The 144,179-nt window shown below is 48.1% G+C and overlaps 1 protein-coding gene across 1 annotated transcript; it reads right to left on the bottom strand.

The window, feature by feature from the left end:
- Nucleotides 1-35,635: 35,635 nt before the first annotated feature.
- LOC138303493 (double-stranded RNA-specific adenosine deaminase-like) lies at nucleotides 35,636-126,487 on the bottom strand. Its single transcript, XM_069242671.1, has 8 exons — nucleotides 126,143-126,487; nucleotides 103,994-104,457; nucleotides 99,463-99,640; nucleotides 87,023-87,156; nucleotides 74,369-74,510; nucleotides 59,859-60,070; nucleotides 38,470-38,623; nucleotides 35,636-36,021 (listed from the first exon to the last, which is right to left on the bottom strand). Exons 1-7 carry the CDS (start codon nucleotides 126,374-126,376, stop codon nucleotides 38,470-38,472), a joined length of 1,518 nt encoding a protein of 505 aa, XP_069098772.1. The 5' UTR covers nucleotides 126,377-126,487; the 3' UTR covers nucleotides 35,636-36,021.
- Nucleotides 126,488-144,179: the final 17,692 nt, after the last annotated feature.

The following is a 144,179-nucleotide window of genomic DNA, read 5'->3' as shown; positions in this document are numbered from 1 at the left end:
TTTTGTTACCTGATTGAGACCTCTGTAGTCTACACAAAATCTCATCTCCCTCTTTCCATCTTTGGTGTGAGGTTTTGGTACAAGCACCATTGGGCTAGCCCATGGGCTTTCAGAAGGTTCAATCACTCCCAGATCCAACATTTTCTGCACCTCTTGTTTAATGCAATCTCTGACATGGTCAGGCTGCCTATACATTTTACTTTTGACAGGCAGGCTGTCTCCAGTGTCAATTGTGTGTTCACACCAGGATGTTATACCTGGTACAATTGAAAAGAGGTTTGAAAATTGGCCTAGGAGATTGATGCAGTTGTCTTTCTGTTTTGCAGTCAGACAATCTGCTAAAACTACTACCTCCACTAAGGCATCTGCTTCAGTGGTGGAGAAGAGATCAGGGAGAGGGTCACTCTCTTCTTCCTGTCCCTCATCTGTTGCCATGAGCAGGGTGAGATCAGCCCTGTCATAGTAGGGTTTTAGGCGGTTGACATGAATCGCCCTAAGGGGCCTCCTGGCAGTGCCCAGGTCTACCAAATAGGTAACCTCACCCTTTTCTCAACAATTAGATGGGGTCCACTCCATTTATCTTGGAGTGCTCTTGGGGCCACAGGCTCCAATACCCATACCTTCTGTCCTGGTTGGTACTGGATCAGAACAGCCTTCTGGTCATGCCATTGCTTTTGGCAGCTCCTGGCTGGCCTGAAAGTTTTTACTGGCCTTTTTCATGTACTCGGCCATTCTGGATCTTAGACCAAGTACATAATCCACTATGTCTTGCTTAGGAGCTTTTAAAGGTTGTTCCCAACCCTCCTTTACAAGTGTTAGAGGACCTCTCACAGGGTGTCCAAATAGGAGTTCAAAGGGGCTGAAGCCCACTCCTTTCTGGGGTACCTTCCTGTAAGCAAAAAGGAGGCAAGGTAACAAGACATCCCATCTCCTCCTGAGTTTTTCAGGGAGTCCCATTATCATACTTTTGAGAGTTTTATTAAACCTCTCTACCAGTCCATTAGTCTGTGGATGATAAGGGGTGGTGAACTTGTAGGAACACCACACTCCTTCCACATTGCTTTCAAGTATGCAGACATGAAGTTGCTATCTCTGTCTGATACTACCTCTTTAGGAAAGCCCACCCTGGAAAAGATTCCCAGGAGGGCCTTTGCCACTGCAGGAGCTGTAGTGGTCCTTAAAGGTATGGCTTCAGGATATCTTGTGGCATGGTCCACAACCACCAATATAAATATATTGCCTGAAGCAGTAGGAGGGTCAAGGGGGCCAACTATGTAAACCCCTACCCTTTCAAAGGGCACCCCAACCACTGGAAGTGGAATTAGAGGGGCCTTTGGAGTGCCACCAGTCTTGCCACTGGCTTGGCAGGTCACACAAGACTTGCAAAAATCTTTGGTGTCCTCTGACATACAAGGCCAGTGAAACAAGGGGACAAGTCTTTCCCAAGTTTTTATCTGGCCCAAATGCTCAGCCAAAGGAATGTCATGTGCAAGAGTGAGAAGAAACTCTCTGTACTGCAGGGGAATGACCAATCTCCTGGCTGCTCCAGGTTTTGGGTCCCTTGCCTCTGTGTACAAGAAGTTATCTTCCCAGTATACTCTTATGACTGTCCCTGACATCCCCATTTTGCTGTTTGACAGCTTGCTGTCTGAGACCCTCTAATGTGGGACAGGTTTGCTGTGCCACACTCAGCTCTTCCCTGGCAGGCCCCCCTCCACCCAAAAGCTTAGCAGTGTCTGCTGCCAGCTCCTCTGTTGAAGGTTCTGCAAAAGGAGGAAATTCCTCTTCCTCAGAAGGGGAATTATCTGTAGAGGGAGGGATAGTGGGTAGGGTTTTACCCTTGCTACCCCTAGCTTTAGTGAGCACTTGGTCCATTGTTCCAGGATCCAAGATACCCTGTCCTTTTTGATTTTTGGCCTGAGCCCTGGTTAAAGCACAAATAGGCCCAGGAATGCCCAGCATTGCTGCATGAGCCTCCAATTCCACTTCTGCCCAAGCTGATGTCTCTAAATCATTCCCTAGTAGACAGTCTACAGGTAAATCTGAGGCAACAACAACTTTCTTTGGACCAGTAATCCCCCACCCCCGGTTGAGATTCACAACAGCCATGAGCTAAGAGTGTTGTTATGAGCGCCTGTCACTTGGTACTGCTGACCAAGTAGGTGTTGTTCAGGGTGGATCATTTTTTCTATCACCATAGTTACACTGGCTCCTGTGTCCCATTAGGCCTGAACCTCAACACCATTTATTAGGGGAAGTTGCTTGTACTTATCCATATTAAGGGGACAATCAACCAAGGTGGCCAAATCAATGGCACCTTCAGAGACCAAAAGAGCCTCTGTGGTCTCCCTAACAAGACTAACCCCAACTATATTGCCTCTAGTGAGCCCAGTTACACCCTTGGATTGGCTATTAGTAGTAGATTTCCCACCACCACTGCTATTACTAGGGGCACTAGAATTTGCAGCAGTGGTTGTGGTGGTGGGAGGTTTGGCGTTTTTCTTTGGACAACTGGAATCAGTAGCCCAATTTAATTTGACTTTACACAAATAACACCAAGGCTTTTTTGGTTGATTATTGGAAGAGGATTTGGACCCACCACCCCCAGAGGATTTTTGTGGGTCTGATGAAGACTCAGAATGTTTACTTTTGTCCCACCCTTCTAGGAAGACTTACCATCCTTCTTCTTGCCATCCTTGTCACCCCCTGTATGAACTTTTCTGTTCACCCTTGTTCTGACCCACCTGTCAGCCTTCTTTCCCAATTCCTGGGGAGAGGTCAGATCCGAGTCCACTAGGTATTGGTGCAACAAGCCAGACACACAGTTGTTCAGAATGTGCTCTCTCAGAATAAGATTATACAGGCTTTCATAGTCAGATACCTTACTGCCATGTAACCACCCTTCAAAGGCCTTCACTGAACAGTCCACAAAATCTGTCCAGTCTCGATAAGACTCTTTTCTGGTCTCTCTGAACTTAATCCTGTATTGTTCAGTGGTTAAGCCAAATCCATCCAAGAGTGCATCTTTCAATACTGTGTAGTTGTTAGCTTCACTTTCTCTAACAGTAAGGAGCCTATCCCTACCCTTTCCTGTGAAAGATAGCCACAAAATAGCAGCCCACTGCCTTTGAGGGACCAATTGTACCATACAGGCCCTCTCAAGTGCAGCAAACCACTTGATGATGTCATCCCCCTCCTTGTAAGGGGGGACTATCTTGTGCAGATTCCTGGAATCTTGCTCTCTAACAGGATTACTATCAGGAATACTGCTGCTGCCACCATGGGGTCCTAACCCAATCCTCTGTCTTTCCTTCTCAGTGTCTGGGGATTCCCTATCTAAGGCCAGCTGCTGCTGTTTAAGCTTCAGTCTGGTCTCTTCAACCCTCAGCTTTTTGAGTTCCCTTTCTAACAAGTTATCCTCAGGGTGGGTGGGTTGGGAATGTTTAGACACAGAGGAAATGTGGGAAGTTTCAGAGGGAGATCTGTCCCTAACTGTCTGGACCCTAGTAACCTGGCCTCTAGGGGTGAAAGATGCCCTACTGGTGTGGGACCCTTTAACACTACCAGTGTCACTAGGTGCCCTGCTAGGGGACAGGACTTTTTAAGAACCCTCCCCAGCTTCTTCATGGAACTCCTCTGAGTCTGACTAGGAAGCTTCCCCATTTTCGAACCTCTCCTGAGATGGGCCAGACAGGTTCTGGTCATCTACAATGAGCATGTTAAAGAGAAACTCTTTTGTAGGATTCTTACCTATACTCAAACATCTATCCAGGCAGAGAACCTACAATCGTTTATAGTTCAAACTCTCATATGTTGCATGAACAGTTTTGGGAGTGGGCTCTACAACAGACATGATAGTATAGGTTTAAGGATAGTGAGAGAATTTTTTTTAGAACTTTAGAAAGCAGAGAGAAAAAACGTATTAAAACTTTGGGAAAACTTTTAGAAGTTTTCAAAACTTTTCAGAAACTTTGGGAAAAATTTAGAAATAGAAAAGTAAACTTTTTTTTGGTTAAGTGTACATATACTGATCTATTTGGTATAAGATTTTCTTATGTAAAGCACCAAATGCAGTTGCAAGTACTTATCCCACCGCTGCACCACCAATGTAGGAGGCTGACCTGGCTTATAGTGGGTACCTTGTGGTACTTGCACCCCGTGCCAGGTCCAGTTATCCCTTATTAATCGAATAGAGGTGTTTCTAGCAGCTTAGGCTGATAGAAGGTAGCTATGGCAAAGCAGCTTAGGCTGAACTAGGAGACATGCAAAGCTCCTACTAAACCACTTATATCATATAGCACAATATCATAAGAAAACCCAATACTCAGAGTTACTAAAAATAAACGTACTTTATTTTTATGACAATATGCCACAAGTATCTCAGTGAGTACCCTCAGTTAGAATGTAAGTAATATACACAAGTTATATGTACACAAACCCAAAACAGGTAAGTAACAGTATGAAAAGTAGTGCAAACAATGTAGAATCACAATAGATTGCAATAGGTGAACATAGGTCTAGGGGCAACACAAACTATATACTCCAAAAGTGGAATGCGAATCACAAATGGACCCCAGACCTATGGGAGCTTGTAGAGGGTCGCTGGGACTGTAAGAAAACAGTCAGGGTGTCCAAGATACCCCACCCGAAGACCCTGAAAAGTAGGAGTAAAGTTCCCCTACTATGCCAAAAGGACACAATAGTCGTGATAGGGGGATTCTGCAAGAACCACAAACCCCAGCAAAGCACTGAAGACGGATTCCTGGACCTGAGGACCTGCAAGGCAAGGGGACCAAGTCCAAGAGTCGCGATAGTGTCCAGGGGGGGCAGGAGCCCAGGAAAACCCGGATGAAGGTGCAAAGTGGCTGCCTCCGGGTGGCAGAAGCCAAAGATTTTGCAACAACAAAAAGGGCTAGGAACTTCTCCTTTGGATGGAAGAAGTGTTTCCACGCAGAAGTACCACAAACAAGCCTCGCTAGCTGCAAGGGTCACGGTAGAGGTTTTTGGTGCTGCTGGGGACCAGGAAGGACCAGGATGTCGCCCCTTGGAGAAGGAGACAGAGGGGGCGCTCAGCAACTCAGAGAGCCCCCGCAGAAGCAGGCAGCACCCGCAGAAGTACCAGAGCAGGCACTTAGAAGATTTGTGAACCGGAGTCACAAAAGGAGGGTCCCACGACGTCAGAGTCCAACTCAGAGGGTTGAGCACTGCAGGACGGAGTGCTGGGGACCCAGGCTAGGCTGTGCACAAAGGAATCCTTGGAGAAGTGCACAGAAGCCGGAGCAGCTGGAAATCACGCAGTACACAGGTTTGCAGTCTAGCGTGGGGAGGCAAGGACTTACCTCCACCAAACTTGGACTGAAGGATCACTGGCCTGTGGGGGTCACTTGGATCTAGCTCCTGTGTTCCAGGGACCACGCTCGTCAGGATGAGAGGGGACCCAGAGGACCGGTGATGCAGTCTTTTGGTGCCTGCGTTAGCAGGGGGAAGATTCCGTCGACCCACGGAAGATTTCTTCTTGGCTTCCAGTGCAGGGTGAAGGCAGACAGCCCCCAGAGCATGCACCACCAAGAAACAGTTGAGAAAGCTGTCAGGATGAGGCGCTACAATGTTGCTGGTAGTCGTCTTGCTACTTTGTTGCGGTTTTGCAGGGGTCCTGGAGCAGTCAGCGGTCGATCCTTGGCAGAAGTCAAAGACGGAAGTGCAGAGGAGCTCTGGTGAGCTCTTGCATTCGTTATCTGAAGAATACCCCAGAGGAGAGACCCTAGATAGCCAGAAAAGGAGGTTTAGCTACCAAGAAAGGAAGATTGGCTACCAAGAGAGGTAAGAGCCTATCAGAAGGAACCTCTGACGTCACCTGCTGGCACTGGCCACTCAGAGCGGTCCATTGTGCCCCCCACACCTCTGAATCCAAGATGGCAGAGGTCTGGGACACACTGGAGGAGCTCTGGGCACCTCCCCTGGGAGGTACTGGTCAGGGGAGTGGTCACTTCCCTTTCCTTTGTCCAGTTTCACGCCAGAGCAGGGCTGGGGGATCCCTGAACCGCTGTAGACTGGCTTATGCAGAGATAGGCACCATCTGTGCCCATGAAAGCATTTCCAGAGGCTGGGGGAGGCTACTCCTCCCCAGCCCTTCACACCTATTTCCAAAGGGAGAGGGTGTAACACCCTCTCTCAGAGGAAATCCTTTGTTCTGCCTTCCTGGGCCAGGGCTTCCCAGACCCCAGGAGGGCAGAATCCTGTCTGAGGGGTTGGCAGCAGCAGCAGCTGCAGTGGAAACCCCGGAAAGGCAGTTTGTCAGTACCCGGGTTCTGTGCTAGAGACCCAGGGGGATCATGGAATTGTCTCCCCAATACCAGAATGGTATTGGGGTGACAATTCCATGAACTTAGACATGTTACATGGCCATGTTCGGAGTTACCATGGCGACGCCCCACATAGGTAGTGACCTATGTGCAGTGCACACGTGTAAAGTTGTCCCCGCACTCACAAAGTCTGGGGAATTTGCCCTGAACAATGTGGGGGCACCTTGGCTAGTGCCAGGGTGCCCACACACTAAGCAACTTGGCAGCCAACCTTCACCAGGTGAAGGTTAGACATATAGGTGACTTATAAGCTACTTATGTGCAGTGAAAAATGGCTGTGAAATAACGTGGATGTTATTTTACGCAGGCTGCAGTGGCAGGCCTGTGCAAGAATTGTCAGAGCTCCCTATGGGTGGCAAAAGAAATGCTGCAGCCCATAGGGATCTCCTGAAACCCCAATACCCTGGGTACCTAAGTACCTTATACAAGGGAATTATATGGGTGTGCCAATGAGAATTGGTAAATTTAGTCACTAGCCTGCAGTGACAAATTTAGAAAGCAAAGAGAGCATAAACACTGAGGTTCTGGTTAGCAGAGCGTCAGTGAGACAGTTAGGCACCTCACAGGGAACACATACAGGGCACATACTATGAGCACTGAGGCCCTGCCTGGACGGGACCAAGTGACACAAGGACTAAAACATACATACTTACAGTGAAATATGGGGGTAACATGCCAGGAAAGATGGTACTTTCCTACAATAAGGGAAATTATATTTCCAAGGAAATGTTACTGGAAGTTCTGGCCCATGTAAAGGATATATTGGTTTTGTTCCGGCAGAGACAATGAAAAAAAAATAAAAACCCTTGTATTCAGGACTTCCTAACCACCAGTTTGCTTTAGAATTGAAAAAACAAAAGTGGAAAGACCCAGAGAAGATTATCCTTTAGAGATTTTTGTCAAAGGTGCATCCTCTGGAAGAGATGGAGTTTGTCGTACCTGATCAAATTTATGCAGATTCATTGGTGGGTAGCCAGTTCTGAAAGGCCCTCAAGGGCAGAGGAGAACACTTTAAAAGAACTGGCTGACAAACTAGATTTCCCCCTCAAGAAGGTCTTTTCAGGATCCCATGAGGGCTGGAGTCTATGGTGCACATACAGCACATTCATTATTTTAGGATTTTAAATCACTGTTTAAAATAATTCAGGAAGGCTCGGATTGCTCTGACCTCTTAGAAGCAGGGGGGATGACAAGTGGGGTTGTTATATATATATTTTCTGACTTGGTAAGATTAATATCCTTAGCAAGTGAAGCTTTAATGCATTGTATAACCTTTATTTAAAGGGCTAGAATACAGATGCACCCCAAAGATCAACCACTTTAAAAATGCCTTTTGAGCGTTTTAGATTGTTTTCCGCAGAACTGGATCATATGCTTCATCGTTTGAAAGAGTGCACGTATTCATCATCCTTTGGAAGAGAAGCCTTGTGTTTGAAGTCATCATAGTGAAAATCCTTCACACAAGCTTCTGGGATCCAGGGATATGAGCAGCCATGAAGATTCCACAGGAGGAAATCTCTCCTGTTTCAATCTTTGAAGAAACAAGCAAGAGAGGCGATGTAGGAAAGAACACTCCAAGCTATGCCGAGTGGGAAAAGAGTGGCCAACAGTTCATGTCGGAAAATATTTTTTCTTAGAATGGAAAAAACAATGACAGATGGATTCTCAACCTAATGAAAAAAGGACCTCATATTAAATTCCAATTGTTGTCACAATAGGTATGCCTATTTCCAGGCACCCCCTCAAATAGAAGGTTTTTATGGAAGGGATAGCATTTCTAACCCAGACGGATGCAATTTGTCTTATACCTTTGAAGAAAAGAGTTCTGGTTGTTTACTCTATCATCTTTTTGGTCAAAAAGGCAATAGAGGCTTTTGTGTCTGCTGATAACCTTAAAAAGACTAAGGGCCAGATGTACAAAGCTTTTTTATTATCACAAACGGCCCGATTTGCAGACTCAGGACGTTTGCAACAAGAAAAAAGTATTTCGCAATGCACAGACCCATTTTGCAATTCGGTAATCTGTTTACCAAATCGCAAAAAGGGTTTGCAAGTCGCAATGGTATTTATGATTGTTTTGTGACCGTGAATGTGGTCACAGAACAATCGCAGTTACAACCGATTTTAAATTAGCACTAACCCATTTGCAAACAGGAGGGTGTCCCCACGGGACCCATTCCCCTTTGTGAATGGATGCTAAAATATTTTTTCAGAGCAGGCAGTGGTCTCACCGACCACTGCTTGCTCTGAGAAAATTAAAAGAAAACTTTTTTATTTTTTTTATTTTGAATGCATCTCATTTGCCTTTAAAGAAAACGGGCTGCATTTAAAAAAAAAAACAAAAAAAAAAAACTCTGCTCTATTTAAAAGCAGTCACAGACATGGTGGGCACCATCCCTGTGGGTGCGGCCATTCCCAATGGAGTAGCAAATTGTGACCTACCTCATGAATATTCATGAGGTAGGTCATTTTCGACAGCATTGGGAATCGCAAACAGTGTCACTGACACTGTTGTACATCAGGTTTTGAAACTCGCAATTTGCGAGTTGCTAAACCTGATATTTGTATGTGGCCCTGAATTATTTTACTGCAGATATCACATTCAAGATGGAAAACTTGCAAATAATTATTCCTTTAATCTCATTGGAGCATTTTATGGTTATTCTAGAACTCATGGATGCATACCTGCATATTCTTATCACAAAGAATAACTGGAAAGTTCTAAGATTTGCTATGAGGAAGCAACACTAGCACCAAGAGTCTTCACACAGATGAAGAGCTAGTCATTGCTACCTCAACCTTCAGGGAATTCTGGTGTTGGAAATGGCCCTTTATGCAGGGTTATTGCCAAACTTTTTGCCTTCTTCCTCCTAGGTTTTCTGATTTGTTTTTGCTGGTTTATTGTCTCTGCAGACTTTACCACTGCTGATCATCGCTAAAGTGTTCCCTATCTAAATTGTATTGGTGATAGGGGTATCCAAGATTGGCATACTGGATTTACTACTAAGTCCCTAGTAAAGTGCACTAGAGGTGCCCAGGGCCTGTAAATCAAATGCTACTAGTGGGCCTGCAGCACTGGTTGCGCCACCCACGAGTAGCCCTGTAAACATGTCTCAGACCTGCCACTGCAGTGTCAGTGTGCAGTCTTGCACTGCGAATTCGCCTTGGCAAGTGTACCCACTTGCCAGGCCCAAACCTTCCCTTTTACTACATCTAAGGCACCTCTAAGGTAGGCCCTAGGTAGCCCTATGGGCAGGGTGCAGTGTATTTAGAAGGTAGAACATGTACTGGTGTGTTGTACATGCCCTAACAGTGAAATACTGCTGAATTTGGTTTTCACTGTTGCAAGGCCTATCCCTCTCTTTCATAGGTTAACATGGGGGCTGCCTTTAATAACTATTAAAGTGCATATTCCCTTTGAGAGCAGATAAAAATAAGGAGTTTGGGGTCTCTGAAATCACAATTTAAAAATGCATCTTTTAGTAAAGTTGGTTTTTAGACAGTTAGTTTGAAAATGCCACTTTTACAAAGTAGGCATTTTCTTGCTTAAACCATTCTGTGACTCTGCCTGCTTGTGGATTCCCCATCTGAGTCAGTTTGACAGTTGGGCTGTTGTGAATTCCCTCTAGACACTGCCACAAAGGGGTCTAAGGTGTAGCATGCATATCCTGATGAGCCATCTGAGCTAGAGAGGAGTGCTCACTCACACCTGAAAGGGCTGTGTCTGCCCTCGCACAATGCGGACTCCAACCTCCTGGTGTGTGTCTGGGGCCTGGCCTGGACAAGGAAAGATCTTGCGACTTCGCTTTAAGGTTTGCCAACTTCACAGACAGAAAGGGGTTTAAGTATTGGACCCAAAACCCCAGACTTTTAGAATCTTTCTGGAATCAAGAGGAACCTCTGCCAAGGAGAAGAGCTGAAGAGCTGGAGTACTGTCCCTTTGCTGTGTTGCTTTGCTGGACTGGCCTGCGGTTGCACCTCTTTCTACCTTAAAAGAGAGCAAAGGATGAACTTTGCTGTGTATCCTGCTTGAGAAAGTTCTCCAAGGTCTTGAAGAAGAGCATGCCTCCTGGTAGAAGTCTCAGGGACACCAAAGACTTCCGTTTCTTCGACCTGCAGCACTGGGAACCGTGTGTTCTGGCCTGTAAAAGAAGAAAAACCACTGAGACATTGTCAACGAAGCTGCTGGCCTGCACAGTGACCTGCAGACGCAGCACGGAGCCGCAATGCCCCGCTTCACGACCCTGGTCTCACCGACATTGGAAGACTTCACCGAGCCGCTGCTCGGACCATGACCTGTGGTCCCCACCTGCTCACACTGCAGCCTAGGCATCCCAAACGCCGCTGCTCCTGCTGACAGATGCCGATGCCTGCACCGTGGCCTGTGGACACCGGTCGTGAGGAGCACGAAGCATTGTCCCGCACACTGCACCGCAGCCCCGGTCCACCGACGCCAGTACCATCGAATCTAGTGTCGTCAACAGATGTCCCTGTCTGATCCGTGACCCGTAGACGGCACCTGAAGCCGTCCAGCGCCAACTTGGGCCTACTGATGACAGCGCTTCAGCAACAATGCCGATGCTGCCTGTACTTGACCTGGTGACACCGCACGTCACACCGCCCCACCCCGCTTCACACCGCAGCCCTGGTCACACCGACGCCGCTGGACGCAGTCACCGAGCCGATGCCTGCACGTGACCTGTGCGCACCGCGCGTTGCATCGTTCTGCTTCACACCGAAGCCCTGAGCCCATCCACGCCAGCGCTCATGACTTTGTCAGCCCAGAGCTCGATCTGCAACATGTGTGACTTCAAGGGTCCGCCGAACCCCGTACCTACTCCTGAACAGACACCGCGACATCAGCGATGCCGCTCTCCGGAGCTCACCACGAGGATCACGATGCCCTCCAATTCCCAGATACTGCTTGCGGGTCTTCCCGACACTGTAGCTGGCTCACAACGATGCGGCCAGCCTGAACTGTTGGTTTTGTTGATCACAACACCGTGATAGCCCCAGGTGGACCTATCGACTTCACTGAACTGTTTTGTTAAGTTAAATCTTGCAAAAGTTATATCTTTATTACAGTATGTCAGAATTTATTGTTCTAGTTTTGATTTACACAGATAAATATTGGCTATTTTTCTAAAACTGGGTAGGTGTCCTTTTGTAGTGTTTTCACTTATTACTGTGTGTTACTGCTGCAAATGCTTTACACATCACTTCTGAGATATGCCTGGCTGCTCGTGCCAAGTTACCAAGGGGGTGAGCAGGGATTATCTGAGCGGGTATCTCCCTTATCTTGACTAGCGTGAAGTCCCCTACTTGGACAGGGTTCAAACCGACTGCCAACTAGAGACCCCATTTCTAAAATCTGGTTTATCCTTACCTGAATGATTCGTTGCTCTGTGCTCCTCATGAACAGGAAACTCCTCACATCTTTGACAGAACAAGTGGAATCAACAAATTGTGCATCCTATTGAAATATTTCGATGTGTCAACTCCTTCCCTCAAAAGATCTCAATATCACTGGGGTAAGATTTTAGATGACCTGGGGAAAGTTATTTCTCCCAGAAGAAAGGATCGTCTGTCTTCAGGATTTATTCAGGCTTCTCCTGATCAAAAGAGACGGTCCAGCCAGGTTCTGTATGGAGATCCAGGGACATATGGCGGCCTGTGTTCCTTGTTCAACAGGCACAACTTCATCTTCACCCTTTTTTGTGGCATGTTCACAGTTTCTTTTCTACCAATACTCAATTGTCATATTTTCCGATTATCTACCAGCGGAAATCAAGAGCGAGCAGAACTGGTGGTGAATTCAGACAACCTGTTTAAGGTGGTACAGATGAATCCCCAATTCATCAGAAACATGTCTTCATCAGAACACACACCGCTGTCACGGTGCCTACATCAGTAGCCAGGGAAGTACAAGATCCAGATCCCTCAATCCGGTGGCAACTTCTACATGATTATGGGCAAAGAACTATCTTTGAATCTCTGCAGGTCTTATCAGGGGCAAAGACAACAAACAGGTAGACCTGTTGAGCAGAAGATTCCCATCTGTGAATCTGCTATCTTTGACAATCATCAGGAGGATCTGCAGGAGGTTTGGGGCTCCATATCTTAATCTCTTTGCCTGAAAGAACAATGCCCTGGACCCCCGATTTTGCTCAAGTTTCAGAGAAAGAAAAATGGGGAACAGATGCACTTCTGATAAAGTCAATCATGGTTTCAGATTCTGAAGATGCTGGTCATGTACCTTCCTGGATTCTTCCTCTGTTCCTTTCTGCTCTCAAAACATATTTGCTGTCTCGTCCTCTAAATCACTTGGTTTGGAGGTTTAGTAAGGTTCTTCCAGCTAATTTGGTGGACACAATTCAGAATTCTAGAAGACCTCCCACTTTGAAAATACTAGGTATCAATAGTGTTCCTCCCATGATTTGTTAGTACCATATTGTCCTTTTGTTGAAATTATGGAGTTTCAGCTGCCCGGGCATCCAAGAATCATTGTACTGTGTGTTGTCTCGCTGTTCTTGAATCTCAGTAAACTGCATGAAGCCTGCTGTGTGCTGTGAGGTGTGCTCACCTCAGGCTTTTCCTCCTGCTCCTGGGCTTATAGCTGTTGCTTCTTGCTGCTCCAGTTCTAAAATTGCAATCACCTGCCCGTGTGCTTGCAATAGCCTTTTAAAGCTGCACCGCAGACAGTTTGGTTCACGTTTTTGTGCCTGTTCCTTTTCCATCATTACTATTTCTTCCTGGATTTCTTTCTGGTTTTCTCAGTCCCTTGTGCTTCCTGTTGCGGGGTATTTGATGCCATTTAAGTTTCATGCTCTTTTAAAGTCTTTGTCCAGCAAGGACTTTTTTTCACTCCTTTGGCTTAGGGTGAGAGATGCTCAAGGGTTACTTGCCTACCACATATTCCAGTGTGTGCCGACATTGTGGCATCCGGAAACAAGTCACTCAGACATTGGAAGACCATGCTTGGATTATCTATTTACAATTTAAAAGGACAAGGGTTTGCTATTAAGGCATTCAGAGGATTTATGGAATCTCAGAATGCAATTGGTTCCTTAATGACTAGAAGCTTCTCTATCACAAAACCTATTCTAGATTCCTTTTCTCGTTGTTGGGGTCTTCCTGCAGATCTAAGGTCCTTCTTTCTAACCTTTGGTGGAGGTAGACTTAAAGATTCTGTCCTATAAAGTCTCTTTTGTGGTGTTATTACCTCTGCACGTAAGAATCCACTTTCGCCCTATGTCTCCGTCCTTTATTGAGATTTTTGTTTTATGGTGGGGGTGGGCAGCAGATATTACATCAAGCAGTGTGAGAAAAGGCCTCTTTTGCCGTGGTTAGCCCTCACTTTTTGCCTGGTATGGAAAATGTCACTTACCTAGTGTACATCTGTTCGTGGCATGAGTCGCTGCAGATTCACATGCTGTGCATTATCCTGCCATCTAGTGTTGGGCTCAGAGTGTTACAAGTTGTTTTTCTTTGAAGAAGTCTTTTCGAGTCACAAGACTGAGGGACTCCTCCCTTTCGGCTCCATTGCGCATGGGCGTCGACTCCATCTTAGATTGTTTTCCCCGCAGAGGGTGAGGTAGGAGTTGTGTATATTAGTAAAAGTGCCAATGCAATGGAGTGAGTCTGTATGTACATAATGTGTATAAAAAATATTATATATTTACAAATTTATAAATGTACAAGTTTCATCAACTTATAACGGCTACAGGCTCCCGGGGAGGCGGGAGGGCGCATGTGAATCTGCAGCGTCTCATGCCACGAACAGATGTACACTGGGTAAGTGACATTTTCCGTTCGATGGCATGACTAGCTGCAGATACACATGCTGTGCATAGACTAGTAAGCAGTTATCTCCCCAAAAGCGGTAGTTTAGCCTGTAGGAGTTGAAGTTGTCTGAAATAATGTTCGTAGTACTGCTTGTCCTACTGTGGCTTGTTGTGTTGTTAACACATCTACACAGTAGTGTTTAGTAAATGTATGAGGCGTAGACCATGTGGCTGCCTTACAGATTTCTGTCATAGGTATATTTCCTAGAAAGGCCATTGTGACGCCTTTCTTCCTAGTGGAGTGCGCCTTTGGCGTAATAGGCAGATCTCTTTTTGATTTAATATAGCAGGTCTGAATAAATTTCACTATCCATCTGGCAATACCTTGTTTGGATATTGGATTTCCTGCATGAGGTTTTTGAAAGGCTACAAACAATTGTTTTGTCTTGCGAAATTGTTTTGTTCTATCAATGTAATACATTAATGCTCTTTTGATGTCTAGCGTATGTAAGGCTCTTTCGGCTACTGAGTCTGGTTGTGGAAAACACACTGGGAGTTCCACTGTTTGGTTTAGGTGGAACGGTGATATAACTTTTGATAAGAACTTTGGATTTGTCCGGAGAACCACTTTATGTTTATGTATTTGTATAAAGGGTTCTTGTATAGTGAATGCTTGAATTTCACTTACCCTTCTAAGAGATGTGATAGCTATTAGGAAGGCTACTTTCCAGGTTAAGTACTGCATTTCACAAGAGTGCATGGGTTCAAATGGTGGACCCATGAGTCGTGTTAATACAATATTGAGGTTCCACGAGGGAACTGGTGGTGATCTTGGGGGTATGATTCTCTTTAGACCCTCCATAAATGCTTTGATGACTGGGATTCTAAAGAGTGATGTTGAATGTGTAATCTGCAGATAGGCAGATATTGCTGTGAGATGTATTTTGATAGAAGAAAAGGCTAGGTTTGATTTTTGTAAGTGTAATAAATAGCTTACGATGTTTTTCGCAAAAGCGTGTAGTGGTTGGATTTGATTATGATGGCAATAATAAACAAATCTTTTCCATTTGTTTGCGTAACAATGTCTTGTAGTAGGTTTTCTAGCTTGCTTAATGACCTCCATACATTCTTGTGTAAGGTCTAAATGTCCAAACTCTAAGACTTCAGGAGCCAGATTGCTAGATTGAGCGATGCTGGATTTGGGTGTCTGATCTGTTGCTTGTGTTGAGTTAACAGATCTTGTCTGTTTGGTAGTTTGATATGAGGTACTACTGACAGGTCTAGTAGTGTTGTGTACCATGGTTGGCGAGCCCAGGTTGGTGCTATCAGTATTAGTTTGAGTCTGTTTTGACTCAATTTGTTTACAAGATAAGGAAGGGGTGGGAGAGGGGGAAAAGCGTAAGCAAATATCCCTGACCAACTCATCCATAACGCATTGCCCTTGGACTGAGGGTGTGGATACCTGGACGCGAAGTTTTGGCATTTTGCGTTTTCTTTTGTTGCGAATAGGTCTATCTCTGGTATTCCCCAGTGTAGAAAGTAAGTTTGTAGTATTTGGGGATGAATTTCCCATTCATGTGTTTGTTGGTGATCTCGACTGAGATTGTCGGCCAACTGGTTTTGAATTCCTGGGATGTATTGCGCTATTAGGCGAATGTGATTGTGACTCGCCCAATGCCAAATCTTTTGTGCTAAGAGACACAGTTGTGATGAGTGTGTCCCTCCCTGTTTGTTTAGGTAATACATTGTTGTCATGTTGTATGTTTTGACAAGAATGTGTTTGTGGGCTATTAGCGGTTGAAATGCTTTCAATGCTAGAAACACTGCTAGTAGTTCTAGCTGATTTATATGCAGTTGCCTTTGTTGAACGTCCCATTGTCCCTGTATACTGTGCTGGTTGAGGTGTGCTCCCCACTCTACCATGGAAGCATCTGTTGTGATCACGTATTGAGGCACTGGGTCTTGGAATGGCCGCCCTTGGTTTAAATTTATAGGATTCCACCATTGAAGTGAGGAGTTTGTTTGGCGGTCTATCAACACTAGATCTTGAAGTTGACCCTGTGCTTGTGTCCATTGTGTTGCTAGGCATTGTTGTAAGGTACGCATGTGTAGTCTTGCGTTTGGGACAATGGCTATGCATGAATACATCATGCCTAGGGGTTTCATTACAAACCTCACTTGATAGTGTTGGTTTGGGTGCATGTTTAGTATGACATTTTGGAAGGCTTGTACCCTTTGTGGACTTGGAGTGGCAATCCCTGTTTGTGTGTTGATTGTTGCTCCTAAGTACTGTTGTATTTGACACGGTTGTAGATGTGATTTTTGGTAGTTTATAGAGAACCCTAGTTTGTGAAGGGTTTCTATGACGTATTTTGTGTGTAGAAGACACTGTTGCTGAGTGCTGGTTTTTATTAACCAATCGTCTAAGTAAGGGAATACGTGCATGTGCTGCCTCCTGATGTGAGCAGCTACTACTGCAAGGCATTTTGTGAATACTCTTGGGGCTGTTGTTATGCCGAACGGTAACACTTTGAATTGGTAATGCACGCATTGGATTACAAACCTCAAGTATTTCATGTGGGAAGGATGTAGGGGTATGTGGAAATAAGCATACTTGAGATCCAATGTTGACATGTAGTCCTGTTGTTTGAGTAAGGGAATCACGTCTTGAAGTGTCACCATGTGAAAGTGATCTGATCTGATGTAAAGATTTAGTGTTCTGAGGTCTAATATGGGTCTCAGTGTTTTGTCCTTTTTTGGAATTAGGAAATACAGGGAGTAAACACCTGTTCCTTTTTTATGGTTGGGTACTAGTTCTATTGCTTCTTTTTGTAACAATGCTTGGACTTCTAGTTGTAACAGATCTAAGTGTTGTTTGGACATGTTGTGTGCTCTTGGAAGCACATCTGGTGGCAAATGTAGGAATTCTATTCAATAACCATGTTGGATAATGGCTAGGACCCACGCGTCCGTAGTTATGTGTTCCCAGTTGTGGTAATAATCTGTGAGTCTCCCCCCCACTGGTGTTGTGTGGTGGGGGTTTGTGACGTTGAAGTCACTGTTTAGTTTGTGGGGGTTTTGGGCTCTGGAATTTCCCTCTTGTTTTAGGGAACTGTCCACCCCTATATTGTCCTCGAAAACCTCCTCTCTGATATTGGCCCTGATATGTGGGTCTGACTTGTGAGGTGGAAGGCTCTGTGGTCTGGGCCCGAAACCCCCCTGTAAAGTGCGGCTTCCTAAAAGTGCCTCTGCTCTGTGGGAAATAGAGCGTGCCCATGGCTTTGGCCGTGTCAGTGTCTTTCTTCAGTTTGTCTATCGCTGTATCCACCTCCGGCCCCAATAGTTGTTGTTCATTGAATGGAATATTTAGCACTGCTTGCTACCCCCTCCGTCAGGAATGTGCACTGCCCTGCTAGCGAGCTTCAAAGGGCTTACCGCCCTTGAAACTCAACCCCCAAGCCTGCTGCTAGCAGCAGAATGCCACCCCATTGTAAACTCCCACTTTTGGTGGAACCAATGGCGAGAAACCACAAAAAGAATAGGAATGGTCATCTCCAGCTTGCACCACCCCTAAGGTGTTGTATGCCAGGGGACCCCTCCAATTAATTTTCCTCCATCTTGCATGGAAGAAAAATAGCCAATCAGGTGTAGGGAAGTGACCTCTGCCCACATGTAGCGGTTACTTAGAGGGTGTAGCCACCCTAAGATAGGTGACCCATTGGTCAATACTAGGTTTCCGCCTAAAAATGCCCACTAAATACAGTATTTATTGGGCACCCCTAGACCAAGAAATCAGATTCCAAGGAGAAAAGAAGACCCAGCAACAAAGGAGACCCAAGGCTCGAGAACTGAAGTCCTGCTGCACCATGAAAAGGCACCAAACCCTGCCTGCTGAACCCGGGACTCGAATATCGCTGCTGAGGAGTTGCTTGGCCGTTGGAAGGACTCTACAAACCCCGGACAACCTTCACTCTTCAAAAACCGCCTAAGAACTCCCTCCAGAGTGAAGGCCTCACTCTACTGCAACAAGGAACCAAACACCCATTGAAGGCCACTTCACTGGCCGGCTGCTGACCTAGGAACCGGACGCCATTGCCGGACCAAACTCTTCCCGACAGACCGTGAGGACAAATTCTGAAAGTTTGCCAAGTTTGGTGGCACGGAGTCTTCCAGTGGCCAAACCATGCAATAGCCATAGGTACTAGTCACCTCACGTCAGACACCAAGAAGGATAGTCCACTCCAAACTGTAAAAGGACCAGGCGGAAGCCCAAGACGAGAGACTTCAAACACCACCAGGACCTCCCACCAGAGTGCCCCTGCTGACCTTCAAGCGACCCTCAAAGTGATCTACCTCCTGCTTCCATAGGCACCTTTGCAACAGCTCCTGGCTCACCGATTCGCTCTGCACCAAGCTCCCTGTGCCCTGCACCGAAGATCCAGCTGTGCCCTAAGGGTCCCCCATCCCTTGCGACCTCGACATTCCAAGGGGATCCACCAGACTTACCTTTAAGTCCACCTGTGCAGTGGCCTGGCACCAGCTCCAACGACTTTCTGCAGCTGCTCCGGCCGAAACCGGGAGCCGCCAGAACTTCTCCAGGTTTTCTAAAGTGTCCACCAACGACCTGAACAAACCGTCAAAAGGAGACATTGGTAAGGGCATTGCCTAATTTCCCTATTGATTCATATGGAGTGTAATTAAGCACATAACTTAAAATGTACTTACCTGATTTTGATGCTCATTTTAATAAAAATTTGAAGTATTTTTGTAAATTGGTTGCGAGTTATTCTTTTGAGTGTGTGGTCTCATTTATTGATACTGTGGGTACAACATCTGCTTTGCACTTCTCCAAAGATTAGCCCAGCTGCTCGACCAAGCTACTTAAAAAATTACAGCATTAGGTGATCTTGTTTTTACCTTTGTAAATGAACGTGTGGTTGCCCGGACCCCCGGCACGGTGTGCCTAGTTTTGCACACTACATAGAGGGCTAGCCCCCTACAAGCAGATGGATAAAAGGCATGATCGTGCAAGCCAATTAGGTTGTCTCTGGTCAGGATCACATACAGGGTAAATCCACAGGAGGCGCGGCTACTGTGGGATGAACTACGTGGTAGATCTATCCAGGAAATCTGTGGAGCTGTGACTTGGCACCTGATTCAGAGTTTGGAGGATGGGTTACTCCGTCACAAACATGAAGGATATCCCCCGTTTGCTATATTATGATTCCCATAGTATATCATGGGATTGTAATACGGTGCACAGGATACTAAGCCCATCCGCTAAACTCGACATCAGGCCAGTGATCTTCAGACTGTGCTCGAGAGACAATATAGACTAAATACTGTGGTTAATAAGCAGGCAAACTTTGGCACTGAGGTCCTTAAATCAGTAAAATATTAGAGGACGGACAATTATTGTTCTGTGTCATAATTACTGGGTATCACTTTTGAGTGTGCATTAAAAATGTAAGGTGTGCATGCTTACAGATGAAGTGGTATCTTTTATGAATCAAAGGATTTTTCTTTGGTGTAACTCAAAAGTAAAGACTGGGACGAGGGACATAGAGGTATGATTACTCATCAGTAATCTTTATTACTCCTAGTCTTACTCATCCTGGACACAGTCATTAACATGTCTCCCAACCCCCTCCCTGGCCTTTGACACAGCTTGGGCAGAACAGGAGGTTTCTGGGGACGCTAGCCCTCTTTACGCACCCAGGTGGGTGGGGCGTTCGTTCTCAGAACTTTTGGCCTTTGTCCTGTCCTCGGGTGGAAGCACCTTAACAGTGACGTGAGGAGGACAAGTGGGTCTAAGAGTAATGAAGATTGTCGTTAAGTAATCAGGGCAGTGTCTGAGGTGGGACGGTAGATCCCTCAACGCTGTTAACTTGTTTTTGGTAGAATTCGTTCCTATGAGGACTGAGAGCCCCGGACTGAGAGCCCCGGACTGAGGGCCCCGTCATTCAAGTCCAATGGTCCTCTGCACGGCTGTGTCACAGTGCTGCACCCACCAGTAAGGCTTGGGACATGGTGCAGGCGGCTTCCTTCATCTCCTATGACAGCCCCCACTCAAGCTACTGGATGATCTGAGAGAAACAACCCTCCTGTGGTCATCGCTTAGCACAGTGCGCACCGGTACCCACCATTTGTTTATTTTCAGTCGCTCCAGAGCTCACAAGTCCTCAGACAAGTGGACAGTTAAAGTGACAACAAGAGCACAACTCTTAATACCTCCTTGAGTTTAATCCCTTTGTAAACTGCACAGATCTCACATTTTCTGATTTCATGAGATTAGCTCATGCACGGTGGTGCTCTTCCACACATCTTGGTACCTGTACACCTGCTTTGGGATTATAAACTCAGGACTGTAAAGAAAAATGGGAGCTGGATGAGTTACTCATGCATGAAACAGGAAACTTGAAAGCTCAGATTGTATCAATGAATCAGCCAAATGTAGAATGTGTTGCTGTCACCCCTGGGGGTATGTGGGCGCTAGGGGGCAATGTCTGTCGAAGAGCCAGGCCTTGTCTCTTTCTGAAGTCTGCCACTGAGGGTGCAGGTCGGAGGGGTGGGGCGCACCAGGGCTTGGCAGCTATGTAGGAGAAAGCGCGCCCGCGGCTGCACCGGATTCTGGGAGTGTGTGCGAGGGCCAGAGAGGAAGAGCGCCGGAGCCTGGTGGAAGTGTAGACGGTGGTTGATGTAGTCCAGTCCTTGATCGTTAAGGGCTTTGTAGGCTTGCATGAGGAACTTGAAGTGACATCTATCCTGGACGGGAGCAAGTGAAGGTCTCCGAGGTGGGGGTGATATGGGTGCACCTGGGAAGGTCCAGGAAGAGTCTAGCAGCAGTGTTCTGTACCTTCCCTAACTCTGACAGAAGGGAACGGCACTGGCTTATTTCATAGTGAAAAAGGAGCCAGCAATGTTTCGCTCCAAACGTGGCAAAGGTGTGTCATGTTAAGTACTGAAAGGAAATGCATTATTTTAGTGAGTGGTAAAATGGATGTTCTCTAATCTCACCGTGTAATTGATAAGCATTGTGCAATATTTCATACAGTAAACCACTTCAATTTTGGTCTTCAGCTCCTGATAACTTTATTGAAATTTCTTTCACCCTAGAATATTTTGTTGATGTGTCGCAGTCCTGTAGCAGAGCAACGCCCGAGGTTCACACACAAACCTGTCCAGGAAATGCATTTCAATGTTAAATTTACTTCTCTCTGAAAGTAAATGTTTAAAGGGTAGGGATTCCCTCTGTTAAATTCAGACCTCCGTCTAAAATACTGAAACACACTACTGAACTAGAGAACAATTCGGATAGTGTGAGAATTTATGAATTTAATTAAAATTGTGTTGTCTTACAAGTAGTCTACACCAGTGGTTCTCAACCTTTTGATTTCTGTGGACCCCCACTTTAGCATTTCTGGAACCCAGGGACCCCCCCTGAATCATTATTGGAATCTGAGCCCCCCCCCCCTGAGTCATTACTGGAAGCCGGGGACCCAACCTAAACACTGTCAGTGTTTTGAAACGCACAGCAATACACAAAAATACAGAAACAAGCATTCATCAAACACACAGAAAAATGATAACATATTGTATTTAATGTGCAAACAAATATGTGGCTCCCACGAGTCAATCTGAGTATACTAATGACATTTTTAGCCTCCAATTTCATATTCCTGACATTTACAGTATATCTTAAAATGTTCAATTGTACATTTAGCCACTTTATGTATATACACTTTATTAAACTGTTATCATTATTTAATTTTGTAAGCAGTTGAGGACCCCTGAGGAGGCTTTGCGGACCCCCAGGGGTCCCAGGGCCACAGGTTGGGAACCACTGGTCGACACCATCACTGCACAACGTTTTCATGTGCCTTCAGAAGAACAATTTAGCAAGATTACAAAAACTTAAAATAGGATGATAAAAGTGTTTATAAAAGCTCACTGTCACTGCTAGAAACTGGAGGCAGAGGAACAGGCTTCCTTGTGCCTTTAGGGCAGCTGATTGCGGTAGTGCAGATATAGGCCCTTGGGCAGTCAGGCGCTATATAAAAACTTATAACATAACATAAATGCGTGAATCTAACTCCAGATGTGTGATGATTGCGAGGGGACGTCTACTGCAAGAGACTGCCTCGTGTGAACCGGAAAACAGAAACTGGTAGCGGAGACCGGAGCATCATCATGTTTGTTTGTCTTCTCAACAAACTGTCACCCAGGATATGATGAGGAACGCGCAGTGACAAGAGAGTGATACAGAAGTGAACAAGAGCAGGGCTACCTTCTCCCATCCCGGTAGAGAGCAAGAGGTGGTGTATTGGTTTTAATGCAAACACTGCTCGTCTGCTCTGGACTCGAGTCCACTTTACAAACTCAAAACCCACAGCAATGAAATAACATCTTTGTGAAGTTAAAGGAGCCGAAGAGCAGGAGACAAACGTGTTAGTAATTTCTCCTGAACCATGATAACACAGTGGAGTTAGAACTGTATTAACTTGTTTTATGAAGTTGAATATTTCGTATCCTTGTTATGTTTCCCTTCCCTCAGCCTTGCCTCCTGCTGTGAAATCTTTACAATGTTGAGGGCTGGGGGCAGCTGTTCTTTATACGGTGGAGGTGTCTTTCTTTGAAGATTAAAGGCGGAGTGTTCCCACCTCGCATCACCCAGCGTCACTGCAAGCTAGAGGTAGGCAGAATGAGGTTGTACACCCGAGTCATTCAGCTGTGACCTTCCAATGCCCTTGCTGCAGCAGTCCAACAGAAGTCCTACTGGGCTCTGAGAGCTGCCCTGCTAGAAGTGGTTCTGCGACGCACAGGTGTGTGGTCTTAAGTACACGGAAGACGTGTCTGCAAACTATCACCACTCCCAATCATCAATGGCTTTGGCTCGGTCACATACTGTGCACTCATGTCGCACTCTGGTGCCCTGCAGCTGCCTTGCTTCTCACTAGACACAATGCACATCCCAGGCCCTCAGGTGTGTATCCTGCCCACCACACACATCACAGGAGGTGTGGCAGTCACGTGCAGTGTGGCATTCAGCTCACAGCCTGCAGTCACTGAAGGCATCACACATTGTACACAAATGTCACACTCTGGTGGGTGCAGCCTGAGACCCCCAACTCCTAGGCAGTGATGATACCTGGGGCCCTGGGGGTGTCTGTGGCTGCTGGTCTTAGGGGTGATCAGTGATTCTGATATATGCAGTGCCCGGAGGCCCCACCGGGAGGCCGCAGAAGCCCCACCGAGAGGCCCCAGAACCACCCACAAGCCCCACTGAGAGGCCCCAGAAGCCTCCACAGGCCCCACCGAGAGGCCACAGAACCACCCACCGAGAGGCCCCAGAAGCACCCACAGGCCCCACTGAGAGGCCACAGAAGCACCCACAGGCCCCACCGAGAGGCCCCAGAAGCATCCACCGAGAGGCCCCAGAAGCCCCACCGAGAAGCCACACAGGCCCTACAGGCCCCACCGAGAGGCCACAGAACCACCCACCGAGAGGACCCAGAAGCCCCACTGAGAAGCCCCACAGGCCCCACCGAGAGGTCACAGAACCACCCACCGAGAGCACCCAGAAGCATCCACAGGCCCCACCGAGAGGCCACAGAAGCCCCACAGGCCACACAGAGGCCACAGAAGCCCCACAAGCCCCACTGAGAGGCCACAGAAGCACCCACAGGCCACACTCAGAGGCCTCAAAAGCCCCACCGTGAGGCCACAGAAGCACCCACAGGCCACACTCAGAGGCCTCAAAAGCCCCACCGTGAGGCCACAGAAGCACCCACAGGCTCCACCGTGGGGCCACAGAAGCACCCACAGGCTCCACCAAGAGGCCTCACAAGCGCCCACAAGCCCCCACAGGCCCCACAAGCCCCCACAGGCCCCACAAGCCCCACAGGCCACCCCGAGAGGCCCCAGAAGCCCCGCAGGCCACAGTGAGAGGCCCCAGAAGCCCCACAGGCCACACTGAGAGGCCACAGAAGCACCCACAGGCTCCACCGAGAGGCCCCAGAAGCCCTACAGGCCACCCCGAGAGGTCCCAGAAGCCCCACAGGCCACAGTGAGAGGCCCCAGAAGCCCCACAGGCTCCTCCGAGAGGCCACAGAACCACCCACCGAGACGCCCCAGAAGCCCCCACAGGCCCCACCGAGAGGCCCCAAAAGCCCCCACAGGCCACACTGAGAGGCCCCAGAAGCAACCACAGGCCCCACCGAGAGGCCACAGAAGCACCCACAGGCCCCACTGAGAGGCCACACTAAGAGGCCACAGAAGCACCCACAGGCCCCACCGAGAGGCCACAGAAGCACCCACAGGCCACACTGAGAGGCCACAGAAGCACCCACAGTCCCCACCGAGAGGCCCCCTTACCCCAGGAACACTCGCCTGCTGTTCATCCCTGGTTCCTGTGCAGTGATCCGCGGCCCCCGCCTGACACTCCCCAAAGAGAGGCGAGCTGTGAACGGAGTCAGCATGGGTAAGGTGTCCCACTCCCCCCACAGGATCAGTCAGAGGTGAAGGAGCCCTGCAAGGTGAGGGTCAGAGGTGAAGGAGCCCTGCAAGGTGAGGGTCAGAGGCGAAGGAGCCCCAGCAGGTTAAGGGTCGGAGGTGAAGGACCCCCCCCCCCAACAGGGTGAGGATCAGAGGTGAAGGACCCCCCCCAGGGTGAGGGTCAGAGGTGAAGGAGCCTCTGCAGGGTGTGTGTCAGAGGTGAAGGACCCCCACCGCCACCCCCCCCCCCCCCAACAAGGTGAGGGTCAGAGGTGATGGAGCCCCGCAGGGTGAGGGTCAGAGGTGACGGAGCCCCGCAGGGTGAGGGTCAGAGGTGAAGGAGCTCCGAAGGGTGAGGGTCAGAGGTGAAGGAGCACCCGCAAGGTGTGGGTCAGAGGTGAAGGAGCCCCCGCAGAGTGAGGGTCAGAGGTGAAGGAGCACCCGCAAGGTGTGGGTCAGAGGTGAAGGAGCCCCCGCAGAGTGAGGGTCAGAGGTGAAGGAGCCCCACAGGGTGTGGGTCAGAGGTGAAGGAGCCCCCGCAGAGTGAGGGTCAGAGGTGAAGGAGCCCCACAGGGTGTGGGTCAGAGGTGAAGGAGCTCCCGCAGAGCGAGGGTCAGAGGTGAAGGAGCCCCCGCAGGGTGAGGGTCAGAGGTGAAGGAGCCCCTACAGGGTAAGGGTCAGAGGTGAAGGACCCCCCCCAACAAGGTGAGGGTCAGAGGTGATGGAGCCCCACAGGGTGAGGGTCAGAGGTGAAGGAGCCCCCGCAGAGTGAGGGTCAGAGGTGAAGGAGCCCCCGCAGAGCGAGGGTCTTGAGGGTCAGAGGTGAAGGAGTCCCTGCAGGATGAGGGTCAGAGGTGAAGGAGCCCCTGCAGGGTGAGGGTCAGAGGTGAAGGAGCCCCCGCAGGGTGAGGGTCAGAGGTGAAGGACCACCCGCAGGGTGAGGGTCAGAGGTGAAGGAGCCCCCACAAGGTAACCCTGTGCCAGCAGTGACCCCTTCAGCAGCCCGACTCATACACATGGACGCTTCCTCTGTCCGGTCCGGGTGCAGGTTTATGCTGCCTTCATGCAGCCCAAGTGTCACTAGAACAAAGCTCTCGACTCCTTCTTAACAGGAGATTAAAAGAACACAAGTGACTTTCCCCTTAGCTTGCCTTGGCACAGAGGTAACACTAATGCCCAGATTCTGAAAGCGGTCAGGCAACGCAGCACAGCAGCCACAAATGCAGCGCTGCGTGACAAGGAGAGCAGGAGGGCGCCCTATTCATCTAGAAATGGATCGCTCCTCCGCCTCCCTACCGTTGACTTCAGCCGCCGTGCACCACGCACACACCTTAGCGCCACAGTCCTAGGTGTGTGCGTGAGTCTAGCATAGGTTTTGTACATGAAGGATATCCTACAATACTGTGCCCAGACAAGTGAAACCTTTTCCTACATCGTGTGTGGGCTCCGCAGGGCAGCACAGATGCAGTCGGAAAAGCACAGAGAAATGAAAACATTTCTTGGTTTAATGCCTGCTATTCAGCAATGTTACATCTTGGCACTAAAACCCTGTCCAGTAATGCTAGTGAATCGGGTTTAGTGTCGGAGAGGATGGGTGGCTGCCTGGGAACGCCCACGTGTAGGAAGCTGGCTCTTTACACCATATATCTATTTTTGATATAGCATATAAAGAGTCCAGGGGTTCCCTTACCCGTGGACGGGGGCTTGCTCTAGAAATCCCAAGGTGCACTTTAGGTGGTAGTGCGGTTGAGCAGCCTCAGGCTTATCAGAGAGAAGTCTTAGACATCTGCAAGTACACACACAGTCAATAAATGATACACACGACTCAAGAAGGAGATCCACACCAATTGACAAAAATAACAATTATCTTTATATATGTTTAGGCACCAGAATCAATATGATCAGATAAGTACGTTTTGTAAGAAGAATACTTTTAGGTTTCAAAAGTTGACAGCATTTTTCAGAAGCGGCAATGTTATCCTATGGAGGAAAAACAAGTACTGCATTCAGGCATAGTACCACGACTTACGGGACCAATCTCCTGGACTTGAGGTGAGTACTGGGCAAGGGTCAAGGCCACACCAACAGGTCACACCGGGCGGCACTGGGGTGCCTGGGTGCAGAGGTGTAGTATGGCCTCAGGTGCCCAATGTTACTCAATGACGATGGGTCTGGTGACAAAGAGGCTGCAGGTTTGGACAAGGAGTCCAGTCAGAGAGAACCAACTGGTGGGTTCAAGTCTTGAGATGCTTGGGGACGCCTCTGGTCTTCTTCTCCATGGGCGACGGGTGCAGAGATGTCAGATTTTCCCCACCAGAGCTTTTGCAGTGGAGGAGGCCTGCAGGCAGAGACTGCAGGTGGCATCTGGAAGTCCACAGTGGGCAAGTCCAAGGTGGACTTTGTCTCAGGAGGGCTTGGGGACCATGCCGACACCGTTGGTCCACTTCAACTCAGGCTGTGCGGCAAAGGTGCAGTGGTGCTTTCAGGTGTCTGGTTTTCAGCGGTCCGGAGTCCTCACAGTTCTCTTGAAGTGCCTGCAAGATGCAGCTAAGCAGCTCTGCTGCTCCACAGGAGTTTCTGGGTCTTTGTCGAAGGCAGGCATTCCTCCCTGGTTTTCGGAGGCACAACAGCTGCAGGATGAAAAGACTCTGGCACAGTTTGACAGGAGCAGCAGACAGGCCCCCAGGGCTGAGTCCAGGTCAGGTTCTTCTTCCTCAGTCTTTACTTTTGTGGCTCTTCAATGTCTTTTGTAGGTCAGCAGGAATCTGATTTCCTGGTGCCAGGGGCTCTCCTAAATACTGAATTGAGGGGTGTTTTAGAGGGGTGTAGGGTAGTAGCAAATGGGCTCCTTACCCCTGGGGTCACTACACCCAGAGTTCCTAAATCTGCGAGCACCGAGATGGCAGATTCTTCAATGTGTTGTCCACATCCAGCAGCGCACCTTAGGGGTGGGACTGGCCTGAGGGGAGAAAATGCCTTTCTGAATACAAAATTACCCACCTGTCCAGGTGCAAAGCGAGCTTTGAGACAGGGAGGTTGGCATCTCTCCTTTGAGTTAATCCAGATCTGCATTCCAAGGGCGGTGGGATTCTTTGAAGTCCTGCCTTGGAATGCAGATTCACAGGTTATACAGCAGGCTTGGTTTCTTGACCGCCCAAGAGCAAAGACTCTCACCATTGGGGGTCAGAAGCATGTCTGGTGGCGGCAGGCTGGCTAGAACTAGTCAGTCCACACGCTGGTAGTTGGTAGGTTTTCGGGGGCACCTCTAAGGTGCATGCATTAATAAATCCATCAATGGCATCAGTGAGGGTTTATTAATATGAGATGTTTGATACCAAACATCCTTATTTTCATTGAAGACATCATGGAGCTGGGGAACTCAAAATGGCTTCTCTGTTCACTCACTATGTCTAAGAAGCAACAAAAAACATAGCAGGGGCATGTCTGCTTGTGCAGATATGTACTCACATGTAATCTAATGCACCCGCCTTAGGGCTGTAAGGCCTGCTGTAGGGGTGACTCACATATATCGCACACAGTGTTAGGGGACATGGCACACAGGCTGTGTGCTCTTGTGTTTTCACTTTTAGCTGCACCAAGACATGCAGCCTGCAATGGCCGTCGGCATGTGCTAGGTGATGGTCCCGGAGGTTGGCACAATACATGCTGCAGCCCTCGGGGACCCTCTTTGATCCCCGTGGCCTAGGTACCAAGGGTACCATTTACTGGGGATTTATAGGGGGACAAAAGTATTGCCAGTTGGGGAACAATTGTACGGTTTTAGGGAACGAGATCTAGCTTTGAGGGCCAGGTTAGCAGGAACCCAGTGCACTTTCAATCAAAATTGCATTATGTACCAGGCAAAACGTAGGGTGACCTTATCAAAAATGGGCACTTTCATACAAATACTGAAAGGCTATAGTACTGGATAATGTGTGTGCTGTGTGCATACTCAGAGCAGGTGTCCCTGCAATTGTACATTACATGGAGGTCCCTGGGTTCCATTTTAGGATGCCAAGGCCTGCCTGGTGAAGAAACGAGGACGAAGAGGACACGCTTGACTTGGGTCCACTCCTATTAAAGAAAGGAAGGCATTGTGGAGGCTGCCTGGGAGGCACTGACTATTATACATCATCAATTTCTTTTGTCCAATTTCACCTTTTTATTTTTCTTTTGAACTAATACATTTGCAGCAGTATCAGACTGAATGAGTTTATTAAGGTTTTGCAATTTACGGATACTTCTTATAATTTTTTAACAAAATAAATTACACCATTTTCCCTCTTGGCAGCCTATGGCTTGCCACAGTATACATACTGAAGGCAAGCGACGACCTTGTCTGTTACAAATTAGTACAATTCTACGTACTTCCTGCAGTTGTAGCATCGATGGGAAGCAAATGTAGGGGGGCCAGCCTTGTATCTAACCTCCTTGGAAAATCCGTTTCACAAAACAGCACTCCATCAGCCATTACAACCAACTTCAGATTAAGACGCAGCTCTAAGGCCCACACACAACTCATTTAAAACCACAAAAGTGCTTAAAAGTGCCACATGTGTGCATACACAGCCAATAAAGCCAGGTTGCTTGCCATACCTGAAAGTCTAATGGAATGACTCTTTTTTTGTTTTTTGTTATCACCCAGAGATTTAGTTCTTTTAGAAGTTCTATGTTGTTTGGATCAGGCTGTGCTCTTCCAAGTACTGGGCATTTCAAGTCTTGTTTTTTTGTCCCTAAGGGAGTGGACTTATCAAGACGCCCGCCCCCCACTTCTTTTGGCCTTGCGACGTTTGGGACTTTGGTGCCCCCTACATAGGGGTGATAGATAGAGTAAGTTGAACCCTTTTTCTGCTTTCATTTCAATTTATAGGGTAAGGATATTTGCTGGTGGGAACATTAACGGTAACCACTGGTGCTGTTATTTTTACTTGGGCAGACTAGAATCACGTTACTCTCTGCTTTGTGTCTGTTCTTGACGGGAATACATTGTAAGCCTTTTGCATGTTTTTTCCAAGAACAACAATCAATCAATCAGTATATCTGTAGAGCGCACTACCACCCGTGACTATTCTGGATTTAACTGATCACAAACCCTTCTTTGCCTACTTCAGGATTGGCTCTAGATTATTATCACAGGTATACTTGATCCTTGCGTACTTGACGTATCCCTACCAGGGGCTCTCCGAGTTTAAGTTACATTCATCTTCGTTGTTTTGTCTCTCCTTCGATTGTATTTACAGTTTACACCTTTACGGCTCTACTACAACCTTCAGGAGTGTTTACTTTGGATCCATAATCTTAGGTTGGTGCTCAGCATCATCTGAACCCCTTTTTTCTTTGGATGTTCCCACTGTGCACTGCTTGGTCTGTAGTACGGTTTGCCCTTCCTTTATTTCCTACCAGCTACCACGTATTGGCGCTGGTGGCACGCCTGTGGTTTTCATGTAAGAGACACAGATGTTCTGGTTGGCATCTTTAAACCTTATAATGCACTGTGGCGTACAGATTTAATGACCCAGCACACCTACCACATATGGTTATTATTTGCTATCATCCAGGTTTTTGATTTTGACTTATATTTTATTGAGTCTCATGCACTTCACAGCCTTGAAGAAGTAATTTATATGATGAAAAACATGTCACCTGTTGCTGTCATAATAGATGCTGTGAAGAACGGATGCCTCTACATATCAATAAAGAACTGGATTTTGACGTACTTCTTACGTATCCTAATCTCTAAGGACTCACTGTTTGCATGCCTCGGCATCTTGGTATTTTTACCTGTAAGTCTGTTTGGCTGGTGTAAAGAAATGGCTCCCTGTTGCAGTTACCCCCCACTTTTTGTCTGATACTGATGCTGACTTGACTGAGAAGTGTGCTGGGACCCTGCTAACCAGGCCCCAGCACCAGTGTTCTTTCACCTAAAATGTACCATTGTCTCCACAATTGGCACAACCCTGGCACACAGATAAGTCCCTTGTAACTGGTACCCCTGGTACCAAGGGCCCTGATGCCAGGGAAGGTCTCTAAGGGCTGCAGCATGTCTTATGCCACCCTAGGGACCCCTCACTCAGCACAGACACACTGCTTGCCAGCTTGTGTGTGCTGCTGGGGAGAAAATGACTAAGTCGACATGGCACTCCCCTCAGGGTGCCATGCCAACCTCACACTGCCTGTGGCATAGGTAAGTCACCCCTCTAGTAGGCCTTACAGCCCTAAGGCAGGGTGCACTATACCACAGGTGAGGGCATATGTGCATGAGCACTATGCCCCTACAGTGTCTAAGCAAAACCTTAGACATTGTAAGTGCAGGGTAGCCATAAGAGCATATGGGCTGAGAGTCTGTCAAAAACGAACTCCACAGCTCCATAATGGCTACACTGAAAACTGGGAAGTTTGGTATCAAACTTCTCAGAATAATAAACCCACACTGATGCCAGTGTTGGATTTATTAAAAAATGCACACAGAGGGCATCTTAGAGATGCCCCCTGATTTTTACCCAATTGTTCAGTACAGGACTGACTGGTCTCTGCCAGCCTGCCGCTGAGAGACGAGTTTCTGACCCCATGTGGTGAGGCCCTTTGTGCTCTCTGGGGACAGAAACAAAAGCCTGCTCTGGGTGGAGGTGCTTCACACCTCCCCCCTGCAGGAACTGTAACACCTAGCAGTGAGCCTCAAAGGCTCAGGCTTCGTGTTACAATGCCCCAGGGCACTCCAGCAAGTGGAGATGCCCGCCCCCTGGACCCAGCCCCCACTTTTGGCGGCAAGTCCAGGAGAGATAATGAGAAAAACAAGGAGGAGTCACTGGCCAGTCAGGACAGCCCCTAAGGTGTCCTGAGCTGAGGTGACTCTGACTTTTAGAAATCCTCCATCTTGTAGAAGGAGGATTCCCCCAATAGGATTAGGGATGTGACCCCCTCCCCTTGGGAGGAGGCACAAAGAGGGTGTACCCACCCTCAGGGCTAGTAGCCATTGGCTACTAACCCCCCAGACCTAAACACGCCCTTAAATTTAGTATTTAAGGGCTCTCCCTGAACCTAGAAACTAGATTCCTGCAACAACGAGAAGAAGGACTGCCTAGCTGAAAACCCCTGCAGAGGAAGACCAGAAGACAACAACTGCCTTGGCTCCAGAAACTCACCGGCCTGTCTCCTGCCTTCCAAAGAACTCTGCTCCAGCGACGCCTTCCAAAGGGACCAGCGACCTCTGAATCCTCTGAGGACTGCCCTGCTTCGACGACGACAAGAAACTCCTGAGGACAGCGGACCTGCTCCAAAAAGACTGCAACTTTATCCAAAGGAGCAGCTTTAAAGAACCCTGCAATCTCCCCGCAAGAAGCGTGAGACTTGCAACACTGCACCCGGCGACCCCGACTCGGCTGGTGGAGAACCAACACCTCAGGGAGGACCCCCGGACTACTCTACGACTGAGTACCAAAACCTGTCCCCCCTGAGCCCCCACAGCGCCGCCTGCAGAGGGAATACCGAGGCTTCCCCTGACCGCGACTCTCTGAAACCTAAGTCCCGACGCCTGGAAAAGACCCTGCACCCGCAGCCCCCAGGACCTGAAGGACCGGACTTTCACTGCAGAAGTGACCCCCAGGAGTCCCTCTCCCTTGCCCAAGTGGAGGTTTCCCCGAGGAAGCCCCCCCTTGCCTGCCTGCAGCGCTGAAGAGATCCCTTGATCTCTCATTGACTTCCATTGCGAACCAGACGCTTGTTCTAACACTGCACCCGGCCGCCCCCGCGCCGCTAAGGGTGAAATTTCTGTGTGGGCTTGTGTCCCCCCCGGTGCCCTACAAAACCCCCCTGGTCTGCCCCCCGAAGACGCGGGTACTTACCTGCTGGCAGACTGGAACCAGGGCACCCCCTTCTCTCCATTGGAGCCTATGCGTTTTGGGCACCACTTTGAACTCTGCACCTGACCGGCCCTGAGCTGCTGGTGTGGTAACTTTGGGGTTGCTCTGAACCCCCAACGGTGGGCTACCTTGGACCAAGAACTGAACCCTGTAAGTGTCTTACTTACCTGGTAAAACTAACAAAAACTTACCTCCCCCAGGAACTGTGAAAATTGCACTAAGTGTCCACTTTTGAAATAGCTATTTGTGAATAACTTGAAAAGTATCCATGCAATTGAAATGATTCAAAGTTCCTAATGTACTTACCTGCAATACCTTTCAAACAAGATATTACATGTTAAATTTGAACCTGTGGTTCTTAAAATAAACTAAGAAAATATATTTTTCTATAACAAAACCTATTGGCTGGATTTGTCTCTGAGTGTGTGTACCTCATTTATTGTCTATGTGTATGTACAACAAATGCTTAACACTACTCCTTGGATAAGCCTACTGCTCGACCACACTACCACAAAATAGAGCATTAGTATTATCTCTTTTTACCACTATTTTACCTCTAAGAGGAACCCTTGGACTCTGTGCATGCTATTCCTTACTTTGAAATAGCACATACAGAGCCAACTTCCTACAGCTGGGGACAAACAAAAATCGCCCATTTAAATGAATAAATAAATCAAAAAAATCAAACCATTGTTGGCAAACTAATTACTTAGCTCCCTCATTTCTTTAGTATATTTATGGCAATTAAAGTTTGTTGTTGGCATTGTATAAATCTCATATATATTGCTCAGTTCCATCTGCTTCCCCTGGGCTCAGAGTTAACAGCCATAATCAAAATTCCCTCATCGTCTAAGAGATTGTGTAGTCCATCTTAGGCCTTGTTTTAATAGAGTTCAAGCCACAACATTGTGTGCGTGCAGGTAAACCAACATTAAAACGTGTTACGCTTTTAACTTGCCTTAGAAGGGCCACACTGATCTGTGCCAACCTACTATCGATGGTAAATGCAGGAGTATACTTTGTGTCGTTTCACAGCATGGTTGATACAAGAGTCATTAATTCCGCCACCTCTCCACTCCCAAAGGGTCTACAATTCACCATCTGAAACCCTCTATGCGAAGTGCCATGAAGCCTTTCACGGTGGCTGTGTCTCCCTCGCAACCAGGTTTCTTGTGACAAAATGTAAGTAACGGTCACACAGAGGTTACATACGTCCATCTTCATTTATTCCAACATAAATGTGTATATTACAACTAAGGATCCTCAGGTTCCTCATATTATTCCACATTCTGTAAAGGGGAAATAGAGTGTCAGAGAGGACAGCAAATGGATTATAATCGCAAATATTCTGGGCTTTAGCCCTCGTCCAAGTTTCATCAGTAACAGCAAAACAAAAGATGTTTCTACTCATATTCCAATGCATGTTGGGCTGATAATACTGTGCTACCTGTCCAGCTATTTCACGCGTATCAACCTGACCAAACAAGACCCCCCCGAGCCGTTGGCTGTTCAGACGCGAGTTACATCTTTGGATGCTACGATTAACAGACATACAGACCTCAAATTCAGGTTTAATTTGAAGACTAAATTGATTGATTTGATGATTTAAGTTTCATTATTCTTACTAACAAGGCAAGAAGAAAAACTTGTGAATTCTTTCCCATTCAATGATTCAATACACCGCACTGTGCTGATATCATCCTAACTGATATCAGAAAGCTATGAGGTTTGTTTGAAGAACTTGAGAATCTTAGATCTATTAAAGGGTGGAAGCTTTTCAGCTTTTTTCCCTTTCCTATAATTCATCAACAAAATATATCCAGATGTTTGACACTGTCGAGCTCGACGGCCTCGGTGTTTGAAGTAGATTTTTTTTGTCTGGCCCCTTGTATTATGTTTGGCAGTTTTTTTATGGGTCTATTATCCACTTAAAAACAATATTACCATCACGCTTGACATTTTTCTCTTAAGTACAGGAATTACTTTTGTTCTTAAGTTTTTTGTTGATGGTGAGGCTTGGCTACGTCTTAACAACACACGAGTTAACCTTTTCTGGGCACTATACCTATGAAGATTGTGGTTCGAAGAAACATTTAGGGCACTATCATTAAGTAGACCTTTTGACCAACATTGGGCTCGGTGAAATAAATTCAGATGGCAAAATGTTTGAGTTTGGCGCTGGCTCCTTCTCCTGCAATACAAACAGCATCTTTAGCGTTTTTCGACGTTTCCGTGAGCTCCGATAGATATCTCTTTTCTGCTCTATGCTAGATTATTTTTTCTCTGACTCTTTTGCTTGTGGGGCTTACTGGACAAATTAGGTTTTGTAAACATACATTAACTTTCTAAAGTTCAACTGTATTAGCTCTTAATTTTCTAGATCGATTTGATTTGTATTAACCACAACCAACGCCCCCACTATGCCCTTCAGTGTACCCTGCATTAACATAAAAGAACACTGACTAATGAAGATGTGAAGATAAACTCCACAGAACAAAATAAAATAATGGACGGAGTGTTGATAGCCAGATCTGTGACTGGGGGTGAGTGTTTGAAACGTTTCAGCACTCCTTTCATCCTTTTGTGTTGCTAAAGTTGGGGTAAGTGGGAAGGGTATGCCCAGACGTGGGTCCCATGCTCACTGTGCCACTGGATTCACTGGTGAGATGTGACGAGTTTCTATTTTGAGGTGCTATCAGATTTCCTTTATTCAAGCCGCTCCTTCCCCAACGAATAGACTTGTGAAGCTACCATTGTGGACACATGCTCTGCTCTTGGGCTTACACAAATTTACGATAATCAAGTTCACATTGCCACAATTGTGAAGGAGATATTTAAGGTTTCAAACCAGCAGTTTTTGAAATACTCATAGAAATATAAGAAAATTTGTGAAATCTTTATGTCGTAAGGCATAGTTTTATTTTCCCAAGATGGACTTTGGCTCGGAGAGTTTGATTTCTGGCATCCCCTTCCAAGAGCTGTGTTGAAAATCTTTGAGCATTCCATAAATCCACAAACAAAAGTCAGATTGTATCCCGAGCTCTTGAAGAACAGACAGATCCACTGACTTGCTGAAACGGTGAAGGCAGCTCCTTTACTCATTTCAATGGACTTTAGAAACTACAAGCACACTCAGTTGTTAGTTCCAAAGAGTTTATTTCTTGAGCTCACTCTTCTGTTGCACAGCAACCACAAGGAACCGAAATCAAGGGGTTTGATCAAACTAGGCAATTTTTACAACTTAGATTAAATTGGTCAAAATACAACAAATATGGTCAGATCTCTTCAACTAGCAGTAGAAAAGGGATTTTTTGGTATTATGATGTTACTGAGTTCCTGGATGTCCTTTGTCTGCAAGGCTGCACGTAGCGTGTGATAAAAATGCCAAAACATGGCCCAAAGAAGGTGTAAAAGTAATGAATTAATTTACATTTAACGTTTTTATGCATTGTTAAAATAAAAGCCATGTGTTCACAAATCCACGCTGTCTTTCTTCTTAGTGATGCAGATCTCCACTTACAGCTAAAAAATAAAAATAAATGTTTTCTGCATCTTACATGGTTAATATGAACATTCCATATAATTTCTCTTCAATAAATGTACACAATAAAACATTTACCCAAGTCTGTAGCGGAAGTTCTGCTTAATACCTCCCTCAATACACATACGGCTTGCAAAATAGACTTTTTTTCTTTTTTTTTTTAATATGACGCATGTCATAATTCATCCAACTGCAGGAACTAGCTTTCCTAGTAAATGGGAATTACATGCATCCAATAACATCATGCTGGTTTCCTTTAAGACTCATCACATCTTCTCTTGATAGAATACCGTCTCCGCAGTTTGCATCCATGCACACCACAAGAAGACCCACATAACGGACAATCATTTCCTTCTGTGAAAGAAGCATCTCAAGTACGTGGCCGAAGGAAGACCCGGCTACATCAGTCTGCGGCTCATCTACGGCCCTCAGAGCCTGTGACTGGCTGAGGCTTTCCTTAACTAACAACGACACTGATCTGTGGCTGGTCGCAGCCATCCTGCACTGAAAAACAACATTTGGCATTTGGTGATTGGTCTTCTAGTATGTGTATTTTGGCTGCCTTTCTACTGTACCAAACAGATAATAACCTTCCTGACTCCGTGAGAGGGAATGCAGTCTGCAGGCAGAGTGGCCCTGCTGGAAGATGGAGAAAGAGACCTAAAGACACCCAATGTAGGAGTTATCTGCGACAAGATGTACACACCTAACATGGATCATTAGGTGCTGAAATGTTCACAGGCATGAGATAGGCCACATAAAACTGGTAAACTGCCAAGGGTAAAAAGGGTATTAAAAAAAACAAAACAAAAAAAAAACACAAACAGGTTCTGGCCTCCTTTTCAGAAAAAGCCCAGATTCTACAGCCCAACTGCCAGCACAAGGCACAACGGCATATGGAAGAGGCAGTCCCCTTTATGGGAGATTTCCAGCTTTCCAGTTTTATCTGCTTCTCTGGCTGCATCCTCCTTCAATTTTTTTTTTTTTTATTATTTTTTTTTTTAACCCTAGCCAGCAGAGGTTTGTGCCACAAAGTTCTTTTTGCTGTTTATCCTTTTAATGGGAAAACAAAACAGAAAAATGCTTTCAAAACACAGCCTATGACAGGCTTTTTAGTACATTCCAGATTGTCCCCATTTTAAGGGGTACTTGCGACTGACCCCATGCTTTACACTCCGACAATCCCTTTCTTTTACCCATGGATTAAGAGGGAAAAGGGAATCAGGCACTCTTAGGTACTCAGTTTCTATGCTCTGGAATAGCCTCTTCTTGGAAGTTACAAAGAGGGAGGCAGAGATCTGCTGATGCATGCTAGAAGGAACACAAGGGGGCAGAGACCGGACAAGCAGACAGAGCACCCTAGACTCACAGCCAGTCGGTGCTGCCCTTTGCAGGGGAGAAGGCAGTCTGAGAAACAGACAAGAGCCACACTCTACAAGATGGGAGGAGACAGAGCAAGGGAGGACCAGAAGCTAGTCAGTGGTGCCTTCTGCATGCTGGAGAGACGATACCAGATTTATGAGGGGGAGCAGAGGCCAGACCAGCTCCTTGTTTAGAGGAATGAACGGAAGGGGATGGGGGTCTTGTGTGCAGGAAACGTTCCCTACGCACAGTGTGAAAAATCAATAGTGCCCTGGCGGGAGAGTAGAGAATGTGTCAGCGCTATTCTATATATTATGTGAGGAAGGTACTGAACACTGAGCTGCCTTCATGGTAATAGACAAAGGGTTGGGAAACCAGGGCTTCATGATAAAGAAAGGATTCAGAAATGGTGGACAAATCTGGGGAATCAGGGCTGCGCCTTCAGTAATGACAGACAAAGGGCTGCGTCAGGGCTGCGCCTTCAGTAATAACAAAGGGCTGGAATCAGGGCTGCGCCTTCAGTAATGACAGACAAAGGGCTGTAGTCAGGGCTGCGCCTTCAGTAATAACAAAGGGCTGGAGTCAGAGCTGGGCCTTCAGTAATAACAAAGGGCTGCAGTCAGGGCTGCGCCTTCAGTAATGAGAGACAAAGGTCTGGAGTCAGGACATCGCCTTCAGTAATGACAAAGGGCTGGAGTCAGGGCTGCACCTTCAGTAATGACAGACAAAGGGCTGCAGTCAGGGCTGCGCCTTCAGTAATGACAAAGGGCTAGAGTCAGGGCTGCGCCTTCAGTAATGACAAAGGGCTAGAGTCAGGGCTGCGCCTTCAGTAATGACAGACAAAGGGCTGGAGTCAGGGCTGCGCCTTCAGTAATGACAGACAAAGGGCTGGAGTCAGGGCTGCGCCTTCAATAATATACAGAGGTTGGGAAGGCACAATTGCACCTTCAGTACTGACAGACACATGTCTGAGGAGGCACAGCTACACCTTCAGTATGGGAAAGGAGAAGCAGGGCTGCAACTTCAGTAATGACAAGGAAAGACACAGATTGTCAGGGCTCCGTTACCTATCGGTTGTATTCTCTGTAATATTTTGCTTTCTCAGCCTCTATGATAAGCATACGCAGCGCTGCTTCCGCAGAATCCTCTTTCGCCTTGTTTCTGCTGTGAGCGCAGGCAGCCGGAAACCAGCGAGAGCCCACCTTCGTTTGGAAGACATACCTGGAAAGGAAGGAGAATAAAGTAGAAAAAGTCAGACGCTCAAAGAGTGGTTTAGTTTAAGGGCCGTGGCACTGTTAGATCCACTGGAGCTGGAGACAACACACAAAACTCGGCGTAGGAAGTCCCCAGCCCGCCATGTATTGAATGCCGAGAGAATCTTCAGCGAGGCTGACAACTCACGTCGCTGTGTTTCTTTACAAAACTATTTATTCCACATAATATAAGGAACCTATACCAAATATATACCTACAAATGAATGAATTCTGCATACCCTGTTACATGGTGATAAAAACACATACTCACTCAAAATTAACCAAAGATTACAAAAACAAACAATCCAAAAAAACAAAGACACATGTTTTTAAAACCATGTGCATTGTACCAAAATAGCCAGTCGGATCCCAAACACAGAACCATCATTCACCCATAAAGATTCTCTAAGGTCAGTTAATTTAGTTCAAAGGTGCAGTACCATCTCTTCTTTCATTCACAATACGTCTGTTCAAATGAATGTCTTGAATAATCCTCATTTGAAAATTCCTCCACCAAGGATGACAACACTGGACAATACATGGTGCATCTGGCATGCTACCATCAGCGGCTGCTTTTCTGCATCGTACCACTTCAAGTTAGGACCTTTAGTTTGGTATCTACAAGAGGAAGCCCCTGATCACTAAGGTGCCGACCCATGAACCTCTGGCACGGTTCACAACACAGACATCTGCGCCATCCCGGGTACAATTTTTAGGGCTGGGACGACCCTCGAAGTCAGCACACAGAGAGCCATATTTAGAGTTAGGCGGACTACATACTCTGTCACAAATGTGGTGCTGTCCATTACAGTCAGTGGCACTTGTAATTTGGTGGACAGGATATTAGTTGTATTTTCATGGAGTTTCCCAACTGACAAACTCAAAATAACACCCATATTTTGTGTGGCAAGAAAAAAGGTTCAAACCTGATTCCAGTACTAGCCCCTGGCCCTCCAGAGGACAAGAATCACTTGAAAAGAGATTTTTTTTTTTGTTAACACATTTTGTTATTTTCACGTGCGATACATCAGGCTTTAACAGTACTTTGCTTACACCTCAAACACAATAGTGATGCAGACTTATATAATGATAATCATAACTGGAATACTCCCCAGCCCCCCCCACACTTCTCACCATAAGGTTCCCCCCCTCTGTCCTGTAGTGGTTTGACAATAATTGGCGTTTCAGTCCTGCACGCTCCTCTTTCCGTGAACCCCTGTATATCTTTGCTGTGTTGTCCTGGCTCTCACTTCTCCTTCCTTCACAATATATCCCGGACCGTGGTGTCCCTCAAGTTCTGAGTTGGCCTATCCCGTCTCTCATGCCCCCATATCTTCTCATATTTCTTTTCTTTGCCCCTATCTCTGTATATTTCCCTTTCAAGTATTCGGCATCTACCCATGCCCTCCCACCACTCATTATGACCTGGTGCCGTCCCTGAACCCCACCTTCTGGCTATGTCCCTTTTTCCGATCATACAGCCTAGATTGATAAGCAGTTCTTTTTTTTTTTTTTTTTTTTTTTAATACCTCGTGGGGTCGGTTTGGCCCCAAACCCCCAGAATCACTGCCTCAGGTGTCATTTCTATTATTAGTCCCCGTTGCGTGTTCCAGGGTCTTCCCTGCGCCCTCCCAGAATCTAGCGATCCAGAGGGCAACTCCATAATGTGTGGTAGAATGTGCCCATGTCCCCACATCCCCGCAGACACTCAGCGTTTGTCGCCCTCCCTATCCTATAAAGCAAGGATCTCGTATAGTATACACTGTGTAGTAGATTATTAGTTTGAGCGATGCTGAAATGGCTACTTCGACTAGGAACACAAGCGCCTCTGCCCAGCCTGCCTCTTCCAACCCCTTACAGTCTCTTTTCCATCTCTCCCATGAATTGGATAGTGAGGGCTGTGTGTTTGTCATAATTGCGCCACAGGTCTGTGATATTAGTTTCCTTTGTATCTCGCCCTCCAGAAGTCTCACTTCCTATGGGGCAGCTTCTTGTGTTTCCTCTTCTGCGGGGATACTAGGTTTCAGGGATGCCTGTAGGCGGGCATAGTGTAACCATTCTGTGTCCGACATTTGATATTCTGTTTTGAGGTGTGAAAAAGGTGCCACCCCATTTGCGTCCCATATGTCAGCTAGATATGTTATCCCAATTTTGTCCCAGCCTCTATAGCCCGTTAAGGTGTTTATCTTAGGTGATCTGAACCCTTCCCACAGAGGTGTCCTTGGGGTCAAACGTATGGCCCATCCCATTTCTCTAGTGAGTCTTTTCCATATTTGCAGAACTGTCTTTGCTGCTGGGCTAAATGCACAATTCAATTTACCTCCGTATAGCCAATGCATGTAACTATTTTTGTGCATCAGCTCCCTAGCTCCTCGAAGCGCTGGGTCGTCTCGAGGACCAAAAGCCCAGTGATTTACTATGCTTAGTTGTGCTGCTTCATAATACTTCTGGATATTTGGCAGGGCTATCCCCCCTCATATTTCAACCTTTGTAGTGTGTGCAATTTAATTCTTGGCTGCCCCCTGACCATGGTAGAGTGCGTACTAGAGAATCCACTTTGTGAAAAAATGTGTCTAGGATTGGGTAGGGGGAACTGTGTAGAATAAAGAGGGAGCAGGGTAAAGCCACCATCTTAAGAAGTGCTGCCCTACCCATCAATGAGATCAGGAGGGATTCGCCAATGTCGGACTTCTATTTTGAACCTTTGCAGCAGTGGGTGAAAATTGGTATCATAGTGGAGGTGGGGTCTGCCTGAGACCCAGATGCCTAGGTATTTGAACTTCTCTTGCTCTACACTAAGCGGCAGTGTCATTTCAGTCTGTCTCCCATGTGTCCACCGGGGATAGCAGCGATTTACCCCAGTTTAATCTGAATCCTGATACCTCCCCAAAGGCCCAAAAGATCTCTCCCAGGTGGCCTAGTGAGGAGGGCGTCGGAGTCAAATACAGTATGATGCGGTCTGCATACATGAGATCCACTCTTCCTCGCTATTAGTAGTGGGCCATCCTCTGATTGATGGATCATTCTTATCCAATCGGCCAAGCATTCAATCACCGGTGCAAAAAGAATCGGCGTCAAGGGGCATCCCAGCCTGCTCCCTCTATGGAGGCTAAACTCTGGTGAGGTGTATCCGTTTACTCTCATTTTCGCGGTGGGCCTATTATATAGTAGCTCAATCCATCTCCCGAATTTCGGACCGAATCTCATTTTAGTCAGTATGCCAAACATGTATCTCTATTCTACCGAATCAAAGGCCTTATTGGCATCTAGGGAGAGAATGGCTCTCCCTTTGGACAAATTTGTTATCAAAGCCAGATTATTATGAAGCATTCGGAGAATCAAGGCAGTATAGCGGCTGGGTATAAACCCTGTTTGATCTGGGTGGACCAGGCTCCTAATCACTTTTCTCAGTCTGATCGCCAATGTCTTTGCCAGTATTTTAGCATCCACATTTAACAATGGGATCGGGCGATAGTAGTCTCCACGGTCTCTGGGCTTATTTGGCTTTGGTAGAAGGATAATCGTCGCTGTTCTCATGTCAAGAGGGAGTTCTCCTATTTCCAAGGCTTGTTTTAAGGCAGCATGCAAATGTGGCATCAGCCCCTTACCAAGCCTCTGAAAAAACTTGAAGGGGAACCCACTGGGCCCTGGGGATTTCCCTCTTTGTAACTGCCCCATCATTTCTTCCTCTAACCTCTTCCTCTATTTCCGCAATTGGCCGTGGTGATAAATGGGGCAGTCAGCTATAAAGCTATCTATTTCTGCTTCTGAGGTAGTCACACAGGATTTGTAAAAATCCTCCATTTGGGCTGCCAGTTCTCCCATAACCTCCTTGGGGTCCCTTATTAGCTCCCCTTGAACTGTCCGAATTTCTCTAATATGGGAATCACTTCATTCCTTCTTGCTCAGCCATGCTAGTAATTTACCTGCTTTATTCCCAGCCTCATATAGAAGTTTACTTTTTAATAGGTATTGTTGTTGTACTTCATCGCAGGTCACTATATTGTATTCCTCCTTTTTTGTATCATCTCCCTGTACTGGTTGTGTTGCTTATCTCTGCTCCAATATTATAAGTTCACTTTCTAGTATTAGTAATCTTTTCTGTCTTTGCTGTCTTTCCCTACCTCTTCCGCTATGATCACCCCTCTGATAGTAGCTTTGGAGGCTTCCCACAGGGTCACTGGACTTTGCACCGACCCCTCGTTTTCAGTGAAGTATTGCTGTGTTTCATGGCCTAGGTCTTCAACCACTTTTGCGTTTTGTAGTCACCATGTTTGCATCCACCACCCACTCCCTGGTGTTCATGGTCCCAGAGATAAAGCCATCTGCAACTGGGCATGATCACTAACCCCCCTAGCCAAATACTCCGCCTCTGATTTTCGGCAGCAGATCTGCAGTGAGAAATAAATAATCTATTCTGGAGTGAGTGTCGTGGGTCGGCTGAATAGTAGGAGTACCCTTTTTGCTGTTAGTGGAGGAATCTCCACACATCACTCAGGCCCGTTGCATGCGAGAACTCCTCCCGTTTTTCCATGGTTGGGCGTTTTTTCTCTGACTTATTCGCCCTATCTACTCCAGTATCCATCACGGAATTGAAATTGCCTCCCATTAGTCTTGATGCAGGTGGCGAGGTCGGACGTATGGTGCCAATGTTTTGGAGAACCTCGCCCTGTAGTCCTGGGGTTAAGTATACATTGACTAACAATATAGGTATGTTTACGTACTTCCCTAGTATTGCTACGTAACAGCCGTATGGATCCACCCAGGTGCGGGCGATGTGAAATGGCCCCCTGAATCCAGGCGTAAACTGCGTATGTCCCACCATCTTGTATTTCCCCCTTTCCATGGCGTTATGTGTGCATCCATGAGGTGGGTTTCTTGCAGGAATATTATATCTGACTTCTATCCAGAGAGAGCTTTGTGTACCAGGCCCGCGTAAGCATATTCCCTAACCCATTCACGGTCCATGTGAGGGAGGACACTTTCTCGTTGTTCATGGTTATAGTTTCAGCAAGAATAGTCTGTCCTTGTCTAAAGGATTGTCCCCCCCTTAAACCCCTAATGACCTTTGTACCGATGTCCAATGTCCTATCACCCCTTTGATTGAACTGAAATATTAACCATACCCCCAAACTCCCCCCCTCCCCCCCCCCACACCTTACCGTGCTGTGATTGTAAAACTAACCAGCCCCCAATTCACGGCATGTGTTAGCCCAAACCCCCAAAAGGGGACGAAATGAGGAGATCTTTGGCTCAGATTCTGATGCCTCAGACAGGCCCAACAGAGATTATTTGTGCACAGAGTGGTGATTTGGAGGCTGATAACGGCCTTTCTCCACATCAACTAGATGCTGGCCTTTACCTAGTCCCACAAACCAAAAGCAGTCTCAACCCATCTCCAGAGAGCAACATTCATTCTCCTTCTGGTACTCCTTCTGAGTAGGTCTGTGGTACGGAAAACAGTAGAACATATGGAACTGGCACCACATTCCAAGGAACCTAGCAGGGAGTCCTTTTCTTTGAGGTCCTGGGGCAGTCTGTGTCTGGAAGGGTTTATTTTTTAATTTTTTAGAAGCAATGGAAGAGATTGATACCAATCAAGATCCAATGCAAAAAAGGCCTTAGCATACAATATTTAAAGAACAAGAAAAACAAGCATTTCCAATGCAACGGGTCTCGCATGTTAGAGTTAGAGCTATTAGCGTTGTAAAGCAAAAAAAATATCCAAACCCGCAGCAGGTGGGCTAAACACCGGAAAAGGCATGACGTATGCATGCCTTTCACAAATGAAAGCAAGCGGATATTAAAAGGCAAGCCCACAAACCAATGTGAGTGACTGACGTGGAATGGGCATGGTTTCAAGCCCAAAGAGAGATTACAGAATGGATGGGGCACTTTGTGCTCACCCATAAAAAAGGACATGGAAACCAAGATTGGTAAAATTTCCCCCAAACATTAAAGAATCTTTTATACAGGTATATGTTGTACACCAGTTCTTTAAAAATGAAATGAAAACAAGTACTTATGAGGTCCATTTAGTAGCATCTGCTGAATACACATACAGCCGTTGGTGCACAGACTGCAGGCGAGCCATCAGAACTGGCAGATATACCAAAGACTCCTCGATGCGGGATTAGAGTCCTTTGAGAATAAGCATTGTATTCAATTTTATACAGGATATATTTAAGTAGAAGAGGTTTCTCAAGAGGATTTAAAGTTAGTACACTGAGTAGTGACTGGCACCTGAGGCATACACCACCCTTACTAGTATGATCATACCATTTCAATATTTTATCAGGTTTAATATATAAAAATCAAATAATAGCCGGTGTTGATGTAGTCTACACTCGGACATGGTTGAGGTACTACGTATCCAGAGCAGACGCTCTGCAAATAAATATTGGTTGATCTCACAAGATAGCCAACAGGATCACTTTGTAGCCCACTGTACATTTCCCTCCTCCAATAGATTTCACAAAGTGAATAGAGTTTGAAAACTTTTGTAAGAGTCCGCATAACTAATAGCAACTTAATATCAGGAAGAGTTTGGGAGCTCACCTCCGACACACCAAGAAGGAAAACACGATTATGAAAATATATAAAAAACGGAATGTTGGGGAATCTCAAATTCTATAGGCACTTGTGTAAATGATTTGAGGATTCTATTATAGGATAACTGGTGTAAAAACTAAAGGTTTGGATTATACCATACAGAATGCCTAGAAACCTTAAATGAATCTGAAAGTCATGAATTATTCCAGACTGGGTATAACCACTTGGTTTCAGAATCCTACGCTACATGCAGATGTCACGCCAAATACAGCAAATACCTAGTACGACCTGAAACATAACCTTTATGAGCTGTCGAGAGGGGTCAGCACTGCCAAGTAAGATAAGGCAGGGAAGGAAACTGAAATCAACATCAATAAATATAGAAAGATTAGAGCCTGTTGCATTAGTTTTACCTAAAGGCCCAGTAGTACGCCTGGAAGTTAGGAAGCACTCAGCCCCCTTTAACCAGCGGCACCTGTAGAAACAAAGAGCATGAGGAGCGGTCATGAGAGACCAAATAAATGCCGTTACAGCAGCATCTAGGCTTTTCAAGAAACAATGAGCGGCTCAGAAAACAAATCACCTTTTGGAGAATCATCTTCACCATATCAAACAAATGTAAGAGGGACGTGATTCCACTTACTGAAAAGATGGGGTCGCTTCTTTGAGTACCAGTTCACAAGTAACAATCCTAAGCTCTTCACAGTTTTCATTGACCCGTACACCCAGATATTGGAATCAATGAGTGACTCTAGAATCTCGAAAAAAGAATATTAAAAAAAGGAGAGAACAGGAGTATAGGAAGCTGGCCTGTGTGGTGAGTACCTATGCTGTTATCACCTTATACCAAGTCCAGGTATCCCCTTATTAGTGAAGTGTAGGCAGCGTCTAGAAGCCAGGCTCTCTAGAGGTAGCTGTGGAGGAGCAGCCAAGGCTTATCTAGGAGACATGCAAAGGTCATGCAATACCACTGTAGTCACACAGCACCTACACACATGAAAGAAAACACGGTGTTACAAAAATAAAGGGGCTTTATTACAGTAACAGTACAAAAACACTAGTTAGGCAACCCTCCAATAGGCGGTAAGTAAACCCACCAAATAGGTACACTAGTGATCAGAAATAGGCATAAATAGTAATGGAAAACAGTGCAAAAGCAAATAGTGACCCTAGGGGGAGCCCAAAACATACTAAAAAAATGGAATGAGACTGCCGGGCACCCACCTAGGTAAGTGGAATCTATAGAGGGGAGCTAGGGGAAGTAGGAAACTCCAAAGGTAAGTACCACAGTGCCCCCCAGGGACCACAAAAAAAATGAATAAGTTACTGGATTTTCCCCAAGCCACTAAAAGGAAGGAAAATAAGGATAATGCAACACTCAGAAAAGTCTGCAAGAAACCAGCGAAGGATTCCTGAAGAGGAAGACCCGAAAAAGAAGGGGACCAAGTCCAGAAATCGCAGGAGTGTCCGGTGGTGGCAGAAGCCACTACCCAGCCGTCTGTAGTTGCAGGTGTTGTTCGACGGTAGGACGAAGACGGTCAGCAATGCAGCCCTGGAGTCATTGAAGAGTTCCTGGAGGATGCAGCCGAAGTCCCACACCAGATGAAAGATTGCAGGCTGTCTGTGGTGTGGAAAAGCCACCAACAAGCCTTGGCAATGGCAAGAGTTGCAGTAGAAGAAAAGTGGAGCTGCTGGGGACCAGAAAGGTCCAGGAGGACTCAACCAATGGAGGGGAGCAAAGAGGACACTCAGCAAGGCAGAGTGTCCACAGAAGAAAAGGAAGTCCCCCACAGGAGACCCACTAGACGAGGACCCAGGAGTCACAGAGGAGCCCATGCAGTACAACTGAAGGGTCCCACGCCGCACAGAGCTGTGCGTCGCACAGAGGAGTGCTTGGAGTGGGGGCTACACGGAGCCTGAAGATCCCTTGAAGGAGATTCCAACAAGCCTTGGTAGCTGCAAGAGATGCGGTGCACAGGGATACTGTCCTGCATGGGAAGGCAAGGGCTTACCTTCACCAAAGTTGGACAGCTGTCAGGGAGGACCAAGAGGACTACTCCAGACCACCACCTGTGATGCAGGATCCACGCAGCTCAGGATGAGAGGAGATCCACGCAGCCGGTCGTCGTCGCAGTTGGTGCCTGAAGATGCAGGGGAGTGACTCCTTCACTCCAAGGGATATTCCTTCCTCCTTCCTGTGCAGACTGAAGACTTGCCGTCCTCGGAGGATGCACAGCCGAGGAAATTTTGCAGAAGCTGGGAGGAGCTGTGTAAACAATGTTGCAAGCAGAGTGTTCATCTTGGATGCAGGATGTCGGTTTCTGGAGGGTCCGGTCGCAGTTCCAGTGGACAGAAGTCTAACTAGAGGTTGCAGTGGAGTCCTGCTGGAATCTTGCAAGCTGAATCTCAGGACCCACCCAAGAGGGAGATCTTAAATAGCCCTGAAAGGGGGAATTGGTCACCTAGCCAGGTGACCACCTAACATGAGGGGGCTCTGACGTCACCTGCCTGACCTGGCCACTCAGATGCTCCCAAAGGCCGCTGCCCACCTTGGATTCAAGATGGCAGAATCAACGGAGCCCCTGGAGGAGCTCTGGTCACCTCCCTGGGGTGGTGATGGACAGGGGAGTGGTCACTCCCCTTTCCATTGTCCAGTTTTGTGCCAGACCAGGGACTGGAAGTCCCTGAACCAGTGCAGTCTCGTTTATGCAAGGAGGGCACCGAATGTGCCCTTCAAAGTATACCAGTGGCTTGGTGAGGCTACCCTTCCCAAGCCATGCAACACTCATTTCCAAAGGGAGATCCTTTGTTCTGCCTTCCTCCGATTGAGCTAATCAAGCAGCAGGAGGGCAGAAACCTGTCTGAGGGGTGGCACAGCCTGGGCTGCCCGGATAACCCCAGAAGGCTGGTAGGAGCAATGCTGGGGGTCCTCTAAGGAGCCCTGAGAGTAGACGGAATCATACTTCCAATACTGGCAACAGTATTGGGGTATGGTTTCAACATGTTGGATACCTAACATGCTGAGGTTGGGTGTTACCATTATGTAGCTGGACATAGGTAGTGACCTATGTCCAGTACATGCGTAAAATGGCGTCCCCAAACTCATGAAGTCCATGAAAATGGAGCTGGAGTTTGTGGGGGCACCTCTGTTCATGCAGGGGTGCCCTCACACACAGGTGCCTGCACCCTGCCCTCGGGCTAGGAGGGCCTACAATAGGGATGACTTACAGTGACTTGGTGCAGTGACCTGCTGTGAAAGGGTGCATGCACCCTTTCACGCAGACTGCAATGGCAGGCCTGCAGATACACTTTGCATGGGCTCCCATGGGTGGCATAATACATGCTGCAGCCCATGGGGAAACCCCTGGTGCCCCAATGTCCTGGGTACCATATACTAGGGACTTACAAGGTGGCACCAATACGCCAAATGTGGTGTGTGTGTGTGGTGCAAGCAACCACATTTTAAGGGAGAGAGCACAGTCAATGGGGTCCTGGTTAGCAGGATCCCAGTGAACACAGTGGCAACAGGCACAAAGTGGGGGTAACCATGCCAGAAAGAGGGTACTTTCCTGCAATAACTTAGTGATGAGCCTGCTCCTCTGACACAGTGTGGCACGCTTGGTGCTTGTGTTGTATAAACTGCCACTGCGCTATATTCAGGCAGTGTAGCACTTCTGCTGGGATTATCCTGGAACGTGCCACGCACTGCCTGAGATGCAGCTTGGCTGACTGACCAACCTCAACCCTCCAAAGGATGAATAGCCTGCACTACACCAGACCAGCTGCCTGACTTCCTGGTACATCTTATCCAGGAATGGGGGTGGGGAGGTCGAGTTGTCCCAATAGATCTAGAAGAGGGTGCTCCACTATGCTCTCAGTAGTATAGGTAGGTACAGATAGAAGTGTAATAATAAACACAGAACCATGGTTGAACTGTTTATCTTTTTCACCATCTTTGTAATGCTGGTCACCATGCTTTCTCTTGTTTGCCTAATAATTGCAGCTCATGTTTTTTTATGCAAGAATAAGACTTTTGCAATAAACATTCTAAAATACATTTTCACATCTTTCTTGTATCTCATCTTGGGCATGTTGTGTGACAATGAAAGTGTAGATCTGTGTCTACGATTTCCTTGGGAACAGTCATGTTCGAGGCTGCGATACCCATCCGGTACCCTGGTGTGTTTAGGGGTTCAGACGGCGCACCGTGAGCGAGCTAGGAACCGGGTCAACACTTCAGAGGTTACATGTGGACTCAGTCCCTATACTCTGATCTTTATGTTGACCAGATACACAGTCTTACTTGATTTGATGGAACCATATAACACACTCATTGAGGGTGGTAAGTAACCAGTGGTGAAGATGGGCAGGGCGGTGGAGCGAACAGACAAGCGGGGGTTCGGTAAGCAAAAACGGCAAGGGGTAGGGTGGTGGTCAGGAAGCATGAACGGTTACTGAAGGAGAGTGAGAAAGGAACGGGGTGAAGGAAATATAATAGCGAGATAGCTATAAGACACATGCACTCTTGTAGAGTGCTTAAACAAAAATGAAAAAGTAGTGCCTGAAACATGGGCAGTGGAAGGATACAAGTAATGAGTCCATGCTCCAGGGGAGGGACAAACATAAGAAGAGCTGTAGCTGGCGAAGAAGCAAGCACCCAAAAGTGTCAATGAAGCCAGCCAATAGTAATCAATAGATGGGCATTAAGAACACTGTAAGCTATCAAACTTTCTTGCAATAGACAACGCAAGCGCTCTTAGGATATATATGAAAGCAAAGAAGCCAATTCATATTAAAAAAAAGTTACTAGTAGAAAATTATGGGGCTCACATTTTTTAAGGAAGAAGAAAGAAAATTAGGTATTTATTAAGCCCTAGATGAGCAACTGGTTTCTAGAGCGGAAATTGGAGTTTGACGATAGCCCATCATACTGACCTGCTTCAGCTTCTAGATTTGCACATAATCTGGGCTGGTCCCATTCAACAGAATTAGTTTATTCCAAAAATCTATTTACAGATGGTTGTGGCCTAAACAGACTCATCATCCAACACTGACATCTGTTCCTGGGAAACCAAGAGCACAATGCATAATGGAAACAGGTATTGGCAAAGCTAATAGGTTGCTCCTATAGGCAAGCTATTGGCTTTGGCAATCAGGTGGGGGTGGTGAACAGGAATGCAGGTGGATAACAGGACTAGTAAAAAAAAAAAAAATGTTATACAGCAGCTAGAACTGGCTCCTTCTTAGTATTTTTTTTGCTTTGGTCTGTCTGGAGCCTGTGGCATTAGAAGAAACGGACAGGTGTAGGAGGGGAGAGAAGTAGGCAGAGCCAGCTCCAAAAGATGCACTCTGTAGAATGGCTTAGTCTCGGTGCCAGCTCAACATCCTGTTGTTCTGGGTTAATCACTTCATCTTCCCGTACCTACATAAGTGAATGTGTCTTGTGTAACAGAACTGGTGCTCGTGTAAAGCCTTCCAATGCTATATAAAAACTCAGAGGCTTTTATGAAGCACGACGGGGCAAAGAACAGCAATGGGCGGAGCAACATGGAGGGAACATGTGGACACAGACAAGGTGAGGGTGGGAGGGCGCAGATGACAGAGCCAGCTACAAAAGATGCACTCTGTAGATTGTCTCAAGAAAACAATAACTCCCAAAAGCGCAGGCAGCGGAGGGACACAAGTACTTGGGGCACGCTCCAGGGGGCCGTCACATGCAAGAGGAGAGAAGTGCTGACAGCATAGATGAGCAGGTGGAACCAAGCAATCGAGAGTGGCGTTGACGCCCAACTGTAAGCAATGGGTGGTCTCCAAGCCCACTAACATGAAACAAAATGTCTCAAAAAGACAGTGCATGCGTGATCTACACAAGACCTAAAAACTGTGGTTCTATCAATCCACATCTCTATTTATGAAATGGCAGAATGTCCACGTTATCTGAATGGAGTAAGACCCCAGGACAGAGCCTCTTTACGGGACCCATTCGGTTGACTAACTGACTTTCCATCAAGGATATTCTTGCTACTACTCTTAGTCATTATAAAGGTCAATAACAATCCCAGGTGGGGAAGGAAAACAGATTTATAATCCTAATTTTCGGAAGTTTATGCTGGCTTTTGTTTCATCCAAGCACCAAAATCGTCTGTAATGGTGATGGAATATATATATATATTATACACATACATATATATATATACACACACACATACATATATATATATATATATATATATACACACACACACACACATATATATATACACACACACATATATATATATACACACACATATATATATATACACACACACATATATATATATATGGGAAATGTCACTTACCCAGTGTACATCTGTTCGTGGCATTAGTCGCTGCAGATTCACATGCTGTGCATTATCCTGCCATCTAGTGTTGGGCTCGGAGTGTTACAAGTTGTTTTCTTCGAAGAAGTCTTTTCGAGTCACGAGATCGAGGGACTCCTCCCATTTCGGCTCCATTGCGCATGGGCGTCGACTCCATCTTAGATTGTTTTCCCCGCAGAGGGTGAGGTAGGAGTTGTGTATTACAGTAATAGTGACCATGCAATGGAGTAAACATGTATGTACATAATGTAGTTTAAGGTGATATATTTACAAATTTACAAATGTTCAAGATCAACTTAGAAACGGCTACAGGCTCCCGGGGAGGTGGGTGGGCGCATGTGAATCTGCAGCGTCTCATGCCACGAACAGATGTACACTGGGTAAGTGACATTTTCCGTTCGATGGCATGTGTAGCTGCAGATACACATGCTGTGCATAGACTAGTAAGCAGTTATCTCCCCAAAAGCGGTGGTTCAGCCTGTAGGAGTGGAAGTTGTTTGAAACAAAGTTCGTAGTACAGCTTGACCTACTGGTGCTTGCTGTGTTGTTAACACATCCACGCAGTAATGCTTGGTAAACGTATGAGGCGTAGACCATGTGGCTGCCTTACATATCTCAGTCATTGGAATATTTCCTAGAAAGGCCATGGTAGCACCTTTCTTTCTAGTTGAGTGTGCCTTTGGTGTTATAGGCAGCTCTCTCTTTGCTTTAACATAACAGGTTTGAATGCACCTAACTATCCATCTAGCAATGCCTTGTTTGGAAATTGGATTTCCTGAATGAGGTTTTTGGAAAGCAACAAATAATTGTTTTGTTTTCCGAATTTGTTTGGTTCTGTCAATGTAGTACATTAACGCTCTTTTGATGTCGAACGTATGTAGTGCTCTTTCAGCTACAGAATCCGGCTGTGGAAAGAACACTGGTAGTTCTACTGTTTGATTCAAGTGGAACGGTGATATGACTTTTGGTAAGAATTTTGGATTTGTTTGAAGAACTACTTTATGCCTGTGTATTTGAATAAATGGTTCTTGAATGGTAAATGCTTGGATTTCACTTACTCTTCTTAGAGATGTGATGGCAATTAGAAATGCAACTTTCCATGTTAAATATTGCATTTCACATGAGTGCATGGGCACAAAAGGTGGCCCCATGAGTCGTGTTAAGACAATTTTGAGGTTCCATGAAGGAACTGGTGGTGTTCTTGGTGGTATAATTCTTCTTAGGCCTTCCATAAAGGCTTTAATGACTGGTATCCTAAACAATGAAGTTGAGTGGATAATTTGCAGGTAAGCTGAAATTGCGGTAAGATGTATCTTAATGGATGAAAAAGCTAGGTTTTGACTTTTGCAAATGTAGCAAGTAGCTTACGATGTCTTTGGCAGATGCATGTAAAGGCTGAATGTGATTATTATGGCAATAATAAACGAACCTTTTCCACTTATTTGCATAGCAATGTCTAGTGGTTGGTTTCCTAGCTTGTTTTATGACTTCCATACATTCTTGTGTAAGGTCTAAGTGTCCGAACTCCAAGACCTCAGGAGCCAAATTGCTAGATTCAGCGATGTTGGATTGGGGTGTCTGATCTGTTGATTGTGTTGAGTTAACAGATCTGGTCTGTTTGGTAGTTTGACATGAGGTACTACTGAGAGGTCTAGTAGTGTTGTGTACCAAGGTTGTCTTGCCCAAGTTGGTGCTATGAGTATGAGTTTGAGTTTGTTTTGACTCAACTTGTTTACTAGATATGGAAGGAGTGGGAGAGGGGGGAAAAGCGTATGCAAATATCCCTGACCAACTCATCCATAATGCATTGCCCAGAGACTGATCTTGTGGGTACCTGGATGCGAAGCTTTGGCATTTTGCGTTTTCTTTTGTTGCAAATAGGTCTATTTGTGGTGTCCCCCAATTTTGGAAGTACGTATGTAGTACTTGGGGGTGAATATCCCATTCGTGGATTTGTTGGTGATCCCGAGAGAGATTGTCTGCTAATTGATTCTGAATTTCTGGAATAAACTGTACTAATAGGCGAATGTGGTTGTGTATCGCCCAATGCCATATTTTCTGTGTCAGGAGACACAACTTTGTTGTGTGTGCGCCTCCCTGTTTGTTTAGGTAATACATCGTTGTCATGTTGTCTGTTTTGACAAGAATGTGTTTGTGGCTTATTACTGGTTGAAAAGCTTTTAACGCTAGAAATACTGCCAATAGTTCTAAGTGATTTATGTGAAACTGTTTTTGCCGAGTGTCCCATTGTCCCTGAATGCTGTGTTGATTGAGGTGTGCTCCCTAACCTATCATGGAGGCATCTGTTGTTATTACGTATTGAGGCACTGGGTCTTGAAAAGGCCGCCCTTGGTTTAAATTTATATTGTTCCACCATTGAAGCGAGGTGTATGTTTGGCGGTCTATCAACACTAGATCTAGAAGTTGACCCTGTGCCTGTGACCATTGTGATGCTAGGCACTGTTGTAAGGGTGCATGTGCAATCTGGCGTTTGGGACAATGGCTATGCATGAGGACATCATGCCTAGTAGTTTCAGTATTATTTTGACTTGTATCCTCTGGTTTGGATACATGACTTGTATTACATTGTGAAATGCCTGAACCCTTTGTGGACTTGGAGTGGCAATCGCTCTTGCTGTGTCGATTGTTGCCCCCAAGTATTGCGGTGTCTGACACGGCTGAAGGTGTGGCTTTGTGTAGTTGATTGAGAAACCTAGTTTGTGGAGGGTTTCTATGACGTACTTTGTGTGTGTGTTGTGAACACTGGTCTAGCGTGTTGGTTTTGATTAACCAATCGTCTAGGTACGGGAACACATGTATTTGCTGCCTTCTGATATGCGCAGCTACTACTGCCAGGCATTTTGTAAAGACTCGTGGCGCAGTAGTTATTCCGAATGGCAACACTTTGAATTGGTAATGTACCCTTTGGAATACAAATCTTAGGTACTTTCTGTGTGAAGGATGTATTGGTATATGGAAATATGCATCCTTGAGGTCTAGTGTTGTCATGTAGTCTTGTTTGAGCAGTGGGATTACGTCTTGTAATGTCACCATGTGAAAGTGGTCTGATTTGATGTAGGTATTTAATGTTCTTAGATCTAATATAGGTCTTAGTGTTTTGTCCTTTTTGGGTATGAGAAAGTACAGAGAGTAAACTCCTGTTCCTTTCTGTTGGATTGGTACTAATTCTATTGCTCCTTTCTGTAGCAATGCCTGGACCTCTAGTCCTAGAAGATCCATGTGTTGTTTTCGACATATTGTGTGTTTTCGGTGGGACGTTTGGAGGGAATTTGAGAAATTCTATGCAATAACCATGCTGGATAATTGCCAGTACCCAAGTGTCTGTTGTTATCTCCTCCCAATGTTTGTAAAAATAGCTTAGTCTCCCCCCCACAGGTGTTATGTGTTGGGGATGTGTGACTTGGAAGTCACTGCTTGTTTTGAGGAGTTTTGGGGCTTTGGAACTTCCCTCTATTCTTTTGGAATTGTCCCCCTCTATATTGCCCCCGAAAACTTCCCCGCTGATATTGGCTTTGATAAGTGGGCCTTGCTTGTGAGGTTGTGGCTTCTGTAGGTTGACCTCGAAACCTCCCCTAAATTGTGTCTTGCGAAATGTGCCTCTGCTGTGTGGGGAGTAGAGTGCGCCCATGGCTTTTGCCGTATCAGTGTCTTTTTTAAGTTTCTCAATAGCAGTGTCCACCTCCGGCCCAAACAACTGTTCATTAAAAGGCATATTCAGCACGGCTTGTTGTATTTCCGGCTTGAATCCTGACGTACGCAACCATGCGTGTCTCCTTATTGTTACTGCAGTATTTACTGTCCTTGCAGCTGTATCTGCTGCATCCATTGCTGACCGTATCTGATTATTTGAGATACTTTGTCCTTCCTCCACCACTTGTTGTGCCCTTTTCTGGAACTCTTTGGGTAAGTGTTCTATGAAATGCTCCATTTCGTCCCAATGAGCTCTATCGTATCTTGCCAGAAGTGCTTGTGAGTTGGCAATGCACCATTGGTTTGCTGCAACCCTTTTCCCCGCAGCGTCGAATTTGTGACTCTCCTTGTCTGGAGGTGGAGCGTCTCCCGAGGTGTGAGAGTTTGCTCTCTTGCGAGCTACCCCAACAACCACAGAGTCTGGTGTTAATTGCTGCGTAATATAAACAGGGTCTGTTGGCGGTGGCTTGTACGTTTTCTCCACCCTTGGAGTTATGGCCCTGCCTTTTACAGGATCCTGAAATACTTGTTTGGAGTGTTTTAGCATTCCGGGGAGCATAGGTAAGCTTTGGTATTGGCTATGAGTGGAGGATAGTGTATTAAACAAAAAGTCATCCTCAATCGGTTCTGCATGCAAGGTGACGTTATGAAAAGCAGCTGCCCTTGAGACCACCTGCGTGTAGGATGTACTGTCTTCAGGTGGCGACAGTCTCGCAGGGTAACAGTCTGGGCTGTTATCTGATACCGGAGCATCATAAAGGTCCCATGCGTCGGGATCATCTTGACTCATTGCAGTATGAGTCGGGGATTGCATCAGTGGTGGAGTGGCTACCGGTAATGTGTGCATTGATGGTGGTGGAGATGGTGGCGGAGTTGTTTGTCTTGCCACCTTTGCCTGTGGCTGCTTGTCCTTTTCTTGAAAGGCAAGTCTTCTTTTCATTTTAATTGGGGGAAGAGTGCTTATCTTCCCTGTGTCCTTTTGAATGTGGAGCCTCCTTTGAGTGTAGTCTGGCTCCATTGATTCAAGTTCTTGTCCGAACTTATGTCCTTGCATTTGGGAGGACAATCCCTGTTCCTCTGTGTAGGAACCTGTTTTCGGTTCCGAGGCTGGATGTTTCGGAATCGAAGCTTTTTGGGCTCCGACGAAACCTTCTTTATTTTCGGCGTCGTGGTGTCTCGGTGCCGACCCTTTTCGGTGCCACTGTCTCGGTGCCGAACTTGCTCGGAGCCTCTGTCTCGGGCCCGAGATTGCTGTGTGCCGGTATCTCAACCAGAGTCGGATGACTTCGACACAAGCGTGCCCTTTTTCGGTGCCGATGATCGGTCACCTATTTTTTGGGTTAAGCCATGGCCTGTTGGCGGTGGCGTCCCCTGGGCTTTTGTGGTCTTCTCGTGAGTTTTATGTTTCGACGTCTTACTCACGGTTTTCGGCGTTTCTTCAGGATCAAGCTCGTCTGAGTCTGACTCCTGGATGGAGAAGGTTTCTTCTTCCTCCTCGAAACGCCCTTGTCCTGTCGGCGCCGACGCCATCTGCAGTCTTCTCGCTCTTCGGTCTCTTAATGTCTTCCTCGACCGAAACGCTCGACAGGCTTCACAAGTATCTTCCTTGTGCTCTGGAGACAAACACAAGTTACAGACCAGATGCTGATCTGTATACGGATCCTTGTTGTGACATTTTGGGCAGAAGCGGAATGGGGTCCGTTCCATCAGCCTTGAAGAGACACGTGGCCGGGCTGACCAGGCCCCGACGGGGGAATCGAAAAAACCCCGAAGGGCCACCGGAGCTCTTCAAAAGTCGGTGTCGATCTGTTGTAACTAACCCGATACCGAACCCAAACAATACTGACGATTTTTCCGAGATTCTAACTAACTTTCCGACCCGAAACACCATTGGGTTCGGACGTGTTCCTTTTCGCTCCTGTCCGAACCCGATGGCGGAAAAAAAACAATCTAAGATGGAGTCGACGCCCACGCGCAATGGAGCCGAAATGGGAGGAGTCCCTCGATCTCGTGACTCGAAAAGACTTCTTCGAAGATAACAACTTGTAACACTCCGAGCCCAACACTAGATGGCGGGATGTGCAAAGCATGTGTATCTGCAGCTACACATGCCATCGAACATACATATATATATATACATAAGATACATATATCTTTAACCTGTATGTTAAGCTGGCATGAAGATATATATATATATATATATATATATATATATATATATATATATATATATATATATATATATATATATCTTCATGCCAGCTTAACATACAGGTTAAAGATGCCGCACTCACAGAATTCTGTGATTAATCTTCTTTTATTCAACAAGAAAAAACCCCACCAAATAACACCAACGCATTTCGACCTTCCCGGTCTTGATCAAGGTAAAGCAATAATCCAATCCATGTACTATTTATACTCTTCCACTAAGCCATGCCTTTGTGGCATTCTGGGATATGTAGTTTTATGTAACATGTGTTTATACTGAATTAAACCACCCATAACATAAAAAATATCCAACAGTGTTGCTAGTATAACAAAATAAACACGTGAGAAATGTATGTGCATCCAAAATATAAATACAGCCATATAATATCGCAATACAACCAAAAACAAGATCATAACTTCTATAGTCCCCACTATGTTTATGCATGTTCTTAATAATAATATTCTACTGTCATAACCGTAACTTCTTACGCATTTCCAATTGTTATTTAATAAAAGTCACAAACTATGTGTGCCTTATTCATCATAGGGATAATTATCCCTATTTTAACCAACATCAAGTTTATTGCAGATTATTTTAGGTTAATAGAGAGACAGTAATATCTTCTTATTCTATTATACAATCACAAATCATAAATGACAATACAGCTCCTCATCGTAATTAATCCCATATGGCATCTTTGTTTTTAATTTGATAATAAATTTGGATTCTAAATGTCTCAGTTTCTGAACCCTATCACCCCCTCATTCACTTTTTTGTATTGTTGCAATACCATAATATTTCATAGACATCCCATTTAGATCTGAGTGAATTTTCAAGTGTTTCGTTATAGCATATGCGGTATCCTCATTTTGTACTGCCCTTATATGTTCTAGAATGCGCTTTTTTAAGGGGCATATGGTACTGCCCACATATTTCAAACCACATTGGCATTCCAAAACATATACAACAAAGGAGGTTTCACATGTAATTCTCTCTTTGATCAATATTTCTTTACCTCTAAAATCTGTTACGGACTTTTTGTCACAACCAATTTTGCATGCTTTGCATTTCCTACAGCAGAAAAAACCTTGTTGCCCCTTGATAACCAATTGCTGGTTTTGGGCATCTCAAAATGACTTAACTAACATATCTTTTAGAGATGGTGCTTTCCGATATGTAATTGAAGGACAGGTGCCGACACGATGTCCAATATCATTATCTTTTTGAATTAGAGGCCAGTATTTTTTCAATACTTTTGCTATTTGGTGACTTTCTTTACTATAATCTAAAATTAGTCTAATCTCATTCTTTTTTCGTGCTGACTGTCCTAATTCATTGCTTTTCTGAGCCAATACCTGTGCACAGGTTTTTTTCCTTGCCTTCATTTCTCCCTGCTTGATTGATTTCAAAGTGTATCCCCTATTGATAAACCTTTGTCTGATCTCACTGAATTCCTCATTCATGTCCTGTTCATCCGAACAGTTCCTTTTGATCCGAATAAATTCACCATATGGGATACTACCAATCAAAGACCTAGGGTGGAAACTGGTACCATGTAAGATACTATTAGTTGCTGTGGGTTTCCTATATAATGTTGTTTGTAATGCTCCTGCTGCAACATATACTTGTACATCTAGAAATTCAATCAAGCTATCACTTATTTTGTATGTAAAATGTAGTCCTACATCGTTGTTATTTAGTATCCTAAAAAATTGCTCAAATTCTCTCACAGTTCCGTGCCAGATCAAAAACAGGTCATCTATGTAACGAAGCCACATGATCACCTTGTCCATGTATCTATCATTATCTTGAACCCAAGCTACACAATTCTCCCACCACCCCATCGTGAGATTCGCATAGCTTGGGGAAAAGGTCATTCCCATCGCTGTACCACAGATTTGTTTATATATCTGATGATTAATTTTTTTTATTTTATTATTGAGACATATTCCTGTCATCTCTAAAAGCATCTCCGAATGTTTCAAAAAGTGAATGCTTTTTTGGCCCAAGAAATTTTTTACTGCATTTAACCCCACCTGAAGTGAGATAGATGTATACAGTGACACAACATCTATTGTAACCAACAAATAATCAGATTGCCATACTACACCATCCAATGCTCTTAAGAAATCTCCAGCATCTTGTATGTATGAATTCAAACCTTTTACCATATATATATATATATATATATATATATATATATATATATATATATATATATATATATATATATATTTTCTTTTTATTTTATATAACTCATGTTTACATTACATATATTAAAATGTCGAGGCACCTGAAGCTAAAGAGATTGAGTTAAGTGCAGGGATTAGACCACTGTCCTCACATCTGCTCACTCATGTAAGACTTACCGAAGATGGTCAGGCGGTCCCGACACCTCCACCAGTTTGAACTCCGTGGAACAGCCCTTGGCACGAGCGTACTCGAGAATGCCCTTCATGGGATCTGTACGCAGGTACCGCATTAAGTCTTCAACACTACCCGATCCGGCAGCCCTCAGGTTACCAGGGGTTGGTTTGCCAGAAGAAAACACATCCTTTGTAGGCGGTTGTGTTTTTGGTGCCTGGAAACAAAAGGGAGCAAGCAATACAGATTTAGGTGCAGGAACGAGCACTAAATTCTGTTTCCTTATGAAAAGGAAAAAGTTACTTACCCAGTAGGTATCTGTTCATGGCATGAAGTGCTGTAGATTCACATGCTTTGCATAAATCCACCATCTAAAGTTGGGCTCTGAGTGTTACAAGTTGTTCTTCTTCAAAGAAGCTTTTCGAGTCACAAGATCGAGTGATTCCTCCCCTCGATGATACTTTGCATGGGCATCGAGTCCTTGTTTCCCGCAGGCGGGTGAAGTAAAGAGTGTGTACATGTATATGTAGATAATGAGATGTCCATGCAGTGTATATACATATTTACAATATATTGTATTACAAACAGCTACAGGCTCCTGGGGAGGTGGGAGGGCATATGTGAATCTGCAGCACTACATGCCACGAACAGATGTCTACTGGGTAAGTAACACTTTCTGTTTGATGGCATGTGTACCTGTAAATACACATGTTTTGCATAGACTGTAGAGCAGTCCCCTCCAAAGTAAGCAGTGGTCAGCCTGTAGGTTGAAATAATGTCCTAAGTACTGACTGTCCAACATTTGCTTGCTGGTCGGCTAACAAATCTACACAGTAGTGTTTAGTAAGTGTGTGGTGTAGTCCATGTAGCAGCTTTACATATATCTGCTATTGGTATGTTCCCTAAGAATGCCATTGAAGCTCCTTTTTTTCCTAGTGGAATGTGCTTTAGGAGCTACTGGTATCTGTATTTTGGCCTTAAGATTGCACATTTACATCTGGCTAACCCATTTTCTGAAATAGGATTACCTTTGTGGTTCTAAAAATGCTACAAAGAGTTGTTTTGCTTTTCTAACATCTTTTGTTTTGTCTATGTAGTACATGAGAGCTCTTAACATCAAGGGTGTGTAGAGCTCTTTCAGCAACTGAATCATGCTGAGGAAAGAAGACTGGCAATTCCACCGACTGATTGATATGAAAAGGTGAAACTACTTCTAGTAGGCATTTTGGATTTGTTATAAGAACTAATTTGTCTTTCTGGATTTGAAAGAAAGGTTCTTCTAAAGTGAACGCTTGAATCTCACTAACTCTTCTTAAAGAAGTTATTGCTACTAAGAAAGCAACCTTCCATGAGAGAAACTGTAAAGAACAAGAATGCATGGATTCAAATGGTGGGTCCATATGTCTGAGTACAATGTTAAGATTCCCTGCAGGAGCTGGAGGAACTCTGGGTGGAATGACTCTCTTAAGGCCCTCCTTAAAACTTTTATAACAAGAATTCTAAATAGGGAAATGTGTTGTCGGTTTTAAAAGGTAAGCAGCTATACCTGCTACATGTAACCTAACAGAGGATTATGCCAGACTTGCTTTTTGTAAGTGTAACAAGTAGCAAGCAATATCTTGCACCGAAGCCTTAAGTGGATCAATATTTTTGGGTTGACAATAATACGTTCAGTGTTTCCATTTAGCAGCATACCACTGTATGGTGGGTCTGCGTGCTTCCTTTAGAATATCCATGCATTCAGGTGAAGTGGTTGGTAACCAAACTCTGACTTCAGGAGCCACAGCGCAAGATCGAGTGTGCTGGGATTTGGGTGTCTGATTTGGCCTCTCCTTTCAGTCAACAGATCTGGTCTGTTTGGCAGCTTGTGATGTGGTACCACAGAAGGATCCAATAGTGCTTTGTAGCAAAGTTGACGTGCCCATGTGGGAGCTATGACACTCATAGTGAGTGAGCTTTCTTTTATCTTTATTATTAGAAATAGAGTGGGAGAGGAGGAAAAGCGTAAGCAAATATCCCTGACCAGTTCATCCAAAGGGCATTGCCCTTAAAATGGGGTGTGGATACCTGGATGCAAAGCTTTGGCATTTTGAGTTTTCTTTTGTGTGCGAAAAGGTCAATATGTGGGGTTTCCCACATTTGAAAGTATTTTTGGATTACTTGTGGGTAAATTTCCCATTCGTGGACTTATTGCTGCGTCCTGCTGAACAGGTCCGCAAGCGGATTGTCCATCCATGGGAGATACTCTGCCACTAACTGAATGTGAATCGCCCACTTCTAAATTGTCTAGGCTAAAAGGGCCAATTGAGATGAGCGTGTGCCCCCCCCCCCCGTTTTTGTAGATAATACATTGTCATCATATTGTCTGTACGTATTAACACTACCTTGTGTGAAATTTGTGTCACAAAAGCTTTCAGTGCTAGAAATACTGCTAGTAATTCCAAGTAGTTCATATGATAATTCTGTTGGTTATAGTCCCGTTCCCCTTGTATGGTGAGGTTGTTGAGATGAGCTCCCCAACCTAACTGTGATGTATCTGTTGTGATGGTGATCTGAGGGACGGGGTTCTGAAAGGGCTGCCCTTTTGAGGTTGGTGCGATTCCATCATTGCAGAGAGCTGTAAGTCTGGCAGTCCAACAACACTAGATCCTGAATTTCACCATGTGACTGAGACCACTGTTGGGAAAGGCACTGCTGTAGTGGTCGCATGTGCAGCCTTGTATTTGGATCAGTGGCTATACATGAAGCCATCATTCCTAATAGTTTTATCACTAACTTTACTCTAAAAGTGTGGTTGTGTTTTTGTTGAGATATTAAATTGTGAAATGCTTGAATCCTTACTGGGTTTGGATATGCTAACCCGGAGTGTTCAGAATTGCTCCCAGATATGGCTGTATTTGTGATGGTTGCAGGTGGGATTTGAGGTAATTGATTGTGAATCCCAAACTGTGTAGATCATTGGTATACTGAGTGTGTTGTTGACAAACTTGGATTGTACCGGCTATTATGAGCCAGTCATCTAGATAGGGGAAGACATGTATGTGTTGTCTTCTCAGGAATGCTGCAACTACAGCTAAACATTTGGTGAACACCCTTGGTACTATCTCTATAGCTCATTTGAGTAGCAGTGATTGTACCTCCTCTTTCACTAGAGAAAGATGGTCCTGAGAGAGTGTGTGAACAAGGGGGAATGTTTGGTGGAGTGAAAATTAGTTCTAGACATTAACTATGTTGGATAATGGACAGAACCCAGTGGTCTGTGGTGATGTTGTTCCATTGTGGATAGAAATTTACCAGTCTTCCTCCCACAGGAGACGTGTGGGCTGTGGGGATGGAAAGTGAGTCACTGTTTAGTTGAGGTAGAGGAACCTCAGGAAGTGGATGGTTTTGCCTCTTCCTCTATTGTTGGATCCTCTGTAGGAACCTCTGAATGATCCTCTTGTGTAGAACTGTGAGGTCGGTTTTTGCTGGGAAATTCAGGTTTCTGTGGCTGATGGCTTTAAGCCACCTCTAAACTGTGGGCTACGAAGATTTCTTCTGGTGTGTGTGGAGTAAAATGCACCCATCAACTTAGTCATCGCAGACTCTTTCTTAAGTTTCTCTATGGTTGTGTCAACTTCTGGGCAAAATAGATGTCCCTTGTCAAAGGTCATATTTTAGACAGCTTGTTGTATCTCAGGTTTGAACCCTGAACATCTTAACCAAGCACGTCTTCTGATGACTACACTGGTGTTGACCCCTTCTGGCTGCGGTATCAGCCGCATCTATAGCACATCTAATAGTGTTATTAAATATTGCTTGCCCTTCTGTGACTATTTGGTGTCCCCGTTTTTGATGCTCTGGTGGAAGATACTGAAACTGTTCTTCCATCTCATCCCAGTGGGCCCTATCATACCTAGCTCACAGAGCTTGTGAGTCGACTATCCTCCAGTGATTTGCAGCTTGTGAGCCTACCCTTTTACCTACTGCATCTACATTTTTGCTCTCCTTATCTGGAGGAGGAGCATCTCCTATTGACTTACTGTTGGCCCTTTTCCTTGCTGCACTAACCACTATTAAATCAGGTGGTAACTGAGTCCTGATAAAAACTGGGTCTGAGGGTGCCAGTTTCTATTTTCTATCCACTCTAGGAGTGATAATTCTGACCTTCACTGGTTCTTTGAAAATGACAGATGAATGTCTGAGCATTCCTGGGACAGGCCTCAAAAAAACCATAAAACTTTTACTAGACCTGCAGGTCGAGTAGCTTGTATAATCTATTCGACCTTACTGTAATGTACTTGACCCGAAAACGGGTCTCAAATTGTGTGATTCTAGGCAAATATTGTATTTTTACAGTCGCCTTTTTCTTCATTCTCACATATGCATATATCTTCAAATATGCGAGTTCAGCATTTCTGCTGTAAAAAAATTATCTTTTGTTTAAATACACTTAACATTTGTACCATGTATAATAATTCTAGTCCACATTTAGGTTACACATGATCCATGCATGACTTGCCTCTGAGTTTACTAATAGCTTTGCCATCAAGCCAAGAGTGTTTCTCAGTTTATGTCTGAACACACTTTAAATAAATATATTGCTAAAACAAGATGTGGTTGCGCACTGTCATTTACAGACAATACATTTCAGCTTTACTGATAAAACTATATAGTGTATTAACAATAATCTGTGAAAATTGGGTTTAAAAAAACTTTCATCATTTGCACATAACCAAGTAAAGTGTTCTTACTTTTTTCATCCTATTAAAATATTTATTTCATCACACAGAAGTACAAACATTTTCTTTCACAGCTACTGAAATATAGTTTGAAAGGTTTGTAAAGTTGACTTAGTTATATAAATGTGTGTTAGGAAAAACCTGAGCCTTTCACTTCACACAAGTCAGACAGTTCACCTTACAACTTTCTTCGAACTCTGCAGTCACAAGGAAAAGTATTTGCATTGCAAGAAGACAAACTGACTTTTGACCTCTGTCTCTCAACACAGACCAAATGTGACAAGAATAAGATTTAAAGGCATCTTAATTTCTAATTCAGTTTTGACTGAAAAAAACACCTGTTCTTTGTCGTGGAATCTAAAAACAGCTCAACCTCATAAAATAAAACTCACCATAGCGAGTGATCGAGTAGATTTTTTTAGCCCTGTGGGAGCACTGGGAGACATTGGTATTCTTTGTGTGTAGACGTTAACGTGTTAAAAAGAAAATCCTCCTCTATTGATCTGTATGCATCTGCACATTATTGTAGGCAGCTGCTCGGGCTATGAGGTATGCTATGGTTATATGCAGTAATGCCTTCTGGTGGAGAAGGTCTAGCGGGATACAAGTCTGGATCATTTGAATATAGATCCCACGGATCAGTATCCTGCTGAGCATCACTATGATCATCCTTGTGTGGTGATGCGGAGGATGTCTGTGGTGAAAACTGCATCTCATAGGTGAGTGATGGTGGTGTGGATGGAAGAACAGGAGAATGTGGTGGTGAAGGCTGCTTTTGTTGTATGGCCTTTTCTCTCTCCTCGTCTTTTGAAACCTTCTTTGGTGGAGGTCCAGCATCTAAGGTCTCCTGAAAAGTTAATTTCCTCTTAATAGTCACTGGAGGAGAAGCACTTATCTTTCCTGTGCCTTTTTGAATATGCAATGTTCGCTGTTTAGTGTCTATCACTTCTAAAATGGGTGGTATATCCAATGATTCTTGTGTAGAAGATGTTGGTTTCCTACTTATGGCTTTCGGCTCCGAAGGTTTACACACGGAGAGTTCAATTCGAACCGAAAGTGTCGGTTCCGAATTTGGTATCAGTTTTTTCGTCTCTGAAAATGATATTTCAGTTTTTCAGCTGAAGCAGTCTGTTTTGTCGATGCAGAGTGGACTTTGGTCTTTTTTCTCAGTGCCAAGCCCAATGGTTGGTCATCCGGACTTGTTTTTCGGATCCGACCAAGGCCCAAAGGCAGTGGAGGACTGACAATCAGTGCTGGAATTTTAATGTCTTTTGGTGGTGTGTCGAGCAGGTGTACTCACGGACTGCCCCAGAGGTATGGAGCGGCTGTCAGCATCAGAGTCTTGTTCAGGAGTCTGAGTCTCTGATGGAAAATGCCGTACTCTGTCCTACTTCCTTCTACGCATGTTCCTCACCAAAAATATCAGGTGTCTCTTCTGTGGACTTGGACGTCATTAAAAGACGACAAGCTCTTCGGTTCCGGAGAGTCTTCTTAGATCAAAATGATCTGCAGGCATCGCAAGTCTCTTCTCGATGATCGGGAGATAAACAGATTACACACCGAATGCTGCTCAATGTATGGTAATTTTGCACGACACAGAGAACAGAATCGAAACTGAGTTAGTTCCATCAGCCCGACATTGAAGTAGGCCCTAAAAGGTAGAGGCTCCTCTTAAGGGTGAAAAATCAACCACAACGGTCTAAATCGGATCGACTATAGATAGGAAATGTGACCGAAACGAAACTGACAGAATTAGGGAAAGGTAGAATGGAGTTCAGAAGTACCGACCCAATATCCACCGGAACAAGAGGAAACACGTCCAAACCTGACGGCGGAAAGAAAACAATCTAACAAAGGACAACTTGTAACACTCTGAGCCCAACACTAGATAGCGGACTTACGCAAAGCATGTGTACCTACAGCTACACATGACATTGAACAGTACGTTTCAGACTACAGAGAACATCTGGTGCCACAAATGCAAACAGTGAATACCCACTAATGAAGGAAACCCCTACCGCCCATCGGTAAATGGAAAGGTTACAGCATACATGAGGGAGCAAGTCACTAGCCCATTTACCAGAAGAATGCAGCCTGTGCATGGAACTAGGAACATAACTAGAGCATGGAAACCACAACCAGCATGCTTAACAGAAACTATGGCGACAGCAACAGTGCTACAACCAGCATGCAGAAAATAACAGAGACCAAAAAAACGCAAGCAGAAGCCGTTGAGAGGGCAGGTCTACCACAAAGCACAGGTAAAACCATGTAGAAGGTACAGTTACAACAAATAGAAAAATCAAAACAGCACAGCTGCAACAATCAACTCGAAAACTATGGAGAGAAAGAACTGCTCACTAAACATAAAAATCATGGCAAGAGGAAGGAAACCACTAACAGCAAGAAGAAGAAATTAGTTACTTTCCTGTAACATCAGTTATCCAGTATTGCTATCTTTCATAGATTCACATGCTGGAATCTTTCCCGTCATCGAAGTGGGAGTCTCACTGTATTTTATAAAGCAGTACATAATAATAATCATAATAACCATAGAGTTTCCAAGATAAACAGGCCTAAATTTGGTAGTCTGTCCATGGCATTTTTTTTTTTTTATTATTATTTTTTTTTATAAAATCGACGAAACTTGAACCATAATCAATCAGGCGATAACACTCACAAGATAACCAATTAGGCGACAACACTCCCAAGAGAAGCTCCCTTCCTCAGGTTTCCAGCATGAGAGTGAAGTATGTTACCTGAGTCAGTAAAAGGGAGCCTCTAAGGGAAGGAGTGTGGGTCGCATGTGAATCTATGAAAGATATAAATACTGGAACTGCAGTTACAGGTAAGTAATTCATTTTGTATCCAGTATTGGATCTTTCAGAGATTCACGTGCTTGAATCAGAACAACAAGCAGTATAATAAAATTGAAGTGGATGGAGGGAATGAAAGTATTTAGTTTCCCCTTTCTCTCTTTAAAAAAAAAAAAAAAAATTAAGATGCAAGTATCTATACCAATCATAGCAAGACCATACCGAATGCAGAGATGTTGAACTTGGAACAGTAATCAGAAAATAAGAGAACAACAGATATAACAATAGCAATAGAAACAAAATTCTACATTACCAAGAGGCTCACCTTTCCTGGAACAGGCGTAGTAGAACTGCTTGGCCACAGCCGCATCCGTCCTATGGGCAGCCTGAAGGCAATAGTGCTTTGTGAAGGAGCGGGTACTCTTCCAAGTAGCAGCACAGCATATTTGATCCAGCGCACCCCAGCAAACAGAGCCAAGGAGGATGAAACTGTTCTTGTTGAATGCGCTCTAGGTTGTCTTTGCAGAGGTTTTCCTGCTGCGGAGTGGCAGAACTGAATAGTTGCTTATAGCCACCTTGCTATTGTTGACTTTGTTACTGAAGAACCCAGACGCCCAGGTCCATAGGACAGTAATAACTGATTAGATTTGCGAAAAGCTTTAGTTTGTTGAATATAAAACTTAAGACACCTGTTCACATCCAATGTATGGGGGATTTTTCTGCTGGAGATGTTGGATTAGGAAAATAGGTCTAGAGAATAACAGGTTGATTCAGATGAAATTGAGAAGAAACTTGAGGAATGAACTTTGGATGTGTCTTGAGAATGACAATTGTCAGTAAAACATAGAAAAGGTTGATGTGTGGTAAAGACTTGAATTTCACTGACCCTTCTAGTGGAAGTGATTGCTAGAAGGAAAGCTAACTTCCAAGTAAGGAACTTAAGATCTGCTTTATGTATGGGTTCAAACAGAGGTTTCATTAGTTGTGAAAGTACAAAATTAAGGTGCCATTCAGGAGGAGGCAACGTTACTGGAGGAAAAGCTCTGAATAAACCTCTCATGAACTGTTTAATAAGACTCGACGAGCAAAGTGAAGCCGTGTCTGAAGAATGTCTATGTCGAGATTGTTGCCAAATGCACTTTCACTGAAGAATGCACAAGCCCAGATTTTGCCAGCAGTAACAGATACGGTAAAATTTGCACCGGAGAGGCCTCATAAAAGGTGTAAGTTGTGCTGCTGACACCAACAACAGAACCACTTCCATTTGAATCAATACTTTTTGTTTGTGCAGTCTGCTCTTACTTTAAACAGTATACTTCTACATTCTGGGGTTATTTTGAGATGTTGAAATTCAGGAGCCATGCATGCAAGTGCAGTGACATCGGACCTGGATGTAGAATCTCCCCTTGAGGCATTGAAGGTGGCATTGGAGTTGGAGGGAGACATTGGCGCAGTTTCTGATATTAAAAGAAGCTCTGTGTACCAGCATTGCCGGGGTCATATGGGTGTGATTAGTATTAGGGGACAAAGTTCATTTTGGCTATGACCTTGGGGATCAATGGGACAGAAAAGCGTACTCATAGATCCCGGACCATCGCAACGAAAGGGCATTCCCCCAGGACCCTGGGAGGTGATACCGACTTTCATAAAATCAGCATTTGGTATTGTCATTCGCTGCGAATAGGTCTAGAGTTGGCTTCCCCCATGTTGCAAGAATTTTGTCCAGTTGAGCTTGATTCAGTTCCCATTCGTGACTAACGCTGTTGGTCCTACTGAGTGCGTCCACAAGTGTGTTGCGCACCCCTGGAACATGCTCGGCTCTCAGAGAGATATGTTTTGTAAGCCAGTCCCATAGTACCTGAGCTTCCTGTGAAAGGGTTAAAGACCTCGTGCCTCCCTGCTTGTCTATATAATACATGCTAGTTGTGTTGTCTGTCCGCACCAACACTCGAGAACCTTTTATCCTCAGGAGGAACGCTTGCAATGTGAAGAAGATGGCTTTGAGTTCTAGGCTGTTGATATACATCAGCCTATGGTGGGTTGACAATTTTCCCTGGATTTGCAGATCTTGGAGATGCCCTCCCCCATTCTTCCATGGAAGCGTCCGTGGTAATTATAAATTGTGGGACTAACAGAATGAATGTGAGGCCTTGAGAAAGATGGGACTGGTAAGCCCACCAGCCCAATGCCTTTATCATTTTTGGCATAACCAGAATGCGATCCTTGAACGAACCTTGCGATTGGTTCCACTGAATCTGCAATTCTTCCTGCAACTGTCTCATTTTGAGATGTGCATTTGGTACCAGGTTGATGGTGGAAGATATCATACCCAGGAGCGATTTGCACGACCTCACTGAAACAAACTTTCTTTTTTATATTATTTGGGCAAGAGATCCTGTTGTTCCTGTGTAAGGATAGCTTTGTTCAGCTGCGTGTCCAGGATAGCTCTGAGAAAAGTCATCCTCTGAGTGGGTATTGAGCAAGATTTTGACATTGTGCGTGAAACCTAGTCTTTGAAAAAATTGTAATGCAATCTCTTGTCGCTGCTGAAGTTCCTTGCGTAGTGGATGCCTTCAGAAGCCAGTCGTCTAGGTATGGAAAGACCTGGTGACCCTGCTTCCTGAGAGCAGCTGCTACTGGACACTTGGTGAATATGCGAGGAGCTGATCTGAGCCCAAAGGGAAGGACTCGGAACTGATAGTGAGTACCAGACACTGTGAATCGGAGATATCTGCAATGTTTGTGATGGATGGGGATATGAAAATAAGCGTCCTCCAAGTCTAGAGATTTCATGTAGTCTTGGCTGTTCAGGGGGCTTAATATGTCTGAAAGAGTGATCGTTCTGAAAGTTTGTTTGCAGAGGTAATTGTTGAGATGCTGAAGATCTAGAATAGGTCTCCATTCCCCTGTTTTCTTTCACACAATGAAAAAAATGGGAATAGAATCCTTTCACTCTTTGAGCCATTGCAACTTTTTCTATGGCTCCTTTGAGAAGCATCAATTTGACCTCTTTTTTTCAATAAGTGAAGATAAGGAGAATGCACCCCTTTTGGGGGAGTGGGTGGCGCCCTGACAGTGAATTCTAGAGTGTGGCCATAAGCCACTATGTCCAACACCCATTGATCTGAGATGATAGTTTTCCAGTTGTGGAGATATCAGGAAATATTTGCCGCTACTTGATGCTGGAACAGGTGAGTAGATGGTACTTCTACTGGGTCACTGCTTGCGTCCTGTGTCTCTGGGCTAATGCGAAGACTTCCAACAGGCACCCTGCCTAGAGAAACCAGCCGTAGTTGGTTGGCGATACGACTGTGATGGTCTGTATTGCTGGTAAGGCTGAAACGGCTGGGAACAGACCAAAGATCCTCTATAGAAGGAAGAGCCACGTCCATTTGCCCCTCGGAAAGGTAGAGTTCTATATTGTAAAGAGCCAAGGGACTTAGCCGTGTCAGTTTTCATGGCAAGAAGGGCCTCATCTATATGCTTGCCAAAAAGCATGTCCCCGTCGTATGCCATATCAAAAATCGTTGTTTGCACTTCAGGTCGAAATGAAGGGCCTTCCGCCAGCCCTGGCGACTCAGAACAGCAGCGCCTTCCATTTGCCAAAACCCAGCTGAGGCTGTGTCCATGGCATTATCAGTGATCTCAGAAGAGGCTTGCTCTCCTTCCTGCAAGATCTTTTTTCCTTCCTGCCTCTGCTCCTCAGGGATGAGATCAACCATAGGCTTGATGTCGGACCACATCTGCCTATTATAGCGTGCTAGAATAGCCAAGGCATTAGCAGCTCTTACTGTAACGGCAGACACGAGAGAAAAGGCATCAACCAGCTCTATCTGGTGGCACTGAGGTAGGGGCTGCTGGATTTTTAGAAATTCTCTGTGCATCCTGTGAAATCACAGAGTCCGGCCGAGGGTGCCCCGTGAGAAATGCAGGAGCATCACCCGGAGTCCTGTATTTCTTGTCAATCAGTGGCAGGACCGCTGGCACCGTAGCAGGGTTCTTCACAATCCTGACACCCTCCTGCCATAGGTGGTCAATGATAGTAATAGACCTTACTGATTTCTGCGCTTGATCTTTGAAAATCATACAAGAAGCAATCGGAATGCTTCACTGTGATGGGCAGATGAAATCTCGCCACTGCCTTTTCCATAATAGAACGAAACCCCCCCCTCCCCCAATGTCTTCGGAAGGGGAATCAGCTGTAGGCTATTGAGGAGGAGATGGAGTAGGAATAACATAATCCTGCCATTTGTCATGCTGAGATGGTAATTCACCTTCTTCCCTTGCTTCATCCTCCGATGTGGAAGGATCGTCCTGGGTGGAGGAACCGCGTGTGGTGGGGGCTTCATTCTGGGTGTTATTGAAGGTGGAATCTCTGGTGGCAGAACAGAAGCTGTACTTGGTGGAGTAGATGGTGGTACCTCTGTCTGTGGCAGAAAAACCCATCTGCAATCCGCCAGCATGTTCTGAAGATCTTCTATAAGTGAACGAGGCATAAATGCCTGCTCCTGCGGGTGATGGTAGTCCGGATAATAGTGGTGCTCAGCGTATTTCTGAGTAGAGGGAGTGCAATAGTATTCCTCAACCTGTTGGCCTTGATCATCCTCATAATATTCATCTTCCTCTTCCTGATATCGCACCTGGAGCTCCGAGGGACTATAAGCCTGTCCAAAAGGTCCTTCATCATCAGAGTCCTCCAGGTCTAAAAGGTGACTTGGAAAAAGAGGTGAAATGTTTGCCGCATAAGCCATGGTGGCTTTATGGTAAGTTTTAATCTTGATCCTCGTCGATGTTGTCTTCGTCAATGGCAGCATCGGCGGGTGGAACCGTTGACCGTGGGAGCGTCGACTGTGGTGATGCTTGTCGACGAAGTCCTAGACGTCTCCGAGGGTCTCGCCGATGAAACTGGAACCAGCGTGGAAAATGTTGTCGACACGGATTGTCTCACCGATGACACAGTGGCGACTGTGGTCGTCGATGATGTCGCCGTTAACAGTGACTTCGACGCCGATGGCGAAACAGGAAATTTTTGCCCTTTTTGTTTTAGTGGCTTACAGGGTGTTGCAAGAGGAGATGAAGCTACCTTTGAAGAGCGTTTTTTCTTTTTTCTTTTTTGAGTCCTTTGAATGACGATACATGTTTATGGATCTCCTGCTCTCCTCAGAAGTTCCCTCAAGAGATCTAGCCCTCTTGTGAGATTTAGGAACAGAGTCACTGTCCTCATCAGATTATGTTTTCTGAGCTTTAGTTTTCTGTAGCCACAATAACAATCTGCCTTCTCTGTCTCTCTGAGTTTTTGGTGGGAAGGTACAACAGATTTTGCATTCCTTTGCCTTATGAGTAGGGTGAAGGCAATCGATACAGTTTTTAAATGGATCATCCACACAAACTATTTTTCCCACAGGTCTTACAGGGACCAAAGAGGCCTTTAGAATCAGACATAATTTGGAAATAAAGAAACGCCAAACCTTCTCAGAAGAAAACTGTGGAAAGAACTGAGTTTTCTTCTGAGAAGGTTTGGCGTTTCTTTATTTCCAAATTATGTCTGATTCTAAAGGCCTCTCAGGGAGACTTCCTTCACACTCTATGTGCAGTGAAAATCTGAGGAAGGGAGCTTCTCTTGGGAGTGTTCTAGAGGGTGCTGTCACCTGATAGGTTATGGTTCAAGTTTGGTCCATTTTAAAAAATTACGTGGACAGACTACCAAATTTAGGCCTGTTTATATTGTAAACTCTATGGTTATTATGATTATTCGACGACAGGAAAGATTCAAGCATGTGAATCTATGAAAGATCCAATACTGGATAAACCATAGTGAAACAATGGTTGCTATAAGCGGCACACAGAAACCACGGAGATAACATAGTTCAATCAACAAATAGAAACTATCAAGAGACTATGATTACAAAAAATAGCAAGCAAGAATAAAGCAAGGAAAGAGGGTGCCCACAAACTGAATCAGGAAATCACACAGAGCATGGGTACCACAGACAGCAAGTTGAAACATGGCAAGATTAAACAGCACACACACACAATGGCAAGAGGATGGTCATCACAAACAACCAGCAAGAACCTTCGGATTGCTAGCACACGCAGTAGGCAGACAAGCACCTGCAGATAGGTTGGAAACAATGAACAGCAAGGAGTAACCACCGAAAGAGGAGAGTTACCACATAACTATATAGAGGACATTGTTATAAAGATGAGTGTCACTATAAGCAGCATCCAGGAAGAACATACACAACACAGCTATAACAAGCAGCAAGCAGAAACCATGGTTACAACAAAACGCACAAAGAAACAAAATTGTGAGATTACTAACAGCAAACAGAACTTTCAGAGCATAATTACCACAAGACAAGGCAAAAATCAATCATACTTGGAACATAGGTACCGCTAACAGCAAGCAGAAACCATGGAAAGAGAATGTTTACCACAAAACACATGCGGAAACAACACCGCAAGACTACTAACAGCAAACAGAACCTTCAGAGAATAATAACTGCAAATACAAGGCAAAAATCAATCATGCTTGGAATATAGGTACCACAAACAGCAAGCAGAAACTATGGAGGCAGAAAGAGTACAGAAACATCATACCAAACAAACCCATCCAACGAGCATGCTTAAAACAGCAAGCAGAAACTAAGGAAACAGAATAAGGCAAGCAGAAAAAAATAAGTTACTATAAATGGCAAACAGAAACCATGTGTAATGGGCTACTACCGAAACAAACAGAAACCGTTGGGGGCATGGTTACAGACAGCGGAAACCATGGAGACAGGAACAGGCCCACCAACAGCAAGCAGAGCATCTAAAGAGAACATGGGTATCATAAACAGCAGGAAATAAGAGAAAACACTAGCAGAAACCACTGACCGCACTGTTCCCACAAAGAAAAAGCATGGAGAGAGTAGAGGTAAGCAAGCAGAAACCGAATCAAGCGGAACATTACTACAAACCGCAAACTGTCTGTACCTTTTCTGGAACGTCTAACCCGCCTGGTTCTTTTTCCAGCTCCTTCAGTGCGGCCTCGGCAGCCAGCTGCTTTGCCACCTTTGTGCTGTTGGCAGAAACTGCTGGAAAGGTCCTGTTACCAAACGTTACACAGAAGCTGAACCTACAAAGAGTGCAGAGATGAGCATCAGCCACTCCCAGAAGTAAATACTGGAACCAGTTCATGTGAAGAAATGTTACATTTGACAGCAAGAACAGAACAGAAACACAAGTAAACATGCCTTGCACAAGGGTGTATGAGGCCTGCCGAATTTACTCAGCACTCAACATTGCCTTCACCTTTCATGTAATTTATCGGGTACACAAACCTACAGAAGGTTAACATGTGCATCCCTAACTTGAACTTAGAGAATGCAAAGTGATGCATCCCTAACAGGACCGGCCATAGAATATATGGCACCACCGGCCCTTCTGCGTCTTCTCACCGAAGGCTCAATCCATTGGGCAGCATCAGAGCAGGTGCACAAGTACTTCAAGCAAAAGGAAACCTGAAGTCTGAAGTGATACTTGTACCCACTGCATGCCCAACTTTCTTCCTTCACACCAGTCCCTTTACCAGGAATAGCTTTTGATGCTGGGCTGAAGTAGAGAGGTTTCATAAACAAAGGATTAAGAATATCACATTTACCAAACAAATATTTTGAACTTTTTCTTACTTCCTAGCAGCTTCAGTCCTAAGCATCAGAAGATCGTTGAGCTTGATGGAGTAGGCGAGGAGGAAGTCAAACGACAAGGCAAAATATCTTTCAGCATTTCCTGGTCACCTTGGGTACCAGCTCTGGAGTTAATATCTAAAATACTCCAAATACCCACTTAAAAAGAACACCGACAAAACACAGCATAGAGAATGTGACACAAATAAAGATAAGCCCATCATTAAGGGCAACGTCTGAAAGATGTACAGCATGCGGCGATGTGTAACTCCATCTATTTAGAAGTGATAAAGCTGCTGGATAGGCCAGTTGGATCCTGGAAAGTACCAGGTCCCCGCACAGTATGCAGCACTACAATACAACTTCTCATCGTCAATGCTATAGGTAACATATAGAAGTCTCCATATATAGGGGGTCATAATGACCCCAGCGGCAGGTGTTAATGTGGCAGTAGTACCGCCAACAAGCTGGCGGTACATGCCGCCACATTATGACATTGGCGGGTTGCCTGCAGCCAAGCTGCCAATTTACCATTCATACCGCCATAGCGGTATGAGTTGCCAGGGATGTGAAACCCCAGCCCGGCAGCCGACAGAGTACCGCCCCCAGCATTTGGAGCGTTACCATGAAAACCATGGCGATAGGCCCTACCGGTGACAGGGAATTCCTTCCCGGTCACCAGTAGGTGGCTCCCCCACTGCCCCACACTCACCTGACACCCCCCACCCGACATCCAGAATGGGCGCCCCACCCACCCCACCATACACACACTAACCACCCCGCCATCCAGTCTCAGCCCCCACCTATCCCTTCATACACACACTAACCCCCACCCCTCGACACCCAAACTCAACCTCCCACCCCCTGCACCCCCATACCGGTGTGCACTTTTTTTGTGCAAAATTTCCCTACACTCACGAATCTCTCATTAACTTGAGTTGCACTCCATTAGCTGTTAATATGTTTTGGGGGATTTACCTCACATGTAAACACCTCAGTTAAGAGTTTCACAATGCTCATGGACGTTCAGAAGTCACCATGACTTCAGGCCATCTGGACAGAGCATCCATTAAAACAACTTTATATTTTACCGAAATCCACAATTTATGGGACCCATGATGTCTAGTGATACTTCCTACAAAAAGATCCATTGTGCTTTGCGTGTGTGGTTTTGTACGCCATCCTTGTCGACAAATTGTGGTGTTCCCAAAGAGATGACAGGAACCGATAATGCGGTCTTGATCCGTATAAGTTTATTCTGGTCCTTCACATAAAAGAAACTCCAACCACTGAAACACAACTGTTCCAAACCATCATAACTCCTATCTCACATTACTACAATCCACAACAGAATTCCATTTATTAGAAAATTACATCCCCTTGGAGAGAGGTGGGAAAACAGGGACAAACCAAATGGAAACTTATTACCAAAAAGGTGAACTGATACAATTCTGAAATTCCCAATACCACAGTAACCTAATAGCCAGAGCTGATGACTTTGGAACTGGGGCACCAGACTTCGGTCAACATCTTATGAATGTGTACTGTATTCTGGTCCTCCTATAAAGCACTAATACTCAGGAGGCACATCTGTGCTAAATAAACCTGCAAAAAGAAAAAGAGGTTGGAGATTTATTGTGTGGTAAGATTCTTGCTTTCTGAAGGGGCATGTACTGTCACAGAGGGGTTAGAGACCTGTCCTGTCACTTCTGCAGGAGAGGAATGTAACAGCGCTGTGGACCACACTAGCATTACCCTGGGGGTGGTGGAGAGACAGAAGTATTCTTGCTCCACAGAGGCGGAGGGTGTCGCTGTGATAAGCATCAGGGAGAGAGCACCACTGGTAAATGTGTTTTGTTGGATTGTTGTTCTGTTGCTTTGCTGCCTCTTTGTGCTTCCGTGAGTGTGATACTTGCTGCCGATTGACAAGAATCATTAACGTTTGCCAGTCCATGGTGTTACCATCCGTGGCTGAAAGTGTTTCTTACTGTCATGTGTGTGGTCGAGGACGCAGCACCTGGAGACCCACTACACTGGATCCTTTCAGCACAGGAAGGGCCTGCGCCCAGGACAGAATGTTGGCACTAAGTAAAGTCAAACTGTGTGCGAGTCAGGAAAACCCCGAGCGGTACACTGAACCATGATTTCTTGTAGGCGATGGGCTCTTAGGGCACCTGAGAAGACAGCCACTGTTTTCTTTAAGTGTAACTTCCATACTGGTGCTTGGCGGTGTCCTCACTAGGCAATCTGTGGCACGATGCTGCTGCACTGCTCCCGCTAAATGATGTGTCTTTTCAAGCGCCAATACTTGGCGTGTAAATATTTTAGCTCTCAGAGTGAAGTAGTTTGAGATTACGAACTAAACTCTGAATTATTGTTGTGCACTTTATCTTTAAACACCAAAAACTAGGATTTATGTGTTCTGATAAGAGTTCCTGTGACGAAACGGCTGTGAGATTAAATTACATTTTCATACATTTACCAATGGTATGCACAAGTAGACGAATTTCAGTACGCATACACATTTCGAATTATAGGGTGTTAATGATGTCATCTTTTTTTCAGATTACAAAAATCAAGTAGAAATAAATTAATTCTCCACAAAAGTGTGTAGCAACGCAGGTTGAGGTAGTTCTTCTGACAGAGAGATGTAAAAGCACACGTATGTATAGCAGGATATGTTTACCTTACAGGCTTCCCAGTATCAGGTCTATGCAGAAAGAGTTGGTTATACACAGATAGTTAAGACAATTAATGACTGCAAACTCCGTTACGTGTTCCAATGACAAGTTACTCAACGTGTACTTCTGTCTTGAAGGATGCCACTATAACCTGCAGATCGCCTTGACCCCGCTGTTTCTGTGCCTGTTTTCTCCCTTATCCCAGTCCGATCTCCCCCACGTCTACCACAGACTCTCGTGTACCATTGGCTCTCATGCACCACTGGCTCACGTGTTCCTAGTGTATGTGCTCAACGGTGACGATGCAGAGACAGAAAAGATCACCACTTCCTTTGGATCTTGACCTTTTACACACAGCTCCAATACCTTCCTAAGAATGAAAAGGTTCACTGGCTTGCTGCCTATTTGAGAGGTCCCAAGGACCTAAACCCCCAATATGTGTCCTTGAGCTTACTGACTTTATTGGCTTGCTGCTTGTTAAATGAGATTCATTAATTTACTGTCTGGATCACATGTTCCTTTGGCTTACATTCTTGTTCAGATGTCTTTTTAAGGTGAATGTAAAGCTACATTTCAAAGCTCCTATTAGTTTGTTGCCTTTGTGAGGGGATTCCTTTTCTTAGCTGCATTTGCTTGTTTTGACCTGCTGCATGTGTGTCGGGAAACAGTGACTGTTTGCCTGCAGATGGGTATTGACTTTGTTGATGAGCTCTCCTGATTTGCTGCCTTCTGGTGGCATCTACTGGTTTCTTGTCTGTGTAGCTGACTGGGCCCATTTTGCTGTCATTTCAATGTGATGAATTCTGTTGGCTTGACGCCTACTGGATAGATTTTACTGACCCACTGTCTGCCAGGTGCGCCCTTTGCTTTATGTCCACTGTCACATTCCTTTAATGTATTAAGTATGTGCTACTGAAATATTATTTTGCATTTTCCCTTGAACACAAAAAGCTAGGGTTTGAGTATTGTTCTAGACTTCCTGTGAAGAAGCAGCTCTGAGATTAAACAACATTTTCACACATTTTATCATTGTTATGCATGAGTATAAGAATTTCAGTATATGTACACAAGTCGAACTATGGGGAATAATAGGATGCTAATGTTATATCTTTTTTCAGTTTACAGAGATCTCAAGTAGAAAGTAACAGGCGAGAATAGCAACCCAGCTCGAGGTAGTTATTCTGACACAGAATATTTTCTTTGTCGTAGTTGACTAATTAAAATTGCTTTGCAGAATTTCTGACTTGTACGGTTTATGGTTGACTTGCTTTAGAGAGCAGATGTGCGGAGGTAATCAACTGATTCTTCTGTGATTTTTGGGATCAGTTTTCCTGCTGCTCAGACATCGGGTTCTGTTGGCTCGCTGTCCTGTGGTGTAATAAGCTGGTGAGGTCCCATGGTTTAACGGTGTTGAAACTGGATTTACTAGCCGCACTTGACTCTAGCCCGGCTGTCAGGTGCTGCGGACCTTCTGCCAGGCAGCTGGATTCCATAAATGTGTTGCCCGGTCTATGCGTATTGCTGGGTTTGTTGGCTGAGTGGTGACTTTGGCTAGGTTTGCCTTGTGCCTTCCACTGGGTTTGCTGCCTTTCACAGGTTCTGTGGCTTCTAGCCTCTGGATCATAACTTTTCATGCACAGTTTCTAATGGCTGTTTCTATGGCCTTGACAGTTGGGTGGCTGACTACTTCCATTGCCTTTATTTTTACTTTTTGACAAGACTAGTGCAGGTGTCATGCTGACTGATGAAACCTTCCACTGTCTTTCTGGCCTGCGGACCTGTACAGACTTGATCACCTTGTTCTTACCGCTCCTCCAAGAGTGACTGTAGCTGGCTGTTTTGACTGTGAAATGCTGACATTGTTCGATAGAATGAAGCAAGAGACAAAGCAATCAGCTTTGGTCCCTCTGAAATTATAGAGCAGATTAGTTTTAACAGCATCTACGGATTGATATAAGTAAAGTTGTTGGGTTGAATGAGAGAACAACCCCCTAGTGGACTTTAGCGCAGCCTGGTAGCTCGTGACTACCGTGATTTGGTGCCTTGTGGTAAGACTTTAGGTAATGGACATTGTCAAAATCCAAGCTTGGTCTTGTATGGAGGTTACCATCTAATATAACTCATGGCTCCCTTTAGTAGGACTTAACCTTTGAGGCACAAGCTATTTACACATGTAAAAAAGTTCCTTGTTGGGAGGACCCATTTATGGACCGTCAGAGAAGCAGGTTAGACGCTTTTCTCCAAGGTTTGGAAAAGATTTCCCTCCCTGAGGAAAGGAGGCTTTGGGTAGTGGTGGATGTCAATGCTGCTCTGCCCGCGATGATTTTGGGCAGCATAACTCTAAACTGTCCTGGCTTCTGGGAAAAATGTCTACGTGGCATGCACTGTCCAGAAACAGACAAACAAGGCATTTCTAACACCTCTTTGGACACAGAGACTACAGCATCTCCCACTGGTGTGACTGAACTTTAGGTTCCTGAATAGCTGGGATGGAAACTCATTCTTGGACAATAAAATTCTGACCTCTTAGAGAATTGACTTCAGAGTGTAAAAAAACCAGGGTGGAGGACCCCTGTAAGTGGACGCATAACTGTGCTCCTCATCTACACCAGCATTGATGTTTTTAGGGAACCATAGAGACAGAGTATTCCAGAGGATCCACTATCAAATGAAGTAGTCCATGCACCAAGTACTGCCAGGTTTGGCAATTGTCTTCACGCAATTTTCCTTTGGTCTGTGGCTGCAGAGCACCCATTAAGGAAAAAAAATTCTGGGATATCTGAAGTTTTACGAGTAGGGTGCATGAAAGCACGAGCTGCCCAAACATCTCAGTGTGTTCACCTTAGAGCAGGTATCTGTAAGATATTGTGTTATTTATTCTGGGAGCTTGGCACGAAGCAGTCAGGCTTCACTTAGAGCATGCGTAAAGTATTTTTATAACACACAAACAGTAATAAAGTGAAAACACAACACAAACAAATCCTCAAAATAGAGAAAAATGTACGACAAAAATCCAATAAGCAGAACAAATGATGTGAATTTTTAAAGTTTAAGTTAAAAATAACACCAAAACGCACAAAGCGCCAACCACTTTTATCTTGTCGAGCTAGATGGGTCCAAAACAAAAGTTGAGGTCGGCCGTAATGGAGAGCAGGTAGGATGCAGGCACCAGGTTTGTCCCAATGAAAAGCGTACCTTCTCCCTTAAAATTGTTTTTGAGAGAAATGTTCTCATCGGCGGTCGGGCCGCTGGCTGGATCTGAAGGGGGACTTGTTTGCAGCCGGTTGAAGAGCAGGACCTCAAAGTTCGTGGTTCTCGATAAAGAGAAATCTCCAAGCGGGCTCAAAGTCCAGGCACATGAAGGTGTAGTTGATGGAGGACTGCTGCTCGGTGTTGGTACCAGTGAAATTTTGCTATATTCGGAGTTAAAACTTTTCTGAAAGTCAATATCACTTCAGCAGGGTACACCAGCAGGTTGAATCAGACCTGCAATTGGGCATCGGTAGCAGTCAGGTGATAGCCTCTGGTTCTTTTGGAAGAAACTTCAGAAAAAGTTTTTAAGTGTCCAGTTTGCAGTTATGAGACAGGTGGAGTACACACTAACACCAACATTAGGTTCAGGACCTAGGGGGGCACCTCTTGGGAGATCAGACTCACTGCAGCAGGGGCCAGTAGCAAACAGCAAGGTCCAGAGCAGTTCCAGTGGGAGATGGTCAGGAGGAAAAGCAGAGAAGTTGCAGAAGATGGCCTGAGAAGAGTCTCTGATCGGGATTCTGATTTGCCCACAACACGGTCTGCCAACGTGGGAAAGTGTGGACTATGCAATTAACCCTAGTGAGGCAGTGGCGGTTTCTTCCCCCTCCCTTGGAGGTGGACATCAGATGATCCTGGCTATAATTGTGCAGGGAAGTCAACAGACAGAAACCCCAATTGGGCAGAGGAGGAGGCACCAGTGTTCCACATCGCCGCCTCCTCTTTCATTCGCTGGAGGTTCCCTTCCCCTCCCTCTCCCATTCCCCCTGCTGCTGAAGGCTGTGCACTGTGCGCCTTCAGCTTCCCCGGCTCTCCCCTCTGGTGCTTAAGCATAACACTCAGCGCCCATCTTTCTCACAAAGTGCTGGGGTACCATCTCTTGGCTGCAATTTCTAACTAGTCTATTAAGGTATAGGTTTCAGAAATATACTGGATATTTCGATAAGTAAAACTGTCAGTGCTCATGTTGTATTGAAAATGTGAATAAAGTCATTTAAAAAAAAAAAAAAGAAGATCTGACTCCATTTTACGTCAGCCCTGACTACACCTTAGGTAATGGAGGTCAGCGTCTTCTCTATGTTAGACAATGTGGAAGGTGCCATCTTTTCTGATTTGTGCATAATCACTGTCATGGCTGCCATCTGATGCAGATGTTGCCAGACCTTGTCACTCTAAGAACTGTGAAAGCGCCATATATTTGAGTAATGACGAACAAGTTACTTACCTTTAGTAACGCTTTATCTGGTAGAAACAGGATCTAGACAAACTCCTTACTTCAGAATCTCCCCAAGGCGCAAGACTGGATCGGAAACTTTCTCATATCACATCGGACGAGGACACCGCGTGACGCTGCATCAATGCCTTCCACTGGATGTGAAGTCAACGGAGTCCATATAACCCCCTTGCCGACGTCAGTTTCTCCCGGGACTATTTTCCACGCTCAAAACGCAGAGCCACATATAGAAACTGCCTATCGAAACAGTGTGTCAGAATATAATACGCTTGTGTCAAAAAAGTCACTGAATTCTTAATTCGGGATGTGAATTTTCATAACATTTTTGAGACAAAGAAGGACTTTGCTCGCAGAGCGGGAGGATCGTTAAAGAATATGCGGCTAGATAACGCATTACCGAAGGTAAGTAACTTGTTTATCTGATAGAGACTTCTAGCCGCAGATTCCCTACTTTAGAATCAGATATCCAAGTCACACCACCCCGCAGGAGGGTGGGCAAACCGATTCCACGGAGTCAGAAATCAGAACAAAACGGTGAAGCACCAGAGAAAGAGACCATACGTTCATAAGAATTAATATGAGTAAACGCAGACTCCACCAAAAGAACTATGTAAAGGATCGCAGAATGAAAAATCATAAAAACATGGAGATGATATCACCCATGACCGAGACCATTAAAACTCTCTCACTAGAAAAGAACCAGCCTGGAACAATTCAAAAAGGACTGGACCTTCATAATAATGTAGGTGAGCCATAACATATTCCAGAACGTAAAAACTTGCGGAAGGAACCACAGGTAATAAAGCCATAAGACATTCAAAAAAAGCATGGGCATAAGAATATCCATGTTAGTATGACCAATCTGTGACAGAAGTGAGCTAACAATATGAATATTAAACTATATGCACCCTCAATGGGATCCAAAACCATGCATGAGCACCCCATAAGTACTGTGGAAAGGACCACAGCAATGAAAGTCATAAAGGGAAAGAAAACATGGGTAAAAAAAAAATGCTCCTTTAGGAGAGTACCCTCTTTTTCGCATGGTTACCCCCACGTTTTGCCTATCAGTATGCTTGGACTGTTTTCACTGGGATCCTGCTAACCAGGACCCCAGTGATTGTGCTCTCTCCCTCTGAATTTGGTTGCTTACAACTTTGCACACCGCACAATTGGCATACTGGTGCACCCACGTAAGCCCCTAGTATATGGTACTTGGGGAACCCCTGGTGCCCAGTGCCCTTGGTACCTAAGGGCTGCAGCCCGTATTGCGCCACCCATGGGAGCCCAGGCAAAAGGTGTCTGCAGGCCTGCCATTGCAGCCTGCGTGAAAAGGTGCATGCACCCTTTCACCACAGGTCACTGCACCATGTCACTGTACGTCACCCCTATGGTAGGCCCTCCTAGCCCAGAGGGCAAGGTGCAGGTCCCTGTGTGTGAGGGCACCCCTGCATGAGCAGAAGTGTCCCTACGAACTCCAGTTCCATTGCACTTGACTTCGTAAGTGTGGGGAAGCCATTTTACCCTTGTACTGGACACAGGTCACTCACTACCTATGTCCAGCTACATAATGGTAACTCCGAACCTGGGCATGTTTGGTATCAAACATGTCTGAATCATACCCCAAAACTGTTACCAATATTGGTTGTATGATTCCATGCACTCTTGGGGCACCTTAGAGGACCACCAGTATTGCTCCTACCAGTCTTCTGGGGTTTTCTGGGCAGCCCGCGCTGCTGCCACCCCTCAGACAGGTTTCTGCCCTCCTGCCAATTGACCAGCTCAGGCAGAGGAAGGCAGAACAAAGGATTTCCTGTGGGAGAGGGAAGCTAACACCCTCTCCCTTGGAAATCGGTGTTAGACGGCTTGGGAGGGGTAGCCTCCCCAAGCCACCGGTTTACTTTGAAGTGTACATTTGGTGCCCTCCTTGCATAAACCGGGTTGCTCCAGTCCAGCAACCCCCAGTCCCTGCTCCGGCACAAAACTGGACAAAGGAAAGCGGAATGACCACTCCCCCATCCATCAGCACCCGAGGGGTGGTGCCCAAAGCTCCTCCAGGTGGCCACTCAATTCTGCCATCTTGAATCCAAGATGTGCAGAGGCCCCTGGGAGCATCTTAGTGGCCAGGTCAGGCAAGTGATGTCACAGCCCCCTCCCAATAGGTGGTCACCTTGCTAGGTGACCAAGGGCTATTTAAGGTCTCCCTCTTGGGTGGGTCCACAGATTCAAAGTGCAAGATTCTAGCAGGACTCCTCTGAATCGTTTACTTCATCTTCTGGCCACTGGACTCTTCAGGAATCAACAATCTGCAACTCCAGCGACGGCTCCACTTTGCAACATTGTTTCTCGGGCTCCTTCCAGCAACTGCAACATTTCCCCGGCTGTGCATCCTCGGAGGTGGACAAGACCTCAGCCTGCACCAAGAAGTAAGAAGGAATTTCCCTTGGAGTGAAGAAGGCACTCCTCTGCATCTGCAGGCACCAAGTGTATAAACGACTGGCTACTCTCCTCAAGAACTGCGTGGATCCTGCATCATATGTGGTGATCTGGAGTGGTCCCCTTGGTCCGCTCTACCAGCTGTCCAACTTGGGAGACGGTAAGCCCTTGCCTCTCCTTGCAGGACAGTACCCCTGTGCACCTGGAGGAGCTCTGGCCACCATCCCTGGGGTGGTGATGTACAGTGGAGTTGTGACTCCCCTTTCCATTGTCTAGTTTCGCACCAGAGCAGGGACCGCGGGCCCCCGGGCTGGTGCAAACCGGTTTATGCAAGGAGGGCACCAAATGTGCCCTTGAAAGCATGCCAGTGGGTTGGGGACGCTACCTCTCCCAAACCATGTAACACCTATTCCCAAGTGAGAGGGTGTTGCCTCCCTCTCCCACAGGAAATCCTTTGTTTTGCCTTCCTCTGCCTGAGCTGGTCAAGCTGCAGGAGGAGGGCAGAAACCGGTCTGAGGGGTGGAAAGGCTCTGACATCTGTGCCTCCAGAAGCTTCATAGAACGCTCCTGCAGAGCCTTCGCCCTAAGTTGACAGCGGGAGTCGCCCTTTCGGCATCATAGTGCTCGCACGGGATCACATACTAATCAAGCGGGAGCCCGAAGTAGAGGGTTTGAACCTCTGAGATATGGACAGGGAAAAAGCATTCTGTTCAGTCGATAAACAGCCTAGCCAACCGTTACCGGATCCATGCTGCAAGCCAGGAAAAGAAGGAACGGACGTCGGTGAGGGGGTCATATGGACTCCGTTGACATCACATCCGGTGGACAGCATCGATGTGGAGAGGCGTGGATGTGCTATGGGAAAAAGATGCAGTCTCGTGCTTGGGAGAGATTTCAAAATAAGGAATCTGCCGGCTAGATGTCTCTTTAAGATACAGATATAACACCTGATGCAGCATTCATCTGGGACAGGTGTCTACTTTTCACCCCGTCAAGGTCATATACGAACAAATACAGACCTACAGCGGAAATAATGTAGTCTGAATTGATGTCCTTTTACCTTATATGTTAGTAAAGAAACGTCTGAGACGCACAGCTTGAGGCACAATCTCTATCGGATGATTCTAAACTGGTCAGAAAATCCAATTTCTAATAAGATTTAGAATAGAAGGACTGCCACTTGACCGTTTGTCAGGAGAGGACCTTCGCCCGAATTATTGCATGAGCACTTCACAGATGCTACATCTCGTCTGAAGCCGATAAAGCAGAGCCCTGGAGGAGGCCGCTACTGCAACGTGTTTGCCCTTTGCAGAGAATACTGCAAGCTGCTCTGCCTTCCATGCTTAGTGTAGTGCATCGAAGTAGGTGTTGTGTTAGAGTATTAGCTTCTAAATGACATTTTAGCCATGTTAGAAATGTTCATTTTATTCTCATTATTTTTAACGTGCCTTCTTGCTGTGTTTATAATATTCAATTTTGTTGTTTTGGATTTACTGAGACTCAGACTGTTCCAGTAGTAATAAATTATTTTACTTATATGTTCATTCTTCTTTGTTTAATGTGTGTTACATTGGGAATAACAAACTACGTTTGTTGCTGTTACTACTAGGCCCTTGATCCCTTCATAGGTATTTGGTAGTAACCGAAAAGTAATACCTATTTCAGTAACACAATGAGTAGTTTTCTGAAGGGCTACAATACTCTGCCTTTCACATGCACCACTGGTGCGCTGACCCGAGGTCAGCCGCGTCACCCGCGGGTGGGAAAGCAAACCTTCGAGAACTATGCCAAAGTCGCAGCTACCGCGACATAGTGATTAGAAAATCTGACTTTACCATTAAAGAGGATTTTAAATTACAACTAAAATGAGTGGACAAATTATTTTTCTTAGTAGATCCCACACTGAATTTAGTACTTATTAAATGTAATAAACTAGTGCTAAGCCTCGGGGAGGCCAAATATACATTTTGTACTTTTTAAATACCAGCCAGCCTACCCTACCGTAGGGGTGACTTGTAAGTATTAGAAAGGCAGGTTTAGGTGTGGTAAAAGGTTTCCTTTGCCAGGTCAAAATGGCAGTAATAGTCTTGACGACATATATCTGAATATGGCCAATTTAAACCAAATTTGCCCACACCCCTCCAAAAAGTGTGCCCAGAAGTGGCTACTAGATAACCTGTGATGTCTAAAGCAATTAATGAAGTCCTGGATTGACAACTTTGTGTCACACACATACACACACAAATTAAAAATAGAAATCACGAAGCATGTTTTGGCAACACAATACTAGAGAACACAACAACAAATGAGCATTAATGTAACAGTACTGGAGATAGTCATTGATAACAACAGGACATACTGGTGTTCATGAAGAGGGCCGTCATGCGACACTAACTGAATTTTGCAGACTTCCCCCCTCTTTTGTGCAAGCTCCATTAGAACGCTGATTGGACTCTTTACAGGAAGAAGGGAACTCGAAGATGATGGCAGCAGCTGTGGAAATAACAAAGTGCAGGTAATCAGACATAAATTGAATGGTGGGCTTAGAAACAGACACGCACTGTTCTAGTGTGCAGCGGTGGTTCACCAACATTGGATCGGGCTCCAAGATCTATGTAGACCAGACCTTAGAAACTGCTTTAGAGAACAAGTGGCAAGATACCCAAGCACATCTTAAGTGCAGGCGGCTGATCCCATCACTACTGAGCCAGAAATGTCCCCTCCCAGTGTTTCCCCAAACAAAAGCTCAACAGCACACAAAGAAGACAAAAAAAGTGTCATTCCATCAAGTGACAACATAAAAAAAGACATACAGATGTTTTCTTATATTAGACAAGCCTCAAAATAGTAACTTATCATGGGTCCTGTGCAACATGTGCCTTGTAGCTACCTCACGTTCTACTGATTCTGTACTGTGATCCCTTCTGTCGAAATAATCCAGATGGGAAATAGAAATGGAGACACCCTGGGCTGCCTAATTTTTTTTGTAAACAAAGTTTATTGCAATTTCGATCAACCAATGATTAGGTAAACATAGTATAAGAGAATATACAGTGACCTACATAGACTCTGAGATCAAGAGCTTTTTCAATCTACACATCTCTGCACTAACAGCAATCTGATGTTGCAACAACTACCCTACCCCCCCATCCCTCAACCTCCCCAACAGTGCCCCACCCCCCAGTGATGGTACTGGTAGCTTATCTGGACATTTGTATTGTATGTAGGTGTGCTATGAAGGAGTCAATCCTCCGCTCACAGTGTGAGAGTGTTTACCCCGTCTAGTCCAACCGTAGGATCCTGCCCCGGGGTCATCTGTACTGGCACCAATGGCTTGGGACTATTGGTAACTTCTCAAAACATCCAAACATCATTCAATCAGGGGACTGGACCTAATCGGCATTCCTCCTTAAAGGAGTCTAATATCGCGTCCCAACCTTGCGCCACCTCCAGGGGCCGCCAACCCCTTCTGGCCTCGCTATGTAGAACAGCGCTCTCACACCCAGCCCACCTAGTTAATTCTCTGGTCCATAGGGACAGTCTCGGCCCAACTGGATTCTTCCAGGACATCGCTATTTCCCTCTTGGCCAGTACGTAGGCCAAGTCCCGGAACCTGTTGGTTATTTTGTACTTAGTCGTGCGTGGAAACCAGCCAAGCAGACAATGCCCTATTGTGCAAGGGACTTCTCTTCCTATCGCTCCAGCCACCAGACGGCTCACCTCCGCCCAATACACCTCCGCCGTAGGGCAGCTCCAGAACATATGCCTAAATTCTGCCTTCTCTAGTCCGCACCTCGGGCAATTTACTCCTTCCACTTCAAAGTACCTGCTGATCCGCTCAGGGGTGAGATATGCCCTATGAAGTACATAAAAATTAATCAGCTTAAATCTGGCATTGCGAGTCATTTTGGGGAAGCCCCCCAGAATACGCTCCCAGTCCACATCGGATATAGTTGTGCCCAGGTCTACTTCCCATGACAATTTGAGTTGAGTCAAAGGTATGTTCCTATCCGCTTGAACCCTGCTGTAGAGATTAGAAACTGCCTTAAAGGTGCCAGAAGAAGTCGCCAAATATGTACAGGTTGTTTGTGTAGTGAGCTCTCCTGTCCGTGTCAGCCAGTGTTTCCTGATACTAGCCACTACTGAGCCATACAATAAGAAGTGTCCTCCCTGTAGACCGAATTGTGTCCGAAGGACTTCAAACGGCATCAGTGCCCCCTCCTTAAATAGTGCTCCTACCGTCTGTATCCCGGACTCCACCCAGGACTGGAGTCCTCCCCAGTCACCCCGATGGGGCAAAGCTCTTAGGGACAAGAGGGGTAGGTCGGGGGAGTAAGGGGCCTTTACTTTAAGTTTACGCAAAAAGCTCCTCCAACAGCGCGCAAGGACTTTAAATTCAAGGGAATCATGCGTCCCAGTACCCGGACACCCCAACAATAGTTCGTATAATCTAGTCTCTGGGGGAGTAAATGCCTTTACCCCCAACCCTGTTGCTGATCTGTTGGCTATCCATTGCGCCAACCATTGGAATTGCGCTGCCAAGTAGTAAGCCTCAAAGTCCGGGACTGCTAGGCCTCCGTCTGTGGACCGCCTCTGAAGTTTGGCCAGAGCCACTCGCTTCCGTCCACCCCCCCAGATAAAGGCCACGACCATGGATTCTAGTTCTGCAAATATGGCCTTAGGAATCCATACCGGCAGGACCGTGAAGTGATACAGAAGGCGAGGCAACACCACCATTTTAAGGATGGCTACCCTCCCCGCTACAGATAGAGGTAAGGTTTGCCAGAAAGCCATGTTGGAACGGAGGGAACGCAATGAGCCTCCAATATTGCTGTCTATTATATCCTTTGGGTCATGGAAAATCTTGACCCCCAAGTATGAGAGGCATCTTGGAACCCACTGGACATTTCCCAACTCCAATGGTGGGGCTACAGTAGCGTTCAACGGAAACAGGCCGGTCTTGCCCCAATTCACCCGAAGACCAGAAAGCTCACCAAACTGCGAAAGTAACTGCTGGGTCCGGGAAAGGTCTCTGTGTACATCGTCTAAGAAGATCAATAGATCATCCCCATACAACGCTATTTGATGTCTCTTGCCCCCTGCCACTATGCCGGGACCCCCCCCACCACCGCGCGCTGCGGCCGCTAATGGCTCCATAGCCAGTGCAAATAGCAGCGGCGATAGGGGACACCCCTGTCTGGTACCCCGCTCAACGACATAAGGTCTGGATATTATCCGTCCTGTCCGTACCCTAGCAGTGGGCTCAGTATACAACAATCTGACCCAGGCAATGTATTCAGGTCCGAAACGAAGGCGGGACATCACTGTATAAAGGAAGGCCCACTCCAAGCTATCAAAGGCCTTTTCTATATCGACTGCAAGCACTCCAGGGGCTGGGCTAGACGATTTTCGATCGTTCATGACCGCTATAAATCTGCGTATGTTATCCGCTGTGTTGCGCCCCGGGATGAACCCTGCCTGGTCAGTATGTATTAGTGTTGCCATGTGGGGGAGAAGCCTAGAGGCCAGAATCTTGCTGAGGATCTTGTAATCCAGGTTCAGCATGGATAAAGGTCTGTATGCCCCAGCTTCCGCAGGATTTTTCCCAGGTTTAAGCAAGGGCACTATTACCGCCTCCCTCGCTGTTGCCGGCAAAACTCCTCGGTCTCTGGCGGATTGATATAGTATCTCAAGCCTAGGAGCTAACAAATCTATATACGTGGCATAGAATTCGATAGGGAGACCATCTGTCCCCGGAGTCTTTCCCCTCGATAGTTCTCTAATGGCCCTCCGAATCTCTGGTTGTGTTATGGCTCCCTCAAGTTGTGTCGCAACATCTGGTGGTAGTGTCTGCAACTGCAGACTAGATACATAACTATCGGTGGAGTTACCGACAGGACGAAGAGTGCTTTTATATAATCGTTCGTAAAAGGACACGAGGTGAGAGTTAATTTGCTCCTGCCCGTGAAGGGGATCTCCACTCTCCGATATCATTTCCAGGATAGGGGATGTTTTATGCGTTTGCGATATTACCCAAGCTAACATCCGACCCGCTTTGTCTCTCTCCCCGTGTGCTCGTGTAATATAGTTTTGGTAGTCAAAGCATCGAAGACGCTCCACACAGTCAGCGACCGTTGCTCTAAGATAGTAGGCTGAAGGAGCGGACTTTCAGGTCTTTTTTTCTCCATCTCTCGCAGCTCACTCTCCGCTTGTTCAGTGTCCCTAAGTAGAGTCCTTCGGACCCCTACCGCTCCCGCAATACAGCGCCCACGCACCACCACTTTAAAAGCGTCCCATTCAATCAAGGGGTTATTGGTCGAAGCCTCGTTATCTACAAAGTAGTGGGTAATATGTTGTCTTAGCTCCTCCCGAAAGGGTGCGTCTTCTAGGGACTCAGTCTTCAGCCGCCAGGTGGGGATGCGAGAGGGGGGCGAACCCCAGCGTGACTCTAGTAATAGAGGGTTATGATCAGAAATTGTGCGGGTCAGGTATTCAACATTATGCACCTGAGGGAAAATGTCTGGGGAGCAGAAAAACACATCCAAGCGGACATGGAGCTCATGCCGGGGGGAGAAGAAGGAATAGTCTCTGGTCTCTGGGTGTACTCGTCTCCAGATATCCACCAGCCCCCAACTCGCCTGCCAGGAGGAGAATAGCCCTGCTACTCTCATCAGAGGGGAATCATGTAACGGAGGGTGGGAGCGATCCCTGGAGGGATCGGCCACACAATTAAAGTCGCCCCCCATCACTAGGGGGAACTGCAAATAGGTGGCTAGGAGGCCCGATAAGCGTGTAAAGAACTCACCCTGGTCCCAGTTCGGGGCATAGACATTGATCAACGCTAGATCTCTTCCCTCCAATCGACCCCGGATTGCTACAAAACGTCCCTCTGGGTCTATGAGCGTGTCTAATAACTGGAATGGAACCCCGGCTCTGATCCATATCAAGGCACCCCTGGCGAATGCGGAATAAGAGGTATAGTATGCCTGGCCCCTCCACCTTTTCTGTAGTGCTAGCCCTTCAGCCTGGGTTAAATGTGTTTCTTGGAGCAACGCAATCTGAATCCCCCTCCGCTGTAAATGTGAGAATACCTTATATCTCTTAGACATTGTGTGCATGCCCCGTACATTCCATGAGAGAAATTTATAAGTGCCTAACGACGCCATAACTGTGTTTCAATCCCCATCTGTGACATACCCCATGCAGGGCTAGCATATACCACGAAGATCCCTACTCTCACATTATATAACATCAGCAGACCAGTGTTAAACATCCACCACTCATCACTCCCCCTAAACAATCCCCAACATTTAACATCCCAACTCCCCTTCCCCGGGACAAAAGTTTGAACTACTCTCATCCAAACTTCGCGAAATGTCAACTAGATTATCGAAAGTGGGGTAACTCCTAGATCACAAAAGGAGTGGGCCATCGCCCTAATCCCCACTACCGGATTGCAAGATATAGTAGTACTTGTGGACCCCGGTCTCATCCATCTGGTGGGTACGACCGCCATAGTGACAGCTAGTACACCCTCCTCACCGGCCACCATGGTGCCTGCCAGGGGAGGCTCTCATTACCAGGACAACTGGCTCAAGTGTAGTTCGATGGGAAGACTTTCATATGATACAGTCAGAAGTGCCCGGTGTTATGGCCGGGCCCGATCTGTCGGATACTTGGGAAGTCTCGGATTCATGGTCCGAATCAGATGGTTCACAGTCCGCAGCAGTCTGTACTTGGGATCCGCGATCAGAGCCGCTCAATGAAGCTGCTGCCTCCATGGCTTTTCGTCTCTCAGTTTGCATCTCCACAGGTGAGGGACTATTTACTATACGGGCCGTGTTGCGTTTAGCCCCTCTCCTCCGTCCATGCTCAGGGCCCTGTGCCGGAGGACCATTCCCCTCATGTGGAAGCAGATCAATCCATTGCCATACCTCCTCCGCCGTAGTGAAAAACTGTGTACTGTCTTTGGTCACTACCCTAAGCTTCGCCGGGAATAGCATGCCATATTGTAGACCCAATTGACGCAGTTTCTGTTTTGCAGCTCTGAAGGTGGCCCGTTGTTTCTGTACTTCCCGGGAGAAGTCTGGGAAGATACGAACCGTGTGATTGTCCATTGTGCGGTCCCCTTTGGGCCTGCTTTGATGCAACAGGTAATCCCTATCCCGGTAATGAAGAAGCCTGGCTATTATAGGTCGCGGGGGGGCTCCCGGAGGGGGAGGACGCGACGGAACTCTATGTGCCCTCTCGATCGCAAAAAAAGGAGAAAGTCCGTCGCCCGCTAAGTCCTCTCGGAGCCACCGCTCGAGGAACTCCGCCAGGCCAGTTTGTGGAACACTTTCAGGCATACCAATCACCCGTATGTTATTGCGACGAGATCTATTTTCCGCGTCTTCGGCCCTTAATTCCAGGGCCTTGATCCTGGTCTCCAGCTGCTGTGTAGACTTAGTGGCATCTTTGACCTCTGGAAGGAGCTCTTTAAGTTGTCTGTCGGTGGTGGACACCTTTTCGGCTAGGCGGCGGTGATCATCTCGCAGTACTGTGAGATCTGTGGCCAAAGCGTCGATTTTCCCCTCCAGTGCTACACGGGAAGCCGTTATAGCTTGTAGGACATCTTGAAGTGTGGGGTCGGCACGGCCCTCTCCTGAAGCGTCATTCCTGGGTTCAGGCGGGACTGCCTGTGCCTCAGCTGGGGACCCACCTTTTTGTTCTATGTCCCTCCGGCGACCGACTTTACCCATTTTCTGGGGTATGGCTCCAGCTCCGTCTGATCGGTGGGCTCTGGACCCCTACTCTCCCACCACCGCGCTGTATACTGCACTGCCAGAGGGATCGCCGAACTTTTTATTAGAGACTTGCTGTTTCTGGCGCTCGGTACACGTGTAAGAGGATTATCGCCTTCCAGTGCCAGCCGCACTCCGCACTCTAGGCCGCTAAGAACCCCTGAGGTACTCCACACGCCAGGTAGATAGGACACTCTCTCTCCTCCCAGTCAGGGTGTGGACCCGTCGAGCCAAAAAGCCTTGCCGTTCGTGGAGGGTGCCTTCAAGCATGCATGACTCCCATCCAGTGTCTGGGGGCCCCCTGCACTCTCCTGTATGTAGCACTGCGCATCTAGGGGGACCCCCGTAGAGGGGGGCCGCATGCACCGTGTCCCAGTGCAGGCCAGGTTCGCCCCATCAAGTCGCCGACTTCGCCCTCCTCGTTCCAGCTCACCTGAGGCGGTCCATGGGGTCAAGCCTCCCAGAAGCACCCCCCGGCGCTGTCGTGTAGACTGCGATCAAATGTCCTCAGAGGGGAGCTGCCAAAGGAGCTCTGGGGGAACCCCGGAATTTTCGCCTCTCACCTTGATCCACTCGGTCCTTCCCTCGGGTGTCGGTCGCCATGTTGTGTGTGCTCCGCGGTCCTTATCCGAGCACAGACGCCGCGCTGGGCCCCTCTGTTCGTCGGCGTGGGACCCCAGAGGGAACCACCAGGACCCCTTGTACTTCCTGTCTCCCAGAGGGGTGAGCGGGAAAGGAGCATGGAATTGCTTTAGTGGCTCTTCTGCCACCGGGGACGCCGTTCAGATCGCGGCCGCCATCTTTTTTTTTTCCGCGGCACTCCGTCGGCCGCCAATTCAGCTCCGAAACTCTCTTCACTCCGGGACCGGACCCCTCAAAATGAGCCTCGGGACCCCTGCGCATATTCAGCCGGGCAATGGAGCGGTTTGGGGGTCCACTGCCTTTCAGGCTGGACCGGAGTGGGAATCGCTGGCAGGAGCCTCACGGAGAGGCTTCCTCTGCCATCGGCGTCAGGCCACGCCCCTCACCCTGGGCTGCCTAATGTGACAGGTGGAATAGAGGGTCCAAACATCCTGTGGCACCCCTTGGGGAGGTCACAAAGATTATGTGGTATTCTTCAGAAAGTACAAAGATCACGTGGCACCCCTCAGGGAGGTACATAGATCATGGGGTACCCCTTAGGAAGGGTGCCACGAGCCTACGGAACCCCTTGAGGAGAGCACAGAGGTCCTATGTACTACTGCAATGAGTGAGATAACCTCTAGGAATGACACCCCTCCTCTCCTGGGGGCAACTCTCTGGGAGAGTAGAAATAATCTCTGGCACCCATCGGGGAGAGTACAAAGAATCCCTGGCACCCCTGCAAGGGTGGTACAGAGAATCTCTGGCACTCCTCATGGAGGGTACAAAGAATCTCTGGGAGGGTACAAAGAACCCCTGGCACCCCACTGGGAGGCTTAGACCACCATCTGGCACCTCATGGGGAGAGTACATATAATCTCTAGCACTCCTCAGAGAGTACATGGACTCTCTGGAACCTCCCAGGGAGGGAACAAAGACTCTCTAGCATACCTCATGGAAGGTACAATGACCCTCTGCACCCCTCAGAGAGGGTACAAAGTCTCTCTGGCACCTCTTGGGCAGGGTATAAAGTCCCTCTGGCACCCCTCAGAGAGGGTACAAAGACCCTCTGCCACCCCTCGGTACGAGACCCTCTAGCACAGAGGTCTTCAATCTAGAGGCACGACCCCCAGGTGGGCCGTGGAGACATGGGCAGGGGGGTCACGCATTCCTACAGCCTCACTTCGTCTCATCATTAAAATGCCTCAGCCGAACTTTGATTTACTGAGTCTCCTGTGCTGTGAAATAAAGCCACACAGACAGCTAAAAATGCTTTCATGCCAGGGTGTCTGCTTCCTGAATGAAATGAAAATGTGTGCTCCTAGTTGCTCTGCAACTGTAAAGATGCTTGGGAGCCGGTTCTTGGCTTTAAATGATCGAGTCACTCAAAGCTTTATTATGACAAACATTTATTCTTTATGAGTGCAGAGTTAACAACTGTACTGTGAAGTGTGTGATTGTAATTTTATTTACATAGCGCTTACTTCACCTGGAGGTGTTGAAGAGACAGCTATTTAAAAAAATGGCATTGCATATGTTTGGTATTACTTAAATCTACATTTTGGAAGCACGCTTTTATCGTAAACTTTTTTGTAGTGACTTCTGTTATATAGTATGTAATCCAAGTATTAAATAACGCCATACATTTTCAGTGCTTTCTGTCGCAGGCTGTGACCTCGTGGCACTAAATATACACAAGTCACTATTCTCCACTGCACCGACCAAGATTTAATTCTGCCGCGCTCCGGCTACTCGCAGACCTCTGCGGAGCATTAACTAATGGAGGTTTAATAACGCACTACAGTGCATCTCCCAAGGAGTAATAGCTTTCTTTTTCTCCCAATTAAACTCACTGTTATTTTATATGTAGTTACCTGATGGTGAAAGACCTAAAAACTTACAGAATATTTTGGGGCTTATTTGTTTAGAGGCTGCACCCCCAGAGCATCACATATTTGATGCTCTGGCAGCAGAAGCCTCTCAATCATACCCTTGAGGCGACGAAACGCCACCCTGCATGGCGTCAGATATTGAGTAAGGCAAAGCAGCGCAAGCCACTGTGTTGCCTTTGCGTCAAGGAGGCAATCCATAGGCGTTGTGGTGGCTGCTCCCACGCAACACCCTTGGATTTTGACGCTGCCTTAGATTTACAAAATCACGTTAACTGGAGCAGTGGCAAAACGTTCCGCCTCCCCAGAACAGGCGTAGTGAGGAAAAATATTTTAATTTCTCCTTGATTTTTCCTCTTTCCATGTGTGTTGCTCTCTGCTGCACAAGAGGAAAATGCCTTGCGGGATTGTTTTTGTGCAGGAAGGTACCTTTGCCTTCGTTTGCGTTAGGCAGCAATTTGTGCACCAGCGCAGGGGGAAAGGGCAGGAATGCACTGTGTTTCATAAATACGGTCCATTCCCGCCCTTTTATATGGCCGTGGGGCAGTGTAGCAACAAGACCTGTGGCGCTGCCCCACGCCAATTCCTCATGTATTCAGACCTTAGTTTTTAGCCACACCCTTGACCACGCTCCCACACTACTGACCTTTGGGTTGCTAAATACGGTTCAATATTTCCTCACCATAAAAATTATTTGCTGTGGGAATTGGAGACCTTTATGATTGTCAATGATGAGGAGTCCGAGAGGGTCCTTACACCTAAAACATTTTGAGAGGGGGTCCCAGCATCTAAGAATGTGAAGACCTGCTCTGGCACCCTAGCTGCCTCATCCTCCTACTTTCTTCAACTCAAGATGCCGAATAAAATGCTTGCTCTTTTTCCTCAAAGCATAAACATTCCCAAGTAGTCTCCGCAATGGTTGTGTCAAAAGCAGACTATTATAGTTTACCTTATGAAGGCCTCCTGCTGCCTCATTAACAGCTTCACAGACAACCAAAAATATTGTCAGATTGGAGCGGGGGTAAAAAAAATAAAAATAAAAATACAAAAAATAAGGGCTGCCGTTTTCCAAGCGAGTCTCGCTCTGCGCGGGCTTTCTTTTAAGCAGAGGGTTATCTGTGCCTAATGCTCAAAGGCTTTGAGGGGCTTGAAAAATCTCCCTCAAAGGAACGATTTGAACCGCTCCAACAGCCAACCTATATTTATTGTACCTCAGATTAAAAAAACAGGAATGGGACTACTACTCTGGGACAAGCTTCCTTTGGGATTAAAGCACTCAGCGGTTATACATAATTTCATAAAACCGAAAACCTATTGGTTTTCTTAAGCTTATGTTTTTCTTTTTTTTGCTCTTTTTTGTTGCTTTGGTTTTGTTGGGCTTCGCTCTGCGATGCCTGTTGAGGTAAATGATTGTGTGTCTTTCTATTCGTTCTACGTGACACAAGCTACCTACTCGCACAACTGGTGAATGCTCCTCTGCGGCACCGAGATTCACGGACTCCTCGTAGTCTTGGGCTGAGCTTGGCAAGCTGTACTGCCAGGTCTTCCTAGCTCCCATCTCATCTTCTCAGGGTGTCATCTACACAGGAAACGTTTAGCTACACCTTGCTCTGGTCCTCCTTGCCCAGGTCACGGCCCTGTCCCATCAGCAGGTGATGTGGCTGCCACTTCATGGCTCACACCAGCAAGGTTCTTCCAGAATCTAAGCCTGTTTCTGGCCTTGAGGGTCCTATTCCTGGAAACGTGCCTCTAGTCTGATGCTGCGTTGGATCCTAATAGTACAAGATGCTAGAGAGGGCTTAGTATGTATCCTCCATTGGGGCGTTGGCACAGAGACAGGGGCAACCAGAACATCAGCCTTCTCTAAACACCACACATCTTCCTGGGGTCCTGCAGAGCAGGGAGAAGGCTGCAGGGGAACCGGATGGCCTCTGCTAATTTAGGTTTTGTGAGGTCTCCCTGCCCAATACCAGGAGGCCCAGCTAATGGTTTCTAGACAACACCAAGCATCAGTGGAGGGGAAGGGAGGAAAGTCTGCGTACTGTTGATGGTAAGACCTGTTTTAGGAGGGAGCAACTGAGGTGTCCGCCGCTCACTATACACCCTCTGGAGGTGACCCAAGAAATAAGTACACAAAGTCAGATTTTTTTGGTTTTGTTTTTTAATAACACCGGGATGGACAACAACCGGATGGGAAGCCAGCATTTTGTGCAGATATACACACTTTCGCCTCCCACAATTTAATTTACTCTGTGCATACTAAGTGAGGTGAAAGGATTAAGGGCCACAGCTATGGGTGCGGCATTCCAGGACATCTGTTCTCCAGTTATGCAGATGCAAAGGCCAAGTCCTGTTACATGAGGTGACCAAAGTAGGACCTCTACCCTCCCTAGTTCACGTAACAAAATCCTCAATCCCACCAGGGGCAGGCACATAGTAGGACATGTGCCACCCAGGGTGCATATTAGAAGGTCTGTGTCCTGTTATGTTGGGTTTGGGTCACAGCGGCACATCTACATGGTTCAGGTAAGAAGAATTGCATCCTGTTACATGGGGGGCCCACAGTGGGCCATCTGCCTCAGAGTCCAGGTAAAAAGGTTCGTATCCTCTTACATATGTGGTCCACAGTGGCATATCTATCCTTTACAGTGCAAGTAAAAAGACTTGAGAACTGTTGCATTGGAGGCCCATGACTGAACATATATGCTCCAGAGTTCAGCGAAATAGGCCACAGTCCTGTTACATAGAGGCCCATGGTGGGAGATCTGCCCTGCAGTTTGCAGGTAGGCAATCCTGTGTCCTGGTACATGGGGATACACAGTGCAACATCAGCCCTCTAGTGTACAGGTATGAAAGGTCTGTGACCAGTTACATGGAAGGGCAACTGTAGTACACCTTTCCTCAGGATTGCAGATAAAATTACATGAATCCTTCTACAAGGGGGCCGACAGTGGGACATCTGGCTTCTGATGTACAGGTACGAAAGTCCATGTCTCACAGTTAGAAGGAGCCGACACCAAAGTTTAGCCACCAAGTAGGTTTATCCAAGGGGAAAGTAGCCATCCTTAAAAGGCAGAGCCACTAACTCACAGAGCTCAGTCTCAGCTGTTGACTGTCATCATAAGATATGGCTCACAATCAGAGGGTCTGTAGATGGCTGACTGCACTAAAAATATATGGCAAGAGAAGCACGACTTCTGTATTCAGGAGAAAATGTCTGTCCCTATGGATACTATTCTAACACAAGGAAAACTACAAGAACGGCTGTTCACCTCCTTCCTTAAAGCTTCCATGTGTTAGACGGTTACCACTCGCTCATGAAACAAGGGAGAAACCACGTGTAGGTTAATCCTTTCTGTGTCCTGGAATAGGACTTCAAGCTAAATATGTTCTGTATGTTTTAGGAGATGTAGCAACTGGATGGAGCTGAAGAGAACAAAACTACAATGCATGCTCTTCTTTAATAAGGAAAGAAAATAATAAACACAGGATCCCTGGTGTCTCACCTTGGTCTCTGCCTCCTGAGCGACACCCCCTGGAGCCTCCTCTGTCTCTTCTATACCCTGTACCTCACGTAGCAGGGCCCTCAGAGCAGCACTGGCGGCCTCCTTCCTGGCTAACTTTTTACTAGAGGCTTCAGCGGCTGGAAACTGCCGGCCATCGATAACCACCCGCATTGTAAATCTTCAAAGAAAGAGAGAATTAAGGAAAGACAAAATATTAAATGAAAAATATTCTACTACTACTTATGTGAACACTGGTCATATCTAACAACACATGCACTCACCATTCCGGAACAAACCCTGCAGACAAGACCTGGGCATTACTGGCTGACCATCAGGCAGAAAGAGGTGCGGGCATACCAAGGCCCAACTGCAGACATAAGGACAACCCCATCAGAGGCAAAGCAGCAGGCAGGGCAAGGCAGCCAGCATAACCAAAGCCACACTGCAGACATAACTACAACCACCCCACAGGCAAAGCTGCAACAGTGCCGGGCAGCCAGCATAACAAGGCCAAACTGCAGACATAAGGACAACCCCATCAGAGGCAAAGCAGCAGGCAGGGCAAGGCAGCCAGCATAACCAAAGCCACACTGCAGACATAACTACAACCACCCCACAGGCAAAGCTGCAACAGTGCCAGGCAGCCAGCATAACAAGGCCAAACTGCTGACATATTGACAACCACATTAATGACAAATCTGCAGGCAGGAAGAGGTAGACAGCATAAACAAGGCCAAACTGCAAACATAATAAGGAAACATATACCCAGCTCACCACATAGCTAAATAGCAGACGTGACAGTGGCCCAGGAACCAAGTACAGGGGGCAGCAAAATAGCAGACATAATAATAACAGCCCGAGTACAAACCAAAGCATCCGGTGGCCAGCGTTCTGTGGTACAAACAGACATGGACAGACATGGCCAAAGCACAGCTGTGACTGAAGTGTTATGTATTCAACAAAACAACCCACATCAGGCAGGTGGGGGGCTGGCACACAACAAATGATGAAACTAGTACTTAAAACAGCAAGCAGCCATCAAGTAACTTGTTACAAGGATCCATATACACACTATGCCACAGACCGTCTCAAAAGACATTCAACATTCCAGACCAAAGCACTCCGATCATATCCAAGCACCAAACATCATACAATGCTGCATGTCCCTTGTTGTGCCTCAAAAATACAACTATTTATTACTCGTGGACAAACTGTGCTATAAAATGACCATGCGTGGAAGGGATCTCTGAGCAATAGTGTCCGGGTGTGTGCAACTCTCAGACCACAGAGACCGTTTTTTTTTTTTTTAAATTGCAGTACAATCTGTTAATTCATCCATAATACAACAAAAAGCTCTTACAGCCAATTCAGGTCCCTTATCATCCTATAGTGACTGCTCGCTCCCCGTGTGAAGCTCCTGATGGGGAGAGCAACATGATCCCAAGGTCAGCCATCATCCAAGGTTATCACTGCCACCACCCAGCTTCAATCAATCAATCAAAAAATGTATTAGGCGCGCTACTCACCCGGAAGGGTCTCAAGGCGCTGTGTGTGTGTGTGTGTGTGTGTGTGTGGGGGGGGAGAGGAGGGGAGGGGAGGGCAGTTTTACGGCTCAAAAACCAATGTCTTTAGGTGCTTTCTGAAAGTCGGGAGGTCATGGGTCTTGCGTAGGTTGTTGGGGAGGGAGTTCCAGGTCGTTTGGGCGAGGTAGGAGAAGGATCTGCCTCCGGAGGTGGTGTGCTGGATGCGGGTGACTGTGGCAAGGACAAGGTGAGCAGAGCGGAGGAGTCAAGTGGATGCGTGGAAGTTCACTTGTTCGTTGAGGTAAGCTGGTCCAGTGTTGTGGAGGGATTTGTGGGCGTGGATGAGGATTTTGAAAACGATCCTTTTTCCGATGGGCAGTGAAGGATTCCGAGGTGAGCGGAGATGTGTTTGTGGCGTGGGAGGTTGAGGATGAGACGTGCGGCTGTCTCTCAAGCCCCTGTCATACTAATGTGCAGTGTCTCTCCTGCATCTATCACACTATCCATTGCTTAAAGTCACTCATGTCCCTATCGCACTATCAATGCTTGCAGTGTCTCCCTCACTCCTATCACACTATTCATTTCTTATAGTGTCTCTTGTGCCCTTTTCACACTATCCACTGCTTAGCGTCTCTTTGCCCCATCGCACTATCCGTAGCTTACAGTGTCTTTCCCCTATCACACTATCCATTCCTTACAGCGTCTCTCCTGCCCTATCACACTATCCATTGCTTAGCGTCTCTTTGCCCTATTGCACTATCCATTCCTTACAGTGTCTCTCCTGCCCCATCACACTATCCATTGCTTAGCGTCTCTTTGCCCTATTGCACTATCCATTCCTTACAGCGTCTCTCCTGCCCTATCACACTATCCATTGCTTAGCGTCTCTTTGCCCTATTGCACTATCCATTGCTTACAGCGTCTCTCCTGCCCCATCACACTATCCATTGCTTACAGTGTCTCTCCTGCCCCATCACACTATCCACTGCTTAGCGTCTCTCCTGCCCCATCACACTATCCATTGCTTACAGTGTCTCTCCTGCCCCATCACACTATCCACTGCTTAGCGTCTCTCCTGCCCCATCACACTATCCATTGCTTACAGTGTCTCTCCTGCCCCATCACACTATCCATTGCTTACAGCGTCTCTCCTGCCCCATCACACTATCCATTGCTTAGCGTCTCTTTGCCCTATCACACTATCCATTGCTTACAGCGTCTCTCCTGCCCCATCACATTATCCATTGCTTACAGCGTCTCTCCTGCCCCATCACACTATCCATTGCTTACAGTGTCTCTCCTGCCCCATCACACTATCCATTGCTTACAGCGTCTCTCCTGCCCCATCACACTATCCATTGCTTACAGCGTCTCTCCTGCCCCATCACACTATCCATTGCTTACAGCGTCTCTCCTGCCCCATCACACTATCCATTGCTTACAGCGTCTCTCCTGCCCCATCACACTATCCATTGCTTACAGTGTCTCTCCTGCCCCATCACACTATCCATTGCTTACAGTGTCTCTCCTGCCCCATCACACTATCCATTCCTTACAGCGTCTCTCCTGCCCCATCACACTATCCATTGCTTACAGTGTCTCTCCTGCCCCATCACACTATCCATTGCTTAGCGTCTCTTTGCCCTATTGCACTATCCATTGCTTACAGCGTCTCTCCTGCCCCATCACACTATCCATTGCTTAGCGTCTCTTTGCCCTATTGCACTATCCATTGCTTACAGCGTCTCTCCTGCCCCATCACACTATCCATTCCTTACAGCGTCTCTCCTGCCCCATCACACTATCCATTGCTTAGCGTCTCTTTGCCCCATCACACTATCCATTGCTTACAGCGTCTCTCCTGCCCCATCACATTATCCATTGCTTACAGCGTCTCTCCTGCCCCATCACACTATCCACTGCTTAGCGTCTCTCCTGCCCCATCACACTATCCATTGCTTACAGTGTCTCTCCTGCCCCATCACACTATCCATTGCTTACAGCGTCTCTCCTGCCCCATCACACTATCCATTGCTTACAGCGTCTCTCCTGCCCTATTGCACTATCCATTGCTTAGCGTCTCTTTGCCCTATTGCACTATCCATTGCTTACAGTGGATCATTTCCCTATCGCACCATCCTTTGCTTGCAGTCCCCTCCTGCCCCAGAATGTTATTCATAATTTTTGGCTGCAGTGTCTCTCCTGCCTCTGTTACACTCACATATTTTGCTTGCGGAGTCCCTCCTGCCCCAGAACCTTACTCACCATCCTTTGCGACAACTGTCCCTCCTGCCCCAGAATGTTACTCACCATCCTTTGCGACAAGTGTGCCTCCTGCCCCAGAGTGTTATTCACCATCCTTTGCTTGCAGTCTCTCTCTTACCCCAGAATGTTACTTACCATCTTTTGCTTGCAGGGCCTCTCCTGTCCCAGAATGTTACTCACCATCCTTTGCTTGCAGTGTTTCTCCTGTCCCAGAATGTTACTCACCATCCTTTGCCTGCAGTGTCTCCACTGCCCCAGAATGTTGCACTCACCATCCTTTGCTAGCAGTGTCTCCCTTGTCCCAGAATGTTACTCACCATTCTGTGCTCAGTGTCTCTCTTACCACTATGACACTATCCATTGCATGCAGTGTGCCTCCTGCCTCTGAATGTTACATTGACTATCCTTTGCTTGCAGCACCTCCACTGTCCCTCACTGGTACATTCACCACTCTTCACCTGCAGTGTCCCTCCTGCCCCAGAATGCTACACTGATTATCCTTTGCTTGCAGCACCTCCACTGTCCCTCACTGGTACATTCACCACTCTTCGCCTGCAGCGTCTCTCATGCCCCTAAATATTACACTTACCACCTGTCCAGTGAAAGTCTGAAGACAGTCTGAACTAGATTTAGGGTCACACTGACAAGGCGTGGATCTGCCTACTCTTGGTCGAGACACAGAATGGGTTTCTTAGGAATCCACTCCCTTTTGTAAACTCTATAACTCTTTGTAGGTTCCATACCTTGGGTCATGAGATGGCCCCATCTCCTGCACGAGCTCAAACTCACACTTCTGAGTCATGAACTGAGTGTACTCGATCAGACCGCTCACCGGGTTCTTCTCGATACACTCCAATAACTTATCCAGTGGTGACACGTAGGGTACATGATCAATGGGTTCATCGTTGTCACCCTGCATGGTTTTGTTCAACATCCGCTGAAAGTCGAGGTGACTGCTCAACGCATTTGGCCCCTCTGGGTTGTTATCTGTAGTACGAGTGTCATTCCAGTAGTCCTGGGTCCCCTTTATCCTCTTCACTGGGGGTTCGTGTGAAGATCCATCAGAAGTGAAAAGGCTAGAGCTCTGCCGACTCTGGTGCCAGCCAACTGACGGCCTCCAGTCTGGGGCCTGGTTACCATGGAAATCCCTCCTGTATCCTCGCTGAAAAGCCATGTATGAGATTTTAAAACCTTCAGAAATAAATTCCTACGGAATGAAAAGAAAAAGAGAACTGTGATTCCGGTCATTAATGTATCTGATGCATCCGAACCCCTGCTGAAAAGGCTCACCCAGAAGACAGTCCCCCGGAGGAGTACCTGTATATATTTAACAACAATGGTAGAGCACACATCTGCCACTTGCATGGTAGCTTAGCATTTTAGGCTCTCTAGGTGTGCAGAGTTGCGATTTATTGAACATCTCCAGGCTGTCTCATGAAAACCTGAGAATCAAATGCACACAGCAGGCACAGCTGTGAACATACAATTCGTACGATGCAGTCACAAGCAGGTGCGAGAAAGCATGATTGATAGAGCCATATAAGTGGTGTGAGGAACTGGTGAAGTAGGTCATGGACAAAAGGGGCAGGGCGGTACACAAAAACAGGCGGTACTGAATGTTCTGTTGAATGGCGTGGTGAGATGGGGTGATGTTGGTCATGGAGAAAAAAAAAGGGCAACAGGAGAGATGGGTTACATGTGTTATATTAAGTGGTGAGTAAACCCAAGCAGATCGAGAGTTTACATAGCTTATGTGACCCTCTAAAGTGCAGAACCCTGTGAAGAGAAAGAGGGTGTTATGGTGGCGTTCAGTGCAATGTAGAGAAACACTTCCCTGTTAGTATAGCTCTTAGTTTTGGTTGCATTAAAAGGTGGGGTAGCTGGTGCATCAAACAGAATGCAGTATGGGCGATGTAAGATGTCAATTGAATTTAGTAAAGCTCCAACCTTCCTAGTAAAATTACATTTTTTATTTATATTAGTTCGCAAAATAAAGAAAATGTGTTACCATTTGTGTATGTGTTTCATGAATGCTTGCTTCTGTATTTTTTGTGTATTGCTTTGCGTTTCAAAGCATCAACAATGTTTATGCCAACGTCCCCAGCTTCCAGTAATGACGCAGTGGGGGGTTGGGGGAGCTTTCGGTCCCGGATTCCAATAATGATTCAGTGGGGGTCCCGCGTTCCAGTAATAATATTTAAAAAATAATAATAATAATAAAAGGGGGGGTCCACAGAAGTCAGAAGTTTGGTGTTAGAAATTGGGTGTAGTTGGCAGTCAGTTTGTACCCTGCCCAAGTAGGGACCCTTATTTTAGTCAGGATATGAGAGATAACCGCTCAGATCACCCCTGCTCACCCATTGGTAGCTTGGCACGAGCAGTCAGTCTTATCTCAGAAGCAATGTGTAAAACATTTGCACATTACACACAGTAATAAATGAAAACACTACAAAAGGACACCACACCAATTTTAGAAAAATAGCCAATATTTATCTGTGTAAAACAAGACCAAATTGATAAAAATCCAACATACAGTGCTAAAGATATGAATTTTGCAAGATTTACTCAAAAATACATTTCTTTGAAGAACTCAGGCCAGCCACCGCATTGAGTGCAAGCTTAGGTGTCAGGAAGACCCGCAAACAAACAGTACTGTTGGATTTGTAGGGCGCCGTGATCCTCGTGGTGAGTTCCGGAGAGCGGCATCACTGATGTTGCGTTGTCGGTTCCGGAGTTGGTGCAGGGGTCATTGGGCCCTTGAAGTCACACGCATTGGAGATCGAATGCCGGGCTGATGAAGTCAGGAGCGCTGCCGTGGATGGTGTCAGGGATGCAGTGCAAACCAGGACGATACGCCATGTGTTGCCCAAAGGTAATGGTGCAGGCAGCGGCTCAGTGACTGCGCCCAGCAGCATCTGTGAGACCAGGGCTATGGTGTGAACCCGGGCAGTGCGACGTTGGGCATCACCAGGTCAAGGTGCAGGCAGCAGCTTCGTTGTCATTGCTGAAGCGCTGTCATCGATAGGCCCAAGCCAGTGGTGTGGGACAGTGCCTTGTGACCCTCACATGCAGTATCCACAGACCAAGGTGCAGACAGGATGCCTGGTGATGACACTGGAGTCGATGATGCTGGGGTCAGTGGACTGGGGCTGCAGTGTGGGATGGGATGGTGCTTCATGTACCTCATGAGGGGTGTCCACAGGCCCTGGTGCAGGCAGCGGCACTGGTGTCAGCAGGAGCGTCGTCGTCGTCAGGGATGCCCAGGCTGCGGTGTGAGCAAGGCGATGCCGGAGTGCGGGTCCACAGGACGCGGTGTGAGCAGCGGCTCAGTGAAGTTGTCTGATGACAGGTCAGAGAGACCAGGGTCGCCTTGAGATGCGGAGCAGTGCAGCATCAGCAGGTCACAGTGCAGGCCAGCGGCGTCTTTGGCAGTGTTGCAGTTTTTTCTCCTCTTGAACAGCACAAAGACACAGTTTCCAGTGCTGCAAGTCTTTGGTGTCCCTGAGAATTCCAACAGGAGGCAAGCTCTACTCCAAGCCCTTGGAAAACTCTCTCAAGCAGGGCACACAGCAAAGTTCACCCTTTTCGGGCAGAAGTCGCAACTGCAGGCCAGTCCTGCAAACCAACGGGACAGTACTCCTCATTCAGCTCTTCGCCTGGGCAGAGGTTACTCTTGATTACAGAAAGATTCTAAAAGTCTGGGGGTTTGGGTCTTCTTCTAATACCCTATTCTGCCTCTGAAGTTGGCAAACTTCAAAGCAAAGTCTTAAGTGTTTGCAAGATCCTTCCTGGTCCAGACCAGGCTCCAGACGCACACCAGGGGGTCAGAGACTGCATTGTATGAGGGCAGGCACAGCCCTTTCAGGTGTAAGCGACCACTCCGCCCTCCCTGATAGATCAGATGGCTGATCAGGATATGCAGGCTACACCCTGCCCCTTTTTGTGTCACTGTCTAGAGAGGTGCAAAACAGTCCAACAGCCCAACTGTCAAACTGACCCAGACAGACAATCCACAAACAAACAGAGTCACAGAATTGTTTAAGCAAGAAAATGCCTACTTTCTAAAAGTGGCATTTTCAAACAGACAATTTAAAAACCAAAAGATGTATTTTGAAATTGTGAGTTCAGAGACCCTAAACCCCACATTTGTATCTGCTCTCAAAGGGAATCTACGCTTTAAGGATATTTAAAGGCGGCCACCATGTAAACCTATGAGAGGGATAGGCCTTGCACAGTGAAAACCAAATTTGGCAATATTTCACTGTTAGGACATAAAACACATTAGTATATGTACTACCTTAAACATACACTGTGCCCTGCCCCTGGGGCTACATAGGGCCTAGCTTGGGGTGCCTGACAAATAGTAAAAGGGAAGGTTTAGGCCTGAGAAGTGGGTACACGTGCCAAGCCGAATTGGCCGTTTAAAACTGCACACACACAGACACTGCAGTAGCAGGTCTGGGCCATGTTTACAGGGCTACTAATGTGTGTGGCACAATCAGTGCTGCAGGCCCACTAGTAGCATTTGATTTACAGCCCTGGGCACCTCTAGTGCACTTTACTAGGGACTTACCAGTGAATCCCATATGCCAATCACGGATAAACCAATCCACAGCACAATGTATACGGGGAGCACTTGCACTGATTAGCAGTGGTAAAGTGCGCAGAGAATAAACCAGCAAAAACAGACCCGAAAAAATGGGAGGAAGAAGGTTTGGGGATATTTGGGGATAACCCTTCAAAAAGGGCCATCCTTAAACTCTTAGCAATGCAAAACAATTCCAATCACACAAAGAAGAAGTAGCAGGTTACTTATAAGTCAGAGATGACTCTGGGTAATAAAGAGAGAATGCACCAGCCAAAACATTAATTAAACCGGATAGAACTTGTGCAGAAATTGCAATTACATTGTAGTGTGCAAAGAAAAGGGAAGCAACTAGCAACTTAGTGGGGAAGATGCATGCAGTGATGGGAGCAAGGAGTGGGATGGACAGGCCAGCAACGTACGGGGAAGAGGCATGCAGCGACAGAAGTGAGACGGTGGTTGGGACGGGCAGGCAAGAACAGAATACAATGCTGGAATGTACAAACCAAGTAAATAAAGTATGTTACAAGTGCACAGTCAGTGGCAGAACACTGCCTGCCGAAAGCAGTACGTGGTACAAGCTCCACAGCAAGGACGAAGACATGAAGCTGAGCAGAAAACTGGAGGCAGGGGGAAGTGCTAACCAACAGGAAGAAAGGAAACAAGAGTTTCCGTGGGAGCCAACCGATGGTAAGTGAAGGGTGGACTCTATGTCCCTTTTAAGATTTTATTTTGTCACAGGAGATTTTGTAAGCATGGTGCAAACACCATGTAGGCGAAACCTAAAAAAAGGGGTCCCAAAATAGAAGTTTCCCCCCCCAATTAATTTCCCATAGACTTTGGTATTTGAGGTAGCGCAGAAACACCTGTATGGATTTACATCAAGTTTGGTAGGATCAGACAGTACAGTGCACAGATGATCCTTTTGGGTACAACAGGTAAGTAGGGTTTGTATTTTTTAAAGTTATAAAACATTTTAAACAGTGATATTTGTTGTTGCTGTACTTTAAAGAGTCTGCAGTACTTTGCTGAGGTACTGCAGTGCATAGCAATGACAAGCGAATAAGTGAATGCATAATGATTGCTTTTACAAAAGTTAAAGGCAGTCAAGTTGTTTTTAGATACAGTTTGTCTGTGTTCTACCTTCAGCTCTAGGTAAGAATTAGGTTTGGTATTTTTCTCGTCACATTACCATTTTTCTGTAAGTAGTAATAGGTATGGAAAAGCAATGATACGTTTCTATATATAATGTGTCAGGTGTACCATAGTAACAAACAAAAGCGAATAAAATAAAATACATGTTAAAAAAATAAACACAATTTTTTACAACCAGTGTACTAAAGTGCATTTTCTATTGTAGCAGTTAAATATGCAGAAAAGGTCTACATAGTGCAGCAATTTGTACAAATTACCGCTGTACTAAAATATATACATACATACACACAGCTCTGCCTAGACTCCCATAAAAATCTTTAGAAAATAATAAATTAATTTATGTACATATTACCAGTATAATAAAGTGGTAATTTGTAGTGAACAACAATAAAACCTACTACTTACCTATACCTAGGACCTTAACCCAGAATGCAGTGAAACAGCACACAACAAAGCTGCGATAAAACTAAATAGCTGCCTTTTATCTTTGGTAAACAAAGCCACTAGCCAATCACATACTGACCTCTCATCCGCATGTACCCTGGCACACTATATGACCAAGGGTCTGATTTAAAGGTTGGCGGATGGAATAATCTGTCAAAAATGTGCCGGATAGCCTGTCCGCCGTATTATGATCTCCATAGGACGCAACGGGATCTTAATACAGCGGAAGTGATATTTGTCAGGTCTGTGATGGAGTATTCCCCTACGCCAAGTTCTAAATCAGACCCTATGGTTTTTTTTAAACTCATAACTTTAAACGCTACTTACACTATTCACAGACACTACAAAAAAATGCCATTCACGCTTCATATTGTATATTCCTGCCACATTACATCTACATCGGTTCAGTCACTTTAACACAACGTCTGTTTCAATGCCTCCACCAGAGGCCGCTACAATCTATGCTAATGCACTCCACACTATGACACGCTATGCCACCGCATTCTATGAGACTCCAATGTACGCCACTCCACTGCACTGTATGCCATTCCACTGTACGCCTCTCCACTTTACACCACTGCACTATACGACACTCCACGACAATCCAGTGTATGGTATCATACTGTACAACATTACATGCCACTCCACCCAATTCCACTGTACTCACTATACTCTACACCACTACACTCACGTTATTCCACTTTACACCATTCCACTATATGCTTCCCCACTATACGCCACTCCAATCCACTTCACTATACGCCACTCCACTGCACTGTATGCCATTCCACTGTACGCCTCTCCACTTTACACCACTGCACTATATGACACTCCACTGTACGACAATCCAGTGTATGGTATCATACTGTACAACATTACATGCCACTCCACCCAATTCCACTGTACTCACTATACTCTACACCACTACACTCACGTTATTCCACTTTACACCATTCCACTATATGCTTCTCCACTATACGCCACTCCAATCCACTTCACTATACGCCACTCCACTGCACTGTATGCCATTCCACTGTACGCCTCTCCACTTTACACCACTGCACTATACGACACTCCACGACAATCCAGTGTATGGTATCATACTGTACAACATTACATGCCACTCCACCCAATTCCACTGTACTCACTATACTCTACACCACTAAACTCACGTTATTCCACTTTACACCATTCCACTATATGCTTCTCCACTATACGCCACTCCAATCCACTTCACTGTATGCCACTACAGTCTATCCCACTAAACTTTACCCAGTTCCACTCCTCAGGATTCCACTCTACAAAACTCCACTGCATGCTATTCCACTATGCACAGCTCTTCTCTGGGGCACGCCACACTATGACTATGTCCTTACACTGTACCTCTCAACCACTCTACATCAGTCCACTGTACACTACTCCACTCTATCATATTTCACTGTATGCCAGACCACTCTACAACAGTACATTCCATGCCACTGCACACTATTCCATATGCTGCTCCACTGTACGACTCTAATCCATGCCACTCCACTCGACACTATTTCAATGAATGCAACTCCACTGTCTGACAGTCAACTCTAAGGTATCCCGCTCCACTCTAAGCTATTACAATCTACACCACGCCAGTGTATGCTGCGCCACTCTACCCTACTCCCTTGTATGTTAGTCTACTGTACACTATCCCACTGTACGCCACTCGCCTGTATGCTAGTATATCGTATGCCACTCCACTGTACTCCATACTATGCCTATCCACTATACACCACCCCCCTGTACGCAACTACATTCTACACCAAAACCAGGGGGTGTTTTTAATAGGTTACGGTGCTCACAGATTCACACAACATCTTCTAGCATCCATCTATACATGATGTGCTCCACAAGTGGGAGATCCACTCCACTCCCCTATAATTCCAACCTGAAGATTCACAAATATATAGACTAGAGTCCAAGGCACATCCTCTGGCACGATTGGAGATGCGGGTTGAGATTACACGTGATGGTACATTGGCACTAGTCTGGAGCATCATAGCGAGTGCTTGATGCTATTAAACATGATGAATTTGAGTCTGACATTTCATGGGATTCCGGATACATGATATATTGCCAATTCATTTGAATTAACAAAATTCACTGGTATCATAATACTGAAATACAAGACTGACATTATTTTGCCACCAGACTTGAGCTTAATAGAAACAGCTTTCTATTACAAATTGTGACGCACGGTGCCATTGAGACAAAATCAGATCTTTTGCCACACGGCATGGTTGACATTTTTGGAATAATGAGGACACTGATGTCATAGGAGATATAGATGAGTTAGCTCTGACGAAGTCATAGGGATACTCCTGTTTGACGAAACACGTGTTGGCTGGGACTGTGAGACACCAGAAGGGAATCTTTAAAGAATAAAATCAAGGAGCAAGAAATTCTTTATAAGTTTTACAGACTTTGTATTACTTCAGGTGTCTGCCTTGGAGTATAATCTATACATTCTACACCACTCAACGCTATGCTGTTCTACTACGCCACTCAACTGTACATCAATGCATTATATGCCGCTCCACTCTACCCAATTTCACTGCACAACATACCATTCTACACCACTGTACACTGCTCCACTTTACACTATTCCACTGTAAGCTATTACACTCTACGCCAGTCCTCTGTGAAGTGTTCTACTGTATGGCACTATGTATGCTAGTCCATTGTACACCACTCCACTACACACCATCCACTCTACGCCAGTCCACTGTACCCTATTCAACCTACTCTAATCCACTTTACAACACCATACTCTACAACGGTACACTTTACAACACTCTCCTCTACTTTCCTACACTCCACAATAGTAAATTGTAGTATGTCAACATTTTTTGATTTAAAAAATAAAATAAATAAATAATAAAATTTCACTGGAAAAACCTAAGGTTAAACCTTTGTTACAGTTAGGGAAACGTTATCGCACCACCTTTAAAATGTATTTAGATTTATTTATTATCTTTAAATCAAACTCAAACTACGCCAAAAAAAAAATCAATTTCTAAACTTCTACCTTTAATTTATAATTCATGCAACACCTTCACATTATTGTAACTCGCACATCTCCAAAGACAGCGTATTGAAGTCAAAAGCCACATTACACACTTGTACTTTCTCCATGCTGCTTTTACCCTTTCATATAATTTATAGCATTTACAACACTTGTGCCATTGCATACCACATCTGTGAAAAAAACAGTGTATTATAGAGAGGCTAGTTATAGTTAATGTGGTGTATCTACGGAGTTAAAGGTTGACGGATAGAGAGAATTATAAAAAAAAAAAAAAAACACAATGGATACAAACTATCTGCTGAGCTAAATAAGTTCACACTGTAATGTTTGTGCGGTACCCCATAACATGGAAAAAAGAAATCCAGGACTTCAGGCAAAAAAGGAAAGGAAAAGAAAAAAAAAATAGAACTGTTTAAAAAAGAAAGGTGCACAACATCACACTGCCCCTAACAAAAACATAAAACAACACTGGAGGAATGTTGCACTTAAATGTGGCTTAAAAATGAACGCCGCTATTGTTTCTATTTCACCACAAATATGGGCAGATTACATTACCACGGTGTATGCAGAAAACAGCTGAGTGTGCGGGAAAAACCTTTCTGTTTCCTCGCCACCTAATAATCGAGGTAAGGGGCAATCGAGATTCTGTGCAAACAAATAGATATAAAAAGAACAAAACGCTCAGGAGGTATAGGTCCAGGTCAAATTCCTGCAGTAGTTCTGAAAGGAGATCCAGAGCCACGGGGTAAATTGCTGGTTCCATTTTGCTCATACGGTTATAAACTGGTTGAAGTCCTCTCTCCGGGACAGGGAGTATTACAATACCATTATACAAAAATATCCGTACAAACCTGCTATACAGGCAAATTCCTAATCCTTAATACAACAAGAATGTTCTTGGCTAGACGTATGTTAGAACATCTGCAAGAGTGTGCATACAAGAAAAAAATATTTCCCACAAACAATCTGGTTTCATACCAAAATGCTCAGAAAGAGATAATATTCCTACTGCACATACAAAGATAAATGCTCAATTTCTAAACCACAGATAATGTATACTGATTTGATAGACTCTTCTACAGAATGCAATCAAGTTCATAGGCTAGGTCTGTGGAATAACCTTACATTATATTCATCCAAATGGTGCAGATTACTGATGGGTGGGAATAAAGGTCTTACATAAATGATACCAACTAAGCACGGGTTCAAACATGGCTGCATGTTGCCCCTGATTTCTGTTCTCCTTGTTGCTTCATGATCTCCCATCTGAATTATCTCAAGTGAACAACTACCCCACCCCCCTCCACCAACCACCCCTCTCCACCCCCAAGATTAGGTTCCAGTACACTCCACTTATTAATGTACTCGGAAAATGTGGTCACTTTTGGGCCTAACCCCAACTGGCCTACTTTGCAATCTAAAGGTGATTTACGCTTATGCTGAAAAAAATCCTTTAAATTAGCTTCTCTTAATCAAAAGGCAGATGTGCTTAAATGCAGGAAACAACACAAATGTTTTGGTCACCTCTTTGGGAAAAGAAAACTAGAATTGTAAAACATACACCTATCATGGCAAGACATTCTCCCAAGATCTTGATAAAGCGCACTTTGAAAGAACAGGAAGGAAGGCGCAAGGGCATGCTGGTGCACTTAATAAATGTTATGAATCTTTGGGGATTGGACACTTTTTGGAATATTTGGAATTTATAAAGTGAAAATTCCACCTACTGTAAGCTATGCTCTAAAATACACCCCCAAAGAAAAATGGTCTTATGTGAATGTCTATAAAAGGTGGAGAAAACTTTTTATAAGGCCTTCGTGGCACAAAAAAAGATGAATGACACCTTCTTGGTAAATGAAATTTCTCCAATCCAGAAGAACTTTAATTATGTTTTTAAAATCCTATTCTAAGACTAAGTTGTACACTAGACAGTGATTATTGAGCAAATCAGGGATCGCAGAATTCTGTTCCAAAGAGTGCCTCTTACAGTTGGGTTCAAGCAAATCTACTCTTAGCATTGGAACACATTGTTAGAAGAACAATAAGATTATTACCCTCAATTTACCTTAAAATGCGTATTTTGGGAACACTGAACTTACCCCTCTCTGTGTCATCTCTGTCAGCAGGGAAAGCAAGATTTGTGTCATGTGCTACACACTTACCCAGTGCTTTGATAAGCTCTGATATAACAAGATCAAACACATTTATTAACTTCATAATTGTGTCAGCGAATGAACATTTTTTTTTTTTTTTATTTATCTAGTATTTGATACAGCGCATTTCGACCAGAGGTATCAACGCACTACAAGGAGGAGATTAGACCATGATACTGTGATCTGTCTATGAATAGGCTTGAAATAGCCAGGTTTTCAGTTGTTTACGAAATAGCTGAAGGAAAGGAATGTTCCTAATTTTCAAAGGTAAAGTATTCCATAATTTGGCCGCCGCTGTAGAAAAAGCTTGATCTCCCCATTTAACTTTCTTGGCCCTACAGGAACAAGCTAGCTTCCGATCAGCTGAGTGGAGCATCCTCCCAGGTATGTAAAACTTAACGAAAGGAAGAGGCGAGCGAAGAGCCTGTAAGAGACTTATGAACCAAGCACAATGCTTTGAAAACTATCCACTTCCTAATCGGTAGCCAATGAAATTTATGTAGGCTATCTTTGGCCGATGCATACTTATCTAGACCCAGAAACAAGCGCGCACTAGGATTCTGGATCAACTGTAGCTTATTAGTGAGGATTGATTAATGTTCAAATAAAGAGCATTGCAGTAGTCCAGTCTTGATCCAATCAGGGCTAGTACTACTTTTACTCTCAAATCATGATGTATGAAAGGGAGGATTTTCTTGAGCATCTTTCTAATCCAGCTCCAGGCATTGGTGATTTTATTAACTTGAGAATCAAACGTTAGGACAGAGTCACAAAGAACACCCAGATTTTTCACTGTGGTGAAAGAGGACCAGAAGTTTCCCACCCAGCTCCGGCTCAGTGGACCTCAGTCTTGTCTCCATTCATTTTAAGCCAATTCCTATCCAGTTCTTAACCTCAAGCATACAGGCCTGAAATTGTTAAGCAGTATTCTGTGTCTTGTTTCCAAAGGAAACAATGATTTGTGTATGATCTGCACAGGAAGATACCTGAAACCCACAGGATCGCACTAGTTCTGCCAAAGGTGCAACATACAAATTAAACAGGGTTGGACTAAGGGAGGATCCCTGAGGAACTCCACAGGGCAGCTGAAAATGGTCTGAAGTGTAGTTCCCACTTTTAACTACAAAAGATCTATTCTGAAAAAAGATGAAAGCAGGTTTAAGGCTGGTCCTCTCACTCCAACCTCAAAGGTGGTCAGATAATCTGAGTGGCAAAATGGTGTCAAAAGCAGTGGACAAATCCAGCAATATCAAAATTGCACCCCCTCCTGTATCTCCCTATTTTCTAATTGTCTCAGTGGTTGCCAACAGGGCCGTTTCCGTACTATGATGTTTCCGGAACCCATGTTGGGAGCCGTCCAGGCAGCCTTAAGTAGTCAGGACCGAGGTGAGCTCTTGATTTAAATGTTTCTCCAGGATTTAGCTGATGTTTGCTGTAATCATTTTACATTTGTCAAAAATTCCTTAAAGATATTTTGACAGTTTGGTTATAAATTGTAATAAAAGTTATTAATGGTGCATTTTATAACTGAATATATATGTTTAACCACAGCAGATATGATGTTCAGTAAGGTGGTTGTTATGAACCATGTGTGACTATCTCTTGGATAGTGCTCTCAAGTGTAATCCTGGCCTGTTCTGCTTTGGAGCCAGGTGAGGCCCATAGTTTCTGTTATTGATTCTTCTATTCCCTGTGTTGGATTTTTACATGCATCTGAGAGGGGCAGTGTGGGGGGGCAGGGGGGCAGGAGAGGGGCAGCGTGGGGGGGCAGGAGAGGGGCAGCGTGGGGGGGCAGGAGAGGGGCAGCGTGGGGGGGCAGGAGAGGGGCAGCGTGGGGGGGCAGGAGAGGGGCAGCGTGGGGGGGCAGGAGAGGGGCAGGAGAGAGGGGCAGAGTGGGGGGGCAGGAGAGAGGGGCAGAGTGGGGGGGCAGGAGAGAGGGGCAGAGTGGGGGGGCAGGAGAGGGGCAGTGTGGGGGGGGCAGGAGAGGGGCAGTGTGGGGGGGGCAGGAGAGGGGCAGTGTGGGGGGCAGGAGAGGGGCAGTGTGGGGGGCAGGAGAGGGGCAGTGTGGGGGGGTAGGAGAGGGGCAGTGTGGGGGGGCAGGAGAGAGTGGCAGTGTGGGGGGGCAGGAGAGAGTGGCAGTGTGGGGGGGCAGGAGAGAGTGGCAGTGTGGGGGGGCAGGAGAGAGTGGCAGTGTGGGGGGGCAGGAGAGAGTGGCAGTGTGGGGGGGCAGGAGAGAGTGGCAGTGTGGGGGGGCAGGAGAGAGTGGCAGTGTGGGGGGGCAGGAGAGGGGCAGTGTGGGGGGGCAGGAGAGGGGCAGTGTGGGGGGGCAGGAGAGAGTGGCAGTGTGGGGGGGCAGGAGAGAGTGGCAGTGTGGGGGGGCAGGAGAGAGTGGCAGTGTGGGGGGGCAGGAGAGGGGCAGTGTGGGGGGCAGGAGAGGGGCAGTGTGGGGGGCAGGAGAGGGGCAGTGTGGGGGGCAGGAGAGGGGCAGTGTGGGGGGCAGGAGAGGGGCAGTGTGGGGGGCAGGAGAGGGGCAGTGTGGGGGGCAGGAGAGAGGGGCAGTGTGGGGGGGCAGGAGAGAGGGGCAGTGTGGGGGGGCAGGAGAGAGGGGCAGTGTGGGGGGGCAGGAGAGAGGGGCAGTGTGGGGGGGCAGGAGAGAGGGGCAGTGTGGGGGGGCAGGAGAGAGGGGCAGTGTGGGGGGGGCAGGAGAGAGGGGCAGTGTGGGGGGGCAGGAGAGAGGGGCAGTGTGGGGGGGGCAGGAGAGAGGGGCAGTGTGGGGGGGCAGGAGAGGGGCAGTGGGGGGGGGCAGGAGAGGGGCAGTGTGGGGGGGCAGGAGAGGGGCAGTGTGGGGGGGCAGGAGAGGGGCAGTGTGGGGGGGCAGGAGAGGGGCAGTGTGGGGGGGCAGGAGAGGGGCAGTGTGGGGGGGCAGGAGAGGGGCAGTGTGGGGGGGGCAGGAGAGGGGCAGTGTGGGGGGGGCAGGAGAGGGGCAGTGTGGGGGGGGCAGGAGAGGGGCAGTGTGGGGGGGGCAGGAGAGGGGCAGTGTGGGGGGCAGGAGAGAGGGGCAGTGTGGGGGGCAGGAGAGAGGGGCAGTGTGGGGGGCAGGAGAGGGGCAGTGTGGGGGGCAGGAGAGGGGCAGTGTGGGGGGGCAGGAGAGGGGCAGTGTGGGGGGCAGGAGAGGGGCAGTGTGGGGGGCAGGAGAGGGGCAGTGTGGGGGGCAGGAGAGGGGCAGTGTGGGGGGCAGGAGAGGGGCAGTGTGGGGGGCAGGAGAGGGGCAGGAGAGGGGCAGTGTGGGGGGCAGGAGAGGGGCAGTGTGGGGGGCAGGAGAGGGGCAGTGTGGGGGGCAGGAGAGGGGCAGTGTGGGGGGCAGGAGAGGGGCAGTGTGGGGGGCAGGAGAGGGGCAGTGTGGGGGGCAGGAGAGGGGCAGTGTGGGGGGGCAGGAGAGGGGCAGTGTGGGGGGGCAGGAGAGGGGCAGTGTGGGGGGGCAGGAGAGAGTGGCAGTGTGGGGGGGCAGTGTGGGGGGGCAGGAGAGGGGCAGTGTGGGGGGCAGGAGAGGGGCAGTGTGGGGGGGCAGGAGAGGGGCAGTGTGGGGGGGCAGGAGAGGGGCAGTGTGGGGGGCAGGAGAGGGGCAGTGTGGGGGGGCAGGAGAGGGGCAGTGTGGGGGGGGGCAGGAGAGGGGCAGTGTGGGGGGGGCAGGAGAGGGGCAGTGTGGGGGGGGCAGGAGAGGGGCAGTGTGGGGGGGCAGGAGAGAGGGGCAGTGTGGGGGGGCAGGAGAGAGGGGCAGTGTGGGGGGGCAGTGTGGGGGGGCAGGAGAGGGGCAGTGTGGGGGGGCAGAGTGGGGGGGCAGGAGAGGGGCAGTGTGGGGGGGCAGGAGAGGGGCAGTGTGGGGGGGCAGGAGAGGGGCAGTGTGGGGGGGCAGGAGAGGGGCAGTGTGGGGGGGCAGGAGAGGGGCAGTGTGGGGGGGCAGGAGAGGGGCAGTGTGGGGGGCAGGAGAGGGGCAGTGTGGGGGGGCAGGAGAGGGGCAGTGTGGGGGGCAGGAGAGAGGGGCAGTGTGGGGGGGCAGGAGAGAGGGGCAGTGTGGGGGGGCAGGAGAGAGGGGCAGTGTGGGGGGGCAGGAGAGAGGGGCAGTGTGGGGGGGCAGGAGAGAGGGGCAGTGTGGGGGGGCAGGAGAGAGGGGCAGTGTGGGGGGGGCAGGAGAGAGGGGCAGTGTGGGGGGGCAGGAGAGAGGGGCAGTGTGGGGGGGCAGGAGAGAGGGGCAGTGTGGGGGGGCAGGAGAGAGGGGCAGTGTGGGGGGCAGTGTGGGGGGCAGGAGAGGGGCAGTGTGGGGGGGCAGGAGAGGGGCAGTGTGGGGGGGCAGGAGAGGGGCAGTGTGGGGGGGCAGGAGAGGGGCAGTGTGGGGGGGCAGGAGAGGGGCAGTGTGGGGGGGCAGGAGAGGGGCAGTGTGGGGGGGCAGGAGAGGGGCAGTGTGGGGGGCAGGAGAGGGGCAGTGTGGGGGGCAGGAGAGGGGCAGTGTGGGGGGCAGGAGAGGGGCAGTGTGGGGGGCAGTGTGGGGGGCAGGAGAGGGGCAGTGTGGGGGGCAGGAGAGGGGCAGTGTGGGGGGGGCAGGAGAGGGGCAGTGTGGGGGGGGCAGGAGAGGGGCAGTGAGGGGGGGCAGGAGAGGGGCAGTGTGGGGGGGCAGGAGAGGGGGAGTGTGGGGGGGCAGGAGAGGGGCAGTGTGGGGGGGCAGGAGAGGGGCAGTGTGGGGGGGCAGGAGAGGGGCAGTGTGGGGGGCAGGAGAGGGGCAGTGTGGGGGGCAGGAGAGGGGCAGTGTGGGGGGCAGGAGAGGGGACAGTGTGGGGGGCAGGAGAGGGGCAGTGTGGGGGGGCAGGAGAGGGGCAGTGTGGGGGGGCAGGAGAGGGGCAGTGTGGGGGGGCAGGAGAGGGGCAGTGTGGGGGGGCAGGAGAGGGGCAGTGTGGGGGGGCAGGAGAGGGGCAGTGTGGGGGGGCAGGAGAGGGGCAGTGTGGGGGGCAGGAGAGGGGCAGTGTGGGGGGCAGGAGAGGGGCAGTGTGGGGGGCAGGAGAGGGGCAGTGTGGGGGGCAGGAGAGGGGCAGTGTGGGGGGCAGGAGAGGGGCAGTGTGGGGGGCAGGAGAGGGGCAGTGTGGGGGGCAGGAGAGGGGCAGTGTGGGGGGCAGGAGAGGGGCAGTGTGGGGGGCAGGAGAGGGGCAGTGTGGGGGGCAGGAGAGGGGCAGTGTGGGGGGGCAGGAGAGGGGCAGTGTGGGGGGGCAGGAGAGGGGCAGTGTGGGGGGGCAGGAGAGGGGCAGTGTGGGGGGGCAGGAGAGGGGCAGTGTGGGGGGGCAGGAGAGGGGCAGTGTGGGGGGCAGGAGAGGGGCAGTGTGGGGGGCAGGAGAGGGGCAGTGTGGGGGGCAGGAGAGGGGCAGTGTGGGGGGCAGGAGAGGGGCAGTGTGGGGGGGCAGGAGAGGGGCAGTGTGGGGGGGCAGGAGAGGGGCAGTGTGGGGGGGCAGGAGAGGGGCAGTGTGGGGGGCAGGAGAGGGGCAGTGTGGGGGGCAGGAGAGGGGCAGTGTGGGGGGCAGGAGAGGGGCAGTGTGGGGGGCAGGAGAGGGGCAGTGTGGGGGGCAGGAGAGGGGCAGTGTGGGGGGCAGGAGAGGGGCAGTGTGGGGGGGCAGGAGAGGGGCAGTGTGGGGGGCAGGAGAGGGGCAGTGTGGGGGGGCAGGAGAGGGGCAGTGTGGGGGGGCAGGAGAGGGGCAGTGTGGGGGGGCAGGAGAGGGGCAGTGTGGGGGGGCAGGAGAGGGGCAGTGTGGGGGGGCAGGAGAGGGGCAGTGTGGGGGGCAGGAGAGGGGCAGTGTGGGGGGCAGGAGAGGGGCAGTGTGGGGGGCAGGAGAGGGGCAGTGTGGGGGGCAGGAGAGGGGCAGTGTGGGGGGCAGGAGAGGGGCAGTGTGGGGGGCAGGAGAGGGGCAGTGTGGGGGGCAGGAGAGGGGCAGTGTGGGGGGCAGGAGAGGGGCAGTGTGGGGGGGCAGGAGAGGGGCAGTGTGGGGGGCAGGAGAGGGGCAGTGTGGGGGGCAGGAGAGGGGCAGTGTGGGGGGCAGGAGAGGGGCAGTGTGGGGGGCAGGAGAGGGGCAGTGTGGGGGGCAGGAGAGGGGCAGTGTGGGGGGCAGGAGAGGGGCAGTGTGGGGGGCAGGAGAGGGGCAGTGTGGGGGGCAGGAGAGGGGCAGTGTGGGGGGGCAGGAGAGGGGCAGTGTGGGGGGGCAGGAGAGGGGCAGTGTGGGGGGGCAGGAGAGGGGCAGTGTGGGGGGGCAGGAGAGGGGCAGTGTGGGGGGGCAGGAGAGGGGCAGTGTGGGGGGGCAGGAGAGAGGGGCAGTGTGGGGGGGCAGGAGAGAGGGGCAGTGTGGGGGGCAGGAGAGGGGCAGTGTGGGGGGCAGGAGAGGGGCAGTGTGGGGGGCAGGAGAGGGGCAGTGTGGGGGGCAGGAGAGGGGCAGTGTGGGGGGCAGGAGAGGGGCAGTGTGGGGGGGCAGGAGAGAGGGGCAGTGTGGGGGGGCAGGAGAGAGGGGCAGTGTGGGGGGGCAGGAGAGAGGGGCAGTGTGGGGGGGCAGGAGAGAGGGGCAGTGTGGGGGGGCAGGAGAGAGGGGCAGTGTGGGGGGGCAGGAGAGAGGGGCAGTGTGGGGGGGCAGGAGAGAGGGGCAGTGTGGGGGGGCAGGAGAGGGGCAGTGTGGGGGGGCGAGAGGGGCAGTGGGGAGGGGGGGGGGGGCGAGAGAGGGCAGTGTGGGGGGCGAGAGAGGGGCAGTGTGGGGGGCAGGAGAGGGGCAGTGTGGGGGGCAGGAGAGGGGCAGTGTGGGGGGCAGGAGAGGGGCAGTGTGGGGGGCAGGAGAGGGGCAGTGTGGGGGGGGCAGGAGAGGGGCAGTGTGGGGGGGCAGGGGGGGGGCAGGAGAGGGGCAGTGTGGGGGGGCAGGAGAGGGGCAGTGTGGGGGGGCAGGAGAGGGGCAGTGTGGGGGGGGCAGGAGAGGGGCAGTGTGGGGGGCAGTGTGGGGGGGCAGGAGAGGGGCAGTGTGGGGGGCAGGAGAGGGGCAGTGTGGGGGGGCAGGAGAGGGGCAGTGTGGGGGGGGCAGGAGAGGGGCAGTGTGGGGGGGCAGGAGAGGGGCAGTGTGGGGGGGCAGGAGAGGGGCAGTGTGGGGGGCAGGAGAGGGGCAGTGTGGGGGGCAGGAGAGGGGCAGTGTGGGGGGCAGGAGAGGGGCAGTGTGGGGGGCAGGAGAGGGGCAGTGTGGGGGGCAGGAGAGGGGCAGTGTGGGGGGCAGGAGAGGGGCAGTGTGGGGGGCAGGAGAGGGGCAGTGTGGGGGGCAGGAGAGGGGCAGTGTGGGGGGCAGGAGAGGGGCAGTGTGGGGGGCAGTGTGGGGGGCAGTGTGGGGGGCAGGAGAGGGGCAGTGTGGGGGGCAGGAGAGGGGCAGTGTGGGGGGCAGGAGAGGGGCAGTGTGGGGGGCAGGAGAGGGGCAGTGTGGGGGGGCAGGAGAGGGGCAGTGTGGGGGGGCAGGAGAGGGGCAGTGCGGGGGGGCAGGAGAGGGGCAGTGCGGGGGGGCAGGAGAGGGGCAGTGCGGGGGGGGCAGGAGAGAGGGGCAGTGTGGGGGGCAGGAGAGGGGCAGTGTGGGGGGCAGGAGAGGGGCAGTGTGGGGGGCAGGAGAGGGGCAGTGTGGGGGGGCAGGAGAGGGGCAGTGTAGGGGGGCAGGAGAGGGGCAGTGTGGGGGGGCAGGAGAGAGGGGCAGTGTGGGGGGGCAGGAGAGAGGGGCAGTGTGGGGGGGCAGGAGAGAGGGGCAGTGTGGGGGGGGCAGGAGAGAGGGGCAGTGTGGGGGGGCAGGAGAGAGGGGCAGTGTGGGGGGGCAGGAGAGAGGGGCAGTGTGGGGGGGCAGGAGAGAGGGGCAGTGTGGGGGGGCAGGAGAGAGGGGCAGTGTGGGGGGGCAGGAGAGAGGGGCAGTGTGGGGGGGGCAGGAGAGGGGCAGTGTGGGGGGGGCAGGAGAGGGGCAGTGTGGGGGGGCAGGAGAGGGGCAGTGTGGGGGGGCAGGAGAGAGGGGCAGTGTGGGGGGCAGGAGAGGGGCAGTGTGGGGGGCAGGAGAGGGGCAGTGTGGGGGGCAGGAGAGGGGCAGTGTGGGGGGCAGTGTGGGGGGGCAGGAGAGGGGCAGTGTGGGGGGGCAGGAGAGGGGCAGTGTGGGGGGGCAGGAGAGGGGCAGTGTGGGGGCAGGAGAGGGGCAGTGTGGGGGGCAGGAGAGGGGCAGTGTGGGGGGCAGGAGAGGGGCAGTGTGGGGGGCAGGAGAGGGGCAGTGTGGGGGGCAGGAGAGGGGCAGTGTGGGGGGCAGGAGAGGGGCAGTGTGGGGGGCAGGAGAGGGGCAGTGTGGGGGGCAGGAGAGGGGCAGTGTGGGGGGCGGAGAGAGGGGCAGTGTGGGGCAGAGAGGGGCAGTGGGGGCAGGAGAGAGGGCAGTGTGGGGGGCAGGAGAGGGGCAGTGTGGGGGGCAGGAGAGGGGCAGTGTGGGGGGCAGGAGAGGGGCAGTGTGGGGGGCAGGAGAGGGGCAGTGTGGGGGGCAGGAGAGGGGCAGTGTGAGGGGCAGTGTGGGGGGGCAGGAGAGGGGCAGTGTGGGGGGCAGGAGAGGGGCAGTGTGGGGGGCAGGAGAGGGGCAGTGTGGGGGGGCAGGAGAGGGGCAGTGTGGGGGGGCAGGAGAGGGGCAGTGTGGGGGGGGCAGGAGAGGGGCAGTGTGGGGGGGCAGGAGAGGGGCAGTGTGGGGGGGCAGGAGAGGGGCAGTGTGGGGGGGGCAGGAGAGGGGCAGTGTGGGGGGGCAGGAGAGGGGCAGTGTGGGGGGGCAGGAGAGGGGCAGTGTGGGGGGGCAGGAGAGGGGCAGTGTGGGGGGGCAGGAGAGGGGCAGTGTGGGGGGGCAGGAGAGGGGCAGTGTGGGGGGGCAGGAGAGGGGCAGTGTGGGGGGGCAGGAGAGGGGCAGTGTGGGGGGGCAGGAGAGGGGCAGTGTGGGGGGGGGCAGGAGAGGGGCAGTGTGGGGGGGCAGGAGAGAGGGGCAGTGTGGGGGGGCAGGAGAGAGGGGCAGTGTGGGGGGGCAGGAGAGGGGCAGTGTGGGGGGGCAGGAGAGGGGCAGTGTGGTGGGGCAGGCTAGAGGGGCAGTGTGGGGGGCAGGAGAGAGGGGCAGTGTGGGGGGCAGGAGAGGGGCAGTGTGGGGGGCAGGAGAGGGGCAGGAGAGAGGGGCAGTGTGGAGGGGGCAGGAGAGAGGGGCAGTGTGGAGGGGGCAGGAGAGAGGGGCAGTGTGGGGGGCAGGAGAGGGGCAGTGTGGGGGGGGCAGGAGAGAGGGGCAGTGTGGAGGGGGCAGGAGAGAGGGGCAGTGTGGAGGGGGCAGGAGAGAGGGGCAGTGTGGAGGGGGCAGGAGAGAGGGGCAGTGTGGGGGGCAGGAGAGGGGCAGTGTGGGGGGGGGCAGGAGAGGGGCAGTGTGGGGGGGCAGGAGAGGGGCAGTGTGGGGGGGCAGGAGAGGGGCAGTGTGGGGGGGCAGGAGAGGGGCAGTGTGGGGGGGCAGGAGAGGGGGCAGTGTGGGGGGGGCAGGAGAGGGGCAGTGTGGGGGGGGCAGGAGAGAGGGGCAGTGTGGGGGGGCAGTGTGGGGGGGCAGGAGAGGGGCAGTGTGGGGGGCAGGAGAGGGGCAGTGTGGGGGGGCAGGAGAGGGGCAGTGTGGGGGGCAGGAGAGGGGCAGTGTGGGGGGGCAGGAGAGGGGCAGTGTGGGGGGGCAGGAGGGGCAGTGTGGGGGGGCAGGAGAGGGGCAGTGTGGGGGGCAGGAGAGGGGCAGTGTGGGGGGCAGGAGAGGGGCAGTGTGGGGGGCAGGAGAGGGGCAGTGTGGGGGGCAGGAGAGGGGCAGTGTGGGGGGCAGTGTGGGGGGGCAGGAGAGGGGCAGTGTGGGGGGCAGGAGAGGGGCAGTGTGGGGGGCAGGAGTGGGGCAGTGTGGGGGGGCAGGAGAGGGGCAGTGTGGGGGCAGGAGAGGGGCAGTGTGGGGGGCAGGAGAGGGGCAGTGTGGGGGGCAGGAGAGGGGCAGTGTGGGGGGCAGGAGAAAGGCAGTGTGGGGGGGGCAGGAGAAAGGCAGTGTGGGGGGGCAGGAGAGGGGCAGTGTGGGGGGGCAGGAGAGGGGCAGTGTGGGGGGCAGGAGAGGGGCAGTGTGGGGGGCAGGAGAGGGGCAGTGTGGGGGGCAGGAGAGGGGCAGTGTGGGGGGCAGGAGAGGGGCAGTGTGGGGGGCAGGAGAGGGGCAGTGTGGGGGGCAGGAGAGGGGCAGTGTGGGGGGCAGGAGAGGGGCAGTGTGGGGGGCAGGAGAGGGGCAGTGTGGGGGGCAGGAGAGGGGCAGTGTGGGGGGCAGGAGAGGGGCAGTGCGGGGGGGCAGGAGAGGGGCAGTGCGGGGGGGCAGGAGAGGGGCAGTGCGGGGGGGCAGGAGAGGGGCAGTGCGGGGGGGCAGGAGAGGGGCAGTGCGGGGGGGCAGGAGAGGGGCAGTGTGGGGGGCAGGAGAGGGGCAGTGTGGGGGGCAGGAGAGGGGCAGTGTGGGGGGGCAGGAGAGGGGCAGTGTGGGGGGGCAGGAGAGAGGGGCAGTGTGGGGGGGCAGGAGAGAGGGGCAGTGTGGGGGGGCAGGAGAGAGGGGCAGTGTGGGGGGGCAGGAGAGAGGGGCAGTGTGGGGGGGGCAGGAGAGAGGGGCAGTGTGGGGGGGCAGGAGAGAGGGGCAGTGTGGGGGGGCAGGAGAGAGGGGCAGTGTGGGGGGGCAGGAGAGAGGGGCAGTGTGGGGGGGGCAGGAGAGGGGCAGTGTGGGGGGGCAGGAGAGGGGCAGTGTGGGGGGGCAGGAGAGAGGGGCAGTGTGGGGGGCAGGAGAGGGGCAGTGTGGGGGGCAGGAGAGGGGCAGTGTGGGGGGCAGGAGAGGGGCAGTGTGGGGGGCAGTGTGGGGGGGCAGGAGAGGGGGCAGTGTGGGGGGGGCAGGAGAGGGGCAGTGTGGGGGGCAGGAGAGGGGCAGTGTGGGGGGCAGGAGAGGGGCAGTGTGGGGGGCAGGAGAGGGGCAGTGTGGGGGGCAGGAGAGAGGGGCAGTGTGGGGGGCAGGAGAGGGGCAGTGTGGGGGGCAGGAGAGGGGCAGTGTGGGGGGCAGGAGAGGGGCAGTGTGGGGGGCAGGAGAGGGGCAGTGTGGGGGGCAGGAGAGGGGCAGTGTGGGGGGCAGTGTGGGGGGGGCAGGAGAGGGGCAGTGTGAGGACCGGTGTGAGGAGTGACTGGACTGAGCTCAGCACTGGGCAGTGCATGAGCGCTGGGGTCTCAGCTCTTCTGCTGCTGGTGCATCCAGGGGACCCGCTTGGGTTCCTGTCCCCCCCTGAAGCTGCGGGGTCCGCCGCCTCCTCCTCTCTCCTGCAGGGGGCAGCCTTCCCTCACAGGTACCACCCGCCCCCGGGCCTTCGGAGTACGTGAAACCAGGCACCGTATCTACCCTCCCCCACCCGGCCACCGCCCCGCTCTCACCGGCCGCTCCCGGGCCCTCTCCAGCGCCTCCGCGGCCGCTGCAACTGCAGACGAAACGGCGACGTCTTTTCCCCGGTAATGTCCGCACAGGGGCTGGCGGAGACTTCTGCGCGTGCCCGGAGCACGAGACACTAAGTCATAGCGCGTGCGCAGGTGGATTATTACACTGCGCAGGCCCAGGGCACGAGATACCTCGAGAGGCGCATGCGCGGATCGCAGCTCTGTACTACGCATGCTCAGACTCCGAGACCCAATCAGCACCGCATGCGCAGACGGAGCTGCCTGCCCTCGCCATGATTCTGTCAGCGTCTTCGGGCAGTTCTCCCGGCGGCAGCTGGAGGGGGGCGAGGGCAGTCTGCGGGGGTGTTGTTCGGAAGGGGTGCGAAGGGAGTGTGTGTGGGAGTTAGGAGGGGGTGTGAGGGGAGGGTGGGTTCAGGTGTGTGGGGGGTTGGGAGAGGGTCTGAGGGGATTGTGTGTGTTAAGCTGTGTAGTGTAGTGTGGGGGTTAGGAGGGTGTGTTAAGGGGAGGGTGTGTTAAGGTGTGTAGTGTAGTGTAGTGTGGGGGTTAGGAGGGGGTGTGAGGGGAGGGTGTGGGTTAAGGTGTGTGGGGGTTGGGAGAGGGTCTGAGGGGATTGTGTGGGTTAAGGTGTGTGGGGGTTGGGAGAGGGTGTGAGGGGAGGGTGTGTTAAGGTGTGTGGGGGTTGGGAGAGGGTCTGAGGGGATTGTGTGTGTTAAGCTGTGTAGTGTGGGGGTTAGGAGAGGGTGTGAGGGGAGGGTGTGTTAAGGTGTGGGGGTTGGGAGAGGGTCTGAGGGGAGGGTGTGTTAAGGTGTGGGGGTTGGGAGAGGGTCTGAGGGGATTGTGTCTGTTAAGCTGTGTCGTGTGGGGGTTGGGAGAGGGTGTGAGGGGAGGGTGTGTTAAGGTGTGGGGGGTTGGGCGAGGGTCTGAGGGGATTGTGTCTGTTAAGCTGTGTAGTGTAGTGTAGTGTGGGGGTTAGGAGAGGGTGTGGGGGAATGTATTTGTTAAGGTGTGTGGGGGTTGGGCGAGTGTGTGTTAAGGTGTGGAGGGTTGGGAGAGGGTCTGAGGGGATTGTGTGTGTTAAGCTGTGTCGTGTGGGGGTTGGGGGAGGGTGCAAGGGGAGTGTGTTAAGGTGTGTGGGGGGAGGTGGGAGGGGGTGTATGTGGGGGCTCCGGGAGTGGGTGTGGGAGGAGCAGTTGTTTACCTGACAAGCAGAGAAAAGAAGGCAACAGAAGCACGGCTACACATGCCTGTAGGGGAGGAGTGTTGTGTACTTGTGGAGGCTGTTCTCTTTGTTTCGAGGACGCACAGTTCTGAGCCAGGCTTCGAGCTGCTGGTACTTCTGGAGCACAGGACCCTCACCATCACCCACTGCACCGTACCTGACTCACCAGCTCAAGCCACCGGGGGCACCCGAGCTCCACTGGACGCCAAAGCACTGCTGCTGGAGCCCCCCCACATTTACAAAGGGATGACTTAGGGCAAAATCATTCTGAGGAAGCGCGACCAGAAAAGGGAACTAATTTTCTCCAGACTTACACACCACCACTTCCATTGCTGCCTTTAAAACTAAACTGAGAACACTTCTCTTCCCAAAACTTTGTAGCCAACACCTTCTTTTCCAGTTTCAATCACTGATTGCACCTTTAATACTTTTGTTCTACCTCACTTCCAATAGACCCCAACACTTCTATGACTCCAGTTGAAATCCTTTTGCATTGAGTCTAGGATTGCTGTTATTAGTACTTTCTTACTCTTACCATGTTGTTTGCCTCATGTAACTCTATGGCCCACATAATGATAATCCTTAATATTATGTACTTATTTATGGTTGAAGTCCTTCTGTGCAGAGACTAAAGATGTGTGTTGAAAGAGGCCCTATGTTAGCAGACTTAATCCTGTGTGTTGCTTGAATATCCTGCAATAGGAGATCACATGTGCAAATACAAGCCCTGCTAAATCAGGCTTGAACATGGTTCACAGCTCCTGCTGAGTAGACTTCATTTAAGATGAAATACTACTGAAGCACACTAAGTCTCTCCTTTGGCTTGTGAGGACAAAGCAGTTATCATCCTTTGTAGGAACTATAAGAAGCAGGAAGCAGCACTTCCGTTCCTGTGTTCAAGCATGTTTAAGAAACAATGGAATCTTGTGGCAAATGTAAGGAGAAGACAAAGAATTTAGAGCAGAATGCAGAAGAAACAGCTGAAGTACCCTTTATGGCCGCCATCCAAAAATGATCCAGATTGCTACGGAGACAGCATTTAAGTAAAGAAAGAGACCTCCTTCCCTTTAAAAAAAACAAACAGGTTTGGAGATGCTTACTGAGGAGCAACAGATACCGGAACAGATACCACAACGCCACTCTCCAGATCTCATCGCAAGAATCACGACGCCCTGCAAACCAAAGGTACTGTTGTGGGTCTTCCCAACACCACGACCGGCCTGAACTGTTGGTTTTGTTGTTCACAACGCCGTGGTAGCTCCAGGTGGAGCGATCGACTTCAAGGAACTGTATTTTTAAGTAATTCTTGCAAAATTCATATCTTTATTACTGTATGTTGGATTTTTATTGTATTTGGCCTTGTTTTATATAGATAAATATTGTCTATTTTTCTAAAACTGGTGAGGTGTCCTTTTGTAGTGTTTTCACTGTATTACTGTGCAAATGCTTTACACATTGCTTCTGATATAAGCCTGACTGCTCGTGCCAAGCTACCAAGGGGGTGAGCAGGGGTTATCTGAGCGGCTACCTCCTTTATCCTGACTAGAGTGAGGGTCCCTACCCGGACACGGTGCAAACCGACTGCCAACTAGAGACCCCATTTCTAATAGAAATTCTGTCTCGTAGCAACACAGGACTTGCACATCATCTGTGCTCATTTTAAGACGGAGGGCAGAAAGCACAAGCTCACATGAGAAATTGTGACATTGGCAGAGACTGCACCTCAAGCAAGGCAATGGTTGAGGTTGCAGGTTCTCTTGGTGTAAATTTTGATGGTTCTCCCATTGTCTTGTCTTCACACATGCGCTTTGATAAACCATTTCTTAACTCACTGGCGACCAACATTACAGGATTTCGAAGGCAGGGTTCCAGTGAATTCTCAGATAAGAGAGACCCTGAGTTGGTGGATGGAGGAGAAGAATTTAAGCAATGGTCATCCTTTTCTCATAGTTCTCTTAAAAGTAGAAACAACGGATGCCAGCAAGCTGGGGTGAGGTGTCACACTCAAGGCTATAGTCGATCAGAGAAAATGGTCATCACTCCAGTCAGCAAACCCCTCCATGAGAGGGAGCTGAAAGCAGTCCATCTGGCCTTTATTGTGCTCCCCAGTTGTGGGATCACCATGTTGAGATCAGAACAGACAAATGGGTGATAATGGCCTATGCGATTCATTGGGGGAGGCAGGTTTCAAAGTCTCAACGTGAGCTTGAGATCGCCACCTGTGCGGAGTCCAATCTGAGATCCATTTCAGCAGTTTAACTACTGGCAAAAGGGAATATCGCAGCAAACAAATTGAGCAGGACAGTTCCACCACTGAATTCCTAGTCCTTGATAAAGGAAGCATTCCTGCGATTGATGTAGAGGTTTGTGTGTCTGATGGTGGAACGGTTTGCCTCAAGGGAAAACACTCCTCTTCCATGTTTTTGAACAATTATTCTGTGTCCAGATGCATGAAGGATACATGTCATTCAGATGGCTGACAGGGCTGCTTTATGCGTTTCTCCCAATCCCACTGTTATCCAGGGTACTTCAGGAAATCAGTAAGGACAATGCCTTAGTTTTGTTGGTGATTCCAAGTTAGGAAAGCCAATCCAGGTACCCACACCTGTTACCACTAGAGGTTCGGCCACAATGGTCAATTCCACGTGAACCATATCTTTTTGTAGGCTTTCCTGCCCTTATGTGAGTTCTGATTCTTTGTCATCCTCAGGCATGGGTCTTGAGAGGGTACATTTGTTAGTGAGAAGGTGCTCATCAGAATTTGTGGAGATTATCCAACATTACTGATACCAGTCTACCTTAAGAGCAATGTTATTTATTTATCTATTATTTAGTAAAACGCATTTCGAACAGAGGTATCGAAGCGCTATGAAGGGAAGTGAGACCATAATACTACAAATGCTCTAAGTTAAGCCCAAAATAACCAGGTTTTCAGGGGTTTACGAAATAGCTGAAGAGAAGGGATATTCCTAATTTTCAAAGGGAGAGCATTCCATAATTTAACCGCACCTGTAGAGAAAGCTCGGTCCCGCCCATTTCGATTTCTTGATCCTAGAGACGGACGCTAACTTCAGATCACCTGAGCAGAGGGTCCGCCCGGGTATATACCACTTGATAAATGGAAGAGGTGAAAGAGAAGCCTGTAAGTAAAGGGACTTATGAACCAGGCACACTGTTTTAAAAATGATCTGCTTCCTAATTGGTAACCAATGGGGTTTATGCAGGCTATCCTTGGCAGATGCAAACTTTTGTAGACCCAGAACCAGGCGCGCACTATGATTCTGAATGAGTTGCAGCTTATTTAACAAGGTTTGATTAATGTTAAAATAAAGAGCATTACAGTAGTCCAGTCTTGATCTAATCAAGGCTAGCACTACCGTTACTCTCAAGTCTTGAGGTATAAAAGGAAGGATTTTCTTAAGCATCTTAATGATCCAGATGCAAAAATGGGGGATTTTATTAACCTGGATGTTAAAAGTTAAGGCAGAGTCACAACGGACTACAAGATTTTTCACTATGGCTGAGGGGACCGGGAGTGTCGCACAAAGCTCCAGCCACCAATTAGAGTCTCAAACAGATGACATTGCCCCAAAGATAATGACCTCAGTCTTGTCTCCATTCATCTTGAGCCAATTACTATCCATCCAGTTCTTAACTTCAAGAGCATACTCTTGCCGTTGGATGAAGTTTCATAATTGGCATAAGGACACAAATTGTGACCCCAGTTCAATACTATGAGGGTTTTGAAATTTCTTAAAGAAGGGTTTATCTTAGGTCTCACAAACTCTACTGTGCGTACCCAATTGGTTGCAATAAGGGTTTTCAAAAGTCCTCAAATGGAGGCGGTTCAGCCTTTGGTAGCAAGATTGCTGAAAATGTTTCCTCCAGAAGGACCTAGAGGCATGTTTACAACCCCATTGTGCTGCCTTTGCATCGCATTTTTTTGAAGCGTCGCAGCACATATCTTGCAACCATATCTAAAAGGCCACACAAAACCACTTTGGCTTTAAATGTCCTCCTAGATATGGAGTAAGGCAAGGCAGCGCAAATCACTGTGTTGTCTTACTGTGCGCAAAAGAGGTGTTCCATGGGCGTTGCAGTAAGTGTTTCCACTCAAAACAGATGGATTTTGACACATCCCCAGATTTTCCAATCCTGATAAACCTAAGGATGCTCCAAAACATTTCACCTCCCCAGGCATTCTGCAGCACACATAGAAAGAGGGAAAAGCCTACAAGGAATGATTTGGTGCACATGCCTGTGTTGGCACTAGGTAGACCATTGTGCACCAGAACAGGATGAAAGGACAAACATAAACCATCTTCCTTAAATACTGTGCATTCCTACCCTTTTCGTGTGACGCAGCGCAGAAAAGTAACATGCTGTGCTGCACCACTTTTATGTAAATCTGGCCCCTTGTCTTCATTCCCCATCTTCCTCATGGGATATGTCTTTGCTTTTGAAAGCTCTTCAAAATCCACCAGGTGAAACTTTGAACAGTGTGGACATCACATTTCTCACCTTGAAGGTGTTTTTTTTTTTAGGGGTCATTTCATCAGCCAGATGAGTGGGTGAACTAAGGTCTCTCTTCTGATCAGAATCCTTCTTGAAAATCTTTCCGGTCAGGGTGGTCCTGAGTCTCGATCCTAAGTTTGTACCAAAGGTTCAGTCTTTAATTTATTCATTCAAGATGTAGTTTGCTGGTTTTAGCTCCAGAACCTATGTCTGAAGCAGAATCTTTGTTATATCTACTAGACGTACAAGCGATTTGTGGTCAGTGTCCACTGTTAAGTGTCTCCAAAGAAAAGATAAAGGTGAAAATGCTTCCATGGCTAATAAATCACCAGGGCCTCTTTTTTGATCTGGGAACGTTTCTTTGAGTGCTCTACATGTTATAAATCAAGTGATTATGGTGTATTGGGCAAGAACAGATATATTCATGAATCTCCAAATGCACATCCAGGATAATGGCTCTCCTTATCTGCATGACTGGGTCACCCTTCTCTGGAGTTAACCAAGCTTATGGTCTAGTTTCATTGGACCCCAACTAGGGGCAGTTAGGGCAGTGTCTTGGACTTCTTCAGAATAGTACACGTATTGGAGAGCATCATGTAGTGCAGTGGAGAGTATTCCAGTAAGCCTGGAGGTGGTGATGGTGTAAGGCCCACTCAATGTTGTCTGCTTTCTTTCTGGCTTTGTTCACCATGTTATTTACAGTGTGCATGAATCACTCCACTTTGAGGTTCACTTGGGCCAGTGAGGCATTATCTTCTGATTGTTGCATCTGCAGCTCTTGCAGATATTTTTTTTGAGTTCTGCCCACAGAACAGCCAGTAGGCCATTGATTGTTCTTACCCATTGTAGGAGCCCATATACACATATCTTTCCCATCTTCGGTTTGATCTTTTTAAATGCAGTCATCTCCATTATTTCTATTGCACAGGACTTGGAGCATGAGCCCATCACAAACAGAAGCTCTTGCTAGTAGTTGAGACTAAATACATCAATGCTTATTATAGTCCATGGTTCTTTACTCACTACTTCTGTAAAGACAGACAGGCACAAGAGGGTTCAATGTTTCTGCGGCTTGACTCAATGAGTTAGTCTATGAATGAGAAGCACACGTTTTCTGTCAGTCAGGCCTTTGTCTTTGAAATGTCTTTGTTGAACTGGTCTACCAAGGGAACTGTCAGTCTTGATGGCTTTTCGGGATGATGATCTTGTCCCTGCCCTTGCAGGAGTGTGGCATCCCCATCAAGGCTCAGATTGTGTCTGTTCATCCATAACTTTGCCAGTGTCCTTTCTTGTGTCCTCTCTGCTTCTTTCTTTCCCTTTTCAGAAATGCCTTCCACTTGATTTCCAGCAGTGCCTCTTTTTTTATATCTGCATGCACAGGATTGTGGCAGGTTGGGGGTGGGCCCTCTATGATACTAGTTGCTAAAAGTTTCAGTGGCGGCAAGCGTGCAAATGTCTTTCATGGTATTGGAAGTCTGGAGGGGTATTCCACAGGATAGTAAGCTCACAGTCTGGATTTGATGTCAACACTATATCACTGTAGTTGGAGAGCCCACGTTTCAATGTGAGGGAGTGGAAACTGCATGGTTTCCTTGAACAGATGTACCAGTGATTTATGGTCAGTTATCACTGTTAAGTGTCTCCCAAGAAAGGATAAAGGTGCAAATTATTCCATAGGTAGTGAATCACCAGGTCCTCCCTTTTGACCTGGGAATAAAATGTCTTTGAGTGCTCTGATGACAAATGCAATGGACTTCCAGCTCTGTCGTTCATGCTCTTCCAATAGGACTGTTCTAAGTCCTACTGGGCTGGCACCTACAATGAAGTTGGTGTTTGCTCAGTTGTTGAAAGGTGCATTGTAGTGTTTTCCTAGATTGCCGCTTTGATGATCTGGAATTGAGTCTTTTGGGCTTCCTGCCAGGTGGTCATTGATTTGATGGGACTGTGGAAGGGGTTTGACATAGAGGCTAGGTTTGGGATTACACAGTAGTACACCATGTCAAGGAAGCTTCTGACCTCTGGGGTCGATCTGGGTGCCTCAACTATATATGTTATGTTCTTTCTTAGGATCTTCCCTAAGCCTTTGTCTGAGAATATGCACCCAGAGAACTTGATGCTCTTCTTTAGGAATTCACATTTTTTCTTTACATCAACTTAACCATGCCTCACAAAGTTGCTGTGATGTGATGTGCAGTCTTTTGTTGTGTTCAGATAGGGACCCAACATCGATATCGCTCAGATTTATTACATCTTCCAGCCCATTCTGTGTCTCTCATATTGCATTCTGAAAAAACCTTGGTGGCTGAGAATACCCTGAAACTCCGTCTTTTATATCATGTAACCAAATATTAGTCCCACTGTCAGTCTTCGTCTAGCATGAGCTGTTAGTATCCAGCTTTCAGGTTCTGCTTGAAGAAACACTTTACTCTGTTGAGGTCTGTCAGAAGGCCAATGAGTTTAGGTATGGTATGCTGTTCTCTACGGATTACCATGTTGGGGAGCCTCATGTCTATCCTTATCTGTATTACATCCAGTTGTCTGTGCTTTGTGGTCACCAATATGGGAGCAACCCAAAGGGTGGGCCTGTGACCTTTTCGACCAGTTCATGAGTTTTGTGATCACCACCATGGGGGAGAGACGCAGAGGGTGGGCCCTGATCAGTTCCATGTGTTAAAGGCAGTCCATTTCCTTCTCTTTTGTTTGTAGGAGGAATGGAGCCCTCCTATCTCTAATGGAGATTGGGTTAATTGTGTACTCATTGTGGAACTTGACAGTCTTTTCTTTGAGGAACCCCAATCCTTGGAAGAGGTCTTAGAATTCTTGTACAGTGGCTTCAACTTCTTTGATGTTGAGCAAAAGATATTGAACTCATTCTTCTGCTATGTTGCAACTCATGAGAGCGTCGGTGCTGTCACTGTCTACAAAGAATTTCACCTCTGCTCTTCGAGTAACATGTTGGATTTAAGCATTCAAGGCACAAAGAAGGTCTTGGTTGCCATTTGCGAATAAATGTGCTTTGGTTTCTTGTAGTGCAGGTTGGGGGGGTCTTAGTCAAGCTGTCAGCTATCAGTCACATTGACTAACACCCATTTGTCCATAAGCACTGTGACTCTTGTTCGGTTAACAGTAATGTTACACTTGGGGACAGTGGATTCTTTCTTATGGACCTTTGGTCTATGGCTGAAATGAGGAATGTCTTCATCTTCGTCATTAACGTCTCCAGCAGCCACCTTTGGTGTGCCCTTGTCCCACTTTGTGGGTGGTGCAGCATCTTCCTCTGCACCAACATTTTGTGTGACCTCGCCACCACCCATACGCTCGCTTCCAAGGACAACATCCTTCTCGGGGACCTCAACTTCCACCTGGAGAACCCCAACGACCCCAACTCCACAACTCTGCTCGAAAACCTCGCCAACCTTAGACTCAAGCAACTCATCACTTCACCCACCCACTCTGCCGGACACACACTCAACTCAATCTTCACCGATGCAACCACATTTCCATCAGCCACACCATCGAACTCAAATGGACCGACCACAGCTGTATCCAATTAACCTTCAGCAAACCACCCGACCGACACCTCGCTCACCGACCCCCCCCCCCCACCACAACCACTCCCCCTCCCCACCGCAGGAGCTGTAACGAGATCACCAAGGACCAGATATTCACCAGCTTTAATAACTCACCCCCCACGAGACGACCTCAACACAAACACAGCTGCCATAGACCTCAACAACTGGATTTCAGATGCGCCAACACCTTAGCCCCCAAAAACAAACCCTCCAACAGATGCACAGCAGTGGAAGCCAATTGAATCACCCCACCCTCAAGGAATCCAAACAAAACTGCAGACGCCTCAAAAGAAAATGGTGCACAACAAGACCCCCACCAACCACAAAGCCTTCAAAAAAGCCATAAACGCCCACCACCAACTCATCAGGACCACCAAGAGGAACGCCTTCCAGGAACACATAAACAACAACAATGCATACAACAGCAAAGAGCTCTTTGCGATCATCAGCGAACTGACCAACCCCGGAACAAACTCCACGGACATCCCCTCCTCCCAAGAACTCTGCAACAACCTCTCCACCTACTTCAACCGCAAGATATCACACATCTACGACAGCTTCCTGGCTCAGGACCACCCCACGCCCCCACCGTCATACCCACCACTGAATCTCCTCCAAACCCCCGCCACCTACTCTGTTGGTTCAACAGCTCCGATGAAGAAACCCTCAACATCATGAACTTCATCCACTCCGGCTCACCCTCCGACCCCTGCCCCCACCAAATCTTCAACAAAGCAGGCAGCACCATCACTCCCAATCTCCGGAACATCATCAGCCGCTCCTTCGAAACCACCACTGTAAGGAAATGCCTCCTTGGCATGGTTACCCCCTGACTTTTTGCCTTTGCTGATGCTAAGTTATGATTTGAAAGTGTGCTGAGGCCTGCTAACCAGGCCCCAGCACCAGTGTCCTTTCCCTAATCTGTACTTTTGTTTCCACAATTGGCACACCCTGGCATTCAGGTAAGTCCCTTGTAACTGGTACCCCTGGTACCAAGGGCCCTGATGCCAGGGAACGTCTCTAAGGGCTGCAGCGTGTCTTATGCCACCCTGGGGACCCCTCACTCAGCACAGACACACTGCTTGCCAGGTTGTGTGTGCTAGTGGGGATAAAAAGACTAAGTCGACATGGCACTCCCCTCAGGGTGCCATGCCAACCTCACACTGTCTACAGGTATAGATAAGTCACCCCTCTAGCAGGTCTTACAGCCCTAAGGCAGGGTGCACTATACCATAGGTGAGGGCATAAGTGCATGAGCACTATGCCCCTACAGTGTCTAAGAAAAACCTTAGACATTGTAAGTGCAGAGTAGCCATAAGAGTATATGGTCTGGGAGTCTGTCATGCACGAACTCCACAGCACCATAATGGCTACACTGAAAACTGTGAAGTTTGGTATCAAACTTCTCAGCACAATAAATGCACACTGATGCCAGTGTACATTTTATTGTAACATACACCCCAGAGGGCACCTTAGAGGTGCCCCCTGAAACCTTAACCGACTACCCGTGTAGGCTGACTGGTTTTAGCAGCCTGCCACACATCAGACATGTTGCTGGCCACATGGGGAGAGTGCCTTTGTCACTCTGTGGCTAGTAACAAAGCCTGTACTGGGTGGAGATGCTTATCACCTCCCCCTGCAGGAACTGTAACACCTGGCGGTGTGCCTCAAAGGCTCACCCCCTTTGTTACAGCACCCCAGGGTACTCCAGCTAGTGGAGTTGCCCGCCCCCTCCGGCCATGGCCCCAATTTTGGCGGCAAGGCCGGAGGAGATAATTGAGAAAAACAAGGAGGAGTCACTGGCCAGTCAGGACAGCCCCTAAGGCGTCCTTAGCTGAGGTGACTCTGACTTTTAGAAATCCTCCATCTCGCAGATGGAGGATTCCCCCAATAGGGATAGGAATGTGCCCCCCTCCCCTCAGGGAGGAGGCACAAAGAGGGTGTAGCCACCCTCAAGGACAGTAGCCATTGGCTACTGCCCTCCCAGACCTAAATACACCCCTAAATTCAGTATTTAGGGGCTCCCAGAACCTAGGAAACTAGATTCCTGCAACCTAAGAAGAAGAGGACTGCTGAACTGAAAACCTGCAGAGAAGACGGACACACAAACTGTTTTGGCCCCAGCTCTACCGGCCTGTCTCCCCACTTCTAAAGACACTGCTCCAGCGACGCATTCCACAGGGACCAGCGACCTCTGAAGCCTCAGAGGACTGCCCTGCATCTAGAAGGACCAAGAACTCCAGAGGACAGCGGCTCTGTTCCACAAAGACTGCAACTTTGCAACAAAGAAGCCACTTTGAACCAACACACGTTTCCCGCCGGAAGCGTGAGACTTTGCACTCTGCACCCGACGCCCCTGGCTCGACTTGTGGAGAACAAACACCACAGGGAGGACTCCCCGGCGACTACGAGACCGTGAGTAGCCAGAGTTGACCCCCCTGAGCCCCCACAGCAACGCCTGCAGAGGGAATCCCGAGGCTCCCCCTGACCGCGACTGCCTGCTTCAAAGAACCGACACCTGGTAAAGACTCTGCATCCGCAGCCCCCAGGACCTGAAGGATCCGACCTCCAGTGCAGAAGCGACCCCCAGTTGGCCCTCTCCCTTGCCCAGGTGGTGACTAGCCCGAGGAGGACCCCCCCTTGCCTGCCTGCATCGCTGAAGAGACCCCTTGGTCTCCCATTGAAACCTATTGCGGACCCGACGCTTGTTTGCACACTGCACCTGGCCGCCCCCGTGCCGCTGAGGGTGTACTTTCTGTGTGGACTTGTGTCCCCCCTGGTGCCCTACAAACCCCCCCTGGTCTGCCCTCCGAAGACGTGGGTACTTACCTGCTGGCAGACTGGAACCGGGGCACCCCCTTCTCCATTGAAGCCTATGCGTTTTGGGCACCACTTTGACCTCTGCACCTGACCGTCCCTGAGCTGCTGGTGTGGTAACTTTGGGGTTGCACTGAACCCCCAACAGTGGGCTACCTTGGACCCAAGTTTGAACCCCATAGGTGGTTTACTTACCTGCAAAAACTAACAAACACTTACCTCCCCCAGGAACTGTTGAAAATTGCACTGTCTAGTTTTAAAATAGCTATATGTCATTTATGTGAAAATGGTATATGCTATTTTGCTAATTCAAAGTTCCTAAAGTTACTAAGTGAAATACCTTTCATTTAAAGTATTACTTGTAAATCTTGAACCTGTGGTTCTTAAAATAAACTAAGAAAATATATTTTTCTATACAAAAACCTATTGTCCTGGAATTGTCTTTGAGTGTGTGTTCCTCATTTATTGCCTGTGTGTGTACAACAAATGCTTAACACTACCCTCTGATAAGCCTACTGCTCGACCACGACCACACTACCACAAAATAGAGCATAATAATTATCTCTTTTTGCCACTATCTTACCTCTAAGGGGAACCCTTGGACTCTGTGCATACTATTCCTTACTTTGAAATAGTGCATACAGAGCCAACTTCCTACAACCACCTTCCCAGAAATCTGGAAACATTCAGAAATCAACCCCTTACTGAAGAAACCCACCTCAGACCCAGATGACCTCAAGAACTTCCAGCCCATCTCTCTGCTCCCCTTCCCAGCAAAAGTCATTAAAAAAGCTGTCAACAGACAACAACATCCTGGACCCTTAACAGTCAGGCTTCTGGAGCAACCACAGCACCGAGACCGCCCTCCTCGCCGCCACACATGACATTCTCATCCTCCTATATAGGGTGAGACCACGGCTCTCATCCTTCTCAACCTGTCCGCCGCCTTCAACACCATCTCCCACCACACTCCATGGTCTCGTCTCCATGACACCGGCATCTGCGACAGGACACTAGAATGGATCACCTCCCTCCTCACCGCCAGGACCCAAAAGGTGCGACTCCCCCCCCCTTCTACTTAGAGAGCACCAAGTTCAACTGCGGCGTCCCGCAAGGCTCCTCTCTAAGCCCCACTCTCTTCAATCTCTACATGGCCCCACTAGCAACCAGCTCCAGACACCACGCGCTCAACATTGTCCCATACACAGACACACAGCTAATCATCTCCCTCACCAATGACCCGCACACAGCCAATGCCAACCTCCTCAACGGAATGAAGGAGGTCGCCTCCTGGATGAAGGATAGCTGCCTCAAGCTAAATCCTGACAAAACAGAAGTCCTCGTCATCGGCAACAACCCCTCCGCCAGGGACGACTCGTGGTGGCCCACTGCGCTCGGAAGCACGCCGGCCCCTACCGACCACACCCGCAACCTCTGCTTCATCCTGGACTCAGCACTCTCAATAAACCGTCAAGTCTGCACAGTCTCCGCCTGCTTCCACACCATGCACATGCTCCGGAAGATCTTCAAATGATTCCCAACCGACAAATCCAGAAGAACAGTCACCCAGGCCCTCGTCAGCAGCCAACTACACTACGGCAACTCACTCTACGCCGGAACCACTGCCTAGGTACGGAAAAGACTGCAACGCACCAGAACGCCTCTGCCCTTCTCATCATGGCACTCACAGCCCTTCCGTGGCAGGATAGGTTCGGAGGTAATAGGGCACTATACAAATACACTTAGCATCAGAACTACCCATTTTTATCAACACACCCATTAATTTGCTCAATGTTTGTTTGCACACACTGTTCACATTGAGCTGCATACAGTACCACAACCAATCAGCTTGTAACTGTCATTCGGTGCTGCTGCATGCTGAGCTCTACTCTGTGATACTGGCACTGTACTCGCCAGTCAGCGTGGGAACCCCACTCTGTTACTCTGGCACTGTACTCTCCACTCGGCATGGGAACCCCACTCTGTGACACTGGCACTGTACTCGCCACTCGGCGTGGGAACCCCACCCTGTGATACTGGCACTGTACTCGCCACTCGGCATGGGAACCCAACTCTGGGATACTGGCACTGTACTCGCCACTCGGCATGGGAACCCAACTCTGGGACACTGGCACTGTACTCGGCGTGGGATCCCACTCTGCGACACTGGCACTGTACTTGCCACTCTGCGTGGGAACCCCACTCTGTGACACTGGTACTGTACTCGCCACTCAGCGTTGAAACCCCACTCTGTGGCACTGTACTCGCCATGGGAACCCCACTCTGGGACACGGGCACTGCACTCGCCACTCGGCATGGAACCCCACTCTGTGACACTGGCACTCTACTCACCACTTGGCGTGGGAACCCCACTCTGTGACACTGGCAGTGTACACACCACTCGGCGTGGGAACCCCACTCTCTGACACTGTCACTCTACCTACCACTCGGCGTGGGAAACTCACTCTGCGACACTGGCACTGTACTCGCCACTTGGCATGGGAACCCCACTCTGTGACACTGGCACTCTACCCGCCACTCGGCGTGGGAACCCCACCCTGTGATACTGGCACTGTACTCGCCACTCGGCATGGGAACCCAACTCTGGGATACTGGCACTGTACTCGCCACTCAGCATGGGAACCCCACTCTGGGACACTGGCACTGTACTCGGCATGGGATCCCACTCTGCGACACTGGCACTGTACTTGCCACTCTGCGTGGGAACCCCACTCTGTGACACTGGCACTGTACTCGCCACTCAGCGTTGAAACCCCACTCTGTGGCACTGTACTCGCCATGGGAACCCCACTCTGGGACACTGGCACTGTACTCGCCACTCGGCATGGAACCCCACTCTGTGACACTGGCACTCTACTCACCACTTGGCGTGGGAACCCCACTCTGTGACACTGGCAGTGTACACACCACTCGGCGTGGGAACCCCACTCTCTGACACTGTCACTCTACCTACCACTCGGCGTGGGAAACTCACTCTGCGACACTGGCACTGTACTCGCCACTTGGCATGGGAACCCCACTCTGTGACACTGGCACTCTACCCGCCACTCGGCGTGGGAACCCCACTCTGTGACACTGGCACTCTACCCGCCACTCGGCGTGGGAACCCCACTCTGTGATACTGGCAGTGTACTCCCCACTCGGCGTGTGAACCCCACTCTGTGACACCGGCAGTGTACTCATCACTCGGCATGTGAACAGGTACAGTTCAATGTTAGCAGCGCATGGAGGTGTCTGAAACTTTGGCTATCTAGCAAAAGTGTGAGGAAGGAAGCGGCCTGCCTGTAATCAAGGACAGGCTCTGGCTAACAGATGGCGAAACATTCTGAAACCAGTCTCCAGCTTGACTGTGAGCTTACACTATGCTAGAAGTTGGAAGGCAGAGGGAACAGGCTTTCATTTTGTCTTATGGGCAGCTGACTGCTGTGAACCCATCCCAGTAATGCAGATGTATGCCCCAAATGCGGTAGTCTAACCCCAGATGGGTGACAACTGGGAGGGTACATGTCCTGCCCCATGTATACCAGAAAACAGTAAGCTGGTAGGCAGTGACTGGAGTACCGTTAGCTTGGTGCTATCCTCTCGACTAAGTGTCAGCCAGGATATGATGAGGAACGTGCAGTGACAAGAGAGTGATACAGAAGTGGTGAACAAGAGCAGGGCTACCTTCTCCCATCCCGGTAGAGAGCAAGAGGTGGTGTATTGGTTTTAATGCAAACACTGCTCGTCTGCTCTGGACTCGAGTCCACTTTACAAACTCAAAACCCACAGCAATGAAATAAAAATTTTTACGACTCTAAGATCTGTTCCCCGGTTGTGAAGTTAAAGGAGCCGAAGAGCAGGAGACAAACGTGTTAGTAATTTCTCCTGAACCATGATAACACAGTGGAGTTAGAACTGTATTAACTTGTTTTATGAAGTTGAATATTTCGTATCCTTGTTATGTTTCCCTTCCCTCAGCCTTGCCTCCTGCTGTGAAATCTTTACAATGTTGAGGGCTGGGGGCAGCTGTTCTTTATACGGTGGAGGTGTCTTTCTTTGAAGATTAAAGGCGGAGTGTTCCCACCTCGCATCACCCAGCGTCACTGCAAGCTAGAGGTAGGCAGAATGAGGTTGTACACCCGAGTCATTCAGCTGTGACCTTCCAATGCCCTTGCTGCAGCAGTCCAACAGAAGTCCTACTGGGCTCTGAGAGCTGCCCTGCTAGAAGTGGTTCTGCGACGCACAGGTGTGTGGTCTTAAGTACACGGAAGACGTGTCTGCAAACTATCACCACTCCCCTGTCAGTGATTAGGGCACACAGTGACTTTTTATAAAGAGTGAACATCTCTATTTGCAGTATTTTACACGCTCTTTTTATCAGATGAACAACCGGCATGCTCTGCTGCGCGGACTGATCATCAATGGATTTGGCTCTGAAGTTGGCTTCTTATAAGCATCCGTGTCAGCGCTCTCTACAGACTCGCCAGTGTGCAGTGCAATTGAAGACAGATTTCGGGCACCAAATGTGCTCATGTTTCAAATAACTCTGTGTACTTCCAATACTTTTACTGGACTCCTGGTGAAGGAGGGATCATCAGGGAGCCCCACAGTCACCTGGATGTGTGATGGGAGCAAGCCAAACTCTTTACTGCTGGTACATGCTAGTGATGAGCCCTTCCCATGCCTGCGCTCAGGAGGAGAGCCACATTCCAAATACAAAGATAAGCAGTGCTGATACATACTTGTTCTGGTTTACTGGGAATAGCATCAGAACATTAAGCATGAAAGAATACGCTGTCCTAAATGAACTGCCCCTTACCTGGTCACAGACCACAGAAAGTGGCAAAGCAAAATAATTCAAACTTTTTATCTTGTACAACCTTTTCGGGGACTACCTTTAACACTAAGGAATATGTTGCTTATCCTGTAGGTATCTGTGCCATGTAGTGCTGTAGATTTACATGAACTGTGTAACTCCTGCCATCTAGTATTCTGTTTGGTTTTACGCAAGTTGTTTTTCTTTGAAGAAAGTCTTTCGAGTCACAAGGTTGAGTGGTGACTCCTCAGTGACACTGCACAATGGTGCATCAACACCATTGTTAGATTGTTTTCCAGCAGGATGGTGAGAATGGAGTGTAGAGGAAGTGTAAGTCATGAGATGGCCACGTGCTAAAGAGTAGAATGAACTGCAATGGCCACAGTTGTTCAGAGAAGAGGGTGGGCACCTGTGGGTCTACAGCACTACATACCATGAACAGATGCTTACAGGGAAAGAAACATATTCCATTCAAGGTATGTGTGGCTGTAGATACACAAGCTCTGCATATACTGTAAAGCAGTCCCCCTCGAAAGTGGTGGCCAACCTGTGGGTGAGGCGGCAGTGTGCATGACCTACATTGGCTTGTTGAGGTGCTAAAATATCCACAAAATGATGTTTGGTGGTGTGTGTGGTGTGGACCATGTACCTGCTTTACATATGTCAGCTATAGGAATATTTCATAGAAAAACCACAGATGCTCCCCTTTTCCTCATAGAGTGTGTTCTGGGAGGTGTAGGTAAAATACTTTTGGCTTCAGCATAAAAAAATGTGGACACATTTAGCTATCCATCTGGCTATGCCTGAATTGGATATAGGGTTGCCTTTATATGGTGGGGAAAACTACAAAAAGTTGTTCTGAAAGTTTTTGTTCTATCAATGTAGAACATAACGGCTCTTCTAACATCTAATATATGTAGGGTTCTTCACGCAGCAGGATCTGGTTGAGGGGAAAAAACTTGTGTTAGAAATGGGGTCTCTAGTTGGCAGTCGGTTTGCACCCTGTGCAAGTAGGGACCATTATTCTAGTCAGAATAAGGGAGATACCCGCTCAGATAACCCCTGCTCACCCCC

The sequence above is a fragment of the Pleurodeles waltl genome, chromosome 7 (assembly GCF_031143425.1).
Source record: "Pleurodeles waltl isolate 20211129_DDA chromosome 7, aPleWal1.hap1.20221129, whole genome shotgun sequence".
Lineage (NCBI taxonomy): Eukaryota > Metazoa > Chordata > Amphibia > Caudata > Salamandridae > Pleurodeles > Pleurodeles waltl.
The sequence above is the reverse complement of the archived record's forward strand: the minus strand, read 5'-3'. Positions and strand labels throughout refer to the sequence as shown.

Excerpts from the sequence above, each read along its gene's own strand:
- LOC138303493 (XM_069242671.1), bottom strand. The coding sequence starts at position 126,376 with ATGCGTAGTACAGAGCTGCGATCCGCGCATGCGCCTCTCGAGGTATCT. Across the intron at positions 104,458-126,142 it reads AGAGGGCCCGGGAGCGGCCG|GAATTTATTTCTGAAGGTTT; the intron begins GTGAGAGCGGGG and ends TTCATTCCGTAG. Across the intron at positions 60,071-74,368 it reads GGTTAGACGTTCCAGAAAAG|GCACCAAAAACACAACCGCC; the intron begins GTACAGACAGTT and ends TTTTGTTTCCAG.